Source organism: Callospermophilus lateralis, chromosome 9, assembly GCF_048772815.1.
Source record: "Callospermophilus lateralis isolate mCalLat2 chromosome 9, mCalLat2.hap1, whole genome shotgun sequence".
Taxonomy (NCBI): domain Eukaryota; kingdom Metazoa; phylum Chordata; class Mammalia; order Rodentia; family Sciuridae; genus Callospermophilus; species Callospermophilus lateralis.
Window position 1 is genome coordinate 46,939,503 of NC_135313.1, and position 144,179 is coordinate 47,083,681.

Sequence of the window (144,179 nt, forward strand, 5' to 3'; positions counted from 1 at the left end):
GAGGAGCCAATCAGCTAGGTGTTGCTGGAGCCGCTGTGAGCCAATCATCAGCTGGCAGTCTGAAAGTTTGCTGGAGCCCCTTTGGCTGTGGCTCTCAACAAATGACAAAAATACATATAAGGAAAACTGTTAACTAGTGTATAAGAAATAGAGTGAATATTTCAAAATAATTTAAAAAAAGATTTATGGGCAAAATTCTCAGAATTTGGAGAATCACAGAATTTGGAGAATGATATAGGCTATTGTTAGGACTTTGACCTTTGCTTGGAGGGAAATGGAGAACCCCTGAATGGTTATGCATAATAGAATGAGATGATCAGAGTAATGATGTTAAAGGCTTTCTCTGAAAAGCAGAAATTCCAGGAAAAGTTCAGGAATCTATTATGATAATCCAGGTGAAACATAATGGTGAAAAAAGTCAGCTGCCATGGATATAGGTTTGGAATTTCAAATAGATACATCAGTCCAGATACATCCCAACAGAGATTATTAGTCAATTGCTATGCCAGATTGATCAACTGTAAAGACTGACAACCTAATGTATCTACAAACACTGATTCTTCCAGTTGCCTGGGTGTCCTGCCTTCCATTTTCAGTTCATTCAGTAGGCTGAGGTATCAGATTCCAGGGAAACAGAATGCTTAAATATATTTCTTCAAGCTTTCACTTTACATGATTTCCTATTGTCATTCCAGCCACTAAAGTGTCCAGTATGAAGGCATTAAATACATGTTAAGCATATGAATTGATAAATGTAGACCAAAAGAGATGGCAGGCATACTGTAACTTTTTATCATTGTCTGTTTAACTCCACAAAGTTATATTAAATTTTTTATGTGTATTGTTAAATTGGTATGCTATAATTTAAATAGAGTTTGAATGTTTGTAATAATTAAATGCAATTTTGAGTCTGTTACAGAGACAAACTATTAAACTTTTAGTCATGCAGAACTATATATTATTCTCTCTTGAGAATTATATGATCAAATTATTAACTGGTGCAGCTGAGACAAAAACGAGTGTTAATTATGTTTATAATGACAAATAAATAATACTACATAAGTAAAATATGTTGCTGTTACATTAATGAACATTAAGAAAATTAAGAAGGATCTATCCTATGCTTATTATAGCAAGTGTTGTTTTTGTACTAACATTTTAATTTTCACTTGCAATCTAAAGGAGATATTTTAATGATGTAGTTTAGATAAATTCAGAAAAAGAGTTAAAAAAGAGAGTTAGACAATATTATAGTTCTTTTATCTAAGAAAGATTTATTTCTGAATTTATATATTTTAATGAAGAAAATGATTAATTAAAAACTGGACAAGATGTTTCTCCATATTGATAATGAATAATTTATATTTTCCTAGGATAGATAACTTTGAAAGTTAACTTATTTTCTTCTATATACTACTAATATTTCACAAAACAATTTTAAAAAGTAGAAAATTGAAGAATGTACACCAGATGATGAGATTCATCATTAAACTATAATAAAGAAGATAGTGTTGTATTACTTAAGTTTAGACTTAAGTAAGTTAAGTATTAACTTACATATTGGTAACACAAAATAAAGACTTTAGGAGTACATGTACACTTATGTGTTTATTTCTGTTTTGACAATGTGTCAAGGAAATTCAGGGGGTAAGTGATAGCATTTTTAAAAAGTGATGGGAAAATTATCCATAAAAGAAAAAAATAGATGTAAATATTGAAACAAAAGTTTTGAGATAAAACTCAATTCACTGCTTCTGCTGATAAGGTCTACACAAGCTATAGTTCTCTGAAGCTCTTAATGGTGGGCTATACCCTCCAGTGTTACAGCAGACCCCAGCAGCTCACCATCATTTTTTTCTTTCTAGGTTCTTATCTACCACATTTGAAGCATGAAATCCACCCATCACGATGAGTGAGGATAATAGTAGGATTCATTGAAGAACAGAAACAGGAACAGAACTTTTGCAGTGCAAGAGGTGACCAATAGCAGGTTTTTCTCCTACAGAGTACTCTAGTCTAGAGTGTTAGCTCTTGGGTCAATACTATTTGTCCAAATTTATGCTAATCGGAGTTTGACAAAGTACCAGTGTTATTGGTCCAAAATTATGCTAATTAGGGTTTGGAAAGGTCCTAACATTGGTTAATTCTGAATCCCATTCAGGTTTGCCTTGTTTCCATCCTCTAACTCCACCATCCTCCACCCCACGTGCTTCTTGGAAAGCCAGAAGTTGAGGTCCATGAATTACTCATGCTTAGGGTGTGTGTGTGTGTGTGTGTGTGTGTGTGTGTGTGTAGGTCAGGAGCCACTGCCCTGGTAAAATGGGTAATTGTGCCTGGCAGAGCTGCGGTGGGATAACAGGTAGTACACCTTGGCTCATCTGCTGTGGAGACCCACGGCTTCAGACCCACTGCGCCTCAGCCCAGCTCCTTGCAGCATGGCCCAAGCTTGCCACCTGTGTTCCAGCCCAACTGCTCCACTGCTGTGCTACTCCAATGCTCTACTCCTGTTTTTCAACGAGATCAGTAAGTACCACTTGGTGGAGAGGAAGCCATGTCAACATTAACTTATACCATTTGCAACCCTTAATTCAAAATTGATCATTGACCTAAATGTAAAACTGAAGTTATAAAGTTTCTAGAAAGAAGTGGAAAGAAAGGAAGAACAATTTTAGGTTTGGGTTAGGCAAAGATTTCTTGGAATATACATGGAAATAATTCCATAAGATATAGAAAACAATAAAAGGAATGTTTTCTAAATTGATATTTTGGTGTTCCTCAATAGACATAGAAAAGACAAACAGGAATGGAAGAAAGTATTTTAAAAAAATACACTCCAAACAACTTAAAGACCTAGCATACAAACCACAGTTATATGAGTAATGAAATATCATTCATTATGTAGCATTTATTCCAAATTCTAAGTATTTTGCTTATATTAACTTATTTACATTACATAGAAAATATGACATAAATAACTTTATTTCTAACTTAAATATAAGAATAATGTAATAGAGATAATTTAATAAAACTTTCTGAAATCCCAGTTAATAAGTACAGAACTGTGATTTGGTCACAGAGAGAATAGCTGTAGATTCCATGTTCTTTGCCTACTATTTTTGCTTATTGTTTTTCTAAAAAAAAGCATGAAATTTAAAGTTATAATTTAGACTTGAGAAACAGAATGAAAAATTATCAAAATTCAGTTGTCTATTCCACCAAAGAAATCTCAATATGTACCAAGAAATCAATCAAAAAGACTGTATCCTGTGGCTACAAGGATTACAATGAGAAATTAGTAGCAAAAAGAAGGAAAGTGTGCTTCTAAAATGAAAATAAAGCAAAAATAACAATAAGTGGTCCATGTTATCATATATTAACATACCTCTAATCAATTTTCAAATAATTTTGTAAAATTTAATGAATATTTATTTCATTGTTGTATTTGCCATTTGCTTTTTCCATCTCTCATGTACCAATAAATTCTAGATATCAAATTAATAAATCTTAATTAATTTCCCAATATAATTGTCTTACTTATTTATTACTAGTCAATGAAATACCCCAATACTTAGCAGGCAAACAAGAAGCCTTCATTACCTCATAGTATCTCTAAGTCAAGAATACAGGATCAATTTAGTAGACTTTTCCACATAAAATGAGTTGTGCATAAGATTACAATCAAATCGTGAGCCAGGGCTACAGTTGGGAATGAGTTAGTTTCCAAATTAACTTGCTGTTGTTAGAAAGCCTCAAAAAACCTATTTGCAGATTTGTTCATCTGCATCTCTCTCCCCAAGGTTGACTCAAGATCTGGTAACTGAGTTCACCAGAGAATTTGTTTTTAAATGTAATCTGTGAGTGAAACATCATGATTTTGATTTTATTCCATTCATTTGAAGAGACTCAGCAAGCTCAGTCCACATATGAAGTGAGGATATTACATATGGGTATGAATTCCAAAAGGCAAAAAATATTGGGGGTTGTTATAGAACCACTATAGCCACTCTTCCATCCCCAGTGATTCAGGTCTCTCCCACATGTATTATACCCAAGGCCCCAAAACTTTTTAACCTATTACAAACTGCATCAGTTCAAAACCTAGAATCCCATTACTAAATCATGTCTATACATAGATGAGTCTTTTCAGGTGTGTTTTAAATGTACAGCTTTAAATGTATAGAAAAAGGAAACTAAAAAGATAAATTATCTGCCCTCATTATACATAGCATGCAATGGTTAGATAGACATAAGATAATTGCTGCAGTCTTGTTTTTATAAAGGGAGAAAAGGAAAGGCAGAAAGTAGTCATTCATCTATAAAAAGTTTTAGTCTATCTCTATGGCACTGATCTTTACTTTCTCTCTCTCTCTCTCTTTTTTTTTTTAATAAAATCTAGCTCCCGGCCCCTTATAATCAAATGTATTAGCCTGTTTCCTACAAGCAGAAATTTGAAGGCCTAAGATATTTACACTTGGTGCTTTTTTAATTTTAGCATAATTTGCAGTCTGGAGAAGCTGAGAAAAAAAATTTAATTTTTTTTTTTTAGTTGTAAATGAACACGATACCTTTATTTTATTTATTTATTTTTATGTGGTGCTGAGCATTGAACCCTCACATACGCTAGGCAAGTGCTCCACCACTGAGCCATAATCCCAGCCCAGGGAAAAAATATTTTAATGATAATTTTGACTTTTTAAAAATATATTCTTTCAACGTATTTCTTTTTGTTGCATTTCACTATTAGCATAAAGAACCAGTAAGCACCTTTCTTTAGATATATCTTTTAGAAATATCATTCAGTTCTCATTTTCAACACAATCCTATCTAGTATTATTAGTCTTTCTTCCATTAAATGACAAGAATTCACCTTCTTCCAGTTTTCAAAGAGATTTTCTTCACTTCTGTATGTTGCTATCCATAGCACCATTGAATTCCAAAATTCCACATACAGTGTGTTCAACTTGTCACTTTGTCATTAACACCGTGATCAATGTCCACTGCTCAATTTCAAAATTTTCACTGCTTTAAGTTTTTGTAATGGCAACCCTCATATTCAGGCACCAAAATTTATACTAGTAATCTATTTATGCTTAATAAAGTACTCCAAAATTGGTTGACTTAAAGATCAAACATTTATTTTCTAATAGTTTTTCTGGGTCAAGAAGCCAGAAGCATTTTTGTAGATGTTTCTCCTCATGGCCTCTCATGAGACTGCAATCAATGTGTCAGATGAACTGTAGTCACCTCATATTTTACCTAGGGTAGGATTCACTTTCAGGCTTATCTTCTAAATAAGAGAATATTTTAAAGATCTGCTAAGATCAAGGGTATAGAGGATTATACAAGGGCTTGGATACGAGCACACAAGTGTTACTGGGTGTGTAAGCATCTTTAAGGCTGCACACTTCAAAATTTGAATTAATATATATATATATCAATAATGGTTTAGAACTGTTCATTATATTGATTAAAATTTGTCAATAATGCCAAAGTTTTACAAAAAATACTTTATACTTCAGGTCTTAATGGGGAAACTATAGACCTTAAATACATGGAAACTTTTCTTATTGTGTCTTTTAACTTATAATTTAACATATCATTATCAGATATAAGTAAAATGACCTTTTTTTCCTACTTCTAGCTTTTGTTTTGTATATGTATGCACTTAAAAAAAAAGAGCTCCACTACTTAAAGCATCATGATCTTGTTAAATTGGTTTTCTTGTTGAATTTACAATATAGGAATTTCTATAAGATTTGACTTGTGCTTTCTTGCTGCCATTTCTTTTTCCAATATGTCTTCCCAATCCTATATTTAAACACAAAGACTTTTAATGTGAGAGAAATTAGACCCAGTTCAGAAAAAACATTTGGCATCAATCAGGATCTAGTAAAGGAGAAAATAGAAACAATTTAATATAAGGAATTATTTTTATGAGTGAAGACTAAAAAAAAATAATAATAAGGGAACAATGAGGGAATGAGATTTCTAGCTGTTTAAAACTCCCACCATCCTTTGGGAGGAAAACCAAAAGAAAAAGGTTAAATTATCTGAAGATTGAGGAAGGTGTCTGGGGAGAGTGGTGATTTGAATCATGGTCTTTCTGATTATCTCATGGCTGTGTTTGTGCTGGGAACTTTCTGTGTAAAGTACGGGTCAAGATGGCTCAGTTGCTATGGTGACGCCAGCCAGAAGAGGCTATGTGCAAAGATGTGCAGCTTTATCAGTCAAGACCTTGAGCTCAGGCACCAGCTCTGGGGATCCAGAACATAACAAGATAACCCTAGTGTCTTGCCAGTCTTGCATCTTTCAGATTGCTTGCTTTGCTAAAACTTCCCAACAAATAACCTTTTGATGAAATCTATATAATAAACATGCTGAGCTAGCTCTGGGTCACTGCTTCTTCATCAGAGAGCAGGGTATGGTTTGTTTCTTGAATTAGTGGCAGCAACTGAGAGATGAGAGGGCTGCAGCAAATATCTCTTGCAGCCAACCTTTAATGAGGACCCCTGGTTTGACTATGCCCAGAAGGCAGAGGAAACACTCAGGCAACTTGATGTTTTTAACACTCAAAATCCAAAGTGAGTATTTTTGAACTTTTATTTACACTCAGAAGTAGTTACATACAGTGGCTGAGTGTGTCAAAAGAAGCTATATTCTGGACATATCTGTCCTAACTACAGAAAGGTTACCAGAACAGGGATCTGAAAGTTCTTATCACTTTCAGCTTTCTATCTTCCACTAGTGACTACCATTAGGAGAGATTAATATCCACTTTCAGTGGAGTTGGTTAAGAGACAAAAAGTAAGTATCCCTTACAAAAGAATATTGTAATGTTTTTAGGTAACTAAAGTCTTGGCCAACCATAATAGGAACTCATATGTATGTATTTTCAGGGTGATATTAATAGTGTGAATTCAGGTACTGGTACAACAAAGTTGTCATAGATTGGTTTCCCCATAAGCAGGTGCTGCCAAAGTGTTAGGTTATAAGATATTTATTAGGGGTTAACATCTACATGGGAAGAGAAAGAAATTATTAAGGAGACTAGTGCTTCTCAAACTTTAGCATCTATTAAAATTACACAAAGCATTTGGTAAAACAGAAATTTCTGATATCCACTTCCACAATATCTCATTGAATAGTTCAATGATAAGCTCAAGAATTTGCATACTTAGAAAGGTTCTAGTTGATGTTGATACTGCTCCTATGGGACTCATGTAGAGGAAGATTCAAACTGCAATGAAAGTTCAAGAAAAGTCTTTGTTAAACTTTAGGGAGTTTTCAGAAGACCCTGTCTGTTGGGAGCCATGAATGAATTGTGGGCTTATTGCTTCTCTGAGCCATCTCTAAGCAAAGTTGTGCCCCTTGGCAAACTCTTGGTGTCATCTCACTCATCTGAGACTGCTCCATTGCCTTGGCAATGTCCTGCTCAAAGAGAATTCTGTAATACCACAGAATTTACTGGTTCAGACAACCCCAGGTTTCATACCCATGCATGGACAGTAAGCTGTTCCTTAATATGGGAATCTGCAGGACTATCTCCAAATACACCAAATAGTTTGAAAACAAGTTTCTTCACTCTAGACTGCTGCAAGTTTTTAAAAATTGAAACTAAATTAATGTGCTATACAGTATTCAAATAAAACATGAAATATAGAATCACGAGTCCCTATTCAACCATAAAACAAAATGTCAAGAAAAAATATGCTTATAAAATGAATGCAATATCTGTGTCCTCATGTTGTCTGAAATGATTATGCAATAAATCTATAAAACAATGCTATTTTATAAAAACAGTGCAGGATGCAATTAAGAATGTTAGAGCTTTTTTGAAAGATAAAGATGTAAAGTCCAGGTATAATGGATGAAATTTATGATTCAGTTATGCAAAATATTCACATTCTTGGTTGCAAACATAAACTATGCTCAAAATATAGTTGGTCTAATTAGAGATTCATACTGGAAACTAAATATAAATTCACTGATGACTCAACCTATTTCAATGTTAATATTAAAGTGTATTTAAATACATTCTATTCAGACTAATTTCTGAAATTTACATATATTTTAAAGCTTTAAAACTTTATGTTTATATATATTCAAAACCACAAATACTATTTATTCAGAAGGTAATTAGCAAAAAGTTTTCATTTTGGGAAATGAGGGAACTATTTACTATATAAAAATTTTCTATTTTAAAATCTTATTCTCTTAACAGAGGTTAGATTAGATTTGGTAAGATTTTTTGCTTTATTTTACAAATTCCAATATTGCTAAATATACAGTTTAGGTGATAATTTTACAGTGGTTCATTCTCAGGTAGAGTGTTCAAGCCCATGACAATAAGTTTGTTCAAAAGTCACCTTGTAAGCTCTGAAAGCCACATGGAAAGAGTAAAACTTAAAACTATCATAAAAATGTCTGAAACGTGTTTCATTTTTCACAACATACAATTGGAGGATTATTCTTTTTGTTTTAATGGCTGAAAGAATTGAAACAAATCTTCACCCCAGAAATGACATATTTTTCAAAAAGAGAGAGAAGAGATAGTTGTTCATGATTGCCAATATTGTAATGTGAACACTTTATATTTTAGCACTGGATGAGGCAATTCAATTGTTGCATTTTTAAATTTTTTTATCATATCTCATATGTACTTAAATCATCAGAATATATTAATAGGGAAATGTTATTTTAGGGTTAATTTTATTACATGAATATGTGTGCACACCAATTAAATTCTGTTTATGTATAAATGTGTGTGCTTTGGGGTGTATATGGTATTTTCTTTGTGGAACTACCTGTTGGAGATCTTTTTTTAACCAGGGTACATGATTGCTAAGTAGCTTCTGAAGGATCTCTGTTCACATTACATGATGAACATGAAAGTCTGTTATATGAATGAGTCAGATATGTTCTCTGTATATTGACCATATGGCATTTGTATTTTCGTAGCAGTCTAAATAATTATCTTAAAAATCCACCAACATCAAACTCATAATTATCTATCTCCAATTATTTTCAATATAACTTAAATTTTTAGTCATTTAGAACCAAACTTCTTTGTGTCCTCTGTCAAATTGCACTCAGTATGTACTAGCGATGGACAATATAAACCATGGATTTATGATGACCTCAAACTGCTACTTCCTTTCACAGCTTTCTCACCAGAGACTGAACACTGTATTGCTGTGTATTTGCAAAATCACTACACAGAAACAATTATACTTACAAACTTTAGAATTTGAAATATTCTTTTAGAACCACATTAATGTTCCATACATTGAGAATCACTTTGTAATGAACTGAACTTTTATTAAGATTATTTCAAGACTAAAACAATCAACAATCATTTATTTTTGTTTTAAAAAATTCTTTCCAGAAAGTCTTTGTTATATAATCTTGAATAGAGAGGACAAATATAATTCTCTTTCTTCTCTTATCTATCATATATATGAATATAATATATATGGATACATTTTATATATACATGTTTTATATGCATATAAATTTTATACATATAAATCTTGAAGAAATATTAAAAGTTTCAGCTCCTAGGTGTATGTTAAGAATTTTAAATATATGTTACAGACAAAGATTCCATGTTATGGGTAGAAACTGCCAGCTTATAGGTGGCAGAGACAAGTTTTGACCTTGGGCAGTCTGATTTCAGAGACTGCACTATTAATCACCATATCAAACTACAGACTAAGAGAAATTTGGCTTTTAAAAGAAAACATTGTTGGGGCTGGGGATGTGGTTGAAGTGGTAGCACGCTCGCCTGGCATGCGTGCGACCCAGGTTCGATCCTCAGCACCACATACAAACAAGGATGTTGTGTCCTTCGAGAACTGAAAAACAAATATTAAAAAAAAAATTCTCTCTCTCTCCCTCTCTTTAAAAAAAAAGAAAACATTGTTTTCTCAAAAGCTTTGTATTCATCATTCTTTCAAAGAAAGCAATGCAATTGATGTTTATTTTTACTCTCGCTGAGAGGCAGCTCAAAGTTGTGTTTGTTCTCTACTCATTAATTTTATCAATGCCTTGCAATACATGTCTTCTCTAACATGTTATTTCAGTTTTAATCTAGAAAAATATGATGAATTAAAAATATGTAATTTACCATTTGGAACCCTAATTTGTTTTTGCTGTGTTATGCCCTAAGTCATTTGCGTTGAAAACAAAATAATGAAGAAAAATTGTTAAGACCAAAGGAGAAGACACTGGTTACTAAAACCAGGAAAATAAGGACTATCATTCAGAGCCTTTAGACTTTGTTCTGTCAGTTATTCTGTGGAGTTTTTCCTTTTTCAAAGTTTAGTAAATATAAAAATTGCAATTGATTAGATAGATAGCATTAGGCTATTTACTCTTCTGAAATTAGTGATATCATCTCAAGTAGGACCACAACTTCTCTGTTATATATTGCATAGTATTAAATACATTTATATATAAAATAACATACATATAAAGTGAAATGTAAATCATAATATGGCATATAAATATAAGCTATAAATATTTCAATAAAACATGAACATAACACTATTCCTCATGTATTGCTATGTGTAAATTCAAGGCACATGCCTAGAGCTCTGAATAGATGATGACTTCGTCTCTATTATCCAAATATATGTGTGAAAATATGGTTCCAGATTGGGATTTGAGATGTCACTATTACATAGTTGTGTGGTTTCTCCAATGCATAATGACATTAGGAGTCTCAGTTTAACTGTAGCTCTTAATAAATTTAGTAATTGCTAAAATTTCAGTTAGTTCTGGAGACAGGAGGAAATTTTAATTTTGCTAGAGTAATCTATCCTCTGATGATTGACAAGCAGAAGTGTGTGTGTTTAAAATGCTGAATTCCTGCAAGCTTCTGATGTGAATTTGATCTATTTTATGAATTTCTTTCTATCATTAAAGAGTACTATGGTATCTCTGCTTACAGTAGGAAGTGGAAGTGGAAGTTCCTCACGGAACTTCCATGATTACTCACGGACTGTATTCTGTCACTCAACTGGTATCAGTGACCAAAGTTAAGAAAGATAGTTTCTTGGTAGTAAGTTCAGAAGGAACGCTCTTTCCACAGGAATCTGAGTATGCCTTTCTCAGTATAATACAGCTAATATAGTGGCAACCTAATTTCCCAGTGAAGATCCAGTTCACCAGCTGCAAGGCTTTACCACTAGTTGCATTTTTATTTTAGTTAGAAATAGTCATTTTTGTAGAAACTAAATTGCTTTATTTATTGCTAGTGTTGCTTGCCTCATTTATTGAAACACTTTGTCACAGCTGGAGAATGCAGCTGCTTCCTTTTTCCTTACATTACAATCAAAGATAAATTGTTGGAGAAATATATTAGAAAATAAAAGTTTGTTCAGTATTTAAATTTGGCTGTCACCAAGTGAGAAATATATAATTTTCAGAAAATGAACACATAATTTAAACTAAGATATATTGATAATGATAATTTTCCTAATTGTGTTGCAGTAAAAATTTGAAACTTTTGTTTCTTGGTTTAAAGATACACAAAATGTCATATTTAAAAGTCGTAAGGAAGGTGAAGGTTGAGAATTATGGAATCTTTCGTATAGACATTATAAAATGTTGTCATATATAAAATTGACTTAAAGATATTTAATTATATTAAATCCTGCTCACATCAGTAGTAGGAAACTTGAAATTTAAAACTGTAATTTTTCCTAATGATATGATATGGAATATCAAAAAATAATTATTACTTTTAGGTCAATAATAACTAAAATCAGATACATTTGCTTTATTTTGTTTACTTGGACATACCCTCTTAGTTGTTTACTCAGGTCTGCTGAATTTCTATTGGGTGGAAATTCATATACAAAGTAAGTAATGTATATATCTTCCCTTTCCATCCATGACAGAATAATGGAATGGATTTCCCCTATTTCCTTGAGAAAAACAAAGCTAAGAGGCAGACAAAAATATATTTAAAAAAGTGTTTTCAGGCCTTAAACAAAGTACAATTTAAGTCTAAAATCTTTGAAAAAAGCAAAACAAGGTGAGTTCTCTGAGCTCTCCCAAATTATTGCCTGGAAACAGTATTCTTACTATAGTGAAAGAAAGAACACCCAAACAAAGCCTGATGCATCGCTGAGTTCAGAGAACAGAGGGTGAAATTTTGACTACCATAGTTTCCAAGCATCCTGGAGAGCTGGAAGAGAGAGAGGGTGAAAGACACTCTTGAAGATCTGCAAAGAGATCCCTTAGAACCTTGACTGGGTACTGGTCTGTGCATAATTGTGCATGAACAATCATCACTATGAAGTTCCTAATGTGTGACATCCAATCAAAAATACCAGAAATAAGTGAAGAATTGGGAATAAAATACATAGTTAAGATAAAAAGAAACCAGTTAAAAGAGAAACAGAAGTAAGATAAATGATAGAATTAGCATGCAAAGACTTTAAGATAGCTGTTATACAACATGCTCAATGTATTCAAAGCAGAACAAACATAATTGTCATGAAGAGAAAAGGGGAAGGTATATGGTAGAGATAAAAATACACCATTGTAGAAAAGAATTTCAATGAATTCTACAAAATAGCTATAGAAAGTACTCTGATAAAGCACAGAAAAAAATATTTAAATGATTAGAGTGCAGCAGTGTCCCATAAAATATGTCAAGAGGTTTAATACAAGTAGATTTGGTAAATCTGAAAGAAGAGAATTGTTAGAGTCTCTAAACAAGTCAAGATGGCGCCTGGCAAAATGTCAAAGGGAGTGGTTTATAAAGTAACGCCAGCGAGCTATTAAGTGTGGAGATTCCTTATTGGTTGACTGCTGTATCTAGTTTATGTTAATTAGATAAGCTGTATGGAATGTATAAATACCCCTCCTGTCCTACAATAAATGGCTCCCACTCCTGCTGTATCAATCTACACAAGTTGCTCGTCACCCCTTGGTTAGTTTGCTGCAGCCGGACTGCGGCAGAGAATAACAAAAAATAAATAAATAAAAATTTCCCAAAATTATTGAAAATAAGAAACCTCCCAAACAAACAATAAGCTCAATAAATTCCAAACAGAATAAATGTGAATAAAAATCATTCTTCCTCCATGATGTCCTGCCTTACTGCAGGCACTAAGGAATGGAGTCAGTCATCTACCAACTGAGACCTCGAAAACTGTGATCACCAAATAGACTTTGCCTCCTCTAAAATTGTTCTTCTCAGGTTGGTTTGGTCCCAGTGACAAAAAAAAAAAAAAAAAAAAAAAAAAAAAAAAAAAAAAAAAAAAAAAATTGACTAAAACATTCACTGTAATAACTATTTTTAAATAAATTGCATTTTTTATGTTCAAAGCAAAAAAAAAAAGGGTAAATTATAATCAAATTCCTGAACCAGCGTTAACTGGAAAAATCTTAAAACCAGCCAGAATAAATTCACTTATTGTGAAGAAAGATGAACTGAAAGCACACATCTTGTTAAAAATGATCCAGAAATAGTATGTTATTAATTATTGAATAAAGTCAGGTGCAGTGACTTAAACCTAGAATTCCAGCTACTCAGAACTCGGAGGCAGGAAGATTTCAAGTTTGAGTTTAGCCTTGGCAGTGTAGGGAGATACTGTCTTGAAATAAAAAATAAAAAAGGACTAGGGAATGTAGCTCAATAATAGAGAGTTCCTGGGTTCAATCTCCAGTATCAATAACAAAATGGAATAAAAGGGCCTTCAATTTAAATTTTCTACTCACAAAAACAATTTTTGAAAAATAAAGGTCAAATGACACTTTTCGAACAAACAAAAGCTGAAGAAAGCATCACCTTTAGATGTGCACTGCAATAAATTTTAATGGACTTTGTTCAGACAGCAGGAAAATAAGAGCAAAGGAAATTTAAATATCAACACAAAGAAATAAATAACATATGAAATATTAAATACATCAGTAAATGCATATTTCTAATCTCTAAAAGACTGGTTGTTCAAAATCAAAATGTTAGAATGTGTTTTATAGTTTGAGATATGCAGAATTAAATTTTGTGATATCAATAGAATAAAAGATATAAAGCATAAATGGGAATATGTAGTTTTAAAATTAAGACACATACTCTAAACATTATAACAACACCCCACTCCCCCAAAAAAAGCAAAAAACTAAAGGTGTGTAACTAAAAACCAATATTGGGAAAAAGTTCAAAAAGCCACGAGACCTAAATTCTCCAATAAAAGGCAGAGATTGTCAGACTGAATAGCAAAGCAATTGTCACTCATGTATTATCCATAGAAAAACCACTTTATAAAATATGGATGCAAAAATATATATAATGACAACACTCAAAGAAAGAAAAAATGGTTATATTAATATCAGAATATAGTACATAATAGATTTCAGAAAAGAAATATTTTTATCATGGCTGTCAGTTCATTATGAGGACACGATAATCCTAAATATGTATGACTTTAATAATAGGTCTTCAATATACATCATGCACATAATACTGGAAATGAAAGAAAAAAGTAGACTGGATTATTGTACTGCCTTATGAATACTGATTTGGTATTGGTGATGTGGAAATTGATGAAGTAGAAAAGGAAATATATTTCTACTTCATTTATCTAGGCTGCAAGTTTTCTTTGAGGTCCTAATATATCTTGTTATTTTTCTAAGCACCAATAATTTAATATATACCCATATACATTCAGTAGGTTTTTCATTCTTAAGTGGGAAAAGTGAGAAGAGAAATCATTAAAGGTATTTTGATTTTGAATCTTATCAACATTTTAAATGAGTTTTTGAACATTGCAATTATCATGATTACTCAGAGTTTCTTTTGGCTGACTCCTGTTCTCTGTCTATGGGTTTCTAATGTTCTACTTCATAATAACTCGATTTGAATCTGATGGACTATCTGTGAATTACCTGTGCAGGACTTACAATGTACCCATTTGTGCCTCCTACATTAGTGGTCCACAGTTTAATTATGAGAAGCATCAACACATTCTTATCTCTTGCTATTTTTGGAAAGGTAACCCCATCTTTGCTATTTTTTTCAGTCTATTTCAAAAGCCTCTTTTTAAATGTTTTGGAAATGTGAGAAATATTATTCTTAGTGCTTTTTTAGGAAAGAAAAATATTATATTTCTACATACAAATCTCACCAGGCATTGTTATTTTTAAAATAATTTAATTGCTCTTCAAAGTGCTTAAAAATGAGGTGAAATATAGTCTACATATATTAATTTCCTTAGCAATTCTGGAACTTTACATTTCTTTGTGTAGATCAAAGTTTCCATCTGTTATCTTATTCTTACAGGCCTAATATTTTTATTCTCACCCATTTTATAGTGAAGGGTTTCCTGTAAACTAATTTATATTTGTAAAAAATGAATTTTTTTTTTATTTTCATTCATGAAATATATTTCAGTAGATATAGAAGTGGCATACATGGATAGTGATGTTTCTTCTAAGACTTTAAAACTATGGTCAGTTTTCTTCTGCTTTGCACTGTTTGTTGAGAATACTGTAAGAATTATCTTTGATCCCCAGTAAATGTGTGGGGTTGTGTGTGTGTGTGTGTGTGTGTGTGTGTATGTGTGAACACTTTGGAAATATTTATTCGAGATCCCATCTATCTTAAAATTGAGTTTAGTGTGTGTGTGTATCTTACTTGGGGATTATTGAGATTCTTAGCAGTGTATGTGTGTTTGAATTTTCCTCAAAATTGGAAAAGTTTTCCCAATATTCCTTCAGGTATTTTTCTGTTGTACCATTTTTTCCCCCTAGGACTTCAGATTCACTTTTGAATAAACATTTGACATGGCCTGCAGATCAGTGAACTTCTCTCTCTCTCTTTCTTTCTCTCTCTCTCTCTGTCTCTCTCTCTCTCTGTCTCTCTCTCTCTCTCTCTCTTTCTCTCTCTCTCTCTATATATATATATGTATGTATATATACACACACACACACACACTTTTTGTATATATGTGTGTATATATATGCATGATATGTATATAAATATAACGTATATATATATAAATGTATATATCTAAAATGTATATATATATATATATATATATATATATATATATTATATATAGTTTTTTCTCCAGCATCTCTTTATCCTTCTGTAATTTGTGTAGTTTTTATTAATAAGTAAAGTTTACTTAACACTTCCTTTGGAGTCTGACCTGTTGTGAAGCATATAGTCAAGTTGACATTTCATATATTTCATTGGTTCTTTTTTATATAAAATTCTCTTTCATCTTATTCTTCTATGTTTTTAAAATATTTAATACTAATGTATAATAGTCCTTTTAATAGTTCTAATCTAAACTTTATTGAAATTTCTTGGTTTGTTTCTATTAACTGATATTTCTCCTTAGTATGGCTTGAACTTCCCTGTTCTTTCACATTTTTTTTATTATCATTGTATGTCCAATTGTAAGATTACTATATTATTGATTACCTTTTTCTCTTCAAACATGTTAGGATTTGGACAAGAACTCACTTTAATTACTCCCCAGCTTGTTCTTTGGAGGCCTATTTTCAGGCTTTGTTTGAATAAGTCTAGATTATCCTTTACTTTCTTATGTCACCTCTACAGTCCCTGCTGAACATCATCATTATTATAGGAGTTATTAGCACCCAAGAGGTAGCCACTGAAATATCCCTATGTCTAGTTCAGTGTGAGCTCTTCACTATTTATGATTTATAATTCCTAAATTGATTTGTGTTTTTTTTTATTTATTTATTTATTTATTTATTTATTGGTACTGAGGATTGAATCCAGGGGTGCTTAATCACTGAGCTACACCCTAGCATTTTAATTTTTTTTTTATTTTGAGACAGGGTCTTATTAAGTTGGTTGGCCTTGCTACAAGGCTAAGGCTGGCTTTTTTTTTTTTTTTTTTTTTTTTTTTTTAGAAAGAGTGAGAGAGAGTGAGAAAGAGGGAGAGGGAGAGAGAGAATTTTAATATTTATTTTTTAGTATTTGGCGGACACAACATCTTTGTCTGTATGTGGTGCTGAGGATCGAACCCTGGCCGCACGCATGCCAGGCGAGCGTGCTACCGCTTGAGCCACATCTCCAGCCCTAAGGCTGGCTTTGAACTTCTGGTTCCTCCCTGTCTCAATCTCCTGAGCCACGGGGATTTCAGACATGTGCCAGCACACTCGGCTTGTTTTGTTCTTGTTTAATTTTCTTTTATGAAAATTATGTAGATTTACCCTACACATGTATAGAATTACTGTTCAGTTAGATTCAAGGGTTCCAAGACCCTTCTAAGAAGTCTTGGAAATTGGATTATTTTCATGGCTTCCTCCTGTGTGGTATTAAACCTTAGCTATGTTGACAATAAAACACATAAATATAAAAATTAGCCTACTGCTGACAGTGTGTCATAAAACAAAGTTTTAAAGTTTCATTTATATTATTTGCACTAAAATTAAGCATATAAATGTGATATTTATTTATTAACAACCATATAAATATATGACTTGTGGTTAAGTTTTATTCTCCAAAAATGGTAACAGTAATTGTCACTATCCTATATACTCTTCTTACCATGTAACTTTTAGATAATCTATTTTGAAAGATAGGATATGTAATCCCTCTTATAGAATCTATGTGCATTCTAATACTGTTATGGAGGTGATGGCTTCCCCTTGGTTGTTCTTGGATCCTCATTGTGACAGGCAGACACAGGCAGCCATCACATTAGGAGGAACTGTCCACAGGAAAGAATCACAGTACCAACTCTTCTCCCAGTGACAACCAGTCACTGAGTGAACCCAACCCAATTTACAAACTATGAATATCATGCAGGATACCCTTTGATCTTTGCCCAAATAGAACAAAGTAAGAAATTATGGCTTTAAGCTTCTAATTTTTCCAGCTTGTGAAATTATTTATAATTAATGATTATTAGAATTCATTTAAATGACTTTTAACCAACTGAAACAATAGTGAATTTTTCTTTTAATATTTTTAATGTATACTAGTGAATTTCCAACGTGTAATGCAACATTATATTCCTGAGAATTGACTTTGCAATTTTGTCAACTGGGCTGCTATAACAGATATCATAGACTGGATCGCTTAAGTAGAAATTTATTTCTCTCACATCTAGAGAGTGGAAACTCCAAGATCAGGGCACCAGCATGGCCAAGTTATAATGAAGGTCCTCTTCCTGGTTTTCAGATAGACATCTTTCTGTATCCTCATATGGTAGAGAGAGAAAGAGAAAGTATATCACTTTTGCCTATTTGTCTCTGCTCATAAGGGCACTATACCATTCATGATGGTGCCACCTAATTATCTTCCCAAGGTCCTACTTGTAAATATCTTCACATGGGGGATTTGGTCTCAACCTCCGAATTTAAGGCACCAACATTGAGTCCATGCCATTCAGTATGTACTCATGATTTCATAACACTGTATTGAATTGAATTTCCTAATATGTTATTTGGAAGTTTGACTTTTTTTCTTTCTAAATGAGATTCAACAGTATTTTTCTTTTCTCCTCCTATTATAAAATTTTGGTGTTATTATTTTTGTGTTCGTTTTTCATCACTATAACAAATATTTTAAATACTCAACTTATAAAAAAAAGGCTTATTTTGGCCCACTGTCTTAGAGGTTCCAGTCCATGTTCATTGGTGGTGTTACTTTTGGGTCTGTAGTGAGGCAGAATGTCATGTCAGGAGTATGTGGTGGAGCAAACTTGCATACTTTATGATGGTGAGGCAAAATGAAAAAGAGAGACTGGCTTCTTACAATCCCCTTTAAATCTACAACCCCAGTGACCAAAAGACGTCCTAGTTTTTGCCCCAGCTGTAAAAGTTTCTGCCATCTCCAAAAAATGTTAAGCTGGGGACCAAGTCTTTGTCTATTTTTCTTTATTTTCATATTTTCTCAAATTCTTTGTTAGGATGCATATTTCCTCCAAGAGGCTTGGTAAATCTTCTGTTTAATACATTATGGGATCTGACTAGTAAGCACAAGAGCCTGGATTTGGTCCCTAGCACTATAATAAAACAAAACAAAGCCAAATGAGTAAACAAAAACCATTATGAGTTAGCTGTATTTTGATGATTAACAAAAATAATTTAATTATTATTGGTTTATTTTGTCTTGCTACTTATTCAAGTTTTATTCTATAGATATTTAAATAAGTTTGAAGTATTTTTTCCAAGTTCTTAGTGTCTCTGTACTTATGTCTACATTTTGCCCTATAATAGTGTTAATATTTTCTCCACAATACATATATTTATATTTGGATTATTTTTATTCATTTTTTTTCTATCTTTGTTTCAAAACTATTTGGAAAGTAGTAAAGGTTTTTTTTTTTTTTTTCTCCCCCCTCCCATTCACAGTCTTTTCAGTTCTACTCAAGTCAGGAATTCAGTGACTTTTCATACAATTTTTTCAAGCAATGTTGCAATGCTATTTTAGAAATGGAATTGCAACACAGCCATTTTCAAATTCATTTATTGTATTCTTTTGAAATTATCTTACAAGGTTTTCATCATCATTTAGTTTCGCACATGTTTAGATTTTCTATCAGCAATTTTTTCTTTGGCTAGTTTGTCAAGTTGTAGTATATCAGAGTGTAGAGAAGTTGTTATGCTGCCTTCATTTCTAGATTGGACATGTTTTTTTGTTGTTGGTAAAATTATTGAGAAAAGTTTCAAATCTTCCCTAACACCTTTAAACATTTTTTTTAGTGTTTAATGCCAAGCATTACAGAAACTTTTTGTAAATGCCGTTTGTAAAATGTTATACTTTCATCTCTTGTTTTGGCATCTGGATATTTTTCTATATGTGTCATTATTGTTTATTTCTAATCCCAGCCATGTAGAATAATATTGTTATTTATTTTAATCAGTTTTTTGGCTTGATAAGAACAATTTTAACAGTCAGATGTTAACATCAGCAAAACTCATCCTGTAATGATTGATGCTTATCTCACGTAATATTTGTTAACTAAATTGAATGAAGGTATGTTGATAATAGATCTTACATTCTATTTAACTCTAACTTGTCAAAAGATTTCTAAATGTGTTGATTTTGCTTATTTACCAGGAATTCATCAGAGGAGTATTTCCAAACATGACTTGCAATTGTAAAATTTTTAAAAATTAGAATAAATTATTGGCAATAATTTTTTGTTTTTATGTGAAATATTGATCTAAAATATTTATAATTTATGTTAATTGAAATGTAATGAAATTTTAATTATTTTTGTGTATATGAGTTTACCACAATGATTATTGTACTATAATAAACACCAGAGCAATGGATATCACCTTATATTCTTTTACTTAATAATTAAACATAAACTCCCATCTTGCTTAAAGCACAATATAGAAGAATATCCATTAAAAATGTATGAATCAGTTTGAAATGTGGTTATTTCATAAAGTATTATAGACTATTCAACAAATATTAATCAAGGATTTAGAAATTATTTTGCTTTTTCTTTCTAATGTTTATTTTTCTGGGGAAGATGTATTTATCAAATCCAGTCTACAAATGTAGAGATGTATTAAGAAATTTTCCTGTCATGTGATTGTATAACCTAAGGTGTGAGAAATAATACAACTGAGAAACTAAGTACAATTGAGAAACTAAGTACTTCTACAGAATGTAGAAAGTTAAAAATAAGATTCCTGTTTTCAGATATCCCAGCACAAACTTACTTGATGTACAAGGCAAATGTTTTGGATAGGCATACATTGTACTATAAATATATCCCTAAATTGATAAATTTAGCATTCTTTCATGTGCTTCTATGGTTAATCATGCCTGAAAATTTTGAAGTTGAATTATCAAATTGCTCAACTTTGAAAACACACCTGAATATAATTGATGAATAAGTAAAGAAAATTTACATTCTACTAGATTAAATTCTTTTAATTTTAAAATCGAGAATTTTTTTGTAAGAGATTAGTACTCAGAACTTACATATGATAAATGATTAGGAGGAGGAATTAAAAATTAGAAGTACCTGACCAATATAAGATATCTGCACTATTCACTAAATGATATAATGTTAGAAATAGAACATTGCTTAATTTATAAAGGCATACTGAAATCTGTAGGGCAACCAGTGTGTGTCGGGGGGGCAATAAACAAAGGGGGAATAAGAAATATGGTTGATATGCTAATGGAATTCATCGATGATTATTATTAACATTTAAAAAATACATTATACCATTTCTCTAAGATCCCCTTCCAGAAAATAGAAGTAATTAATCCACAACTAACTCTATGTCTCATGTATTTCGATGCAAAGTTCCTTAAAAAACAGTAAAACTGAATTGTATAAAACAATTTTACATCAGAATCAAGTGAACTATATTATAGGTATTCAAGGAAGATCCAGCACTTGAAATTAGTGTTGCTATATTTATCACATCAATGGGTCAAAGAATGAAATTCATATGATCACATCAATATATTTTAAGAAGCATTTAATAAAATCCAATACCCATTCATAAAAAAATAAAACCTCTCAACAACTAGGAATGGAAAGGAACTCCTTCAATTTGATAAGGAATATCTGCCCAGAAACCTACAGCTAACTCCATACTTAATGATGAAGATAAGAAGTTTTCGAGTTAAAATTAGAAGAAGGCAAAGATATCCTCTCCTCACTTCCATTAAACATTGAACTGGAAGTCCTGGTTAGTGAAATTAGATGATAAAATGAATCAAGTGATAAACATAAAGGGAAAGAAAAAATAAAATTTTGTTAACAAAAAATCTCTGGGTATTGATATCCATTTATAGACAGTTTGCAGAATTCAAACTTTATGTGAAAAGATCTGTTACTTTCTTTTATATCTGCACTAAAAATTGTTCTTTAAAGTTAAAACACAATAGTACCAAAACAAAAGTAATAATTCAGCACTAATGCATCGTAATACATTCCAAATCTATTTTAGGAAAGCAACAAATATATGATAATACTAAATAAGTGGAGAAATAATCCATGTATGTGGATAGTACTATGGATGAAATGTTTGTTTTCTCTCAAAATTCATAAGTTGAATTCCTAATCTTCGATATAATGATAGTTGAAGATAAATTATTGGGAAATAATTATGTCATGAAAGTGAAACCCCTATGACAGGATAAATACCCTCATAAGAAATTACATCCCACTTAGTCCTCACCAGGAAAATATTGGCTACCTGTCAGGCTAAGAATGAGGCTCAAGCTTTGGAAGCAAGGGTCAGGGATCCAGCAGTTGAAAAAAGATGAGAGGCACAGGGGGCATGTTGGTCATCCTTTCTTTTGAGGTGGCAATAGCCACTAGTTATCCCCATTTAGTCCCAAGAGTCTTTTCAATAGATCTTTTTATATACAGACTAAACAAAGAAAGCATGCTGCCAACAGGTTACATAAGTGGGCAAATGCTCACAAATATATATTTGCTTAATTAGGGTGTACATATATGTTGAATCAAGGTATCTATGTACACACTAACATAACATAACCAATTTGACTTGGCTATGTATTAAAAACATAACAGAGAGAGCCTAACTCTAGCCATTTTGGGTCTACCCCAACCCTGGCACTTTGACCTTGAGCTTCTCATCCAAGTTTCAGAACTTTGCAAGATAAGTTTCTATTATTTAAACCACCAGGTTTATGATATTTTGGTACTAAGAAGTGGGATGCTGTTATTAAAAGACACAAATAATGTAAAAGTGAGTTTGGAAGTGGGTAATGGGTAGATGCAACAAAAGTTTTGAAGTACATGCTAAAAAAAACCCCAGTATTGTTGAAAAATGAATTCTATAGGTTAATCTTGTGAGGGCTCAAAAAGAAAAGGGAAGAGCTAAGTAAAAAGTGACCATCTGTCCTAGAGAACATATAGTCATGAATGGAATCTTTGTAGGATTATGAATAATAAAGGTTATTCTGTTGAAGTTTCATATAGCAAAGTGGAACATAACATGCTTTTGGAAAATGGAGGGAAGATAATTTTTTTAAAACTTAAATATGTTTAAGTTTAATCCGTGTTAACATTTTACCTATCACTTCTTTTTTTTTTTTTAAAGATAGAGAGAGGAGAGAGAGAGAGAGAGAGAGAGAGAGGAGAGAGAATTTTTTAATATCTATTTTTTAGTTTTTGGCCGACACAACATCTTTGTTTATATGTGGTGCTGAGGATCGAACCCGGGCCGCACGCATGCCAGGCGAGTGCGCTAGCACTTGAGCCACATCCCGAGCCCTACTTATCACTTCTTTTAAGTTGTTTTTTTAAAGATATACATGAGTGTATTTTGACGTATTTTATGTACATGGAGTATAACTTCTCATTCTTGTGGTTGTACACAATGTGTCCCTGATGGTTTCTAGTATCTCACCATTTAGGGGGAGACAAATAATAATGACAATGAATGAATACAATATACAGCATTAAACCAAATAGTTCCTGCTTAAACGTCTACAATGTTGTCACAATAAACAGAAATAATATTATCAGTATTGCCTACAGTAAAAACACTAAGTTTGCAAACGATTTTATAATTTCAAATGGTGAAAAGGGAGAGAACAGAGTAATGTAGGATGTGATGATTATGAGGGAGGAGGAGAGAAGACAGGAACTAAAAAATGAAAGGAATAGTGAAAGATGTGGCAGCTGAAATGGTCCTGGGGATTTCTTCCTTATTTTATTGTATCCAACCTCCTAAGTCCCTGATCTGCTTTGAATATCTAGTATTAAATCCCAGTAATGTCCCCAACCCCCACCTTGCTTAGAAACTATCAGCTTTCTTGATTTACACCACAAAGCAGCCAAGAAAATGACCTCTATTCTCTGATGTTGAAACCTCCAGGAAGATAATCCTTGTTATAAATGGGAAAGTAGTTGGCTGAATTGTCTGAATTCTAGTGTTTTGTGGAAGATAGAACTTGAGTATGATAAAAATTGTATTTTAGTTGAGGAGAATTCTAAGTCAAACATTGAAGGAGTGGTTTGGTCTCTTCGGATTGCTTACAGTAAAATACAAGAAAAGAGACAGAAATTAGGATTTTAGTATAAAGAAACTCAAATTAAAATAATGAGATACAACGGCATTCCTATTAGAGTGGCAAATAATATAAAATGCAACTTTCCAGTATTAAGTCAAAGGTTAGCAGAATATAAAGCAGTGCCAAATTTCTCATTAATTTATTGCTGTTTTGGTAAAGATGTATTGTCATAAATATGTTTAAGTTGAAATACTAGTTTACTTTTTGTTATTTTGAAATTATTTTATAATGACTATTTTATAAATTTCAGAGTTTTCATTCATAGTATAGTAATATTTATAAATCTAACCCGTGGAAGCTCTAAGATGTCTTTAATAATTTTTAAGAGTGTGAAGTATTTTTGAGACCAAAATGTTTGGAAAACACATGTATGCACATGCACACACACAAACTGATGAATTAACTAATTATAAGGCAGAACACAAGTTTACAGTGAACATGCAAACTGTATTTCGTGCATAGTATACACGATGGGAAAATTAAATTGATATTTATATTTTAAATATTTAAAGTTTCATATTTTTAAATTGCAACAATACCAGTATATGATATTCTGTCAGATTTTTTTTCTTTGCAATATATTTCATGCTTTTTTCCCCCAGCATTTTGATCTAAAGAAACTTTTATATTCCTAAACTGATTTACAAATCCAATGCAATCCTAATCAAAACCACAGCAGGGCCTATTTTGTAATAAAGCATCTTGAGACAAAATATTCTTTTTTTTTTTTAAAGAGAGAGAGAGAGAGAGAGAGAGAGAATTTTTCAATATTTATTTTCTAGTTTTTGGCGGACACAACATCTTTGTATGTGGTGCTGAGAATCGAACCCGGGCCGAATGCATGCCAGACGAGCGCGCTACTGCTTGAGCCACATCCCCAGCCCCAAAATATTCTTAATCTTTTTAGTAAACAAACAAACAAACCTACAACCCAAAACCAAAACAAAACCTTGAAAAATTTGATTCCATCAAAATCAGATCTATATGCAAACTTATCAAATTGATTTTAAATTACAAATAATAAAAATACTCTAAGCACTACAAAAATCAAACAATATACTTTTAAAGTCATAAATGAAGCACAAAATAATTAGAAAAATTATTTCAAATTGAGTGACAATGCAATAGAGCATATACAGCTTCATGTGATATGATTAAAATATAATTTGGAAGAAAGCTTTAAATAATTATAAGGAAAACAAAGAGGTTTTAAATAAATAATTTATACTTTTTTAAAAGAGAGGGAGAGAATTTTAATATATATATATATATATATATATATATATATATATATTAGTTTTCGGCAAACACAACATCTTTGTTTGTATGTGTTGCTGAGGATTGAACCCGAGCCGCATGTATGCCAGGAGAGCGCACTACTGCTTGAGCCACATCCCCAGCCCATAAATAATTTATACTTTAATCTTAAGGTAGTATATAATGAGAATCATATTAAACTCAATATTGGAAACAGGAGGAGACAAATAAGGCACAAGTATAAGAATAAATCAAATAGAAAATACAAGTAGTGAAGAAAATCAAACAAGTCAAAAATTGGTTATTAGAATTAAAAACATTGAAAATTAACACCACTGATCAAGAAAAAGAAACAGAAAAAATTACCTATATCAGGAGTACAAAAAATATCACAAATAATATATGAAAAGGGAAATAAATATTTCTAATACATTCATCAATTTAAATAAAAAGGCATTATTTCAAAAAATTTTGCTAAAACAGAAAAACTGATTAAAAAATCTGATAATCCCATCTATCATAGCAAATAAAATATTCTCAGAAAATTTTAGGTCCATATAGTTTCACTTATATATTCTATCATTTAAGAAAGAAATAACACCAGTCTTACAGTGACTTGGTATATAAAATTGTGGAACACATTTTAATCTATTTTTAAAAATTTTAATTTGTTAAATAGGACAACAGAATGCATTGCAATTCATATTACACATATAGAGTACAATTTTTCATATCCTTCGTGTCTTCATACATGTACTTAGGGTAATGATGACCATCACATTCCACTATCTTTCCTACCTCTATACCCCCTTACTTCCCCTCCATTCTTTTTTCCCTATCTAGAGTTCATTTAATTCTGCCATCCTACCCCCCAGAATATTAAGCATCAGCATCCTTAAATCAGAGAAATCATTCGACATTTGGTTTATTTGGGATTGGCTAATTTCACTTAGTATTATATTTTCCAGCACCATCCAATTACCTGCAAATGAGATGATTTTATTCTCTTTTAATGCTGAATAATATTCCATTGTGTATATACACCACTTTTTTTTAATCATTTCATCTACTGAAAGGCATCTACGTTGGTTTCACAGTTTAGCTATTGTCAATTATGCTGCGGTAAACATTGATGTGGCTGTGTCTCTTTAGTATGCTGATTTTAAGTCCTTTGGGTATAGACTGAGGAGTAAGATAGCCATGTCAAATGTTGGTTTCATTCCCAATTTTCCAAGAAATCTTCATACTGCTTTCCATATTGGCTGCACCAATTTGCAGTCCCACCAGCAATGTATGAATGTGCCTTTTCCCCTACACCCTTGCCAACATTATTGTTTGTATTTTTAATAGCTGCCAATGATGAGATTCTATGAGACCCAAAAAGAGTACACCAGAAAACTTCTAGAACTAGTAAATGTAAATGTTCATTCAGCAAAATAGCAGGATACAAAATCAACACCCATAAATCAAAGGCATTTCTGTATATGAGTAACAAAACCTTTGAAAAGGAAACGAGGAAACTACACAATTTACAATAACATCAAAACTGAAGAGTTTTCTAAATTGACTGTTAAGCAGTTTTAATCAATATGCACTTACAATGTGACCTAGAAATTGCATTCCTAGTTATGTATCTAATATAAATGAAAGCATATGTCCATCAAAACATTTATGCAAGAATGTTCTTAACATATCATTGACAAAAGCCTAAAACTAGCAACAACCACATGACCCTGAAAAGGATGATAAATAACATGTAGTATATTTATTCAATGAATACTAGTCAGAAATAAAGAGAATGAATTACTTAATATGTTAAAAAGTAATTGTGAAATCAAGATATTGAGCAGAAAAATCTAGCACAAAATAGTCTATATGAATTCATTTATGTAAAGCTTTGAAACGTACAAATTATTCTAGAGTGATGAAAATCAAACACTGCCATTGAGATGGAACAATTGATTTGAAAGGAGCTTAAAAAACTTCTAGGTTTAAATGTTGGTAAAGACTCATTAAGACCCTTTTATTTTCTTGGGTAAATTACATGTTGATTTTTTAAATTGAGGTCAACCAATGTGAAAGCATAATTCATGAAACATAATATTACTTCACCCAAACCTGAGAACTTATAAAAAATTCTTTAAAAAAATAAAATTTATTGTGTATATCTGAGGTTTACAGCATAATGTTTATATATATATATAATTGTGAAGTAAATTTACTTATCCCACATAGTTTATTTTCCTATGATTAGAGCAGCTAAAATCAATTCACTTAAGTATATTACAGTTTGATTAACTATATTTCTCATGTTGAACATTAAAATCTCTAGACTGATAGAGATTGAACATTAAATCTCTAGACTGATAGTATATATATAATACTTTGTATATTTCAGCTTATGTCTTTCTATTTCTGCCCCAAGATCCCACTCATAGTAAACATTGCTTTATTTTCCATATTTGTATATTTGTTTTATTTGTTGTTATTACTGTCAAGGTCGTCGTCGTTGTCATCATCATCATCATCATCATCATCATCATCTGCAGTGTAGGGTATTGAGCCAAGGGCTGTGCTACATCCCAGCCTCTGGTTTGTTTTAGATTAAAATGTAAGTTTATTTCATTCAATATTTTTCTTTTGTGTTTGACCCATCAGTTTTGGACAAATGACAGAATTTCTTTATAAGGCTCAACAGTTTTCCATTTTCTTCAGCCATTCATTCTTCAGTAAACACTTAAGTTGTTTCCTTGCCTTGGTTCTTGTTAATAATGCTACAATGAACACAGAATAAAACAGAGAAGAGAGCCCAGGAATAAACCCAAACACATATGGTCAACTAATTTTTGAAAATTGCACTCAGAGGACACAATGAGGAAAGGATAGTCTCTTCAATAAATAGTACTTCTCAACAATATACTGAAGAACCATATCACTAAAGAGATCAACATTGGAGTTTTGTGAACTCTTTTTTGCAATAACATTTGATCCTTTAGTGTTAGAGGTCTTTTTTTTTTTTTGGTGGGGGGGACGGTCTATATACTTTATATCATAATAAACTTATTCATGATTACAAATTACCAAAGTGCAGAGGTAATAGACAAACTGACATTAATGGGCTTTTTTCTTTTCTTTTTTTCTCCTTTCTTTTTAGCATTAATGGCAATTGAACCAAGGGCTTTGCACATGCTTCATGAATACTCTACCACTGAGTTACATCCTCCCAAACTCCACCTTTGGGCTAAATTTGGTCTGTCACTAGTTTGATCAATCAAATAATTTTTTAAAAATATACTTAAATTACTGAAAAAAATCAATACAAGACTAATATGTTGTAAATGCAAAAATTACATAAAATTCAGATTTCTGTGTCCATGAATAGAGTGACATAGATCATATTCACATTAATTTGTTTATATGTATTGTCTTTGACTACTTGTGTAGTACAAGTACCACATGTTTTGACAGGGATCATATGTCCCACAAACCCAAAACATTTACTGTCCAACTCTTCACAATAAAAGTTTTCTGACTTCCTTTTCAGTACAACCTAAAAAACAAACAAACAAACAAAACAACAACAATAAAACTAAACCTAAAATGTAATTTTAATGCTTTATAAATTTAAAAGGATTTTTCTCAGTCAGCAGATGGAAGGTCAATATTAATTCTGGAAATTTCAGCTACTAAAGTTTTTCTCCAATAATTTGCCTTCATTCAATTCAATCTTTGATATTTTTATCTTCTTTACTTCACTACTTTAGCAGAGAGTAAGGACATTGTTTCACATAAAACACTGTATCAAATAAAATATATCTGAATAAAAGTTTTCCCTAGGACATAAATTTATCAATCATTTAAACCATTACTTTCCAAAAGTTTGACAGCTTCAAGTGCAAATTCTGACCTTTTTTTCTTCTTTCTCTCATTGAGTTGAAGAAAACTGGAAACTTCTTTCATAATAAATCCTTCCTTTATGATAAATCCCTCTTATATCTTTAATAGCTCTCACATATTAAATTTTTAAATCCAGATGTATGTGAATCGTACTGCTTTAAATTTTTACAGGGAAATGTGTTATTTTGAAAGAAAGTTTTATGAGCATGAGATATATCAGTCTGGGAAACATTAATGTCTTGGATGACAGATTTGAGGTTACTTCCCATAACATTGTCAATTAATGCACACTGATGCAGAGTTAGGTCTCTTGAAAATAAGTCTGAAATGGATTTCCAGATAGTTCTAATTGTTAAAAATATTTGTATCTATAGGTTATACACTATTACATGATCTTTGAAAGCATCAACTTTTGAGAAATCATTAGAAGTAGATTAAAATATCAATTCAATAATTTATTACTACATATAAAACTTTGAATATATAACCAGTTCTTTTTTTCCTCTCAAGTTCCCTGACATAACCGACCTGAAACATTTCACCAAGGAAATCCAATTTGGTAAAACAAAATTTTATCAGATATTTCTGCTTTACCACTGGCAATTGTCCAGAAAATTTATTAAAAAGACAGTTTATCACATTCTCCAAAAATTCATGCATCAGCCTTTGGGTAGATGGCAATGATCTTGGACATTCTTTGCTATCGGTTTGTCTTGTCTTTGGATATTTTTTACTTTAGATTTCAGTGACAACATGCTGAAGTTGGAATCATTTCACAAAGTAGCAGTTTAATTGATACAGAAAACTTTAGCACTGCACTGCCTAGCTATCTTTTTAAATAGACTGCATTACTTTTTATATTCCTATAGTCTTGATATCTATATTCATGTTGAAACACACAATTGGTTCAAAAACTTTGTGACAAATTCTTTACAGACATTTTATCTACTTGAGGTACCATGTCTAAAAAGAGATCATTTTTCATCACATGTGCCATTTTACGCATATATGTCATTTTATCCACAGTTATTTATTTCCAGATGGCACTTTATCTAAAGTTGAATTATTTTGCCTTGGAAGTATTTAAGAACTAATGAAACTTTATCGGCAGCTGATAAAATCAGATTTGTCTGGTATAAGTACTTTTATTTTAGCATCTTAATATGCCTTTGACAGTGGAACAATCTGTTTCATAACTGTGTCTATAATTCAGCTTGTTTTTCATGTTAAATTTGATAGCTATCTTGGTGAAACACATCTTATAAAAATTTAACAGGAAAAATCCAAATTTATTTCTGGTGGGTCCTGTGTGTTGTCTGTTTTACTAATTACAATTTTATTTATTTACTGTATACAGGTAATAATATTGTTTAAGATTTTATAACAAAATGCTTACCCAAAACGTTTATAGCATCCAATAGTGGGATTGCTGGATTATATTGTAGTGGTACAATAGGTTGAGAATATATAACAATAATGTACTGTACATATTTAAAATCTAGAAGAAAGTATTAAATTTAACCATTAAGAAATTACAAATGACATATTTGAGGAAATACATATGCCTAAAATGATTTAAACATTACACATTCTATACATGTGCTTAAATATCATGTGATTCCTTTAATAAGTGTTGTGATTTTAATGTTTCTACATAACAGTTAAAATGTTTTAAAAGTAAGCAATTATCAACCCATTCTTTTACCCAGGTCTTTTGTATTTTCTTTTGCTTATTTTCATTTTTTAGGAATCATAGGGCACCATGCTATGTTTTAAAGTCATTTTATTTTCTAAGGGAAGTAAGCATATGAAGTGTATGGAAGATTCAGTGTTCATCCTGGTGAGGTGGTGAGGAAGATTTGGGAATATTGCTGTTAGACCGGGAGAACACCTTTGACAGAGCTGAAGATACCTTTGCCAGCATTTTAGATCCTTGTTTGGGAATACTGGACTTCAGAGTTTCTGTGGACAAAAACAAACAAACAAACAAACAATAAACAAATGCAATATGGATGTTTATTAAATATTTTAATTGATGCAGTTATATTAGGGCAATGATGTTCTAGAATTCTGAAATTGATATTTACAAAATAATTTCTAGAATTTAAAGAACATCGGCAAGGATTATTTTTACTTGACCCTTGTGACACTCCTATGAAGGAACAGGGAGAAAGAGACCTTCTATTTTTGGACATTGAAGCTTGGCAAGGTCACATATCTTGCCTAAGATCATATGAGTAAAACTGTTCAAAGCTGGGAGTAGGATCCAGGCTTCCTGACTCTCTTGGCCTCATTAGGCATACTTCACCTTGAGGCATCTCCAGTCAGGTGAGTACAATATTTTCTCCAGAAAAAACAAACTCACTGAAACTGCCCAAACAGCAGAATTGGAAAATAAATTTTGGCTCTACATTGAGAGTATCTATTTCAGAATGGTTAATTGAAAGCAGAAGTGCATTAAAAATGCTATGATTTCTCACCCATGTTGGGGTAAATTTTCTGCTGACAGGTCCCCAGTAATATTTTGGCTCAGGTAAGAGAGGACTGTATATGCAATAAGTCTTTATTTGGATTCATTTATTTTGTACCGTTTATTCAGCACATGGTTCTCTTGGAGAATATCATATTTCTGTTTAACAAAACTATTATTTCATATATAGGAGGAAAAAGAAGCATTAATGTGCTTTTCTGATCTTCATGATAGGATATGAAAATACCCATGGCACCAAGAATCCATAATTTCTTTATTGCAGTATATTATATTTAAAAATCAGGAGTTTTAAAAAATATAAAGCTTTCATGTTATGCTTGAGAAGCAGTAAGACCTGAAATAGAAAATCTGGCAGTGATTGAAGCTCTGGTCTTCAGAGGAAGTATGCTGTCTCCAGTGAGTCACAGACTCTTATTTAACCTACTGCTTTGCTTACATTACTACCTTGCTGAGTATATGAACTATGATGATGCTAAATGAGCTTTGGATTGAAATCAAAGCAGATTTGTGTTTGCATCACAGTTCTACAGTTTACTAGCCTTGTAGTGACCTTGGAGAACCTACTGTAATATTCTTCCTTATTTATTCTCATTTTCCCCTTCTAATAAAATATGAATAAATGTTAGTTGCACTGTCTATTGGGTGTGAATTTAAAGAAAAATGACTGCCCAATAAGCTTTAAATCAAATAAATCAGTTATATAACTATATCTAATAGAGAATGGAAGGGCCACTCCCAATTTATATATCATTTTACCGTTTATATAAATATTTCTATTCTAAATTGCTAACACTGAGAGAAGGGCCATTACTTCCAAGAGTATAAATGATGAAAAACTCTAAATTCAAGATGATGTAATTGAGAACTTTATTTAGTTGTTAAAATGATAGTATATTTTGTACCTGCAATGACTTCCTTTGAGGGATATGCTTTACCAGCAGAATTCTTTGATCCTTCAAAGATGTTGATAAACTGCCAAGGCAAATTGACATATTATCCTATTCTTCTTTGGACAAAGGATACAGCACAACCATTATGTCATCTTATGTAAATAAAATCTGTACTCTGCACCCTAAAGCCATTGTTCTCTGAAAGTTAGGTTCATTCATAATTTTTGCCAGTGATGATTCCTAGGATTATTCTTTATTATGAATGTAGACTTTGGGTACCACTACATGATACTCAAGGCTCGGCCATATTAAATAATGAAAAATGTCAGCTCCATCTTCCTAATTCCTCCTTTGGGTTAGTTGCAGTAAGTTACAAATCTTTTTTAGAGAAAAGATAAAATAATAGAGAAGAAAGAAAAGAATGCTCATTTCCTAACTCTCAATTACCTTTTATGGAAATCTTAGCCATTGCTTCTGTAGCTGTGGCTACAGCTGTGTTTACCTATTATCTGGGATCATGGCTCAGATACTTGCTTTGTTCTATAGACCTGAGTAATTTCTTTGAATGCAGGAGCAGCATTTATCCCAAAAGGACAGCATGTGAACCACTATAAAGACATCAGTTCAAGTTTTCAAAGCTTTTTTTCTATGTAATTTCAAGTCATTTCTACCTGTGTATAACTCAGGGGAGATGATATTTTTAGGGGTCCCCTTTTTCAGTGTCCCTCCTTTTTATCGCTTGCCTCAGAGTTTCTGATGCTTAGCCTCCCCTTTTCGAGTTCTATGGCTAGAACGTTGTGCTGCTAACCTCCCTGTATGTGCTATCTCATTTCCTAAGACTCCGTTCTACCACCATGGTAAAGTAAAAAGAGAAAGCAGAGGCAAAAATAACAGGTTTATGCAATATTCTTCATTCTCCTGAGGGCCCTAATATCTCTGGCATGAGAGAAAAATTTTCTTGCACAATTTTAGGTTGCGTTTCAGCAGCCTCTTCCACTGCTGACATGCAGCTTCATAACTGAAACTTATGTCCACCCAAGTCCAAAGGAAAAGGGGAGTGGAAAATAAAGCAGAGTCCCCCTACCCCCCACACAGTCTCTATAGGTATTTATCCTCTAACTCAGGTCAGAAGGCAATGCCTTTGCTTAAAACTTTATTCTACCTAATCCCTCTGTGAAATTCCAGGTTTGAACTGCTCCAATTCTAAACAAGAAAATGTAGGAAGAAAAAGGCCAAGAAACTCACAATGTTTTTCTTTGAGTTTTACTTCCTGGCCCAAATACCTGCTATCATTTATTTTCAGGTCCTCAGTACTTGGTAAGGGTTTTTAGTTGTACTCAATGAGAGATACAGTGAACTGTGTTTATTCCACTTTAGCTGGAATTGGACTAGAAACCTAATTAATCAAGTTTTACTGTGGAAAAAGTAGAAAATGAGAGAAAGAACAAAAAGGAAAGGGTTCAGGTTAGTTAGAAATTCAGATTTGGCACAAGAAGTGTCAGTAAATTCTCAGATTAGAGTCTCAGTTTTATAAAGTGTGGCCTAAGTGAAGTCTGATATTTTTTTTATAGATATATCTATTCATAAATAAAAATTAGGATGACTGGGAACTAATCTAGTATGTTTGGAAATTTAAGTATTAGTTATAAGATTTTAATAATTGTTTCTGAAAAGTATGCCATCTTTTGATACTGAGAAGTGATTAGAAAATTGACAAATTGTGCATTTATGGAGGTAGGGGACCTACTTCAAAGCTAATTAAATTCATCCAGGAAGAAAACAAGGTGAGTAAAAAAGAGAGAAAATAGAATCTGTTGCTTTATTCCTTATTAGAAACAAGGAGGATTTAGGAAGAGGAAATTCCCTGGACTGCACTGGGGCTGATGTTGTCTACATAGAATCTGTCCTTGGGAATACAGAGAAGTAGGTGGAATAAGCACTTGCCTCCTGCAAGTCTTTGCCCCTCCATCTTGGAAAGTGCTCCTTTCTCCCTACCTCCACCAAGTCCTGGGGTCTACCCACTCTAGCCAGAGCTATATGACTTACTTCCTCTAGGTTTCTCTCTAGAGATGGAAGTAACAGAGCTAATCAGTGGAAAAGAATTTAGGTGCTAGAGAGAGCCAGTGGCTTTATCTTGCACCTAAACAAGGAATGATGATTTAGCCCTAGGGGGTGAAGATTTTCATTAAGAGATTTTCAGATGCTAGGGACAGGTCTCAGCCAGAGGGGACAATTTGTGAATACTGGAATCTTCCTGAAGTTTCCCATATCATACCACACAGTATCTGGACCTTTAAAACTGGGCTATACTTAACTGGACCCTATTGTGCACCAATTATAGGCTAATGAAAAACATTTACCTTAATGCTGCTTGAATTCTCTGGCTTTTGTTCCTGAGAACTTGCTATAGGAGGGGGAAACAAAGAAAAACAGACATTTTTTTCCCCTGAGGCTATGTATTTGTTGACACAAACATGTTATTACATTTTTTTCATCAAAATTATATAATTTAGGCATATAAAATTATGATTTTTAAGTACATAGACAATGAGCTCAATGCTGAAACAGGTGAGAGTTCTCAAATGTTGAGGTATGTCTTAGGGATTATGACAGATGAAGTGTGATGTACTAGAAGAGGCATGATGTATAACTCAGGAGGAAGAGATAAGCCTGGAAGGATAGGAAGATGGGCTCCTGGGTAACTTCCTGGATAGTAGAGAACAAATAGCACCTGCAAATAGTTGCTAAGAAACCTACAAAAAGGCTGCTTTTAAATCAAGACCTATGTGACTGGGGGATCTATGCCTCTCCAAAGAAGGAAAAATACCTGATCGATGTTCTGATTGGACTAAAACCTACATGAATACACTGAATGTCTTAGCCGGGATTGGGCAGGGGGCTGACTTCCTTAAACCTATAGATCTATATAAACTGCTAGACTGTAGCCACTCTTTGGTATCCCTCTCTTGGGATTCCTTCCTCTTTGGGAGATCTTCTTTCTTTCTATTACTCTAATAAGTCCCGTTACTTTGTTCTTATTCTTGCGTTTGTGGATTTTAATCTTCAAATTCATCAAAGAACCCAACCCCACACTCCATGTTACATATTCAAAATCATTCTGTCTTTATGACCCTGTTTATCAGGTGATGAGGAATTACTCTGCAGAAGATTCCTAAAGACCCTTCCAACTCTAACTCTCTTTATGCATAATTAATTAAAAGAAGATCCTTCAAATAAAAAGTAAAATGCTGATATAAATATCACTACAAGAGAAGTTTTACAAAGACCCTGTACTAGGGAAGCAGCTAACATGCTAAGGGGTCAAAAAACCTGCCCCCTGAGTCTCAGCTTCACTCCCTAGGGCTATGAGAACTCTGGCAAATTGCATATAACTTCTTTAACTTAGTTTTCTCATATAGAGAATAGAAGTGAAATTTCCATTTTACTAGGAAACACAAGGGAAATCATGCAAAAACTATGAAGTTTATACACATGCAATCATCAAGAGTCAACAGTTACTCTTCAGTCCACTGAATAGTCTAGAAGTGAAGAGTAAAATCCCAATTAACTGAATTATGAAAGAGAAAACTTAAATTATTTGCCAAAAATTGGTAAAATTTTATGATTGCTTATCAGTATTTTTAAAGTGTCTGAATCAACTTTATATTGCACATAAGTAAATTTGACTACAAAGTGACTGAGTTTATTTGGGTTTAATGCCAGGGCCATCATTGCAAATAAGTTTTAAATTTCTAAGCTATATAGGTATCAGAACTCCTACATAAGCTAGAAAGTTCTTTTGATGAAGACATGCAGAAAAACTCCTCATATTTAAGTGGCCCAAGTATTTAGATTTAATTTATTTGAGATGTTTTTGTGGATTCTATGAATGTAGGGATATATATGATCCAGCCTGATCTCTTTATTGAACTCTATAGATTTTACATCCAATTGCTTATGTGACATCTCAACTTGAGTAGCAAATGGATACCTCAATCTAAGTATAATCAAAACATTTACATTCTCCCTCTTATACCATTAGCTCATCCTATAGTTTCTACTATCTCACTAATTGCTCCCCTCTACTATATGCCAACATACTGCTTTGGGTTTGCTCACAAAATGTGAGCAGACATAAATCTCCACCTTCATGAAACTTACATTTTAGAGAAAGACAGTAACTAAAATATACAGTTTGCCAATGCTGGGGAAAAGGAAAGCAATGAGGTGGGAAAGGTAGGGCCATGAAAGAAATGGATTGCAGTTTCAGAGTGTGTTCAGAGCGAAATGGAGAATGTGACATTTGAGCAAATTTTTATGGCCAGTAAAAAGCAATACAGATATAGGAGAAAGAACCCTACAGAAGTATTTGCAAATGCAAAGACCCTATATTTCTGAAAGGGCCAAGGAACAGAAAGTTCAGTGAGTCTAACAGAGGTTATAAAGGTAATTGGAGGTTAGGGTAGTGCTCAGCTGACGATTTATAAGCCATTGTAATGACTTGTGATTTTGTCACAGATGGAAAGTACTTTTAATGTCTGGAATTATCTTATGTCCTTACTCTTCAACTCCTCACCCCAAGTTAAAATGTAAATTCCACAAGAGCAAGGACTTTGTGAGTCTTGTTAACACATGAAGTCATAACAAAAAGGAGATGCTCAGTGAAGAGTGAATGAACATATAGATAAATAAATTTTTGGTAACTTTGAATGAATGAATAGATAAATGAGTAGCTTGGACAGTCACGGTATTTTGAATTATTTAAGAACTTAAGTTTAATCACAGCAACAAAGTTGGACAAACAAAACAATGTACGGAACATAAGGGCAGAAGTTGAGGTCAAGATAGGACTGTGTTTTTGAAAAGGATTGAATTAGACAGTTTCTGTTTGCAACTAAAAGCTTATGACTCCAAAGTGCAGAAAACATGTCAGTGGTTACTCTGATGCCTATAGGTTAGGGTATGTTCATGGAATCCAGGAATGACTACTGCTGTGTTATGGATTATCTTAATGAAAATTATTCCCACTTTCAAATTTTTCTCTTGAGTGGTTTGCATGGTGGTGATAAACATGTAGTTTGAATTTAAAGGCTATTCCACAGTAAACATGTTACTCTACCTTCTCTGTACACTGTCATTGTCAGAATTAAATTTATTCTCTTAGGTGTGAACAAATAGAGAATGAAAAGTTTCTAAAAAAGGTCCTAAGGGATATACACTACCCAATTCAAAAAAAAAAAAAAAAAAAAAGAAAGAAAAGAAGGTCCATACTATTCAGATTTTAACATAAGCAAATAAGTTTAGCTTTAAAGGGCCTTTTATACATTTTAGTAGGACTAAACTATGACACAAAGGAAGCACAACTAAGGTTGTGCTTTACATCCAAGTATTATGGGTTCTTGCTCAGATATCAACTGGTGTGACAATACATCCTTTTACTCTCTCACAGGACCACGATGAATGTGAATTCACAAATCACCTCATATACTTGATACCAAAATTATTAATGAAATATTAATAGCAATTCAGATAAGACAAAGTATTTTGGTTCATTTTAACATGTGAGTGATGTAAAAATACATCACTTTGGATCACTTTCCAAAAGTAGAAATGCTCAAAGGAAGAAAAACAATATTAACTTCAAATTTGATACCTAAATAATTACTGAAATATTGAACAACTAATTTATCAAACTGAAAAAATAGTTTCATTTTAAACAATAAGGAAAATGTCAAACCTTGTAATACTTTAGCACTTGGATATGGGTTATAATCTTCTCCTTCACTAAAATAAGAAAAAAAATCATCATTTTTATTTGGATATTTAATAAATGAAAAAATAACTGGTTAAGCAAAATAGCCATCATTCATTCTTCATGTGGGAACAAAGGTGTAGTAGTATAATTGCTTAAATTCCAAAATGAAAGAAAATGCTTTCTCAATAGACTTTATATCACCCTTAAAGGTATGATTAAATATACATAAGATTTATCAGCTTAAAAAATTTTAAGTTCTCTTTATTAGAACTGTTTCATTACATATTAAGTGCACAGTTTTGCAGTATTAAGTGCATTTACATTTTTATTCCACCATCACTACCATGTATCTCCAGAACATTTTCATCTTCCCAACCTGAAACTCTATATCTGCTAAACAATCTAGTTCTCCTCTCTCATCATCACACAGAAACCACTATTCTACTTTCTGAGTCTATGAATTTGACTAGTCCAAGGCCCTTATGTAGTTAGAATCATGCAATATTTGTCCTTTGGTGACTGACATGTTCATAACATAATGTCTGCAGTTCCTTGTGTTGAATTTTCACTCCACTGATATGTCATTTCAAGCATGAAAAAATTTCAAATTTGATGAAATACAATTTATTATTTTTTTCTTGTCTGTGCTTTTCATGTCATATAAAAATTATTATCAAATTTAATGTCATAAAACTTTTCTTCTATGGCCTTTTATAAAAGTTTTATAGTTTTGGTTCTTATGTTTGAATCTATAAACAACATTGAGTCTTTTTTATATGATATAAAGTAATGGTGTAACTAATTCTTTTTTGTTGCTGTTTGTTTGCTTTGCATATTGGTAATTTTCCTAGTATCATTTTTTTGAAAAGTCTACTTATTCCCCATCAAATGGTATCAACATCCTTGTCAAAATTATTTGACTATACATTCAATGATTTATTTCTGAGGTTTATATTCCATTGCTCTTTACGTCCATCTTTACGTAAGTACTGAACTGCTTGATAACTGTGGCTTTTCAGTAAGTTTTGAAATCAGGAAGTGAGAAAAAAAGCAATGTTCTTTTTCAAGATTATTTTGGCTGTTAATGTTCTCTCGAGCTTTCAGTGAACTTTAAAGTTTTCTATTTCTGAAAAAAAATTGGTATTTTGATAATAATTCTTTTAAACTTGTAAAGATCACTCTGAGTAGTACTGACATTAATTATATTGTTATTTCAATCCATGAGCATGGGATATTTTCCCACTTATCTGTGTCCTATTTGATTTATTACAAGAATATCATAATAGAGTTTTTGGTGTACATCTTTCTCTTCCTTGTTTAAGTGTATTCCTAAGTATTTTTTTTTTCTGTTTAATGCTAGTGTAAATTAAATTTTTCCTTAATTTTCTTTTTGGATTGTTCATTATCTATGTATAGAAAAACAACCATTTTTAGTATTAACTTCACAGACTGCAATTTTGTTGAATTCATTTATGAGTTCCAATATGATTTGGGGAAATTCTTTAGGGTTTTCTATATATAAAATCTTATCATCTGGAAACAGGTCATTTTACTCTTATTTCTTCTATTTGAATGCCTTTTATTTCTTTTTCTTGCCTAATTTCTCTGGATGTGTCTTCACGTACTATGTTGAAATGGCAAAATAGGTGTGCTTTTGTTATTCCTGTTTTTGGAATAAAAATCTCCATTGTTACCCCCAGTGAGGACAAAATTAGCTGTAGAATTTTTCACATATAGCCTTAGTGCTCTTGAGATGATTTCTTTCTAATACTAGTTTGTTGGGTGCCATTCTCATGAAAAGATGTTCAGTTTTTTCAAGATTTTTCTTATGCCTCAAATAAGATAGGCATATATGTTTGTTTCTCCTTTATTCTGTTAAAATGGTATATTACATAGATTCTAGGCCTAGATCCAAAAAATACTCCACCTTTGTCTATCGGAGCTTCTAAAATAATTTTCTCAGGAAGTCTGCAGACAGGGCAAAACATTTAAAGCAAATAAGAAAACAAAACATTGAAAACAAATTTCCTCTGAGGGAAGAAATGTAACTGGACTCTAGTAAGAAAAAATCCATAGAACTGTTCTTCTCTATTTTCAGGGTGGTTTTTCCATTCATTTGTTTGCTGCAGATATTTGACTGGTTTACAGAGTTCTTAAAAACTTGTTTTAGTCTGTTTATAGTTGTTTATTTATTTATTCATTTTGTTCCCATGGCCTGAGACTTCTTTTGGGACCATCTTACTCTAAATTGTTTTTTACTTAGTATTATCTGTGCTCCTTCTCTACTTCACATATACAAATAATAAAAGGTGCATGAATTACTAATTATGTATGTAAACAGATAGTTTTCTCTGTATACCCAATTCTTCTCTGCAGATAGAAAATAACACCTCTTTGTGGTTATAAATATAACAACAATACACTTAACAACATTTTAACAATAATTTTAAGAATTATTGAGTTACTAATCAGATTTTAAGCCTACAGTGGACTTTGTTTCTCTCTGTACTCTGTAACTGCTATAACTCACATACTTTGTTCCTATAGTAATCCAAATTTGGATTTGTCTTTTTGTCATGTAAATGATATCCAGTTTTAAAAGACACATCAAAATTTATTGCGTTCTAGAATTCATCTCCGAAGCTTCCCACTTACATTCTTCCCTCTCCTCTTTTGATTGTTCTTACAGGCAGCACAATATACTAGGAAATTTAGCTTAATTACCAGAGTTGAACAGAAACCCTTTTGTGATGATGCTCCATACTCTATTGCTGATCCAATGCCTATCTCTCAGGTTAAACAATACCATAACACATTAGCAAATACCTGTCTGATGTAATTGACATTTTGTGATGATACTCCATATTGTTTTAATTTCATGTACCTTGTATTTGAAATGAGATCTTGATTATACGAAGATGTACTCATAATTCTGTGTATGAAGTAATGTGCTGGTTCAGTAACTAGAGTCTTTTCTTCTTTCTGTAAAATTGCAAATAAGGTGTTACAAATATGAGTTTGATATGCACTTTTTCATCTTATTGGCATTTTTGCAGTCTAACCTACACTTAAGTGAAAAAAGTTTTGGAATTACTAAAAAGACTGGTGAACTCTATCACTCTAGTTAAAATATCTCTTCCAGTATAATTCTTTTAAAATGGCTCAGAGAGATGTTCTAAATTATTATATTGGTTTTTTAATAGATTTTAAGCATAAACCTAGTAAAGTGTTTGAAGGATATAATTTTCTATTTCTAAACTATAAAAACATTTTAGCCATATTTTACTGGTAAAAGAATTCAGATATAACTCTGGACAATTCAGAAACTTGTGAGGTCAATCATCTTTAAATATATTCTGATCTACCTGTGGGGAAATCATGGGCTTCTGAATTGACTGAAGTTGTATCTTCATTTTCTCTGGTTCACCTCAGTTTCTGTGTTAACCAGGGACACATCAATCACATCAAATGCCTAATCAAGAGAATTGTCTCATCAGGGAATCCTAAATTATATATTCTCCAAAAAACAAAAATAGCAGAAAGTTTTGGACAGGGCCAAACCCAAAAGGTCATTTAGGCCAGATTATCATTTGAGGATTTGGAAAGAATAACATGAAATGTTCGATATGATGATAGTGAAGTTAATGTCTGATTGTAAAGGTGATAGATATTCAAAATACATTGATTAACTCGTTAAATTCTGGAAAATGGGCTAAAGATTATTTAAGAAGTTCATATGTACTTTGTCTAAAGGTTAGATAGTTATTAAGTGATGGTCAATATACAAACTCAGACAATCTGATTTTCTTTTATTTGGGGGCAGGTGGTAGTGCTGGGCATAGAACCTAAGGCATCATTCATACTAATTGGGATTCTGAATTTCTATGGATCATTTCAACTTCCTCTACAACAATCACCCTCCACAAAAGATGTTCAATAAGTGATTATCAGTTCAAATACATAAGGACTGGAATCTATTGTTTAAATAATCAGCTTGCATTTCTCTTAACTGGTTTCTATTTTCTGTTTCCCTTGAGCTTCTAATTAATTTAGATTTCTTTCCATTATCTGGTTTTTCCTCAGTTCAGTTTCTGAGTTCTATATTAATTCTCCCTATACTTTAAATATCTATAGATTTAGAAGAATAATGAGCTCATTTTAGTATTCTTTCTACTTAAGGTACATTCTTGGACAGAGTTTGTGAAGTTCCCTATCCTTTCTATTCACTGATAGTCACATTTCTCACTTACCTTATGTTGTGTCTTTTTCTGTGGAGAAGAGTCTGTTTCAGTCAAGGTTTTTGAAAAGGGCATGTCAATCTCAGCAGCAGTTCTTTGAACTTGTGTGTCATGAGATTCTAGTATCAGATTTGAGGTTGTTTCAATACTTTCAGTATTCACAGCATTTGTAGTCTGACAACATTTGCTTATTGATAAGATTTTTTTCAGGTTGCTTGCACTTATTATTGTCTTGGAAGAAGCAACTTTGCTTTCTACTGTCATCCCAAATTCTTTCTCTTGATCTTCAGATAATTCTCCTAAGCTTCTTTGAACAGCAACCTCACCTAAAACAATTTCATCTTCATCAGAAATTACTTCCTCGGTTACATCATGTCCTGGATGTTCTTGATTAATATCATGAGCTACTAACCGAATGATCAGATCTTTTGAGGTTTGAACATCTTTTAAAAGCTCTACTGTGGTGATATCAGGCTTTTTTATATTCTGAAATGAATGTCTGCAAACAGCCTGAAATTAAAGGTATAACATATATTAGAAACAAATCTCAATCACATTTCCTGTGGTACTATTGTGATATTGCTCTTTTCTTATAATTTCTAGCTTCAATTTGAGTAATACCTTCTAAAGCCACTTACTAGTATATTAGCAGTATTTTAAAAAGAAGAAACAAATAAAAATAATAAGAAATATTTATTGGTGTTTATCATTTCTTTTACACTGAGATCATATTAAACATAATTATAACATTCCATAAGGCAGGTCTAACATGAATTGTTGCTTAAATGTTATATTTTGTTGCAAAATAATTTTATTACTTTCAATTTTTCTCATTTCTTTTGAAAGTTTGTGACAAAAGAAGATATAACAACTTATTTTTAAATCCTAGGTAGGAAATCCTAGAAAATCTAAATACAGATACTGAAAAAAGAGGCAAAATATTGCCTGATCTTCACTCATAGAAATAATGAGTAGCCAAAATTATGAGCTTTGAATTTTCGTTTTTCACTCCTCCACTCTTGATCCTTTGGACATATTTTCCAAAAGATTATTCAAAATATAAATCTTCATTATTTTTCTCCTTCCTAGTCAAATCTTAAGTTCTATTTTCAATGTTAAAGACAGATAAAAATATAATTATAATTAAATAAACAAATTACATCCATTTTGTGGCCTTTGACCAGGCCATAGAATCTCTAAATTAATAATCTTGAACCCAACCTTCCTTTGTAATATTGCAAGCCAGCTTTTCAGATTATGATGCCTTAAAGGAATATCTTCTATAAAAACAAACTATTAGAAGCAACTCTTTAAGAAATGAAAAATAATCAATTATCCTTTGTGGTGGAGGAAAAGAGTGGGTTAAAAAAATATTCCAAATCATTCTTTATAGTGTTAGTATTTGCTACTGAATGTTATTTTAAAATCATATGTCTGGTGAGTTCAGAACTTGTATCTCAGAACAAAGAATTAATCTCTGAGGCAGAACCAAAAATTGTCTGTACTATCTGAGTTGATCTACTGTTCTTCTTTTGTTTCTTTGTTGTTTTGTGTAAGATTGACAACATACATCGCAGATTAGTGCATAAAATCTATAATTTATGTGCCTTAATTAAAGTCCCTGGGGATGCTGGGGTATTTTTTGTTTGTTTGGTTAGTTTACACAAATTTCTTTTCTTTCTCTTAAAAGGACAGAGTTTGGTTTAAACATTGCTTTCTGTGGTTTTATTCCTTAAGAAAGTCAGTAACTTATGACTTTCTGTGATTTTATTACTTAAGAGAGTTGTGAACTAAGAGTAGGATTTGTGACAAAAAATTCTATAGATAATTAAAAACTGATCTTAGCTAATGGTATTCTATAGTCTGTTTATGCACATTTTATTTCCAAGTGATTACTTATATACAAATAAATGTCACTATGTATGTGCTAAATTAATGATGAGAATTCAGATGGAAAAGAACATTTTACAACTAAAAGGGACCATTACCTATTCCAAAACCAAAGGATAAAGATTAGAGAGTCTCAGACATGATAGTTTCAGTATTTGGCTTTGAAAACACAAATGATCTACTGATTCATTTATCAGCCTTGAGATTTAGTTCAGTGAGTTGCAGAACTGTGCTGAGTTTATGTTCCAGGGAACATGGTTCTATAAATCTTTGTTAAGTATCCAGTTCGTAGACTACAACCTTAAGCACTCACAGCTCTTTTACAAATGCATATCTATACAAGGAGCTTTGATGAAAAGCGAAATGTGCAATGGGTTAGTATAACTATATCCACTGGCAAAATAATTCTGTTATATTCATTAATAGTTTTCTTGTAACAAGTACATAATTTTTGACGTTTTGAAGTCCCATTAAGCTTAATATATTTGAGGCATGAATATGAGACTCCAGGGCAGAACTACATCCACAGAAATGGGAACAGTTTCCTAAAAATAACAACATTAGGACAGTTGGGTCTACAGCAGGGATAGAAGAGGAAAAAATATGGGTACATCTTGACAGTATAGGGCAAATGTGAAGAGCCAATGTAATTAAATGAAATCATAAGAACAATAATAATCTAATAGCGGTATGTTTGCTGAAGAATGTTGTGAAAAGAAAAGTAACACTATTTAGAAGACTTAAATTTGAAAATCAAAACTATTTTAGATGGTTTCAGGTATCCTGATATTCCACTAACTTGTCCTTACTGTTAAATATCCATAATGAAGAATTAAAAGAATTATACATGACTATATTTCTTCTGACTCTTCATATGACAATTGTACCTTCAATCAGTGTAGTACTACTGGTTAAGGACATGTCTTTATATTCCCATTCTTTATAAGATAAAAAGCTAGTTTAAGTGAATTATTCTAGGAAAACTTGCCTGAGACCTTTAGAGTGAGTCAAGGTATCAAATGAGTCTTAGTAAACCAGATAACTGTGTGGACGAACTGGTGAAACCAATTCCCTTTTAGGCTAGGCAACAACAACAAACATGCATTCCCATTTAACTATCAGACTAAAGAAATCACAGAATCACCGTGTCTCATTGACCACTGCCTTTACACTTACCTCCAGGGGTTTTATATCTATTCGTCCTGTCTTACTCAGTGTGGTTCGTCTTTCTTTCTGTCTCTTTTCTGAATCAGTTGGTTCTGTAGAAGAGTAACTTTTCCCACTTATTGATGCTCTTCTCAGTTCTGCTATGCTATGTCCAGTTCTTCTTATACATTCCATTTTAAGCTTCTCAAGAGGTTGGGTTTTTACAGAAAGGACTGTTAAGTGTTCTGAAACAATCTCTGGATCTATTTTGATTGGTTTTTTCCCAAGATATGGAACTATTTTAATTGTAGAGTTTTCTTCATCTGGTTCTTCATTATCTAACTCAGGCATAATTTTGAGAACATGGTTTTGTGCCTTGTCAACAATTCTATTAACATCCAGCTCTCCACAGAAATGAGAGTTTGAATTCTTTGTGTTAATGCTTTCTGATGAAACACTTGAAACTCCATCAATAATTAAACTAGCCACATTCTTAGGAAAGACTATGCTTGTATCTTTGGTGTCATAAAATTCTTTATTAGTTTCAGATTGTTGAAATACATTGCTGTAAACAGAATCAATAACCTGAGAAATCATTTCCATGCTTTCTGGTTCTAAAGACTGTTCTTCAGAATCAGCAGCTACAAGAGAAATACTACTTTTGGAAATTTCAGCAGTTACATTTTTTGTCAGTTGAGATGCGATTTTACTTAACTCTGGCTTTGTTAAGTTGTTTGTGTCTTTGCTTGATGCACTTGGCAATCTTAAAAGTTTAGCCAAAAACAAGGCTAGTGCTTCCTCTAAAACCTTGGCATGTAACACAGAACCTTTTCTGGATGAAGACTTTTCCTGGGACTTAAGTTCATCAATAATTTTGACCACTTTTTCCATAATTTGTACAGCTTCCAGAGCTAATTCTGAGCTTGATACTTCTTCCCCTCCTTGCAGTTGAAATTCAGAATTGGAAATTTCTTTCACCATTAAGAAACCTATTATATCAGAAAGGACATTGCTCTTACCCATTAAATCTTTAAAAACAGATGTATGAGAGCCAGAGTGTTTTAAAACATTGTCATAAACAGAATTAACTATGTTTTCAATAGATGCATTGTCAGCTAAAGGTACAGTAGGTGATTCCTTAGTCGGTGATACAAGTTTAATCTTACTTTTAGAGATAAATTCTTGGAATGATTTTAATATTTTTAATGTTATATTTTGCATTTCATTTTCTAGAGATTTGGTTATTTCTTTACCTCCCTTTGGAAACACAGAAAATAACTTAGATAAAAATTTTATAGCAATTTCTTCTATTACATTATAAGACAGTTTATGAGCCTGTGATGATTGAGGTGAAGCAGTTTGAATAATATCTTTAAGGATATTTTCAACAGTACTATCAACTTCTGCACACTGATGTGGAGTTAACTCTCCACAAAAATAGTTCTGCAACTGATTGCCAGCAACTTCTCGTAGAACTAAATCAACTATGGTTTCTAAAAGGAGTCTGCATCCACTAGCTACACAATTTTGTATGACCTCTCTTGTTCCAAATTGTGGCAACAAATTATTATAAATAGACTGAACCACTAATTGAATGATCTCATCATCATTGGGATGTAAGGATTCTACATATTTCACAACCATATTTTCATTTCTAGAGATTTCTTCTGCAACTGTATTTACTAACTTCATTTGAAGAAAATCCAGTTCTGTGGATTTTTTTCCCTCAGGTGATTTTGCTTTGTTTTTGCTGTTGGATATTGATTGAAAATTGAAAATTTTTGATAAAAGAGCAGAAATCACATCCTCTAAAAATCTATGAGGCAACATTATGGTATATGGTGATGATGTTTGACATTCTTTGCTGGCTGTTTGGACCACCTTTTGGACTTTTTTGACAACTTCCTTAGATTCTAGAGGAAAACATGCTGAATTTGGAACATCACCACAAAATATCAAGTTAAGATGATGTTGAAAAATTTCATCTATCACTGCACTAGTTACACTTCTTGCTAAATTTTCCCTGTTACTGTTGATTTTCTTACAAATGGATTCCTGAGATCTATTCTCCTTCAAAATATTGCAAACAGAAGAATGAACAACTTTATTGACTAATGTTTTATCAATTGACTGGCTTTTTTCTAGGGAAAGTAACTTATCTGAAAGTGCTTCTTCAGTCATTTTATGCATATGTGACACTTTATCTACACTTTTAGCCTTAATACTGGATGATGCTTCGTCTGTAGTTGGTTCTTTACACTTAGGAAGTCCTGTCGAATCTGAAGATATTTTATCAGCATGTGGGAGAAACTGATTTCCCTTATGTGGCCTGAACACCTTAATTTTAGCATCTGAAAACTCCTTTAACAGTGAATCAATGAGTTTCATAGCGGTTTCATAGAGTTCAGCCTGATATTGATCATCATTTGCTTTTAGACATTTATCACATATTTGTGGTTCTGGTGAGGAAGAAAAAACCAATATATTAACAATTTCACTGATAACATCTTCTAAAAAGTTAGCCGGAAAAACTGCAGGTTTATTTCTTGGTAGGTGCTGAGGATGGTCAGGTTTACTAGGGTTAATTTCAGTATTTTTCTGTCTTGCACATTCTCTTTCTCTCTTTTTCTCATTTTCTTTTTCCTTTTCCCCTTCTTTAACTTTTTCTCCTTCTTTCTTTTCTTTCTCTTTGTCAAGGACTTTTTCATTAATCGAAGGGGATAAACCCTTTTTAACAGACTGTGCAGAATCATTGCCAACCACTTGAACTATATTCAGTGCTTTATCACCTGGAGAGCTTTTTCTATATATGGGTTTTGATAAATCCAATGGTTCTTGAGAAGATGAAATTTCTAAAACATTCTCATAAATGTTTTCAATGACATTTTGAACACTTTCATAACCTGAATATGGTATTTCATCCACATGTATATGAGCTGAAGGGTTTCTCGTTTCTTTATTGCTTGGCTTTTGGATTATTTTTGAAGTTTTGTCTGTTATAGTCTCCATATTTCTTGCCTTGGGCTTGAAAGGAGATGCCTGAAAGTGTTTGTCAACTTTTTCTATTGGACTTCCCCTGGTACTGTCAATCTTCTTTTCATTGTCTATTTTACAATCTGACCCATGTACATAATTGTCATATTCTTTATTATCAGTAGCAACTGAAAATTGTGTGTCCACCCTAGCACCTTGCTGCTCATTTTTTGCAGTGGATTTTTTCTTCTCAATTTCATTATCTTTAAGTTTTTTATTTACATGTGGATCTTGAGCCTCCTTCCTTTTCACAGTGGTGGATGGAATAGTAACTTTTGATACATTCTCACTATGTTCTTTAGTATGAATTCCCAGTTTATTTTGATTCTCTTTCTTTTTATTTGCTACACCTGCAGCTGACTCTGATACTAGGTTAAACAGATTGCTGTCCATAATGGCATTTATAGAGCTGATTATTGAATCTTGGATGTCACTCTTTCTGCTCACTGCAACTCTATCATCTATGTCCGTAACATTTTTCTGATCTGAGCTTTGAGAACTGTCCTTCTGTGATTGTTCTGATAAAGTAGGTTGATCTTTTAAGCACCTAGTTATCTTCATAGAGATTTGTTGTGGTAGGTTTTGAACCCTTTGGGTAATGTTGTCTGGGTTTAGAAATGAAAAGAAGGTAGAAGACCATTCTCCTGAGAATAGTGGTTGAATCTTGAATGCAGAGATGGCCTTCTGGGTTAACGTGGCAATCATTTCTATAACAATGCTACTTTTATCACCTTTCTGAATATCCTTAGATCCATATTTACCTATGAACTCATCATATACAAAATTAGATATATTATCAATTGTCTCCTTATCAATTGGTGGAAAAGAAAATATTTCTTCAGCATGTGGTAAAACTTTAACTTCACTTTTCCTAAATTCGCCTATGAGTGAGTTTGCAAATTTGATAGCTAACCCCACAATATCTGACTCTGGAATTTCTTTGTTAGAATCTTCAGTAATAGTTGGGAAAGGACAAAATTTGTTAACAAGGTCAACAATTACATCTTCTAAAAACGTAGCTGAATACAGAGAATGCCGTTTCTTTTTCTTATCAGATTTAGCAATTACAGAAGCACAATCATTACCAGATAAGTCACTGGAAGATGATTCTTCACCATATAAAAATGGTCGTAAGTGATGATCCATAATTTCCTTCATAATGAAGCCAGCTATCTTACTGAGAAATGAACCTCCTTTTTGGTCTGCTCCTTTCTGTACTTCAGCTTGGAATTCAGATTTTTTCAAGATATTATTACATATGGAGTCAATGAAGTTCTCAATAGCTTCTAATTGCACACTTTCTGAATTCTCTTCTGCTATGGCAAGTCGAATCTCATGTTCATAAATTTCTTTTATAATGTCATCAGTCAATTTTGAAGCTGTCTCCATGGACTTATCATCTGGTATAACCTCTTCCTCTTTTAGTTCATTTTCAGCATCAGTTGAAGGGACGATATGCACTAGAAGCTTACAAATCATATCTTTTAAAAGAGAACGAGGCAACACAGTAACACATGATGGCAAGCCACTGCTATCCTTCGTTATGATACTAAGCACATTTCTGATGATGTTATCAGCTTGAGGGGAAGAATAGGAAGAAGACACTAATTCTCCTGAAACTAATGACTGTACTTGATAATCATAAATTTCTTCCAATAGTAAATGATATATTTTTCTTCCAAAAGAAGCAGTATCACTTTGTATAGCCCTATATATTTGAATTAGAGATTTATATTCATCTAATAGTTTTTCATAAATTGGATTGACTGTTTTTTGAACCATTTCTTTATACTGCTCTGAAAAACACAAATTTTCATCCAAGTTATCTGCAACTAAAATCTCTGATGTGGTAAACTCTAGAATGATTGATTTTACTAATGTTGTAACAATGTTAGTAATTCTGGCTTTTGCTCCATCTGGATTTTCAGCAGCCAAGACATTGTGTGTGAATGCATAAAGAATTTTGCATAAAAGCTCAGAAATTACTTCCTCCAAAAAGGCTGCTGAGTTCACAACAAAGGACAATTCTCTTTGTTTAGGAACTATTGCTTTCTGTTTATAAGTTTGATCAGCTGAAGCTGAAAAGAAAGTTTTATCTCCAGATAAAAATGACTGTAGATGATGGTTAAAGATTTCTTTTATTATAAAACTTGCTATTTTTGAAACAGGTATGTTACTTATACCTTTTTGATCTTTTGCAAGCGATTGGTATAGATTTGAATGAGAAAGATCAGCATATATGGAATCAACCATAGACTGTATATCTTTTTCTGAAATCATACTTTGCTTTTTATCCCCATGTTTAGTAATACATATTGCATGTTTTGAAATTATTGACATAATTTCCTTTATAAGTTTTATGACTGTATTATTTAAGTCTGATTGGGAAATATCTGTATGTTCTACACTGGAAGCTGATGGACTAATCTGAGACATAAGCTTAGTGACTATTTTTTCCAAGTGAGTATGAGATAACATAGTAGTATACATTGTTGAAGCCTGTCTCCGGAATCTTGATTTACTGATGTCATATTGAACTCTATTTACCAAGACATTTTCATTGAGTTTGGAATGTGACTTAAAAGGAAGATTTGCTATAAGATCCGAATGGATTTGGAAATGAAGTGTTTCAGTCAGGATGATTTTAGTTACCCTTACAGCCAATGTCTTTATGTCATTTAAGAAATCTTTATCAGGCATAATTTCCCTTTCATATTCTTCTAAAACTTTGCTATATACCATGTCGATAATGTTTTTGACTGTAGCTCTCTCCACTGGAGGCAAACACAATTGTTCCTCAGCATTATCTACAATGCTCACTTGGGCTTTTGAGAATTCTTCTGCTATGAAATGGATGAGTTTTTCAGCTTTATCAAACAGTTCATCTTCTGAATCTTTCACTGACTTCATTTGTACAATGCCTACCACTCTGTGGAATATTTTGCCTAAAACCCCAGAGACTACATCTTCCACAAATGTTGAGGAATAAGCACCAGTGTAAAATAATTGCTCTCTGATATCATCAAAATATTCATCTGATAAAGATGATAATGACTTTCCATGCACAAATGGCTGAAGATGTTGTTCACAGATATATTTAATGATAAAACCTGCTATTCTATCAATAAAAACATCATTATTGTTTGTGATATTTTGCTGCACTAAAGCTTGAGAATCAGAGTTTTGTAAAATATTTTTGAATACTGAGTCAACAAGATGCTGAACATCATCTTCTGAATAAACAGACTTTACTTCTTCATCTTTTGAAAATCGAATTTCATGCTGGGAAATTTTCATCCTAATATCACTGATTAGGTTGGAAGCAATTTCATTAAAATTCATTCTTGATTTATCTTTTGGAGTTTCTCTGTTTGGAACCAGGCTGGATGTAGGAGGAAAGAATCTAGATAATAGTACTCGGATCATATCTTCTAAAAATGTGTATGGCAGTAAAGTATTATATGGAGGTAAACTCTGGTTTGACATGATAGATTTACTGATGTTACTGAGGATGTCTTGAACAATATTCTCAGCCATTGAAACAGAATAGGAAGAAGCTGACAAATCACCAGAAAACAATGGATGAAAAAGATAGTTTGAAATGGCTGCCACAATTAAATTGGTAATATTTTCCACAAAAATAGTACTATCATCTGACTCTTTATCAACATCAGGGTCTAGCCCATGCTGATTTAAAACATTCCTATAAACTGAGGTGACAAGTTCATCCACAATATCTGTATCTGTAGTGGGTAAAGACTGCTCTTTGTTATCATATGGAATGGGAATTTTAGCTTTGTCCAAATGATTATTCACTGAGTTTATTATTTTATGGGTCATGTTTTCCAGTTCAACTTCAGTGTTCGGTTTTGGGCTAAAAATCTTTGATAAAAGTCTGGTAACAATCTCCCCTACAAGTGTGTCTGGGCGAATACCTAAAGGTGATGGCTTCTGGGGTCCATATGATTCTGTAGCTTCATTGAGAACCTGTTTGACCATATTAGACACAGCATCATGTGGAGTCTTTGAACGAGGCCAAACCTCTCCACTTAAAAATGGCTGAAGATGGTTTTCAATAGTCTCCTGGATAATAAAACTGGCTATTTGGTCAACCATAATTGGACTTCTGCTGACTATATTTTTCTGTATTGAAATAAGAGAACCACACCTTTGTAAAATACTACTATAAATAGAATCCACCATCTTTTCAAGGTTTTCTCCTGTAGCTAGATGTTGATTATCATAGATAGTGAACCAGATTTTATGTTTTGAAATGGCTGACATAACCTTATTTATTATACATGTGGACATTTCATTAAAACCTGAACTCATTAAGTTTTTTGTTTCCAAACAGGAAGGATTGATGGATGGAAGACTGAGCTGAGATAAAAGTCTTCTGATGACATCTTCTAAAAATGAGTGTGGCAACCTGGTGCTATAGCTTTTTGATGGCCTGGGCTGGAAAGTAAATTTTCTCAAGTTATTTTGAAGCTTCTGCAGTATAATTTCAGCTTTGAGAGGGTAATATAAATGAGGAACAAGTTTTCCTCTATGGCAAGATGGAAGTTGGTAGTCTAAAATCTCTATCAATATGCTATCAGCTATTTGTTTTGTTATTGAACTATCACCATATAACAGATTATTGCCACACGTCACATTCAATTCATATTGCTCTATAACACTGCAATAAATTGAGTTAACAATCTTACTAAGAGTTTCTTTATCAGTTGGTGGAAAATATAGCCTTTCCTCAGCATTCCGTAGAACAGTGATTTGAGAATTATTAAATTCATTCACTATATTGTTGACAAACAATATATTCATCTCATTGAGATGGGCCTCAGTGATGTTTGCATTTTTTTCCCACAATGATATAGAGAGATGACAAAACAATTCTGAAATTATTTCCTCCAAAAATGTGGCTGAATAAACACTTGTGGTGTTCATCCCTCTTCGAAGTACTTTGTTAGAAACGGCTAGTCTATCCATTTCCTTTGTTTCTTGTCTATTAAGAAGTGACAAAGAAGATTTTACTGTATGTTGCTTGCCAAATGGTGCTTGTATTTTGGAACTAGTCACACTGGGATTACTCAGATCTTCTGTCAAAGAATTACTGTCATAACTCACGAATCCTAAAAAGTTTTTATCTTGTCTTAATTTTACTAATTCTGGTACATTTGCTTTTGAGCAAAATGTAGACTGTATTTCTCTTGTTCTGTATTTCAAATGTTTTTTTGCAAAAGGTGGACTTTCAGGAGCTTGTTGTAAGCTGTGAGATAGTTTGTCCATCAGTGATTTAACCAAGCTGTGGGAAATACTAGCAAGCATACTATCTGAAGACATTAAGTCTTGATCCATGTCTGCCAGATTTTCCAAAAGATCTGACATGTAATCTCCTTGAAGTTGTTCACAGCCCATCAATTCCTTACAATAATCAAAATCACCATCATCTTCACTTTGAAGTATTTTTAAAAGCTGACATTCTTCTGCCAATATTTCACTCGAAACAGAACCATCATCAGCAAAGACAGTGTTTGTGCATTTTTCCAAAAGTGTTCTAACAAGTTTCTCACAAACAATATTGAGAAGAAAAACTGATTTTGGGGAAAGACCTAGGTTATTTGAAAGTGTGAAATTACTTTGTTGATTATTTGGGCAGGAGAAAAGTGTTCTTGGTAGTTTTCCTGATTCCATAGCCTCATCTGGAAATTCATCTGGCAAAAATAAATCTACAACAATATTGAACACCTTATTGACTACTTCTTTGGATTCATTAGTTTTTAGGCTACCAGCAAATCTGTCTAACTTTTTTGCCAGATAACTTAACTTATTATTTTTAACAAGTTGATCAATTTTGTGAGTAGATGATTCCCAGTCTCGTGGACTTATCTGTCTTTCCACTATACTGGTTTTGCTACAAAAGGACCCACTATTGCTTCTAAGCATTGAAAGCGAGTTGTTTCTTCCATTACTTTCCAAGTGATGATTTATTCCTATTTCTTTGGAGATTACATGAATCACTCCTGTTAAGAGATCCTGAAAGAAATCATCCAAGTCAGGAGAAGCTACCTCTGGACAGTATATGTATTTTGTTTTGATGGAACCCATTTGCTGTGTAATTTCAGCTTCTATAATTTTACCATTAGAAAGAATTTCAATAATAATTTCAGAAATACTTAAAGCAAGTTCTCCAATAGAAATTGACCTGTTCTCAAACATTTCAGAATGAACTGAAATAATCTTGTTAAATGCTGCACTTTGGATTTCCCAGTCTTTGTTTTTTTCTCTACCCTCTTCAGTGACATCAGAAATGCTTGAAGTTAAATGGCAGATGACAGACTCAGTGAGTTGCTCACAAAATTGACAAATTGAAGAAGTATTATATATGCTTCTTAGAGGTTGTGTTAATTCATACTGTTTCCTTGAGAGTGTAGAAATAGGCGATATCTTCTCCTCATTGGAAACTGAAAAAAGGAAACATTACCATTTTTAGCATGCATCAAAGGAAATATGGAAAATTCAATATTTTGGAAATCATTTACATGTGTTTCTTACTTTTGGAGCACCTCAATAAAGAAAAAGAAAACCCTCAAAACCCTAATAAAGAAATAAACAGGATTTTCTTCAAATATTTATTTCTCTATGTTGTGGGTCTCAGTTTTAGCCACTAAGTTCAATAATTTTAGAAATACTTAAAGCAAGTTCTCCAATAGAAATTGACCTGCTCTCAAACATTCCAGAATGAACTGAAATAATCTTGTTAAATGCTGCACTTTGGATTTCCTAGTCTTTGTTTTTTTCTCTACCCTCTTCAGTGACATCAGAAATGCTTGAAGTTAAATGGAAGATGACAGACTCAAGTGAGTTGTTCACAAAATTGATAAATTGAAGAGGTATTATATATGTTAATAAGCCTCCTGCCCTCCCCCAAGTAAAATATTTAAGTCATGTGTTAATGTCTTTCTTGGTTGGATAGTTATAAGCTTTAACAAGCTGAAAAATCTTAGGCCAGAGAAAAGATCTCCAGTTTTGTTTAAATATATTATCCTGTCTCCAGTGATATGTAAAGTCTGAATATAATTATTTAAGAATAGTTTTATTCAAAACATATAATGCATTGCCATACTTTACTTTTAGGATGCTAAGAGGTTGGTAGTAATATCATCTTGATTAAAATAAAAGTGTGACAACTCTAGAAAGGTTAGTGATAGACTGCAATGGTGTGTTTAAAGTTTTGGAATTCATGCCTCATACATAATCAACATCGCCTGCCTTAAAATAGTATCTCTTTTTCTTCACCTGCAGATACAAAAAACTGAACATATAGTTCAGATTCATTGTGTGTGTGTGTGTGTGTGTGTGTGTGTGTGTTGGAAAGTACTAGGGACTGAACCCAGGGGTACTCTACACTGAGTTATATCCATAGTCATTTTTGAGATAAGATTTTGATAAGTTGCCTAGTCTGACCTTGAAATTGTGATCCTTCTGACCCAGCCTTTGGAGTCGCTGGGATTATAGGCATGTACCACCTCACCTGAATACACCTTTTAGATTCAAACCATGAAAAATTTTTTGACTTTAATATATATTATTTTAACATAATGCACCTCTAATATTGTTTTCAGAAAAATAGAGAATGCAGATTCTTAAACAGAAGATCTTTAAACATACCTTTTTACCATTTTCTAAAAATTATGCTAATTTTTAAAATGAATTATCTCTTGCTTACCTCTACTTTTGAAGTTCTTCAAATATGTGATCACCGAGGTAGTGACATGTCTTGCTATCAAATGAATTTCATTTGGACCCAGTTCATGATCAGCAAAAGCAATGACTTCAAATTCTTTCAGAGTTATTATTTTATCTATCTTTGGGTTTTTGTTTTTCCATTTCTGCAATAAGGAAAAATCTTCCTTGTAGGCATCAGGGTTTCTGCTGTTTTCTTCAGGCATACAGCTATTTTTTTTGTCCCACATTCTAAACAAGTTTTCCGTATTCTTTTGTTGTCCAGATATTTCAGATAGAGGGCTTTGTTTTGATATGAAAAATGGCTTTATTGTTTCCTTGCTTTCATTGGTGTGTGGTTGATTTGGAAAGCCATAGCTTGACAGTACAGTATTGACAATATTTTCTGCAGCTAAGCATATTTTAAGTGGAGAAACAGTTGTCTGAATTTGGTTTGGCTCACCAACTGGTTTTAGGGTCTCATAATGAAATACTCTTGGATTTTCACTTTTTCCCATCTCCATAAATGACATGACTTGCTTTAATGATGCTTCTGTGGAGTCGTTTGCTTTCTGAGACAGTTTTTGTAAGACACTGCCTTCAGGAAGGGAGCTATTTCTTTTCATGTCTTCATCAAAACGGCCAAAGTTAGGTTTCCTTGGGCTGTGATATTGTACTTTACTTCTAGAACATGATGGCATAGTTTCTGAATGAAGTTCCTCTGACTCTGATCTTTTAATTGTGTCTTCTACAGAGGACCTGACATATGAGGGTAAATTTGATGAAACCCTGTACTTTGTATTCATATCTTCCTCTGAATAAAACACCGAGTCAGGTACACTACTTTGCGGAGGATTATTCCTCAAACTATTTTCTTTTAACTTTGATGAGGGTGTTTTTACATTAGTTGCTAATTCAACCTGATTAACAATGTAAGTATTTTCAGTTCTTTGGAACAAACTTTCCTTTGGAAGGTTTTTGATCAAAGACTCTTTGAAATGAGCACACTGATCCATTAGTGTGCCAATGATCTCACTTGCTACAATGTTCTCTTTCAATGTGGGAATTGAAGGTGGATCCATTTGGCTTATTTCTTTGTCTAGCTTGTTCTTGATTGTGCCAAGCATGTCACTGACAATATTAATAGCATATGTAAGTAATTCTGAATGAAATGAATGAACCTGTAGCAGGGTGTTCTGTATGTTTTCCTTAGAAATAGTAATTGGCTTGGATTCATCAGAATTTTTTTTCAGTGGTTGTAATTTTGGCAATATCTTTTTACTTAATAGTCTCTGTTGGACTTGGAAAAGGTTTTCTATAGGCATTTTCACTATTTCAGAAAACTCATATTTGGAGATATGTTTAAACTGCAAGTCTACAAACGACTCTAACATATTTATAACCCTTTCTACAATCTCTCGAATAATCTGGTTGCTAGAGCCCATAGAAATTGAATCCTTTGTTTTCATGTTACAGACTGGTAAACTGTTGAGGATATGCTTTGTTGGAAAACCATGATTGCTTTTACTAGAGATGTGTTCTTTCCTATTTGTTAGATTTTTTTTACTATCTGAAGTGGGCATCTGAGATAAGAAGCACAGCTGTAATTTCTCAAAGAGTATTTCAACAATTTCCCTTCCAAACATATTAATTTGTGCTTTGGTATCCTCAGCTCTAGTAGAACCTTCTTTAAAGTGATTATAGAACCTGCTTTCACAATCCTCAAGAGGTGGCAAATTTAAAAGTGAAAGAGAATATTCTAAATCTTTTGCTTTTATTGAAATTTCAGTCAAAACATTTTCAGCAGTCGTCAGTAGGTTAATTTTTTCATTTTCCATGTCATTTGATTCACTTTGCCATTTGTCAAACATTTTTTTAAATATACCTTCCTTTGGAAAAATCTGTTCTAGCTGTGAAGAAACATTCTCTAAGTAAAAGCATGCTTGCTCTTTGGCAGAAGACCCAGCACATAAATCATGCTGTGAAGGTTTGAGATCATCCAGATATGAGAGTTTGATTGGATAAGACAAATTGTAGTTATTTGTAGCATATAATTCTCGCAAAATTGTATTAACTAGTTTACTTGCTTCCATGATTTGATCAGATGGTGAAACTTCTGTATTTACCATTGCTCTAGTTTCCATCTCTCTATCAAATTTTTTCACAACTGATTCCAGAATATTACTTGTTATATCTTTGGCATACATTTTTAGTTCTGAAGTGGGCAATTTTGATTCCAGTAAGTTTTTGGCATCTCCTGTTGATAGGATGTGTGGCAGTCCAGTGAAAGTCTTGGACCAACTATCTATTGAAGTCTTCTCTCCAGTACTTAACTTGATCTTGCTTTTGGCTTTAGCAACAGTAGATCCTAGGTATGGTTTTGTTTTAAATTTAGGCAAAGAGGTAATTTTTGATCTTCCTTTTAAATTTGCTTTAAGACCTTGCCTAGGGCTGCTCTTAGGGCTAACTTTAGAATTACTTAGTCTAACAGGTGGTAATTCATCAGAACAATCTTTAGGGGAAAAACTCTCTTCTAAATGGAGTGAGATGAATTGTGTGATCATACTAAGAACCATTTGGACTAAATCTTTTCCTGTATATAATGGTGAATATTGCAAAGAAGTGTTTTCTAACACAGAAATATTTTGACTCTTTGCAGAAGAACACACCTGTAGCATTCCATATCTACAGGCATTATTTCTTTTCCGTGCTTGTCTAGTTTCTCTAAAGCTTGGTAGTTTCATTGGTAAAGTATCATTATTGTCACATATCTCTACTTCTCCCCTTTTGTTTTTGTATAATGATGTCATAACAATATGGTACATTTTCTCCAAAACACTTTCAACTATATCATTTGCAGCACTGTTAATATGTGACTGAAAAATTTTTTTGTGTGTTATACCTGATGTTTTAATTTTATAATTAGACATAAAGGTGGGGATTTCATTATATGGAGGCAAACATCCTAGGACTTCCATTATTCTTTGATCCAAGTTATTCAAAAGATCTTCTACTGCACTGAGTAATTCAGTTTTCTCTTTTTGTTTTGATTCTCCATTTCTCATAAATATTTTTTCCAAAGCATTTTTCTGGCTTTCCTTCTCCAATGTCGTTTGGTTTTGCTCTACTGGGCAATTTGTAAACAGAGATATTGTAGTGCTTTTTTCTTTTTCTTTGTGTTCCAGCAATATTTCATTTGCTATAGTTAATTGTGAAAAGTTATGATTCTCTTTTGAGGAAAAACTAATTTCCTTTACAGAACTTTTATTATATAAAATCTTTAAAGTACTGTCGACAATTTCATTCACAAAGACATTTTTCTGGAATAAAATGTTATTTGGAAATGGATGCATTTTTTTGATTTCTAAGTCTAAGTCATTCTTAATAAGCTTCAAAATGGTGCTAGCAATAATATCAGCATATCCCTTAAGACTAGCTTCTGATAAATGAATCGTGGATCCAAGTTTTTCTCTGTAACTGGCAAAAGTGTGCTCTGTAAGTTCTTCGCTGAGAATGGTTTTAGTTGTTGATATTTTCAAGACATTCACATCAGATTCCACTTGGCTTGATTCACAAAAAATGCTATCATCTTGTTTACAATTTTCCAATTCTGGGCTGACAAATGACTTTGCTTTAGGCTGTAAAGCAAGAGTAATTAATGAATCTATTCTTTCTGTGGCAAAAGATAGTAACCGATTGAAAATAGTTTTAGTGATGGAATTAGCATTTTCCTCACAAGGGTCAGGAATAGATTTCTTGGTGTCTTCTTTCCCCTCTACAGCTATCTCATTATCATCAGCATAAGCTGATTTCTTTTTTTTTAAATATGGAAAACACTCTGTCTTTTCTTCACTTTTTGAAACCACAAGAAGGGACTGATGACCCTCTTCTTTTGGAAATGTATCACAAAAGGTCAATTGTGCAAGAGTGGAATCCTTTGCATTTATGCCAAGCATTACAACAGAATTGAGATTATGAAGAACAATATCCACTGTATCCTTACAGAACAAAATGACGTCTGACTTAGGAACTGAAAATTCAGGAATATTCTTGTTTGTATCCTCAATGAAAATTTCAGAATTTGGTTTCAAATATTTACCTGTTATGCTACTTTTCAGAGAGGGAGTGACAATGGAGAGATTGTTCTGAAACAGAGTTTTTTCATAAATATCACACAAGATACCTTCTATGGTATCTTGTATTTGAAACTGAAGTGTTTTTCGATATTCAGGCTTATTGAACAACTTTTCAATAATACCTTCTTGCTGATCTGAATTAATCTCTTTGTCAGAACTGTGTTTGTCACATTTACTTTTGCATGATACAATATCTAGCACTGTGCTAACAACTTGACTTGCAATACTTTCAGAAACCACAATTTTTTGAGTCAAGAAAGGACCCTCCCTTTCTTTATCTAACTCATGTTTGATTCCTTGTAGTATTTTTGTAGCCACTTCTTTTGCATAAATATTTAATTTTGACAAAGATGGTTGGCACCAGGAGTTGGACTGTCCTGACTTAATATGATCCACTGCGCAACAGGAATATTGTTCATCAGATTGTGAGTCTTTGGCTGATAATGCTTTGCTCAATGTACTTTCATCATGTGGATAGGGTAAAGTAACTGGCACTGTGAAGTTGACTTGGGGGTAAAAGAGTGATTTTACCTTGGATGTAGTAAAAATTTCTAAGTTGGTTAATATTGTCTGTACAATATCTTCAATTACATTTACTTTGTTTTGTTTTTCAACAGTCAATCTGGACTGTAGAGAACATGGATTTCCATCCAACACAGCAACAGAGGAGTTTTGACCATACGTGTGTTCATGAAAAGAAACATTTGCTGAAAAGGTGACAGTTTTGCAACTATTTTCACTTACATTTTTTTCTGTCATGGCAGCTGAATAAAGTTTATGGAATACAATTCTAACCACATCATCTGCTACTACTGTTACATCTGTGTCAGAAACTAATGGACCAATTACCTTATTCATAAATTGAACAGATGTTTCAGTAGTTGACTCATGAACATTGTGAGGCATGTCACTGAAATGAATCTGAGAGGGAGAAAGCACATTTAATTCATTGATTAAATCACTTTGAAAAATTTCATTCAAGATATTTTTTATAATTGGAACAATTGGAGATTTATGTGGTTCTCTGAGTTTTACTTCAATTTTGTTCAGTGTTCTTTCTAGAATCCATTGTTTAGAAGAATATGTTTTAGCTTCCTCTCTCAGTGATGTTCTCTCTCCACTTAATTCTTTCTCTGCAGGTGCCTCATCTTCTATGAATGACTCTGTGTCAGCTCCTCCAGGAAGAAAATTTCCATAAGTTGGCTGGTATCGATAAGTTTCAATGCCTCTGTCTTCAGATTCAGTTTCACTGAATGTATCTGTGGATACTGAATCTAAAATTAAATCAACTATATTTGTAAACATTTGTGTTTCAGGTGATGGGTTTTTTATACTTGTCAAATCTGACATGTTCATATTTAATTCAGTTTGAATTGTTTTCAAAAGAGCACTTGATACCTTCTTTGCTTGTGTATATAAAGTAGACCGCAATGGTTCTTCACAGATATCTGTGAATGCACTGGTACTTTCACATTCCCAGTCCAGCCCCCTGTCTTTTTGACTGTAATCATTATTAACACCTAGAGTATCTAAATTCCCATTGGCAAACCCTTCCAAATTAGCAAAAACCATATTAAGAATATCTGAAGCTGTAGTTTTCAAAGCATTTGGATGTGTTACTTTTGAGTTCTCTATTTTGGAAGACACAGGAACAACATTTTTGGCCTTGCTTTTAGTCAGATCTTTATTATTTTTCTGCATCATTTTGGAAATTATGTCAGAGATTATACTGGTGCATTTGGCCATTTCCTCAATAATTGAAGCGAACGATAAGTTGTCAATGTCAGGAGATTCTGATGAAGCTTTAAAACTAGCTAAATTGGTATCCATATCAACACCACATAGTTTTGCAATGATATATTCCAAAATAGTTTTGGAAATGAACTGAACATCAGATACCAGTTCGGTGGCCATTTGCTGCTTCTTATTTGATTTCTTTCTGTTTTGCTGACTACAGGATGGTTGAGAGTTAGGATAGACACATGCTAGTTGGTTTAACATTTCCTGTAGTGTTTCCCCAATACTATCTAATACTTGTAATTTGTTATTCTCTTTGAGGTCTTTTCCGTTCTTGATACTATGGAAAGCACAAGGAGTAGCCAAAGATTTGAGAAAAGATTTTTTATCCTGTCTAAATGACAAAGTGTTTTGTTTGTCAAAGTGGTCAGATCCATAGGAAGTTGAAGATGTTGACTTATCTGAAAGGAGAAAAGTATTCCTTTGATCTTCATTTCTACCTGATACCATATCACAAATACAAGTTAATAATGGACTGGTCATAATGTCATCATTGAGATCTGTGACTAGATATTGTAATTTCTTATCATTATCAGAAACAAATCCTTTCCTTGTAGGGGGTTTAGTATAGTCTATCTCTGTAAGATGTAAGTTTTTCTTACTGAATTCTACTTCATTCTGGATAGCATGTAAAACAATGTTTACTATTTTAGTTGTATAAGTACTAAGTTGAGATTGTAATAAAGATTGTTTGGGAAGTGAAGGTTTGACTCTCTTTTGCAATTTTGGACAAATCAATAGCTTCAGTTTTTTAAAAACTGTATCAATGATCGTATTACTAATGTCATCTATATTCTTAAGTGTACCTTCTTCAGATCTTGACCAGTAAGGCTTTTTAGAATCTACGTCAAGGGATGATAAATATTTCATTTTCTTTTCACTGTCAAACCACATTTTCAATGGTTTTTTATTTGGTGCTTTATTGACTATTTGGGGACTGTCAGATTTATCTAGAAAAGTTTGACAAACTGATGATGAAATGATACTTTCAGTAATATCGGGAATGCAGCTTGATGCCTTATGAAGTATATTTAACACAGAATCTGCTATTTCTTTAGCCACTGCAGTAATTTCTGACACAGAAAACATCTTGTGTATCCATTCTTGACGTGACAGTCCTTGAGATTCTTCTGTAACAAGAGCTGAAGATTCGTTGCCAGTTTTGCTGCTGAGGTAATCAGAAGAAGCAGAAAATACATCCTTGAACATTTCTGTTAAAATACATTTAACTATGTTTTCTGAAGTCTTTTGAATTTGATGCTTTTGATCTTTGGTGAAAATGGAAATGTCTTTATTCAGGCATGGTTTTTCCTTTAAAATGTCTTCATTACTAAAAGATGGCAGCTCTGTCTTTAATTCCCAATCATGAAGTGCAACTTTGCTTGGAGCAGCAGACTTTGTAGGTGGTCTCCTGATTTTTTTGCTTTGAAAATCAGTGTTTGCTTTTGTAAACCGATGATTAGAAATCGGGTCTTGTGGTTTTCCTTTTTCTTCTTTGAAGGATGAATCAAGCACACTTTTCACAATGTGGTCAATCTCTTCATTATCATCTTCAGAATAAAGGACCATGCCTGGGACATTAATAGGTGGAAATGGTTTTCTAGGCATAGGTCCATTAGATAAGCTAGTGCCAGTTAGTCTATACTTTTCTTCAGTGTCAGAAATATTTCTCACTCTAGGTTGTCTTCTTTTTTGTACACCTGTTTTTACTGGTTTCTGGCGGAGCTGTGTAAAGATATCATCAAGTAGTTGAAGGAATACTATTGTTTCTTCAGATGCAACAAGTCTCTCATTATTAAGTTCAGTTTGTACATAACCTAGTATAGTACCAATTGCTTCTTTTACATAACCAATCAAATTTGACTGTGAAAAAATACCTGATATTAAATTTTGTATTTCTTCTTTGAAACTTAAATTAGTTTTATCAGGATCAGGAGTGGATTTCTCTCTGCCATCACTTTGAGGTACTGTGTGTGTTCGGTCTGTCTTATTTTGCTTTTGATGTTTGGTTTTGTCTTCAAGAGGAAGTTCAGTTTTCTTATAAGATGCAAGAGTCTTCAGCTTTTCTAAAATGGCATGTACCATATCCTCTGCAATATCACACATAGGTTCCAAAGGACACGGCGGTAATGACTCTTCTGAAAGTTTTCCATTTGATGATGTGAAACACTCGTCACTGGCTGTTAAATTTGGTTTAAGGTCGACTGACAAATCTTCTTGTGAAAATACCTCAACACATTTTTTCTCAACTGCAATTTCTAGTTTCTCAAGCATGTTTTCCACAATCTCTGAAGCTACAGAGCAGATATCAACATTGGAAAACAAGTCTTCTTTGTCAGACTCACACTGATCAACAAAAACTTCAGCGGTTACAGAAGAAAGAGAAGGAATGGCCTGGGTTAAGTCAGACATTAGTTCTTGAAAAATGCTTTCTAAAATCAGTTCAGTTTCTCCTTTCAAGTGACATTTAAAGTTAACAAAAACATTCTTTAAATTCTTTATCTCATCCACGGCTTTTGCTTTTTGATCAGAAAACAATGGATTCACATTCACTAAGCCATCTGTTTCTGTGGTAGCATCCTTAGATTTTTTTCTGCCTGTTTCCAATGGTGCTAAAAGATGACTATCTGATTTAGAACTTCCAAGCTTAGGGTATGAATACATCAAGCTGGCTTTGTTATATTTGAGTTCAGAGGCTATAGACTGTCCTTTCTGGTGAAATGCTTTCCCCACAACTCTTCTTTCCACATGAGAAGAAGGAGGTTCTAAGGGTGTGTTTGTTCTTTTTACTGATGTGTGAACTGCAAATGTACAAGGCTCTGCCTGATATGTTTTAGTTGTTGCAGATGTGTAGCTTCCATATGTAAACTCTTCACTGCATGTGCTACAGAAACTTGAACTATCTGAAGAAAGGACAGAGTCCTCAGACACTGGATAGGTATTATTTTGCAACCTTTCTTCATACTTTGTGATGGCTGGATATAATATGCTAGTCACTGTAGCTACAACCCAGGTCATTATGTTCTGAATTATACTATTCAGTTCTTCAGAAGTTACCTGTAAAATAAATAAGAAGGGATAAAAAAGAAAATCATGTAATAATTTATCCTCAGGGAACAGAGAAGAACATTTAATTTTTTTTATATCAAACAATGCATGGCTAGAATACCAGCATGGTTTGTGAAAAACACATAGTAGAAAATTTATTTAGAATTTTAGATTAATTTTGGTTAGTCTATTATCTACAACAGAGTAATATTTTGTGCATAATATTTATTTGTCTTCCTACAGAAATTTTTAAAAATTTATTTTCCCTAGTTTTCATTACTAAGATAAATGACTGTTTAAAAATAAACCATGAAATTGCTACCTAGGCATGTATCATGCAACTATTTTGTAACAAGAAATGTGTTCATAACCCTGTAAAATTCTTTAAGGTACATCAAATTATTTCCAATAAACTAGTTTTCAAACAGATGTTGTCCAAATATTTGTGTGCCTTCAGAGGCATCTATCTGCCTCACTGGGGTATAAGGATGGAAAATACTCCATCTTTATCCCCATTCCCTGCTGCTGCAAGGGTCAATCTGTGGTCTGTATATATGAAATAAGCTTACTGTTAACAACTATTTGATAGGCTACAATAAAAGCTAATACTTCATAGAGACTGAATGTCTTTGAACCCCACAAGAATATCAGTGCAAACTGCCTTAAATAGGAAAGCTGAAAACAGATGATCAAGTGAAGGAATAAATTCATTTAGAAAGAACATAAAAAGATAAGCTCAACTATATCTCTAAGATCCAGAAGGGATGAGAAAGTGTAGGAAATTTGGAATATTCCTCAACTTGAATCAGCACTGAAAGTTCAGAAACCAGATTTAAATGACCACAGTGTCAATGTTGCTCTCATAGAATTAGACTGAACTGCAGTAGAAACAAATGTACCTACAGGATTCAGTTAAACCTCTACTTATTTACTGAACATATATTTTCTTCTAAAAGTCATCTTTCTTATAATAAAATGTAGTCTTTATAAAATTATTACCAATCTGAAAACATACAGGTTGTAAACACAATAGATGGCAGCAAAGCTGGAAGTCTGTTTTTTAAAGCATAACAATAAATGATAATATGATTCTTGTAATAGGGTTATCTACACCCATAATGTTGCCTAAGTTAGTCCCAAATTATTCATGCTTCAGGAAAATCATCAAAGAAAAAGTAACACTATGTAGTACCCTTTCTCCTGATCAATTTGTGAGTTTTCAGGGTGCATCCTAGGAAAGCTCATTTTATTAAATTTTCATTCCCCCAAGCTCTTAAAATCCCACCGCCCGGCATCTCTCCATCTATCTGTCTATTTTTTATACTAATTTTATAGACAGTACTGGTGATCTGAAAAACACATTTTGGGATGACAGTATATATTATACAATACTTGTCTTACATAAAAATAAAACCTAAAGTTTAACAGAGAAGATAATCATTCAAAATCAACAACACATTTAAAATATAAACTAAAATATTCAATATATACTACCTTTTATAACCCAAGATAATGAACAACAGACCTACATTATTACTCTTAGGCTAAGTATGGGAGAGTTTTCAGCCTCAATATATGAAAGAAGGGACATTCCTAAAGTTTTGGATTATAGTAAAATAAGTCAAATAGAATCCTGTTTTTCAATTTTTTTCTATGAAATATAAATTTGAAAATATTCCCTTGAACCAAAGCTCCTGTATTTGGCTGCATATTCTATGAATTGAGCAGGTATCCATGTGAAGTATGTGCTTACTCCCCATCAGCTTCATCTTTCTTGACTGGTCTATCTAGACCCAAAGCTGGGTCTTAAGAAAAAACAAATGAACAAAAACTCTCTTATCTTTGCTCATTCCAACTTTCAGCTCAGAGGTGACCGGGTTCTTTCCCATGACGACTCCTGGAGACAGATACTGGCATCCAGGCTCACCTGCTTTTGAGCTCAACCGCAACATATGCAAAACATGATGATTAATGGCTTCCCATGAGAGATGGGCTTGTGGGATTCCATGCTACTTCCATGAAGGCTAGGTTCCTTTGTACTCCCCATTTTATATTCATGGACTCCCTCTTGAAGATACACCATCATTTTTTTTATAACAACTGTGGACCACAACAGAATCTGAGAATTAATTGAGATAAATTTCAAAGAGGATAAAGAGCAAACATGGAAGATGAGCAATCAATCTACATGATTCCTGGTTATTGGATTCACAAAGTTTTTTTCCTATTATGACACATAAGAAGATATAATTAATATGCTGCTTTTTCAGTGACCCTTATGATACATACTTTTTGTTGCAAGCAATTTTGTAGAAGGTTCTGTTGTCTGTAAAGCCAAGAAAGGTTGATCACTTTTAAGATAAAGAATTTATAAAAATCTTTCCAAACTATCTAATGATTTAACTGGTCTCTCCCTGACAGTTTCACTGCAAAATTTTAAAAAATGAATAAAACTATTTTTTTTCCAACTCTCTAAATTCCCCTCCTCTTTAGATATTGGCCTCTGGATTCAGGAATGTGTCTTATTACTCAGGGGTGTACAGTTATAGCTGTTTTATAAACAATATACCTGTCTGCTTGTTTGCTTCTGACATACCTTAACTATGCATATGATTCTCTGGGGAAGGACACAGAATTGGGAGGGAGATGTTATGGTTTGAATATGTGGTATCTTCAAAAAGCTCATTTTAGAAAATGTAGCAATATTAAAAGGTGAAATGATTACATCATGAGAGCTGTAATATAATCAATGGATTAATCCATTTGATGGATTAATAATATGAAGGGACTCTTCTCAAGCTGAGAAAAATAAGCACCACTAAAATAGATAGTCACCAAGAATTGAGCAACGAAAAGACCCTGGGGTTTAAAAAACCATATTTTGGAAGTTTCGACAGGCCACATCATTAGAGATCATTATTGTGGAGTACACTGTAAATATATTTTATGAAGGAAATAACTGATTAATTAATATTGTGTAGTAAATTATATGAATAAAATGATAGGAAGTCAATAATCTCAAAGGGTATAGGAATGCCAAGAGTAGAAAAAAATTCATATCCTGAGAAATTTCCTGGGGCAGGGAATGGGGACTGTGCCTACAAGCCCCTGAATGTAACAGCCATAAGGATAAGAGGATAGGAAAGAGGACAAACAGTATTTAGTTTGTTTGCAATTTAAGGTTAGTTCTGAAAGTTTGAAAAAATGAAGCTTCACTAATTCCAAGTAGATCTACAAGAAGGGAGTTTTTCATGCAATAATGTACTTATGAAGAGCACTATTATGCAGTGATTAAAATATTAATTTATAGTTTACACATAAATTTTTTAGACACTTACGTGTTTGAGAAAACAGGAGAAGAAAAAATACCCGTGGCTGTAGCTCTACCCTGAGGTCCTATATATTAGGAAAACAAAATTATAATTTATATCTCATTCTTAGCAACTTTATAAATGGTAAATACATCCTCTAATAGATTGATATTCTTGGTTGTCACTGCCTTGTTTATAAGCTTTTAGGGATTCTCCATAGTAAAATCCAAAGTCCTTGGCAAGGCATAAAATACACTGTAAGTCTGACATTCTTATCTATCCCTCCAGTGTATATAGCTAGTTTTTCATATGTTTTGTGTGGCAGAGATACAGAATATACCACAATCTCCTAAAGAAATATTTTCTATGCCTCTGAACCATTGATTTTGCCATTTCCTGTTTAGTACTCTGTGTCCTCTCCTAACTTGCTGTCTTATTAACCTTGTGTTAACTCCTATTGAAAGTTATAAAGCACTGATAATAGTTAAACAAAACACAGTTAAATGAAAAGATCTCATGTTAATGGGTTGAAAGATTTATACTTTTAAAATGTCCCTATTACCGAAAGTGATAAACAAATTCACTGCATCCATATCAAATTCCCAATGTCATTCTTTACAGAAATAGGAAAACATAATCCTGGCATCACAAGGGACCCCCAAGAAGCTAAAGCAACCCTGAGTAAGAAGAAAGCTGAAGGCATTACACTACCTATTTCAAAATACATTAAAAAACAGTAGTGATGCAAACAGTATGGCACATGAATAAAAAAGCCAAAAGCTCTTTTTTAAAAAATTTTTTTATACTATAAAAGAATATAGAAGCAAAAATAAATGAATCCATACATGTAAGGTCAATTGATCTTTGAAAAAGTTACTCAGGACACAATGGGGACCAGATAGTCTCTTCAATAAATATTGCTAGAAAAATGGTATATTAACATAAAAAATAATTAAATCTGAGCCTTATTTCACTTCATATGCCAAAAAACTCCAAAACAAAAAAACAAAAAGACCACAAAATGATAAGACTCTGACACAGAGCCTCCCCGTGAAGGACATTGCTACAGCAGCTAGGCATTCTGTGTCTTTGCACAGAAGTTTTCCCAGTAGCCAGGCATTCTGTGTCTTTGCACAGAAGTTTTCCCAGTAGCCAGGCATTCTGTGTCTTTGCACAGACACTTCCTAGCCACCAAGCATGCAACGGTCATGAAGCTATCAGAGACCTCAATCTCAAACACAGAACCCCTATAAGTTGTGGTGAAGAAACCCCTGATTAACAGATGCCCATAATGAGGAACATCAGCTCAGGAAAGCTTCTGGCTTGGCTGAAGACAGAGCCAGCCTAAGTGAGAGACTGAATTCTGCAACAGGGAAGGCCAAAGTGAAGGACTGCCCAAGAAATTTCAAGTTTATATCCTACCAACACGTGCCATGAATGCTCAACATGGCATTACAGGATATATATTTGTCCAACTGGGTTTTAGTTTTCTTTTGGTCCCATCCCTTCTTTCTATTTCTCCTTTTTGAAATGGGAATATTTACTCTGTAACACTGAATACTGGATATATGTAAATTGCTTTTAATCTTTATAGGGGCTCATGAGCAAGTGCTTATATTTTCTATTGTCCCTACCACGTTCTCTCTTTGCTCCGTGTCTGCCATGACCTGAGGAAGTTTCTTCTGCCACACCCTCTCACTGTGATGTTCTGCTTAACATTGGACCCAGAGTAATAGAGTTGCCCAGTCATGGACTAAACCTGTGAACTGTGAGTCCAATATAAACTTTTCCTCCTTTATATTGTTCTTGTCAGTTATTTTGTTCATAATAATGACATCTGACTAACACACATGATCTCACCTATATGTAGAATATAAAATGTCAAACTCATAAAACAATAAAATTCAAAGGATTCTATATATTTTGGTACAAAGGGACTTCTTATTTCTTACTGGTCATAAAAATCAAAGGCTTTAGAACCTAAATACTGAATAAAATAAAGTAATCAAACAACCAACCAACCAAACAAACAAACAAAAAACTCAGAATAGAATGGTCATTATTAGGGCATGGGCAATGGGGGTGGGCAGAATATTTTGGGAAAGTACAGTGAATTGGTACAAGTTTTATTTATACAATATTGGTTAAGTATTGGAGATCCAATATATAAGACATCTATAGGTAAACAAAATTTTGTTGTATACTTAAAAATTGTCAAGAGAGTAGATCTTAAGTTTTCTAATCACACACACAAAACGGCAACTATGTGATCTTCGATGTGATAGTTAAAAATATTGTAAACTTGAAATTTGCTAAAACAGTAGATCTTAAGTGTTCCAACCACACATAAAAGTGCAATCATGTGAGGTGAAGGATATGTTAACTCGCTTGATGGTGGTTTTTTATAATGCATACAAATATAAAATTATTAAGCTGTAGTCCTTATATATAAATTTAATTGTAAACTATACCTCAAAGTTTGTGGAGAGGAGTTACAAAGAGAAAATGATATATATAAGAATATAAGCACAAATTTCAACAATAGTTTTCAATTTTAATTGTTAACATTAGTACTAACTCAATAAAAATAAAAGATAAGAATATGTAAAATTCTTTGTTATTATTAAAATTCTTTTCATTATTCATTCAAGCCTCTTCTGTGCAGGCTTCTCTGAGGACCCTAGATAGACCTAGGCATTGTCTTCTTACATGTTCTGACATTTGTATACACCTACTTTTATATGGTTATTATAATACTGAGTTGTGATTTTTGCCATTACTATCTTCCCAGAACTATACACTCTGATAGCTCAGGGCAAGATTCAGGAATATTTTCCCTATATGTTCAGTGCCAGACTTAGCATGTAGCAAGAGAACAGTAATGTTAGTAGACAGAGTAAGTAAATAAATTGCATGATTTACTCAATAATTGTTGCTGATAGTTACCTGATTCAGAGATATAGCTTGATTTCTTCTTGGTTGGTCTTCCACTCCAATCAGTATTTATCTCCTTCTACATAAACAAAAAAATTATAGATTCTTAAAAACTTTTTCTAGAATTTGAACATTGTCTATTATTTCTATATTTAAATTATGCATACATTTTAAATTTTTATATTAAGAATTTAATTTTTTTTAAACTTATCTTAAATATTAATTTATAAGAAATGTGCAACTTTTACTATGTTTCTATAATATTTATTATTGTAAAAGGGTACCCACAAGACCATCCATATATTAATAATTTTCTAAGAGTTTGAGACTCAGTCTATAGTTGTAACTCACATCTAGGATTTATTATAATAAAAAATACACATTAGAAAAAGTAAGGGCTAGGTATAGAGAAATCCACACACAATCTTCCTTATTTTATCTGTTTCTCCTTTGTAAGAAGATAAATGTGAGTGTATTCTTTTTATAACAATAAAAAACATAATAATATTATTACAATGTTCCTACCCAAGGAAATACATTAAAAATTTATCACCTGTTGATTTTATTAAAGGACGTCCTATAGATACCCTATACAAGATCATATTGTTTTCACTTTCCAGGTACAGTGAACCACTCTTCTTAGTAATGAAAGTAAAGCTTCCCCAGTCATCTTCCTAAACACCAGTCAAAGGCCAATCATATAAGAAGGCTCCTTTAAAGATAGTAGTTCCAAGGCTGCTATGTTATTTTCTGCAGAATAATATTCAGTGATAACCTCCAATTCACTATTTGTGGAATGCAATAATTAACAAGGAAATTAATCCTCTCAAAGGGAAGAAAATGAGTGTTTTTGTTTATTTGTTTGTTTTTTACAAAACAACAGAAAAAAATTAAGTAGAGCTAGAAGGCAAATATAGATTCTCTCAAAACATGGAATTTGGTTCTTTAGACTTTTCTAGGAGCCCAAACAACTCCAGGGAAGCAAATTCCTTGTAATATATTTCTTTTTTATTTTTTTTCCCTTACCCTGTGTAAGAGCTAAAAATAGGCTACAAGAAATACATTTTCTGACAATGGTAGACTGGGAAATATTTTATAATACTTAAAAATATTCATTCTGTTTTTCATAATAAGTTAGGTATCTGTTAACATCTGATATTCATTTGAGATTCATATGGATATCAATTTAATAATATACACATTACCCAAAAAGGAAATGATAAAATTAATACATAGTTTTAAAGGCATTTTTCTTCTTTTTTATAATTAACAACATAACCTTTGAAATATGTTGGACAATATGACCACTGCAAATGTCAGTGTTGCTAAGAAATATATTTTTTGATTCTTAGCATAATTAATATGGCTATCGATATAGTAGAACAGTGAACTATGATCATTATGTAATGTCAAATTATTATTTGTAATGTAACTATACTGTAGAGAAGCATATTATGCTAACTATACATTTTAAGAATTACGTATGATTTTGACTGTCAATAATTTTATAGATAACAATTATCATGAGAGAATAAATAAGTGTGGCAGCTTGTACTTCAGAGACTTTATTTATAAATAATGTCTCCAGTTTATCAAAAAAATTTTCAAATCATTCTAATCCTTATCATAGTTAACCAGTTAACACTATGCTGAAGATGAAACCAAAACTATGGATTTAATTCATCTTATAACAAGTTGACAATCCACAGAAGAAATTTATTTATTTATTTATTTATTTATTTATTTATTTATTTATTGGTACTGGGGATTTAACATTTTGGGGGCTTTTAACCACTAAGCCATATTCCCAGCCCATTTTATTTTTTATTTTGTGACAGGGTCTCAATACATTGCTGACGGTAGCTTGTGATCCTCCTGCCTCAAACTCCCAAGCTGCCACACCCAGTGAGATGATCCATTTCATATGTAAGGCAGTATCCTGAATATGTTTTGCAACTTTCCTACAGCAAGTAATTGTTCACTGGTCGCAATGTTCCATATTAGTACACTAGAAGCCTGATCAAAGAACTGTAATTTGATTACTTTGAAGACTACCGGTACACATTGCAAACTGCCATCGTGTGGCTTACATTTAGACTGAGGGTCCTAGGATTATTACATTTTTATTAAGGTATTATTAATTTCATGGAATAGAGTTATTGCATAAGGTCAGTTAAAGAGTGATATTTCATGTACAAATGATGAACAAAAGACCATATTTCACCTATTCTGTTTTTATTTGGAGAAAAGAAATATTGCATACCTCTTCTTTTTGAATTGGAGTCCCTATAAATGTCTGTGAAGTTTTACGGTAACCTTTTGTGGGTGAAGTTTGAGCTGAAACAACTGAACCTCGAGCTGATATGTTTATACCTCCTAGAGAAAGAAGAGATTCCTTTAAACATAAGAAGATAATATTGCTGGGAAAAGGGCAAATACTATTTTACAACATTCTCCCTGCTGCACATTTTCTCTGTTGAACTGTCAGAATAGCAGGAATTACCACAATCAAGAATTTATTTGAGTTAAGGAAGTATCTCCAAGAACAACTTGTCTGTTTTGATGCTTACTGTTACCATCATCTTTTTTGCTGCTGTGATCAAAAGGCCTGACTAGAACAATTAGCAGAGGAAAAGTATATTTTGGAGCTCATGATTTCAGAGATATTAGTCCATACATGGCCAGCTCCATTGCTCTCGGCCTAAGGTAAGGCATGACATCATGGTAGGAGAGTGTGGTGGGGGAAAGCAGGTCACAACATAGTACCAGGAAGCAGAGACAGAGCTCTGCTCAATAAAAATAAAATATATACTCCATAGGAGCCTATTCCAGCCACACCGTACCTACCTAATTACTGGCCAGTTAATCCTTATCTGTGGACTAATGAAATGATTAGCTTAAGGCTCTCAAAACTCACCTATACACTTTCACCTATACACTTTCTTGCATTGTCTTACACCTGAAGTTTTGGCAGATATCTCATATCTAAACTGTAACGCTGGTTAAAATTTTCAATGGCTCATCATTTCCTTCAAAGGCAAATTTGAAGTTCTTAACTTCTAACTCTAGCTCATTTAATAGTCCAGCTTATTATTAAGAAACTATCCATAGCTCACTGATGAAATTAACAGTTTTCATTTCAGTCAGTTGGTAATGAAAACAACATGTGACTCACACAGGAGAATAAATAAAACTGTTTTTTAAGAAGATTGCTTTCACAGTAAAATGTATGGTGGGTTAAAAGATGAAGAAATGATAGGAGGAAAGTTATTTTAATAGTAAAGCATGGAGAAACAAGGACAGAAGTAGTGGGCTAGAGATTGCTAGATGAGAGGATTGTTATTTTCTTCACACTCAAGTCTCAGGAGGTCATAAAGGAAATTCACAGAATATATGTAAAGATCCTAAAGGGTCCAGAATGGTTGACATAGCTAATAATCAGAAAAACTAGTAGGATATTCAAATAAAATCTTTTTTGGAGAACATTTTGGATACACCCCCCACCACCAAATGTAAGGTATGATGTAATCAGATGGTATAGTGGATGTTTTGATTTAAGAATTCCTCTGTACTGCTTATGGTATTTTAATATAATAATATAATTTTGGAGGTAAATTTAACAAGACAGTGAAAATATTACAATATAGTTTTTATAAAAATTTAGAATAGGTTATAATTATGATAGAAAACATAGTAAAATGATAGATTTGTAGAAACTAGTAAATATTTAATACGTCAGGGAAACATTTAGATAAGCCACTAATTTTTCAATGTAGGCATCTATTCCTTTGCTCTATAGAAAATATTAGGAAGTTTCTCATGTCTAATGGAGGTGGTACAGATTGTACATTGAATTAAAAATAAGAATCAAATGGTATTAGAAGAAAAATCAAACGATGTTAAGAACTTAGTGTTTGATGAGCATAAGCAAGATTGACTGAGTTCTCCCATCACCTTGAGGATATTACAGCTGAACTTGAATATCCTTTTGTTGTGATGTTTAGTCCAAAGATACATAAAATTACTGCTAAATCCAAATCTACTGATTGTTCTTGGTAAAATATTTAACCCATTTCTGTATGAACAATATGAAATCAAGCCTTTATTCATCAGAAAATTGCTATTTTATTATATAGATGTGTTTTAATTAATACACATACATATATTAAGTGATGTTACAATTAATAAATGGATTCTATTAAATAAGGCATATATATATATATATATACACATATACACAAGGTATACACACACACACACACACACACACACACGTATGTATAAAGAGGATAGGATAAAGTAAGAATACAGTTATACAGAAGTAGTAACTTTTAGATGTAAAAATAACAAGAAAGGCTCAGATAATTCAGGTTCTGTCCCTGAGTGAAAACAGGAGATTCATGAAAGTGATAAATTTATGTTATGTTAAATTTCAAGTGGTTATTAGCCACTATATGAAGATGTCCTATATTTCCTGTGTATTTAGGACATACATTGGAGTATTTTTTAGCATATTTAGTATGTTAGTATTTAGACTTGTACAAACATAGCAAGTCACAACATTTTCTTTGTAGTTGTAGATGGACAGCATGCCTTTATTTTATTTGTTTATTTTTATGTGTTGCCAAAGATGGAACCCAGTGTCTCACAGATGCTAGGCAAGTGTTCTGCCACTGAGCTACAGCCCCAGTCCAAGTCACAACATTTTTAAGTAAAGTATATATCATAGAAAACTGGGAAACTGGATGTATTGTTTTCAGGAATGAATGGAAGTGGAATATGAGGACAATTGTATTGCAGCCTCCCAAACCATAGTACTTTAGTAACTTACTCTACCTTCTACTACAAACAGCTAACAGCAGAGAGTTTTCTACCACTCATGAATGACAAAGGGAACATTCATCTAACTGTAATTTAAGTAAATGTTCTCATTAAAATATTACATTCACTAATAATTTTTTAGCATCCTTTATTTTTCAAAATAAACATACATTTAATAATTAAGCAAAACAACTTTAAAAACTATATGATAAAACTATAATTATGGGGCTGGGATTGTGGCTCGGTGGTAGAGTGCTTGCCTAGCATGTGCAAGGCCCTGGGTTCGATCCTCGGCACCACATAAAAAATAAAATAAGGATATTGTGTCCAACTACAACTAAAAAATATTAAAAAAACAAACTATAATTATGTATTTAATAACAAAAAAATTATGAATGTTCTCCAATTTCTTACCTCTCTCATCAGTAATACTTGACTTTTTATTCATTATTCCATCTCTCTATTGATACAACATAAATGACAAAAACAAATCCATGAGTAACTGTACTTCTGAAAGAGATTTTCCTTTCTATCAGTCAGCAAAATTAGTCTACATGCTTTCCCCTTTCATCCAAGCAATCTTTCATAAAAGTTGTGTCAGGAAGAATATAATTATCAACCTCTTGGATACCTACCATATGGTCTCAAATTTAGTTTAAAATTGAGCCCAATATATAGAAATGTTCTCTTCCAGTATTCTATATTTCGTTTGAAGGCATGGTGATCCCTTCAATGACTGGATCTAAAAAGTTCAGAGTCATTTGTCTCAGAAAAATCCAACTCTAGCAATTCATACCCTTTCTAACTCAATGTTTATTGAAAACACTGCTTAGAATTACTTAAAATTTATTTTATTACAACATTTTTCTGTATCTGTTGCCTCACTAGACAATGATAGTGTCTTATTTATCTTGGAATCTATGTAACCCAATTTCCTTATTTTTCATGCTTCGGACTTAGCACAGTGTATGATTAACAGTACATGCTCAATAAATACTAGCTAATATCATTATAATTGCTAAGTATTTGTTTGGATCAGTTTCTGCTAAATTGCACAGTACATTGAGAACACAACTAACTCAACACTTTGACAGGGCAAGGGATCAGATCTCATGATTATAACCCAACATTCCTACCTAATCAGTGCCTTATCATAGCTCACAGAAGTAAAAATTAAGAAGATAAATCAATAACTACTGTGTAAAATTTTGAAACTTAATATTTTTACCTTTAGTTCTATACCATTATCCTGCAAATCTTGATGATAAACAATTGAAGTTGACTTTTTTGTAATATTCTTTGAACTACTTAGAGACTGATAAATAACATTTGTTGTCTGTCCTAAAAGTAAACGAAAACGTTAAAAATAAGTTTATTGAAGTATAATTTAGGTACAATAAGTTGTACTTATATAAACTTTATTTTTAATCAACTTTTAAATATATATACATCCCTGAAACCATCACTGCAATAAAGATAACATTTTAAATACCAATAAAAGCTTTCTCATGCCCTACTGTAATCTAGCCATCTCTTTAATACCATCCACCAACATTTGATCTTATGATTTCTGATTTTGTTCTTACTAAAAATTACTTTGCATTTTTTTTGCATTTTCCTAGAATTTTATATGTACATAATGTTCTTCTGTTTGCTTTTTTTGTCATTTTATAATTTGGGGGGCCTGTTTTCTATCATTAAACATAATAGTATTATGTGTTTTAATAGTTCATTCTTTATCGTTGTATGGATATGTCACTATTTTTTATCCACCCATCAGTTGATGAACATTTGGATTGTTTCTGGTTTAGGCCTTTTATAAATAAAACTTTTATGAACTTTCAGATACAAATATTATAGGGATGTATATTTTTTCCATTTCACTTGTGCAAATACCTGGGTCATATGGTAAGTATGTTTAACTTTTAAGAAACCTCCAACTAGTTCCAAACTGACCATCTAATCTTTAAATACACCAATCAGCAGTACATCAAAATGTCAGTTCTTTCATGTCTTGCCAACACTTAGCAGAAAAAAAAAATAGAATCAAAGTAAAATGAAATAGAAAAATAAGTAGAAATAGAAAAATGGGAGAAAATAATGAAAACAATAGCCAAATCTTTAAAGTTCAGGAAAAGGGATATGTTGGATTGATCAGGAATAAAGGACATAAATCAGCACAACAGATTCTACAGATAATTACTAAATTAACAACAAATCTAATGAAAATTGCATAGAAATCAATTTGAAAAGTTATGCAAGAGTCAAATTCCTTGCAGAACTCAAACTACCAAATCTTATTCATGAATAGATAATAGGAAGAATCCTCTATTAAAGAAATTGGATATGTAGTTAAAAACTTTCCATACAAATTAAAATAATTTCATTTCTGAATAGTAACAAAGCTATAAGGAAAAAATTAACTAAATCTGCACAAACTCTTTCAAAGAATTGAAAGAAATTCAAAGAATTTTAAAGATTGAATGAGTCTGAATGATTAACTCATATTTTAAGATTACAGTGATCCAAAATATCATTTACCAGATATTACAATAAAATAAAACCTTAATTTCTCCATGAAGAAAATAAATCAAATCCAACAATATATAATAAAAATAATGCATCATGAATATGATGAATAAATGAAGTTTATCCCAAGAATAAAGCACTAGCTTACATTCAAAACTCAAAGTAAGGGGCTGGCTCAGTGATAGAGCCTTGCCTAGTATGTAAGGGGCCTTGGATTTGGTCCCCAGCACCACACACACACACACCATTTGGGATCCGTCTTACTGAAGAAAGTCAACCTGAAAACAAATAGATCTAACTAGTACTTTATAGTAAACACAGAGGAAAGAACATACAGAATGTATCATATAGATAAGGAATGTACCAGATAAGCAATTCAATTTTATACAAATAAACTGTAAACATAAAAAAGAAGGCAGGAAATGAGAAATGCATGGAAGAGGAACTTATAGATTAAAATATACTAAAAAAATATATCACAATGAACATTGATAAGCTGATTAGTATAGATTCAAACTAATAACAAAATATATTTACAACATTATTGAAAATTTAGATGATAATTGATTATTAGATGATGTAAAGAAATTATTAATTATTAATTTGGGTAATATGTAATGGCATTGTTGGTATGTATTTTTTAAAATAATCCTTATCTTGGAGATTCAAGATGCTGGTCTAGAGAAAACTTGCATTATTTGACCCAGGATTCAGGAAACAGAAATACTGCTTCTCTGTGAAGTAAGTGAAAGAGGGATTTCACTAAAATCCAATACTGAACAGAGTGTCTTAGAGACTCAGAAATTTGGGTATATTAAACAAAGACAAAGAGTCTACATTTTGGAGCCAAGCTGGTTGCAGCACCAGTAATACCAGGGCTGATTCAGCATAGAGGAAGGAAGAACGTAGAGAAACACAATAGACAGATTTAGTTTTGAAAATCTTGAGATCAGAAAAGAAGTCTCCCTTAGCTGATCCGGAGGCTGCACGGTACACTGGTGTATGAAAAGCATCTGTGTTTCCCAATGGCCACAGATTGCTGAAGCTGAAGCCATCGTGAGGCGGCCATACTGCAGCTGCTGCTGAGGGGAGCCAGGAGATCTGAGCAAAGATGGTTATATGGTCCTGGAAAGTGCTTGCTTCATGCCCTAGGCTGTACCTAAGAGAATGAAAGTGAATAATTTACCTACAGGGATTCAAGTTGAAAAAGTGAAGGGAGCCCTTTTTCTGGCAGCTGATAAGACCAGCTTAAGTGGGTCAGGAGTTTGAACAGTAAACACTGTGTGTGTAGACAGCAGAGGGGGTGAAGGATTGGCTCCCCCTACCCACAAGTAGAATCCTAGGGAGAATACAGGGATCCAGAATTCCAGCATAGATTGGCAACTTCCAGGCCCTAGGGGTGTATTACTGATCTAATCTTTCAAGAGCAGTTGCCACCCCACAAAGCCCCTGAGGCCTGATTAGACCCCAGCCAGTGGGAATTTCACTCATAGAACACTGTAGATGCCCCACCCTGAGAGTGCATGGACCTGGTCTGTTCAGACAAAACTCTAGCTGACACAGTACTTCCTATGCCATCCTAACTCATACTAGTGAGAAGGAAAGCTGAGAATTTTTGAACTCAACTGACTACTTGGTGAGCAACACAAAGAAAGGAAGTGTTTAACAACCCTTGACCTTTACTTTCATGCTCATTTTTCAAAATGTATTTATTTTTCCTTGACTTGCCTTTTGGGCATTAGGGTTTTTATGAATATCTTGGTTTTCTTTACTGTTTTTCATTTGTCTGTTTCTCTTATTTCTCTTTCTCTCTTTTATTTTGCTAACAGCTAAATTCAATTGTTCTTTCACCTTTCCTATTTTACTTCTATTTTTTCTCTTTCCTTATAATCACCACACCCTACTTCTCTTCTGCTTTCTCTTTATTTGCTTTTTGAAATTGTAAATTTGTTTTTTACCTTCCTATCATATTTTCTTTATTCTTAATTGCATTCCTACCATCTTTCAGCACTAAGTGATTTATATAACACCTGCCCCCACCATTAATATTGTTGCAATTATTACTACTGTGGATCCCATAGTGGACACTTGTTGTTTGATTTAATATAAGATATAATACATGGATACTTATTGTTTTGCTGATGGTAAATACTGACCTACTATTTCTGGATTTTGTGGAAATTAACACTCTAGATGACATAGTAGTAACCAAGTAACTAGTTTAATACTGTATATTGTTTGTATTATTTGTTGTTATTACCTTTTCCCCTTATCTGTGAAATGCTGGACTTACAGGGACAATTCATGTTTACAGGATAGACACTCAACTCTGTTGCTGAACTCAACCAAAAGACAGTGTACCTTCCTCCACACACAAATTAATGTTATTCAGTCTTCAACTACACTTTAATACAGAGAACAGAAAAGACAAAACCCCAAATTAACAATCAGGCCCCAAGCAGAAACAGCTATAGTAGAAACAGATTGAAATAATAGAAAGACTGTAGACACCACATCTACAAAGGGATTTCAATGCAGATCACTCTAGTATACTTCAGCAACTGAAGACTGTGCCTTAAAAAAAAAAAAAAAAAAAAAAAAGAGGTAGAGGAATTCACTTCAATTGATGCACAAGATCAAGCCCTCTAAAAACAGGAGAAAATAGGCAAACAAAATCCACAATCCCCCAATGGAGGAACCCACTGATGGTGAGGTAGATGAAAACTCAGAAAAAGATTGTAAAAAACTGATTATCAAAATATTCAATGAACTAAAAAAAAAAATCTAAGGGAGGAAAATTACAGGAGATGAAAGATCATTTTAGTAAAGAAATAGAAATACTAAAAAGAAACTAAGCAGAATTCCCATAAATGAAAGACGAGATCAATCAAATTACAAACTCATTTGAAGGTATCAATAACACACTAGATAGTATAGAAAATAGAACCTCGGGCCTTGAAGAAAGAACTTCAGGCATTGAAGACAGGGCTAAATGATCTTGAATACACAGAAAGCAATAAAGGGAAAAATTATAGAACGTGACCAGAATATAGAAGAACTCTGAGATAACTTTAAAAGACCACACCTGAGAATCACGGGAGAGAAGAGGACATGAAGATGCAAACTAAAGATATGAAGAAAATTTCAATGATACAGTTACAGAAAATTTCTTCCATATCAGAAATCAGATAAACATCCACATACAGGAGGTTTGTAGGACCCCAAATGGACTCAAGCCAAATGAGAAGCTTTGTGAGATATATCATAATCAAAATGTCCAACACAAAACTAGGAAAGAATATTAAAAGTTACAAGAGACAAAGAACAGGTCACATTTAGAGGCAAAACCAGTAAGTCTCACTTCTGATTTCTCCATTCATACCCTAAAATCAAAGATGGCCTGGAATGAGATATTCTAAACACTGAAAAAATCAACTGTTAGCTAAGGTTGCTATACCCAGAAAAACTCAGTCGCAAATTCTAAAGGTAAATAAAAACATTCCATGACAAAAGTAAAGGAATTCATGAGCACCAAACCAGCACTACAAAGAATACTTAAAAAGATAAATTTCACACAGAGGAATGAAAAAACAATTCCCAAACCCCACAGAGGAAATTCAATAGAAAAATAATCAAGACAGGGTAAACTATAGAAAAAAACAAAATGGTAGGATACCACAAACACATACCCATACTAAAATTGAATGTTAATAATCTCAACTCCTTAACTATAAGACGTAGATTATCAGAATGGATCAAAAAACAAAATCTAACTATATGGTGTTTACAAAAGACCCATCTCATAAACAAAGACACCTACAAGTTGAAGGTGAAAGGATGGCAAAAAATGTTCTAGGTCTAAGAAAACAAGCAGGATTAGTTATTCTCAGATTTGACCAAAGTAAATTTCAAGTAAAAGTTGACCAAAAGACAAAAAGAAGGACATTATATACTAGTATATAAAAAAAGAAGGACATTATATACTAGGCAACAATTCAAAAAGAAGGTATAATCATAGTAAATATGTGCATCACAAATATCAGCACACCCAAGTACATGGAAAAAATTCTCTATGACATTAAATTTTACACAGACCCCCCAAAACCATAATAGAGGGGGATTTAAATATTCTCTTATCACCAATAGACAGTTAATCAAAACAAAAAAATCAACAAAGATATCTCCAACCTAAATAACACTATAAATCAAGTGGACTTAATGAACAATTACAGAATATTTCAAACAGTTTAATTAACTTTTTTCTCAGCTGCACATGAAACCCTTTCCAAAATGGTTCATATTCTAGGCCACTAAGCAAATTTTAGCAAACATTTTAAAAAATGCTATAATCTTGTATATCCTATCATATGATAAAGAAACTAGAAATTAACAGCAAGAAAAATAATACAAAACTTATAAACCCATACAGATGGAATAATAGTCTTTTCAATGAAGAATAAATCAAAGGGAAAAATAAAAAAAATCAAGAAATTCTTAGAAATGAATGAGAACAAAGATACAACATATCAAAATCTCTGGATCAGTATGAAAGAAATTTTAAGAGGCAAATGTATAGCACTGAGTACCTACATTAAAAATTAGAGAGATCCCAAATAAATAAGCTTATGTCCCCCTCAATATCTTAGAAAAAGAGAAACAAACTAACTCCCAAACTAGCAGAAGATAGGAATTAATTAAGAACAGAGCCAAAATCAATGAAATTGAGAATAAGAAAATACATAGGATTGATGTAACAAAAAGTTGGTTCTTTGAAAATATAAATAAAATGGACAAACCCTTAGCCAAACTAACCAAAAAGTGAGAAGCAAATCAATAAGATGAAAAAGGAGATATCACCATAAACTCCTCTGAAATCCAGAGGATTATCAGATCATATTTAGAAAATTTATACTCTAAAAAAACTAGAAACTCTGGGAGACATGGATGAAGTTTTAGACATATATGACCTGTCCAAATTGAACCTGAAGATATGGATGCAGTAAACAGATAAATATCAAGTTATGATATTAAAACAGTGATTAAATACCTTTCAAAAAAGAAAAGCCCTGGCCCTGATGAATGATCAGTTGAATTCTACCAGACCTTTACAGAAGAATTAATACCAGTCTTTTTCAAATTATCACATGAGCTTGAAGGACAGGGAACTCTCTTAAATATTTTTATGAAGCTAGTATAGCCTTGATACCAAAACCAGACAAAGATGAATCAAGAAAACTATATAGCAATATTTCTGATGATTATAGCTACAAAAGTCCTGAATAAAATATTAACAAACTGTATTTCAAAAAACACATCAAGAAAATAATACACCATGATTAACTGGGTTGCATTCCAGGGATACAAGGTTGATTCAACATGCACAAATCAATAAATGTGATTCATCATTTAAGCAGAATTAAGAACAAAAATCACATGATCATCTCAATAGATAGAGAAAAGGCGTTTTGATAAAATCCATTTATGTTAAAAACACTGACGAAAAACAGATTGAAAGAACTTACCTCGACACCATTAAGGATATTTATGACAAACCCAAAGCCAACAACATACTAAATGGAAAAACTAAAGGCTTTTCTACTAAATTCAGGAACAAAACAAGGATGCCCACTCTCACCACTACTATCAATATAGCCCTTGAAACATTAGCCAGAGGAATTAGGCAAGAAAAGGAAATCAAATGAATACAAACCATCTCTGCCAATGATATGATCCTATATCTAGAAGATGCAAAAAAAAAAAAATCCACCAAAAGACTTCTAAAGCTTTAGAGCTTATAAATGAATTTACAAAATATCAGCATACAAGATCATACTCCAACAGTGATTCAGTTGAAGAAGAAATCAGGAAAACCATCCCATTCACAATACATTTTAAAAAAGCCATACTTTGGAATTAATCTAACCAAGGATATAAAAGAGCTCTACAATGAAAATTATAGAACACTGAAGAAAGTAACTGAAGAAGATTCTAGAAGATCTAAAAACATCCCATGTTCTTGGATAGGCACAACTAATATTGTCAAAATGTCCATACTTTCAAAAGCAATATACAGATTTGGTGCAATCCCCATCAATGACATTCTTCACAGAATTAGAAAAAAGCATTTCTTTTTTTTTTAAGAGAAAGAGAGAGAGGAGAGAGAGAGAGAGAGAGAGAGAGAGAGAGAGAGAGAGAGAGAGAGGGAGAGAGAGAAAGTTTTCTTAATATTTATTTTTCAGTTTTCAGTGGACACAACATCTTTATTTTATGTGGTGCTGAGGATCGAACCCAGTGCCCCGCGCATGCCAGGCGAGCGTGTTACCGCTTGAACCACATCCCCAGCCCCTAGAAAAAACATTTCTTAACTTCATTTGAAAGAATAAAAGACCTAGAATAGCCAAAGCAATAATAAACAAGAAAAGTGAAGCAAGAGAATCACAATACTTGATCTACAGAGATGCAGTAACAAAAACAGCATGATATTGGCACCAAAATAGACATATAGACCAACAAACATAATAAAAGACACAAACACAAAATCCTATAATTATCTGATATTCGGCAAAAGGTGCCAAAAGTATAGCTCAGAAAAAAAGTAAGCCTTTTTTAATAAATAGTGCTAGGAAAACTGGATAGCTTTATGTAGAAAATGTAATTAGACCCCCATCTTTTACCCTGCACAAAACTCAAATCAAAATGGATCAAACACTTAGGAATAGACTAGAAACCTTACCACTGGTAGAAGAAAACATCTGGTCAACACTCTATCATATAGGTGTAGGCACAGACTTCTTTAACAAGATCCCGAAGCATAAGAAATAAAACTAACAATCAATAAATAGGATGCCATTAAACTAAAAAGCTTTTGCACAGCTAAGGAAGAGTGAGCCTACAAAATGGGAGAAAATCTTGGCCACCTACTTCTCCGATAGGTGATTAGTATCCAGAATATACAAAGAAGTAAAAAATATTAGCACAAAAAAACTCCTACAAATAACCCAATCAATAAATGGAAAAAAGAACTAAACATACACTTCTCAGTAAAAGAAACACAAAATAAAAATCAGGGAAATGCAAATGAAAACTATCCTAAAATTCCATCTAATGCCAGTTAGAATGGCAAAGATCAAGAATACAAAGAACAATTAGTGCTGATGAGGTGTGGGGAGAAAGGTACAGTTGCACATTGTTTGTGGGACTCCAGACTAGTACAACCAGCCTGAAAAGCGGTATGGAGATTCCTCAAAAAACTAGGGATGAAACTATCATATGACCTCACTATGCCACTCCTGGGTATTTTCCCAACAGATCTAAAATCTGCATACTACAGCAACACAGCCATATCAATGTTTATAGCAGCACAATTCACAATAGCTAAATTATGATATCAACTCCCATGTCTATCAATAAATGAATGGGGCTGAGTTCGGTGGCACATGCTTGTAATCCCAGTGACTAGGGAGGCTCATATAGGAGGATCACATTTTCAAAGCCAGTCTCAGCAACAGTGATGTGCTAAACAACTCAGTATGACCCAGACTCTAAATAAAATATAAAACAGAGCTAGGGATGTGGCTCAGTGGTTGAGTGCCCATGAGTTGAATCCCTAGTACCAAAAAATAAATAAAATAATAAAATAAATGAATGGAGTAAGAAACTGTGTGTATATATCTAGATATATACACACAGAGAGACACATAAATACACAGATACACACACAAACAAAACAAACAAAAAGCAGAGTTCCATCCAGCCATTAAAAGGAATGAAACTATGTCATTTTGTCATTTGCTGGTAAATAGATGAAAATGAATAATATCATGGTAAGTTAGTCAAACTCAGAAACTCAAAGGTTGAATGTTTTCTATCATATGCAAAAGCTACAGTAAAATAAAGGAAAGGAGGAGGGAAGGATAATATTATTTTTAAAAAAATCAAATACAAATTAATAGACAAGTGAAAGGAAGTCTAGTAGTGTAGAGGAAGAAGAGGGGAAGGGGAGGATAGGGAGGAAAAGGGGGAAGGAAAGGGGAGATCATAAAATGAAATTGATTTCCATGCATGTATAAGTTTGTTGGGATGAACCCAACTACTATATACAACAATTAAGCTCTAATCTAAAAAAATGCAAAAAAATCCTAATCTTCTAAAGTTATATGTTGATATATTGATGGATGAAATAATATTATACGTATCTCAAAAATAATACATCTAAAAACAAAACAAAACCAAACCAATATGGCCACAGGTATAGAGTTTGAGGGCAATGGCAAGACTGTCCATGAGTTATTGAAAATGAATAATAGGCACACAAAGGTTCATTATACTCTTCTGTGTGTTTTGGTTTATATTTGATATATTTAATAAGAAAGTTTTAAGAATATCATTTCACAACTAAGACTCATGTCTCTATAATGTCAAAAAGAGATCATCCAAATAAATCTAAAATAAAACAAAATAAAATATACAAATTATTTTATTATAAAGATTAAATTTTATTATATTGGACTTCTATATATCCAAAAATAGACATAAATCATAAATATTAAGAAAATATTTGCTATGTCATATATACATGTATAATAAGTGAGGAGTATCAAACATGATTAAGAACTCTTCTAAATCCAATAAAATCAATCCAGAATGAAAACTGACAAGAGATGGTAATTTCTCATAAGAGAAGAGATGGCCCAGAATCCCTAAAGAATCACTTGTTCATGTTTACCAGGTGATTTATACATATAAGTATAGTCAGTGAATCATTCATTGTTTAAATTATCAAATACATTGATCAACAGAAAAATGAATGTTAGAAACTATGATAAATTTATATAATGGGATATGACTAGAAATGGACCAAAATTTCATTTCACAAAATTGTGAAATGCTTTACACAAGTATAAATGTTTTGAAACAATGCTGAGTATAAAAAGAAAGTCAAAGAGTGAATACAATATCATGTATTAGTATTAAAATAACTTAAAATGGTATTTATATTATATCTATATATAAGTAGTTGAAGAATAAGTAATATAGTAAATGTATTTTCTAGAAAAGTTTATGATGATCACCAGAATTAGATGACAGTTCTTTTTGTTGGTGGAAGTAAGTCTATTCTACGGAAATTTATAATAGATTTAAATTTATATAGTTCCAAGAATCCAGTGGAAGGGGCCTAGGAACAAAGACATTCACATCTAGACACATCATAAGTTGTTGAAAACTAAAACCCTCCAAAAATAATCAGAAATAACCAGAGAAAAAATATGGTAGCATTTCTTATAGGAAAATGATAATCAAAATATTGTTGGTGCCTCATCATATTCATGAAAAAACAATGAAATGGAATGACACATTAATATCTGGAAATGAAATAATCCAGGTTTCTCAGTTCTGGTGAAACTAAGCATACTGTATACTCAGGAAGAAAGGGTTTGGATTTGCTCTTTTTAGATTCTAGTCTTTAAGAACCAGGTGATTTAATGTCCATAAATTAATTAATTTTAAATGTTAAATTTAATGGTGAGTCACGATGTTTAATTTTTAAGTCTTACATATTTTATGGTGTATTATTAGAAAACATTTTTGTTGTTTGGACTCACACTCTAATCTATTGAGCTCCAATGGACAACATGAAATGACATAGTATAAGAAATATAAAAGTTGACATTTCAATAAAGTTCACAGAGGCTTTAGAGTAATTTCTAAACCATTTCAGTTTTCCTAAAATTATTTTGAGTATTAAAAATATTTTGTAATTTAGATAGGTACTCTGTATTATAAATAGTGTAGTTGCTAGTACCACTCTAAATCAATCATTTGTCAAAAGATACAGAGAATTTATCTGCACTTAAGTGAAAGAAGTCATCACCAAGTTTGGTCTTTCTCCACATTATTATACTTAGCATTTAGTATTTCTTATAATAAGATTCAATTACCAGGTAGTCCTTTCTGTGATTTCTGCTCAGGAACTGGATAAACTACTTTTATATCATCATAAGTCGTCTTTTTCTTCTTTGGAGAAGCTTAATTAAAACATGTAATAAAACATTGGATTTTAATTACAGTGATAACAGAAGTACCAGAGATAGACTTTATACATTTTATGTCCAGGATATGAGCCACTTGCTAATCCATATGCAGGATTGTGGGGTGATATGGGAGAAGATGGAGAGAGAGATGAAATGGGACATGCTTTCAGAAACAGAGTTTTTTTCTGTTACAAAGGAAAATCCATACTGCAGTCTATTGGAACATATAATTTTCTCTACCATGAGAATGCATACCATAATAATGACTGGGCTGAAGATCTACCAGCCTACAGTGATTACTGCAATTGTTGGATTTGCATTATAGCCTGGCACAAGCAAATGTAAATGCATATTATAATGCAGGATAGAATATTTGTTTTATACAATGCACAAATGTGTGTGTGTATGTGTATATATATATATATATATTTTTCTTTTTTCTGATAGAGATAATTAGAGTTTCTTTTTATAGCTGTTTAGGTGGGCAATAACTTGACTGTGCTCAATGAGTTTACATCAGAGATGTAAAATGTGAGAGTGATCTGTTTCCTCACTGATCACCGGAGAAGAATTTTCTAATACTCCCTCCTTTCCATCCTCTGAAAGTTCCAACTTGGTGGGAAATTACATTACTATAGTGGTATAAAACAATTTTATTTGTGAAATACATATTATTGTTCTTCTGTCATATTATTATAAATTCATAATGTACTACCAGTTCATAGAAAAAGATGTGAAGTAATAAGTATTTAAGGTAACACTTGACATTCTTTTCCTAGTAAATGAGATTGCTGACAAATATGTTGGGGTATATAGAGTTACTAAAGTGATTTCTTATCTGAAGCATGAGATTGCAATCATTGCTTCAAAGAATTAAGCAGACTGAATCAACCCATTTATCAAATATACTTAATATATAATTTCTTTTTGGGACCAGGGGATGAACCCAGGTATACAACTGAGCTACGTCCCTAGTCCTTTTCATTTTTTATTTTGAGACAGTGTCTCACTAAGTTGCTTAGGCCTTGCAAAGTTACTAAAGCTGTTCTTGAGCTTGTAATGCTTCTGCCTCCTGAGTTGCTGGGATTACAGGTTTGTGCCATGATGTCTGGCTAGCATATATATTTTTCTTGAAGCTCTGTGACACAAAAAGGTGGGAGTTACTATTGGAAGTGATTAAGGCAGTGGAAAGTCTGTAATAAGTGCATTTTGAATGTTACAAACTATTGAAGGGATTCAAAAGAGAAGTATCTTACCATTGGGTTATCAAGTAAGACTTAATGAAGGCTTAAAATGAGGCTTAAAGTATTGTAGGATTTTGATAGAGTGAGAAGATCATTCTAAACTGAGAAAACTGGGTAAAGAGGCAGAGAAGCAGGAAATGTAACCTGTATTTTAGGAATGTCAGTAGTCTTATTTGACAGACAAATGAAAACAACAACAAAAAATGTTGCTTACTATGTGCCAGAATGTGGGGGTTCTTTATAGAAATTATTTGAGGTATTATCTTTGTTTTTAGATGGTTAAACTGTTTCTGAGAGCTTAAGTAATTTTAATTTGCTCAAGCCATTTACAAGGCCATAAAATGAGTTGGACCTTGGCAGTCTGGCTCCAGAGCCTGTTCATCTTATCCCTAAATCATAGATATCATCTTAAAAAGTGTATAGTGTGGAATAAAAATTAAAATTTAAAATTTGGAATGGATTCCTTTTAGCAATGAATGCTTGCCTAAGCAGTCTGAGCTACTTTTAATAGGCAACAGCTTTGTGGGCAGGAGAAGAAAACATCAGAACAGAGTTTTAAATGCAATTGGGGAACAGTGCACACAATAGATTTGTAGTCAATTAAAAAAAAAAAAAAAGCCAGCTGAAACTAGTCAGTCAATCTGCTGGAAAGTCACAAGGAGATTCTAACAAAGAAATAGGATAAGAAAGAAACAGGATTGACATCATGTTCTTTCCTATGTAATATTATTACGTAGTCATAGATAGTTAAAACCCATATACTCTTTTACATTTGAGCCAGTAAATGAGGAATGGAATTCACTATAGTTTTATAATGTTATAAATAAAAACGAATCTGGTATGGATTGGGCATAGTGATGTCACTGCTCTATATTCTGTATTTCTTCTTTACACTTCATTTTTTAAGTTCTTGCTTGTGTACATCCTACATTCTTTCTTATCTTCCCCTTTTTATTTCCTGGTGCTGTATATTTTCACTGGTTGGTAACCAGCAATTATCACACACACAATTATCACAATAGCAATTATCACACACCCAACTCTATAGTTTCAGTAGTATAGGAACTACAGTAGAGGAAAACTCGTCTTTTGAGTCATGTCATAACATTGTTTCACTTTGCTGTATTTTTTACACATAAATATCCATCATTCAACTTAAATCGTAATATGAAAATTATTAGGTTAGGCCCTTGAACCAAGTGTAAGCACACAAAATACTACAAAAGGATTTTTACATAGATAATTATGTCCTACTTAGCTACATTGCCTTTTAATGTCCTCACATTCATAAATGGCTCCATCTTGTCCACTGTTTTCTAACGTACTTTTCCCTATATCTTCTTTAAAGCCGGTATCGTGCATTTTTTGTAAATGATAAGCCATTTTTTTCTCTAGCAGGACTTGTTTCTAAAACATTTCAAAAATAACATCAATTTGGTTAACATCAATTTGCCATTTATAAATACAAAAATACTATTTAAAATATGACAGTATATTGGAAATGAGCAATCTGTTTTGTGACTTGTAAGAGTTCACACTAAGCACAAAAGTGGGAGGGCAATAAGGGGTACACATCTAACTGTGGTCAAGTATGAAGAACATTTTTAACATTCAGATACAATTGAACTCATTGCACACTTTTGGGGAACTAGTACAATTTCTCTTCAGATAGGGTCTGTTATTCTTATCCTGGTAAACTTAAATAATTTTTCTAATTAAATAATTTTTAATTAGAAGATTCCTGGAGGCCTAAGAAAACGTCACCTCGGTCTACCACAGGCAAACATAACATAATATATGAAATGTGACTTTTTTTGTGAATTTCTGTGATAGTATAGGCCATGAATGTAGCGGAAAGAAGATAACTTATGAGAAAGAAACCCAGAGATCCTCAGAGAGTTTTATATTCAGCAAGAAAATGGATCAGAACACATGCATAATGAAACTAAGATTGCATAAAGGACTATTCTAAAGAATGAAATTGCATTCTAAAGAGTAGTAATTGCATCAACCATAAGATTAAAATTATATCTATTTTTACTGGTTGCATTGAAAAGACTTCAAATCACATTGGGAAGAGTACTAAAATGAGTCTTACCTCGGTAATAAGAACTAACTCGTCCTAGATCAAATGTAGCTCTGGCTTTGTCTAAAAATTTATTTTTAAAAAGATATGAATAATCAAACTTTCCAAATAAATTACATATATATAAGAAAAATGCTAAGGAATATGTATACCTATGGAAAAATATCCTGTACACAAAGTAAAATTCCCAATAATTGACATTCAGTCAAAGAATAAAAGGTCTATAAGAAAGCAGGGTAACATAACCCATAGAAAAAATAAATCAATGCACTAAAATCAACTCATAAAAGACACAAATGTTAGAATTAAAGAAAGAGTATTAATATAGTAAATGTAACTGCATCCTGTATGTTTACCAGTAAAATAGGAGACATAGCAGATGTAATATAAGCCAAGATAAAATTAGGATATATGAGCTAAGTAATGGAAAGGATACATTAATGACATTATAGATATTACAAAAGAAACTGACATGAATTCAGCAAGAATAACTATTCAAAAGTAAACATATGGAAAAAAAGAAGAGTTTCAGAGACATGTGAGATAGCTTCAAGCAGTTTAATACCTGCAAAGAGAAAAGACAATATAAAATAAATATTTAACAATAATGACCTAAAGTGTTCCAAAGTTGATAAAAATCATAAATTTGCAGGCTCAGGAAGCACAAATAACCAATTTTACAGAAAACAACTAAAATGTCATCAGGCATATAATAAACTAATTTCTCAAAACTAGTGATAAAAAGAAAATCTTAAAAGTTTCCAGGGATAAAAAAGTTATGTTACATAGAGAGAAACAAAGTTAAGAACAGCTGTAGAAAATAGAGCAGAAAACATATTTTAAGGTCTAAAATAAAACAAAAGGTCAATGGGGAACTCTATATCTATCTGATATTGATTGAAATATGAACTAACATATTCAAAGAAAATCTTGCAACATAAATGTAACATAGTTTTTCAGACATACAAATTAATTGACTAGGAGAAGTATTGAAGAAAACCCTTCAGAAAGAAGAAAGTTCAGATACCAGAAGAAAATATAGATATACAAAAAAGAAGGAGGAACACTGATACTGGTAATCACATGGCTAAATATATAAGATTTATTATTTAAATGATATTAGTATATGGATTACTGTTTATACATATGTCAATGTATTATGATATATATATATATATATATATATATATATATATATATATACACACACACACACACACACACACACACATATGGCTCAGGTTCTAAAAATAATATATATGTATAAATATATATATATATGTATATATATATATATATAATATATGTATATATATATATATGTAAAATGAATGACTGAAACAGATAAAGACCAAAGGAAAATAGAAAATAGAGTATATTATTGTAACATTCTTATATTATGTAGAGTAATAGCACTGTAAGGTGTACACTAATAAATAAAAGATGCATACCAGGATTCCTAGAGCAACTAAGCCACAAAGCACCAAATTACATAACAGAGAAAAAAATAAAATTCCAATAAAATTAATTTTAAAAATAATTAAAATTTAACAAGAACAAGGCAGAAAATGTGGAATAAGTCAATAAAGAAAAATTTAGACAAACAGAAAACAAATGCTGAGATTATAGGTATAATATTAAACATATTAATCATAATATCAAATATAAATGTTTTAAACGACTTAAAGGGAGAGACTTTCAGATTGAATAAAATAGTCAAATCCTTCTATATGAGAAGTATGTCCAAACAAGGAACACAGAAAATGAGCCAATAGAGGATTTGGGGGCGGGGCGGGCAGGGGTTACTGGGTATTGAACTCAGGCACAATCGACCACTGAATCACATCTCCAGCCCTATTTTGCATTTCATTGAGACAGGGTCTCACTGAGTTGCTTAGGGCTTCACTTTTGCTGAGACTGGCTTTCATGTCATGATCTTCCTGCCTCACCCTCCTGAGCTGCTGAGATTACAGGCATGTGCCACCATGACCAGCCTGGTGAATTAATAGAGTTTTAAAAGTAATAATAATAATAATAATAAAAAGAAAAAAAGAAAAATGTTATGTCATGCTAATGCTAATCAAAAGAAAGTTGGAGTGACCAGGATTCCTTAAATAGAATTGATATCAGTAAAAAAGTAAAAAATGTAGCATTCTATTGCTCTCAAAAAAGAATGATAGTCTCTATGAGGAAAAATAAAAGGAAGTGGTAAAAATTGCATATTTATTGTCATGGAAAGTTGCTAATGGTATTTCACTAAAAGAAGAGGGAATCTCCAAACCAGTCTGTAAGATATAATACCATATAGTTAATTATTTATTGAAATAAACAAATATTCATGGAAACATTATGCAGGGGTATGTCTGTGTGTCTATGTGTGTGCTAAAAAGTTAATACGGTTATAATTAGTTTATGGATGTTATCTCTTTTCTTATTCTAATTTACACTATATATCACAACATACTACATGTTATTAACATTAAAAACAGTTAAGCTTAAAAAATTAATTGATGAGAAAAAAATCACAACTTTTACCAAGAATTTCTCATTCTCAGAAAAACTAAGTTGGTTATTTAATTTTTATAAGAATTATAACTACAGCATGTGGTATAAAGCTAAAGCCAAAGGTAATTATATCAAGTAACAGGGCAATATGTTTTACATTATAGAAAAATATTTCAGTTAAAATATAGTAAAAATGTTTATAGCCAGGTGTGGAGGTACACAGCTGAAGTCTCAGTAACTCAGGAGATTAAGGCAAGAGGATTCTCTAAGCCTAGGAATTTGGGGCCAGTCTAGGCAACATAGTGAGACAAAGTCCCCCCAAAAAAATGTTTATAAATTTCAGTTTTGTATAATGCATATTATCTAGGGCAATTATCCATGGTCATCTTGCAGTGATTTTTACGTTGGAAAAAACCTCTCTTCAAACAGCCCCAAACTAGAGTTCACCCTACCTTTCTGTCACTCTCTTCTCTATATTTACGCCGCTGTTCTTCTACCCTCTGTTCTCTTTTAACATCTTCTCCAATCCTTGTCAGAAGTAACATCTCTTTTGTCTTCCATTCCTAGAGAGCACAATGTTACTAGACTTGGTGTTTGTTCCCTTCCCAGGGATACCTTAATTTTGTTCCACCACCCAAAAAATTAATCAACTCAAGGGCCTAACAAGCATCTGTTTTGGTCAAGCATAAGCAAAGTCATACAGTGGCTTTGGAATGGGCTTTCCCCGCCCCCGACCACTGTTTCCTATTTTAAAAAAGCAGGTAACATGTTGGTTGGTTTGTTTTTTGTGGTACTATGGATTGAACCCAGGGCTTTGCATAAGCACTCTACCACTGAGCTTCACCCTCAGCCCTTTTTATTTTTTATTTTGAGACAGGGTATCCTGTTATGGCCAGGCTATATAGGCAATGACCAAAAGACTCCATTTTATCCCCAAACTCCATGTCATGTAAGAAATGCTTCTCCCATGGGAAAACCATGCCTTTGTACCTATCAACATTTGCTTAGCTTAACATATTGGTGAAATGATGAAATTGTTCCTTCTATTCTTATATCCTGTACTTGTGCAGTATACCCTAACTACATAAAATGTTAATGTTTGCCTAGATAATAGTAACCATTTTTCAACTTGTACTCAACTACAGTCATTTTTACCCACTTCCCCTTCTGCTTATGATCTTAGATCTCATGATGTTTGTTTGTAGTTTTGAAATATAGCAATAGCCACTTGTGAATAAAGTACTGACATGCTTTAGAAGGTGTGTTCTAACCCCCGGAGCGGGGTCAAACAGTGTAGACTTGAAGCCTGCCTCCTCCTCCCACCAGCTGGTGGCGGGCTGGCTGGTGAATAAATATGGTTCAGTTCCCTGCTAAATTTCCAGGCTGGTTTCGGATTTGCAATCCTTCTGCTTCAGCTTCCTAAATACCTGGGATTACAGGCATGTACCACCACAATGGGCCATAATTATTTTTTACTAAATATAAATTCAAAATTTTTTCCTCTTCATACCGAGTGATATAGGGAAGTGAAAGTGTGTCCAGTAACTCTTTCACACTATGGAAGTTAAGCTAGGTGTGGTAGAGAATGCCTGTAATTCCAGACTCAGGAGGCTGAGATGGCAGGATACCTTGAATCCAGGAGTAGGAGTCTAACCTGGGCTACATAGATGCCTGTCCCCAAAGAGGAGAGGAGCAGAAGTTGATTTATATGTATAGTGTGTGGTCTCTGCCTTAATTTTTTATGTGATAATTTATACATTATAATTCTGAAGATAGTTTAATGGGTGTAAATTATTTAGAAATGAAATGACTTGAACTGACTTCATGCATTATGGCATACATTATTTACAAATGGAGAAAAGTGTACACAATTTTTCCTCTCAATACTTTAAATCTATTATGACTCACTTCTTCAATTTTTCTGCGAAGATTAAGTTTTCTTCTTGTGTGTTCCCGCTGACGCCTCTCTTCTCTATCTCTCTGGAGTAGGCGATGCTCTTCTGCTGTGCGCTCTAGTTGTTCTAGTTCCCTACATATCATATCCAGATACCTGAGAAAGAGTGCAAACATCATGAAGTGAATTGGATGTTTCCTGCACTATGGGATCTTGTGTTTGATATTCGCAAATCATCTCTTTGCTTGCTTTTCACTTTTTGAACTATAGGATTTTTTTTTTCCATTAGTCCTGTTCACAGACCTTCAGTTCAGCTTGACTCATAATATTTAACTCATTTTAAAGTCTTCCTATTCCATTTGTATATGTTGTCATTATCAAGGCAATGGGACAATGTGTATCATACTAATTAAGGCATTTGCACAGTAAACATTCAAAACTCAGTGAAGTTGGAAAGAATGTTGATATAATTGAAGCTGCAACTTCAAATCCAGAAAAAAAAATGAATTTTCTGAAAACAAAGTGAGTCCTTGTAATTTATAATTCTTTGAACAAATCTTCCATTTATAGTCTGGGTCTCTGGTACATAAATATCTTATGGTATTATTGCAAAATATATCTGTGGAATAAAAATTAAAAAATAAAATTCAGATAATACAGCCTAATCTTTCAACTCCTAGTGAAGGAAAAAGAATGTCACCTACCTTCACCTAAATATACAGATTTGACAATGGAATGTTAATGACTGAGTTATATCTGAATTAATTTACATGATTTTTAATTTTTTTAAAGATAGCTTATGCTCATATTTTGCATCAGATATCTTAAACTAGAAAGTTTTGGGCTTTGTATTAACTGCCTCAAATTTAATGCTGTCAGATCCTAAAAATGGATCATAAAAACTTGTTTTCAACATGTGCTAAAAATATTTTCCCTTCCTCTCCTTCTATAGAAAGGGTTTTGGACCCGTTTTTCCTTCAGTCATATCTTTGGCTTACCTCTTGGTTTAAGTTTATCTTCTCTGGTAAAGCTTAAATTTTCTTTCACAGCCTTGACACCAAGGTTCCCAATCCCTGTATCTCTTTGTCTCCCCACCTTCTTCCTTTCCACACTAAGGACTATAAGGGAGTTAAGTAGTATCTTCTATTTAAAAGAAAAAAAAATCTTGCCTTCAATGTTTTCCAGTATTTTTTCAATTTATTTGAGTTCAAAATATATATGTAAAAATATGCATTAATTTCAGTCTTACCTGTGTCTTATTAACCTCTCCTGGTCCTTAATAGATTGTGCAGCACCCTCATGTAACAACCAATTCTGGAAGTGTGCAATTTCAGAACATTCAGGGAGATGATTGGTTTCCTGCAGTCTACGTAGTTGTTTTGCAATCATTTTCTAGTTTAGAAATGTATATTATAAATATGTGATTTCTTATATTTCCCAGAAATAGAGCCATTAGCATTTCTAAATTGCATAAATTATTAATCATTTAATTGCACTTAAGTCTATTTTGAATCTATTAGACACAGAGACAACCAAACCAAAATGAAGATTTATTTCTCTGAAAATTAGAGATGAACCCTTCATTTGTATACCTGTTTTAAAGAAATTAAATAAAATCATCGGAGAAGCAGAGGACAAGTGGGGAAAGATACACAACACTTAAAAGTGTAGGGAAGTCATTCTCATTTTAATCCAACTCTCTAATCTCGAGCATAAATTTACAAAGACACGTTTCCTTATTTTGAATTAACTTTCTTGCCCCTAAAACCTGAATGTTCTCCCCCTCTCTCTAACACAGATGTGCCCCATATACAGCTTAGAGTTAAAAATCAGAAGAAAGTCACTGCCTATAACCGCTCATTCTATGGCCAAGAATTCCATTGCACCTTTAAGAAGAACATTTTGATAGAGTCAATGCAGGTGAATGGACGTGAGTACAACCACACAGTGTACATGTTCTTAGAGTCATCTGTAGGACACCATAGAATTTCTTCATACTGTTTTCTTCCTACTGCTTAACCGGTTTTGGATTACAGTTTAAGAATCTTGCTGTCACAAGATACTTCCTATTTGCCACAGATCAAGCAGAAGTAACACATTTGACCAGAAATTTAATTTCCAGATTAAGTCAGTCACCTTTAGTGATTTAATGCATGAACTAATTCCTTTCCCATTTTTGGTCAAAGATAGCCAACTTACAAATATTGTCTATTCCTGTTCTAATTTTTTATTCAGAAAAATACTGAATTACTTTGTCAAGAATTAAAAGTCAAAGTGTTATTAAAAACACACACACATACAAACAAAACTTTTTTCTAAACTGCTTAAAGAAATCAAGTTGAAGTATTTAACTTACTTGTTCCCTTACATAGTTTCTTTCAAAGTCTAATTTTAAGCTGGTGAGATATTGCCTGTATTTATTTAATTCCTTCAAGGTACACACAATCTAAAAGCAAAAACAAAAATGTATAAATATTTTAATTATATAATATAAAAAAGTAATAATCACTTTGCAGAGGAAAAATAGTAGTGACAAAATTTAGTCACATTTTGGTATCAATAGTAATAGTATCATGGATAGTATCTTTCTATATATGTTGAATATAAAGTAGAATACAAAGAATTTGTAGAATATAAAATAATATTTTTTAAATTTCTATCCAAAATGACCTATAATATAATAAGGAATTTATTACTAACAATTAATTGAAGTTATTGAAATAGTAGTTCTGATTAATTATAATTCAGATTATAATTATAAATGTAATGTCTAACTCAAGTAAGAACATTCCATTGGGATTCAAACAGAGTGAACAGTCCTATTTCATCCAATTTTTTATATTAATACACCACAGTGAATCTCATCATCATGTACATCCACATGACACTAATAAGAAAAAAAAAAAAACTATAATAGCAGAAGATCAGTAGAGGGAAGGGAAATAGGGGAGGAAGGAAAAGAGGGAAAGGGGAGGTTTTGGGGACTGAATGAGAAAAAAAATTATATTTCATACTTTTAGAATTATGTTAAAATGAATAATAATATTATGAATAACTAAAAAGAATCAACATAAAACATATATGGTTCATAATCCTGACAAGTGTACAGTGCCATTAGAGACAAATAAACAAGACAGTAATACAGCTGAGGCAAATAATATATTTTTACCATCATAAATTACTTATTTATAATTGTGATATTTCAAAGAAAAAAAGGTGAAGAATTAATTTCATTTAGAAACACCTGTTGTCTGATTTTGTTTGGCTCAAACACTGACTATTCTAAGTCAAAGGTGATACTGGCTCTCCAGGAAGGTATAGAAGCACACATGTATGAATTTTTAAGTTTTATTTTTCATTTACAAAAAGTAAGTTTAACCCACTTTATTATTGCTGGTGATGTAGCCACCTTTCTTTAGTCTCCTCAGGATATCTTTGCGCTTATAGTAGGCTCTTAAATGTGGATCATGGAGGTTTTTATACTGGTTTTCCAAAAGCTGACAATAAGGATCTGTCAGGTTAAAACCGTAGGACGGTCGAAAAAGCTGCAAACACAGATTCAAAAATATTACATATGTAAAATTGGTGCATTTTCAAATTTAAATAACCTATTGAGATGACCAGAAATAAAACACGGTGGAAGAATCTGAACAGGAGAAACTCCAATGGAAAGATTTACTTGAAGCAAGTTTGAACACTATTCTCCTTTTTCTCAATTACATGAATTATTCTAAGGACCCAACCTCACTGATCTGTATCAGTCTCTGACCCTAATCCAGAGAAGACAGGAGGAGAGGAAAAGAAAAGGTAAAGTGTAGAAATTTTTTAAGGCATAAAGCAATGCTAAGATTCTCCCTTTCTTAATTCCTCTATCAGATCATGGTATTACATTCAAAAGGATAGTATTAATTATATTTATTATATGTCAACATCTGTAAAAGAAAATCTTTCAATGTAATTAAATGGAAGTAACTTGAACAAACAATAAAAGCAAAACTCAGATGTTAAAACTTTGGGGTTAAAGAGTCATTGTATTTTCGGTCTTTAATGAAAGAAAATTCTACATTCAAAGCAAACTCTAGATCTACATAGTTCAACATACCGAAGAGCCAACTTTAAAACATATTTATAGGAAATGAGGGGGTTTTTGCATTCTATCTAAGTTTGGCTACAACAACACAAGTGTGAGTCAAAAAAAAAAAAAAAACAGATCTGGAATCAGATGAAAGAAGTGGAACATGTGGGTGAGCTGGAAAACCAGGGAGCATGTGTCTTTTCTGCAGGCATCTAGTTCCATGAACACTATCACATAACACAGTGCATGATCCACACATGACTGCAGCTATTGATTGTGACCTCCAGATCTGACTACAGATATAACTTTGTTCAATACTTTTATAAGTACTCAGAAGGCTGGCTGGGTGGGACCCTACAAAGACTTCCACAAAAGGGTAGAGAGGAGGTAAAACATAATAGTATAATAATTCTCCCTTTTTACTGAAAATCTTCTTTGTTAAGTTTCTGACCCCCTGTTTAACACTACACTTTAATTGCTTCCAAGTGGCCAAATCAGAAAACCAAATTTCCTGTTTACAAAATGCTTCTCTGAAAAGCATAGAAAAGAATCTGCTAGCATAAAGTCTTTAATTCAATGAGAAAGACATCTCTCCTGTAAAGGAAACAATCAATAATAATAAGTTGAGGAGGGGACTATCTCTTTTAGATGGTGATATTTAGTTTTCAATTTTGTTTAGATGTTTTTGACCTTTATTTATTTATTTTTCTTTTAAATTTTCCCCCTTCCCCCCCTACCTCCAGGGTGGTACTGGGATTAAATCCAGGGATACTCTACCACTGAGTTACATTTTCCAGCCCTTTGTTATTTTTACTTCTTTCATTTTGAGAAAGAGTCTCAGCTGATGAGGCTGGCCTCATGCAATCCTCCTACTTCAGCTTCCCAGGTCCCTGAGACTACAGGTGTGCACCACTGCATAAGGCAACTGTTGACTTTTAGTTGTGCCAGGCATATGTTTCTCAAGGTGAAACCTGATCACCTAAGCCATGAAAAGGTATTACCTTTTAATACATGATTCATTAAAGCCAGGGTAACCCTTTGTTGTCAATAGAAATAACTGGTTTTTCTATATATAAAAATAATAAAGATTTACTTCATCAAATATATAATGCTAAGAAAAAATAATCTCATAAAGTCAGTCTTCAGGGAGCTAGCCTGGTACCTAATTATGGCCAAATGAATAATTTTGGAATAAGTAATAGAAAATATAATTTTAAAAAGTAATATACAAATGAATTTATTGATTGAAAAAATGGTAATACAGTAAACAAATTAGAAGCAGATGATAAAAGACAGGGCTAAGTTTCTATGCTAAAGAGAAATTATATCATTGTATGACTAGTAATTGAATAAATTTCAAACAAATTTTAGCAATAAATGTGTGTAGATATGACACAAATTTTGTGAGGTTGGCTTATTTTTTTAAAATTAATACATAACAATGGTATACATTTATGGGGTACCATGTGATATTTTAATGCATGCATAAATTGTGTAGTGTTCAAATCAGAATGAACACATTTATATCTTCAATATGCATCATTCCTTTGTGGTGAAAACATTCAAAAAATTTTAAGACAAAATATAGAGTACATTATCATTACCTATAGTCACTATATGTGCAAGAGAATACAGAACTTCTTTCTCCTATCTATATCTTAGCTTACTATATTCAAGTAGAACAGATTAGCTTTCAAAAAGTAATTATGTTTTTGTCAGAAATAAAACTTATTTTGGGAAATAAGTATTTCCCAATTTTATAAGTATGTCCTCATATTTATTAGGTGTTACACAATGTAAGTGTTCCCCAAAATTTACATTTTGCAGTCTTAGCTTCCAATGTGTTATTAAAAGATAGAGTCCTGGGAGGTAATTAATTAAGTCATGAAGGTTGAGCCCTCAGGAATGGTACTAATGCTCTCCTAAGAGACCACAGACAGCTCACCAACTCTTTTTCTGCCACTTAAGGGTTATAAGCAGAGGGTGCTAAACAGAATCCAACCATGCTGGTACCTTCATTTCAGATTTCCAACCTCCAGAATCTTGTAAATAAATTTCTTTTGTTTTATAGATAAATAGTCTATAGTATTTTACTATAGGAACCAAACTAAGATATTCGGCAAGTATAAAATAATCAAAGGGCTCCACTTATTTCTGATGACATCATAGTGAAAGGGTTGAGTTCACTTAGAATTCTTTTACAGAACTTTTTGGAATATTGATCAAAGTAACCACTCAATAAGAATATACCGAATCTCAAGAATTTGTCAATAAAAGCTGGGGAGTTTTCAGACAGGGATAGAGTTGAGGACTAGAAACATGAAAATATTTGAGAGAAGTAAACATTATAATCCAGTCTGAGTGTTGAGTGAGATCAGTCAAACCAAGGACATGTGAATTCTAAGTAAAGATAAGCTAGTCAAGGTCTATACTGGCTCACAAAGAATCTTGAAGAATGACTCAGATTCATAGATTAGGGAGAAGAAAAACTGTTGAACTAGGAGATTGGAGGACAAAAGCACGGTGTGGATGTGTGATTATGAAAGACATGTACTTGAAGTAGCCAAGGCTCCGGAGATTTGACTGAAAGGCCAGATTGGGGTAAATCTTGGGACCACCTCCTCACAGAGGCAGGGCCATCTTTTTCCACGTTGTGTGTGAAAACAGCATTGGGCTCAAAACTCACACACACAAAAAAAGTGTTTTAGAAAGAGAGTTTAGTTATTAACCAATATTACTATTGGATAAAATCGTAACACATAAACAATAGCAGCCTTTGACCTTTCATTCAAAATACATTTTTAGGCAAATAAAAACTAATTATGTTGTTATATGTGAAACATTACTAAAACTGTTAATAAACTTCCATAAGTTATAAATTAAGACAGAACTCAATAAATTAACTTTCTGGCTCGTGATTCTGTCCAAATTATATAGGATGAAAATGCTTTACATGAATTATAAACAATGCCTCTGGACAGATGTACGTTTGATTGTTTGTTGTTGTAGTTGTTTTCTCTCGTGAATGTTAACGCAAATTCCCTCAGTGGATTTTGTATACTGTAGCCTCTGAATTTAAGAGCAAGTAGAAAGGGCAAAGAAAACTAAAGACAGTTAAAAATCAGTTTACCTTTTCACTTATATTCGTAGTAAAGAAAACAGTATTACTTCCTGGAATCACAGGCAGCTTGACGCCAAGGGGCAAATCCAGTAGCTGAGAGGCTCCCACCCCTGGAAACTGGGTCTTGTGTACACCCTGTCAGGCACAATTGGACACTTTAGTTGTTCTTCTTTTCGGTGGGTGAACCCCTTTGGTTCAGGCCAGTCTCCTCCCACTCCCACTAAGGAAGCCCTGGCCTCTCATTCCGGGTTGCAGGGGTGCTGCGCACCTGATGCCCATGAAGCCCTCCAGCCTCGCGGGGGCCCCTGCTCCAGCTCCGCGGGTGCGCGCCAAGGGGGCGCAGGGCTGGACCGTTACACTAAGGCCAGGCCCTGTGTGGCTAGGCCCTCCCCAGCAGGCCTGAGACCCAGCAGAGAACAAAGACCCCGGGCTTGTGGCCACTCACGTCTCCGCACTGCTGACTGTCCGCGGCCAGGCTGCTGGAGCCCGTCTTGGTGGCGGCGACATTGGCAGCCTTGGAGCAGGCTCTGAGGTACAGCTCCATAGCCGGCTAGGCCCCGGTCCTCCCCCGCCGCCCTCCGGGCTCGCTTTCCCAAGCAGCGCTTCGCCGTCGTCCCTCTGTCGCGACCCGACGGGCAATGGCCAGTGCCCTGGGTCTCGAGGCCCCACCCGCCGCGTTCCCGGCTAGAACGTCGAGGACGGGGACGAGCGCAGCGGCCTCGCGGGCGGTGGCGGCTCGCGCAGGGGCCAGAACCCTCCGGTTGGGAGGACCGGTACTCAGGCCTGGTCCCAGAGACCGACTGCAGTCCAGATCCCCTCAGAGGATCCAAACCCACAAAGCTTGGTTGCGGGGTGGCTGGTTAAGGTCTCCTGAGCGCGTGGACGAGGGGTTCTGGCTTTCCACACCTGCCACATACACACATTGGCACCACCCGTGCCCAGGCTCTGAGGGCTTCTTTCCATGCGAGGTCCCCAGGGGTATATCAGTTTCCACTGGCCTCCTCCCTCCTCTGGCCTTGATCTTTCCTTGCTGGCTGTCTTCTCTTTTACTTTTAGGACAGTCTTGCTTTATCCTGTTTCTCTCTTTCTGTTTTTCTTAACCACCCAGTCAAATTTCATAAAGTTCCCGCCTCCTTTGCTCCACCCACCGAGGTAGGCACAGTCCAGAACAGTGTGTGACATAATGGCTACTGACTTTAAGCCGCATCATGAAGCTGGGGCAGATACTATTTGAACTCAGAAGCTAGGACTTGGCTTCATAGGTTCGTTGACTAACAACTATTCCCCATGATTTCTGGGCCCCTAGTAATACTCTGCTAAACACCTTTCAAATATTTCATTCTTAACAACAGCCTTGCCAATAGTTTCCCGCTTTTTTTTTTTTTTTTTCAAATATTGAGAAAGGATGATGATCACTATTAAATCATGGCTCCAGAGGCTGTTTTCTTAATCAGTATAATCTTACTTTTGCTCTTTTTTAATTTCACTTGTATGAATAAGATTCAGTTTGAAATCTGGGCAATATAATCTATTGCCAGCTCTCCATGTGGATGTCCCACAATCAACTCATTCAATATACTGAAATTGCAACACACACACACACACACACACACACGGACACCCTTCACCAGTATAAAACGAAGGGTTCATTCTTGCATTTTTCATCTAATTGAGGGATACTTATGGATACTTCCTTTTCCCTTGTGCCCATGTACGGTGGACAGGTGGACACTTAAATCTTGATTGTCCTTAAAATTAATTTGTCCCTTCTTATCTATCACTTCACTACTCTCCCAGTTAAGCACCTTATCACTTTTTATTTGTGTTATTGCTGTGACCTTACAACAGAACTGTTTACCCCACTGGTTCACCTTTTATCTAACCGTTCTTTGATGGCAAACTGACCATTTCTCTTGCATTAAAATTCCATTTACATTAAGGAAGACTAAAAGCACGTGACAGCCTCTATTACTTAATCTGTGTTTTAGTTTCTTATTACTGATCTAATAAATTACCACAAATTCATTGGCTTAAAATACCAGAATTATCATCTTATCGTAATGAAGGAAAGTAGTCAAAAATGAGTCTAACTGGACTTAAACCAAGTGTTAGAACTGCCATTATACACAGAGTGTAGATGGGTGCGTTCTTTTTCTTGGGAAAACACAAAAGAATGAAATCCATGGACACAAGGGTGAGAGCAAATCATTAGGATTTATTAGAGTAATAGCAGAGGTCCCCAAAAGGAGAGACCCCAAGAGTGCAGGGGTATCTGTTGTCTAGGGGATTTTATGGGCACCATCTGTCCCTGTAGTTGACTTGGTGGTATGAGAGGATTCAAAAAGGAACTAGTCAATTCTATTTTTCTTCAACAAATCTGGGGAAAGCAGTTTTCAAGCCATTATTAACATAAGGGGGATTGTGGTGCTGAGGGCTTGTTGGCACAAGGGGAAATGCTTTAGAGAAGGTTTCGTCCTTGGTTCTTGGTAGGGTAGGGGTAACTAAGGAAGAGCTATTGTAGTTGAAGCCGTCAGAAGCAGTGACAGGATGTTTTCCAGGCCTGATGTCTCCTTCTAGGACAATATGGTCTCACTCCCTCTTTTCCTTCTCCCAGTTCGTTATTTTATCTGCCTATGGGTGGTCTATCTTCCTGCTTCATTGTCTCACCATGTTCCTTTTTGAGTCTGAGGCACAATCTGTGTCCTTACATTTTCTGGCTTCTACAAGTTTCCCCACCTTCCCACTTCAAATCCAGCAGTATAGCCCATTCAAATCTTCTCTGATTCAGATCTCTGCCTTACTCTTCTGCAATTAATAAATTGTTGTGAATATAATGGGTCCATCTAGATGACCCACGAAAATGTATTTTTTATTTGAGTGCAACTAATTTAGCAATTTTAATTCCATCAGCAATATTTTTTTTAAATCCTTTTTTTATATATTTATTTTTTAGTTGGACACAACATCTTTATTTTTATGTGGTTCTGCGGATCGAACCCAGGGCCTCGCACATGCTAGGCGAGTGCTCTACCGCTGAGCCACAACCCCAGCCCCCATCAGCAATATTAATTCCCCCTTGCCATAAAGCAATGTTTTCACAAATGTTGGAAATTAGGATACAGAAGTCTTTTGGGTACTATTATACTGCTTACTGTAGACCTTCCTTCCTGATCTAGACACAACATTCCTGTGCCATCTCTCAAAATTGAACCTCAGATGATACAGAACTGTTTGTAGTTAGTTCTTTACATGGAGCCTGCTGATTCATAAATCTGTGTTTGCTCACACTGTCTCTGTCTTTGTTTTTTCACTTCATTGCTTAGCGAATTTCAATCAGCTTTTAAGGCAGCCTCTGTCATCATTTGTGGGAAGTCATCCCACCATTCTAGTCTTTTAACAAATTCAGTTGTTCTATGATGCCCTCCATCTTAGCATTTTCACATTATATCAGAAATATGTGTTGACCCATCAGCCTTGTTCTATAATGTAAACTCCTTGAGAGCAGGTACTGGCTGATACACTCTGCTTGCAAGGGTGATACACTATGCTGGCTGATACTCTATGCTTGCACAGACCGAAGCACAGTGCATAGAAAGTACTTGTGAGTATTTTATTGTAGTCCTAACCTATAGATGGGAACCAATGAAGAGTTTTAACAAATGCTCATTCTAAAAGAACACTCTGGCCTCAATATGGAAGGTGGGTTTATGGAATTGTGACAGAAGACATGGGAGACTTCAGGACTTGTTATCACATACAGAGTTATGCTAGAGACAATAGGCTAAGCTGTCAAAATGCTGGGCTCTTCTTTATTTCAGCTACTTTGAAAAGAACAGAGTTTCTGGGAATGGTTGTTTTGGGAGGCTGACAACGTGGAAAAAAGGATGGGAGGATGAGGATTCTGGGTCCCAGAGAGAATGGATAAGCCAGAAAGTCAATGAATTCACACACACACACAACAACAACAACAACAACAACAACAAAAAGCCACCACAAATCCACATTAAACAGGTGAACTCTATTTTTAGGGAAAGTAGTTGGAAAAGAAGAGATCAAGATGTTTGAAGCCTATGCTACTTATATGTAAAGGGGAATCTGCTGTTTTCTTAGAGATGTTAAAGGAGAGTGTGACTGAGGTTTATGAACTTACTGGTGTTTTCAGAGTTTGTTTATTAGTCTTTGCTTTATAATAAATCAGTGACAAAATTTAGTGCCTTTAAACAATGATTGGTTATCTCTCACAGTTCTCCAAGTGAGTTGGTAGTCTTAGGTTTTGGCTGGGTTAGCTAGAGCAGGGTATTCTGGGAATGCCTTAGCCACATAACTGGGCCCTCTTAAGGCTGGAAAGTTCAGATGGTTGGACTTCTTCTACACATGTTTGTCTTAACCCTCTGAGAAGATGGGCCAGGCTTTTTTCACATGGCAATTTAAAGTTTTCCTTATCTTGGGGGTAAATTACAAAGTCACCCTGGACCGGAACTGCTCAAGGACACAGATACTGTAAGGCTTATCCTTGAGGGTCACCGTTGCAAAAATTCAGTCATTCTCTTATCCCTATAGTTAATGTCCCTCCATATTTAAAACAAACAACCCTCCTAAGACTACCAAAAGTCTCATTCATTATTGTTATCAGACTTAAAATTTAGTTATGTAGTAATCTACAGTTGCATCTAGTGGCAGCATCTTGGATACTACCTTTAATTATTTGAAGACCTAGACTATAAGCCAACATGCATTAATAATCTATAGAAGAGTAATTTCCCCCAAACTTGAGACCCTAAATAATAATTTATCATTGTATCTAATGTATCTCTTGTTCAGGGATTCAGTTGAGGCACAAAGGAAACTGCTTGTCTCTGCTCTGATAGAAGACATGAAGGCCAAAAGGAAAAACAGCTCCTTCTAAGGTTACCAAGAAACAGACTGCTGCTTTTGATTCTTACTTTTTTGATTTGTTAGGCAGCACTAAAATTATCCTCAGTCCAGAGTTAATTACTGTCCATTCTGAGCCACGACCCCCACGTGTACCCAAAGTCTTATCAATCTGGAGATTTTCCAATCTGGCTTGTGGCACTGTTTTCAGCTATTTGTGAAAGCTCAGCATTATCTTGTTTGGAATTGTTCTTGTTATGGCATCTGGTAGTTTCTTCAGACAGTGTGCTTAAATAGAGAATCCTCAAAGGTGATCTGTAGGACATCTTCAGCTCTCCTTTTTCAGCTTCTCTGTCTTGTACTGTAAGCATATTTGTCTCCCTGACCTCTGGGAACATGCTCTGAACTCAAGCAGTCAGGTGGGCTCCATCTGGATCCTCTCTCCGTACACTTAGTCTGGAAATGCCTTCAAATTGGTAAACTGAGGCAACAGTATATCTCACCTCTTTTGTGTATTATTTCTCAAGATCATTGTCTTTTTAATCACCTGATAGCCCATCTCTTAAAAACTGTTTCTTCAAACAATATGTCTTTATATGTTTCAGGTGGGTTTCAGGAAGGCTAATCTTCTCTCCCATTGCTCTTTCTTAAGAGGAAGTACAACTCAATTTCAATTTCAGTTGTGGCAGAGTAGAGTTTTGAATTCTTTGGCTAGCAATCACGCAATCACGCTTTCATTTTGAGAAAATCCTGCATGAATGAATTCTAGAAAGCACCCAACCCCACTTTTAACTGAAACTAGAGGTGGACATCTTTTCCACCCTGCATGCCTTGGCAGCAGGGTCTTCTATCCAGAAAAGGAATTGATACAAAGACTCTTGCATTGTAAAGGACCATGAAGTCCCCTGGTAGCTAATTTCAGCCACAGACAAGCAACAACATTTTAATCCAATTACATCTGTAGCTTGATATGGTAGTTCTTTTCCTAACCTCTGTCCCATTTTTTCTACTTGATTACCAAACCTTTTTATGTCATTTGATTGTACTTCTTAATTTCTTGAATGCTTAACAGTTTATTCAGTTATTTTGCTCCAAACTAGTCTTTGACATATTATAACCAATAACATGATATTAAGATAGGTTATCTTTCTTTATATTGTTCATTTTCATTAATATTTTATAGATTGACAGTCTCACAATAACTTTACCTCATTTTTCCTAAGAAAGTTTTTTTTAAATAAAATTAGAAATAAAAATTAAATATTTCTGAGCATGTTGTCACATGCTTATAATCCTAGTAACTCCAAAGGGTGAGACAGGAGGATTGCAAGTTTGAGGTCAGTCTCAGCAACCTACTAATATCCTCAGTAATTCAGTAATACTCTGTCTCAAAATAAAAAATTGAAAAAAGGTCAGTAATAAAACACCCAGTTTTAATCCCCAGTACTGCAAAAAAAAAAAGGATGAAGCTTATTAAATGTAATTTTTTTTATCTTTTTAAAATTATGTCACCTGTGTTTATCATTTAAACTGATTTTAAAATCATTGATATTAGTAAATTCATCAGATAACAGAAAATGTTCTTGATAATATGTGCAGTAATTGCTAATTTATTTAACAGTTTTAAGGGAGATTTTCACATAGAACACACCTAAAATTCTTAGAAAACCTATCAAATAAATTCTAATTTAATAGAATTACATGTAATAAAGGAGAATGAAAGTAATTTTAGGGACTTGCCACGACATGCAAGTAAATCAGTCAGGATCACTCCAGGTGAGTTGTGTTAGCACTGAATAATCACACAGACACAGAAAGTACCTTTTTGAGGGGGTTCAGTGATGACTCCTCTGCCCCAGCTCCCATAAGGAAGGCAAGAGAGGAAGGCAAAAAAGAGAGCATACCTGAGACCCTATTCTTTTTTTTTGGGGGGGGGGACACTCCAGAAAGTTCCACCCAAATGAGACAAAAGATTAGGTTTCAGTCAGGTGTCTCCTAGTCCCATAGGGTGATGCCCACTCCCAGAGCTGTAATTCCTTGCCAAGCAAAGGTGAGATCTATCTGCTTTTGCACTGCAAGTGGAAGCCAGTCCCACACCTCCATTGCTCAAGGCTAAGTGTTATGCTCAGCTCCTGTTCATGGAGGCCCCCAACAACAACTGACATACTGTTCTGCATAGACATAAAGTTTGAAAGGTTTTAAGGCTTCTTTCTAGAAATTTATAACAGTGATTATGATGTGAGATGCCTGAGACATAACCAGGAGATGAAAAAGGGGAAAACATATCCATAGTTATGCAGGTGAACTGCTAACCAGATTACAGTTAAAGTCATAAAATATGTATAGGTAAGTATAATAAGGTGAAGGGTAATATAGATCCCACCAGGGAGATATAAGGGATCTATATTACCCTGACTAATTTGGGAGGGAGGGGTATTTACAAAGTACCAAAGTACCCGGGTATTTGGGGGGGAGAGGTATCAAACACCAGGGTATCTTAAAACAACCACATTTTACTCTATCACAGTTCTGAAAGCTAAAAATATACAAAGGTATTTACAAAGGTATTTTAAAAATCTACAGGGTATTTACAAAGTACCAAAGTACCTGAGTGTTTGGGGGGAGGAGTATTTACAAAGTACCAAACACTGGGGCGTCTTAAAACAACCACATTTTATTCTATCACAGTTCTGAAAGCTAAAAATCTAAAATCAAGATGTTAGTAGAGTCATGCTCTCTTTTAAGGCTTTCTGGGAGGAAACTTCCTTATCTCTTTCTAGCTTTTGGTGATTGCTATCAATCTCTGGCTATATTCTCTGTATGTCTCTGTATACAAATTTTTCTTTCCTTGTCAGGCTACTATTAGTCAGCTACTTATTAGTCTTGTTAATCAGCTTTTTGTCACCATGAACAAAAGACCTGATAAGAACAACTAGAGGAGGAAAAGTTTATTTTGACTCACAGTTTCAGAGGTTCAGGGCACAGGCAGCCAACTCCATTGCTATAGGTCCAGGGTGAGACAGAACATGATGGTGGAAGGTCATAGTGGAGAAATGCTTTTCAGCTCATGGCAGCCAAGAATAGAAACAGGGGAGAAGGACCATAGGGAAGATGAACTCTTCCAGAGCATACCACCAGTGACCCACCTCCTCCAGCCATGCCCCAACTGCCATAGTTACCATCCAGTTTGTCTATTAAAACTAGGTTAAACATCTCATAATCATTTCACCTCTGAATATTCCTACATTAACATAGGAACTATTGAGGCACACCTCATATTCAAAGGATGATATTCTTACCCTAGACCCCCAAAAGTTCATGTCCATCACACAGTGCAAAATGCATTTAGTGTGTCTCCAAGAGTCCTCATAGTTTTAACATTTTCACCATTGCCCAAAGTTCAAATCTTAAGTCTCATCTGAGACACAAGGAAAACTCTTGGCTGTGAGTCCTGTAATGATGAAAAGCCAGTTACATATATCCAATATACTATGGCACAGAGTAAACATTCCTGTTCCAAAAGGGAGGAAAAGGGGTATAGAAAGGAGAGGTGAAAATGAAAAATGAAACAAGTCTGAAATCCAGCTGGAAAAATAATCTTGGAGCATCTGGAGCACATTGTGTTGAGATGTGATCACCAAAGGGCTTAGCCAGTCCTATCTCTTTGGCCACATGATCTCTCTCTTTCTTAGTCTCTCTCTTTGCAGCCAGAAATTTTCTTTAACTATAATCTGTAAAAAGTTCAAATTATTGGCATTTCTTAATTCTTGGGGTCTCCATTTCAACTTTGGCTACACCTTTACAGCTTCATATATCACCCTCTCAAAGACTGTCTGCAAGGATTCCATCCCTGCTACATTTTTTTTAGCCTCACAGACCTCCCTTTGTAATATTGATGGAAGCCTCCATGAACCCCTAAGTCCAACATCCTAAATGCAGAATGTGGATGATGCCCAGGTCTGCTGTCAGACTGAGCAGTAGCTGAGTTGCCTTGGATTTTATCTGGGTAGCAGAGCATGATGAAACGAATCCTGGGGAAACACATTTATAGACACCCCTGTACAAGAAGGATGTTCCCAAGGACCCTGAAATGTTTTTACTTCTATACCTTGAGGCTTCAGATGTGGTCTTGCTGAATCCTGAGTTACCCTCAAAGAATCTTTCCTATTTAGCATCACTTTAGAGCCTATAATGCTTCAACAATAACACCTTCCTTGACCCCAATTTTATATGCAGTTTTCTAGCCAGACTGCAAGTATTGAAAATTCTTCAGCTCTGCTGTGTGTTCCCCATTCTTATAATAAGGCTGACTAAAAATATCCATGCCACTGCCTGAATGCTTTGCTGCTTTGAACTTTCTTCCATCAGATTAATTATTCCATCACCTTTAAATTGGGACTCACAGAAAGTGTCAGGAAGTGCACAAAATGTAGTCAATTTCTTTGCCAGAATGTAACATGAATGGCCTGTTCTCCAATTTCCACTAGAGTCCCCAGCCACCTCTGAGACCTCATGTGTGCAGTCTTTACTCTCCACACTCCTATTGGCATTCTGATCTTCTGAGCTCCCAGAAGAATCATCCAATAAGTTCTGCTTACAATAGTCTATGTCTTCTCTGGCCTACATCTCCAAGCTTTTCCAGATTCCTCCCACAAGCCAATTCCAAATACTTCTGAACCACATAGTTCAATCATAGTAAAAATTCCACTCATCGTCCAATTTCTGTCTTAGTCAGCTTTTTGTCAGTGTAACCAATAAAGCCTGAAAAGAACAACTTAGAGGAAGGAAAGTATATTTTGTCTCATGGTTTCAGCAGTTCAGTCTGTAGTCAGCCAACTCCATTGCTCTGGGGCCCAAAATGAGGCTGAACATTTTGGAGGAATATGATAAAAGAGTGCTACTCAGCTCATGGTATCCAGGAGGCAGTGAGAACGGTGGGGAAGGGACCACTGAGAAGATGACCCCAGGTCATGCTCCCAGTGACCCACCTTCTCCAGCCATGCCCCATCTGCCTAGAGTTGCCACCTAGTTAGTCCATCTAACAGGATAAATTGATTATGTTTCGTGTCCTCCTGAGCTTTTAGAGACACCTCATATCCAAACCATAATTGTTACCAATCACTGGTTTAGGGGCCAGGCTAATCCAGTATAGCTTCATTGTTTTAGTGCAATTACATCTGTACATATCCTATTTTCAAGTAACTTCACATTCTGAGGTTCTCATTGGGCATGAATTTTGGGAGAATTCTGTTGAACCATATAGTAAGGCATTATAAAACATCCTTTTGATGGCTGAGATTAATATTGCTGGATCAAGAAAGACTATTCAAGATATTGATTGTCAACATAAGAACCTGTATCATAATAACAAAACCTAGCTACAAAATCTTCATAATGTATGCAGGTTTCTAAACAATCCCTGGACCTACGGAGAGAGCAGATGATATTAAGCCATCACACTTTCTCTAATTGATGCAATCAAAGTAGGCAAGAAACATGAAAGAATATTACACATCCGTGTTCCCTGCAGTGGTCCATTTCTGTCATATAAACACTGAAATTCTGATTAGTTACTGCTTCTGATTAACCACCTCTCTTTATATTACTGAAAAAAACTGACTCAGATTTTGAAGTAAACCATCTTCTGAGTATATAATTCATCGAATGCCAAGTAACCAGTTTTTATATTTCTGTAAAATAGCTTCTGTGTTGATGTTTCAGATATTTTTAAGCTACTTATTTTTACACGAGAGCTAATAAAAATTGAGGTTAAAAATCTAGTAAGGACTACATACATTTATAGCTCTTTGATAATACCTTACCTTTTAAAGCACTTTACATTAACTGTGAATTGCCTTTTAATATATAAGCATTTTTATTTAAATTATGCTAAAAATGTAGACTGTACACAAACAAACAAAGAAAAAGCCTGAATTGCATATTGGTTAGTTAACTCATTCATGTATTCTCAATATATATACTTTAGGTTATAGCACAAAAAAATTAGAGTAAAATATAAAATAAGAATTACTCTTGAAATATATGTATATTTTTAGCATAAAAATTTAAGGTAGACAGACACATAATACATCACATGTGGAGAAAATATCTTGGTAGTAAGAGACATTAGGGAAATATAATACAACATTAAAATTGCAGACTCAGGTGTAAAATTACCTGGTTTTAAATCCTCCTTATTTCAAAATTTTGCTTTAGTTTCTTTATTTTCAAGTTACCATAATGATCATACCTATCTCATAGGATTTCTGAATGAGTCAAAGTGATAAAAACAGAAAATTCCAAAGAGATATTCAATTAGAGTTTTTTAATTAACATTATTTGATCAAATAGCATTAGTTGGGACAATCATTGATTCTTAAAATTTTTATTTTTATTGATTTTTCTTTTCTCTTAATTGTCAGAGTTTACTGTTTTTACAATATTTTACTATTATTACGCAGTAAGTATGCTTGGGGGAGAAAGTTTGAAAAATAGCTGTAAAACATTATTTAGTAAAATGAATATTTTTGCTTTATTAGCAACATAGCTATAGTTTGTTTTTAAAATGTTTACCTTATTTATTTCCAAAAATAATATTAAACCACACAAATTCTTTCTGTTTAATAATTCTACATATGAATGTACAGCAGATGATTTTCTGTTATACAGCTAAGTTTCAGTATGAATGCATTGATACAAATTATATTATCTCTCATTTCCAGAGGTCTGCTGTTTCCCAGTGATCCTTGTCTTCTGTTATTCACACTGTTATATAATCTACAAAACTTAAAAAGTGGGATGGAGTTAGTAACTTTCTTCTAAAATTCAGAATATGGCAATAATGATAGGACATCACTTTCAGGATTTTCCTTCTACAAAGGTAGATGTCAATTTGTGAGCAATATGTGGAGAGGCCATATGGCAAGGAATTGGGGCTCTCAATTCAATAGCCTTTGAGCAATTGAATCTTGCCTACAATTATATAATTGGGGCTGGAGTCAAAGTCTTCCTCATTTTGGTCTTCACATAAGACCTCAGATCTGCCTTCCCGTTTAATTGCAGCTTTGTAAGAAATGCCTACTGCTAACCTGTGCTCAGACTCCTGAGACCCAGAAACTGATATGCTAAATGTTCATTGTTTTCTTTTTTATTTGTCCTAAATAGTTATACATGACACTAGAATACACTTTGACACATTATACATAAATGGAATATAACTTCTCATTCTTCTGGTTGTACATGGTGTAGAATCACACCAGTTGTGTATTCATATATGCACTATTCATTCTACTATCCTTCTTACCCCCATACCACCTTAGCACCCTTTATTCCCCTCTGCCAAATCCAAAGTAACTCTATTCTCCCCTATCCATCCTCCTTATTATTTAAAGTCATTAAGTTTGGACAAATTATTATATACCAACTGGTAGCTAACACTTTTTGTGTACTATTCATTGTGGCAGTCAACTGACAGGGTGATCATCAGTAAATACTTTTATTAGTATTGTGAGACAGTTATCAAAATCTGATTTACAAAGAACTTTGGGCTTAGAGAAAAATATTTCACTGACATTATAAAGCTTTGAAATGGGCTTAGTTGCAAGGGGTCATTCTTAATTACAAAGGCATCTGCCTTTCTAAAAAGTTTTAAAATAAAATGATTTTTTACAGATTAAATATATTCTAAAAAATCCTTGTACATATTTGCTTCTCATGTTGGATTTCACTAGTAAAAAATTTCCGAAAAGAATTGAAAACAACATTAAACCCACTTCGTAGATAGAGCTTCATTATCATTAGTGTGCATAATAACCCTGACGAAGCCTGAAAAAAACATGAGGAACAATTATAGAAGAAGTGCTATACTAATTTCTCTCCCTGATTCTTTCTGAGATAATAAAGATACAATTCCTAAACTATTTTAAATACTTTAATAATCTGCTTTGATCTCATTTATCTATTTATCAAAATCCATTTTTATTTACATTCATTTTAGTAACCTTCTGTGTTTAATATCGAGGAATGTAAATAAATATGTTGTAAAATGTAAATGTAAATAAATGCATACTACTTGCTAATTGCTTTCTTGACCCATAAGAATTGACTACCTGTCTCTCTTCTCATTTCAAATAAAATATAAATGTATTTGATCAACAGGTCCATGGAGCTCATCTGTCTATCTGGAAAAGAAAAGATATGTTGGAGCTCTGCAATACATTCTTTTCCTTCACTGAGGGTGCTCCAGGGAAAGGAAAGAAGGCAAGTGGCATGAAATAATTCTCTTATCAACATACTAATGAATGATCTCCAGGCAAAACAATGATGACAGTAAAGGCTTTTGCTAGTAACGTATTGGTTCATGCTGCATGCTTTTAGCAGAATGTGCTTAATTGTCTATGATTACTTAAGGTAGACACATTGAGATGCATAGATTTATGGATAATGACTTCTAGTAAAATGTTATACCATATAATTTGTATAACCCCTCCCGGTGTGTGTGTGTGTATACCATACACATATGACATAAATGTTTTATAATCTAACTAGCTGCTTCTGTGAATGTGAGGCACCAGCATACCTCATAGCAATCTTATTTATTTACTGAGATTATAATGATGTGGTATTATAGTATTTGGGGAACTGTACCAGAGGAGCTGGACTTCGCTTTGCTTTTCTTATGCTTACAGCATAATTTCAAATGTCCTTGAAATTGTTAGTAAAGCTTGATAATAGATAAGATCTCTGAGTCTTCTGGATCTCAATTATCAATCTGATCTTTTATGCTGTCTAAAATTCCAATATTGATTTTTGTGATGGCTCTTCTAAAATTTCACTCTTCTATTGATTGAGTCAGTCATTTTTGTATTCCTTAGAGGTAAAGGAGGCACAATTTTATATTGGTGAAATAATATACATGTTGGGCAAAAATCCAATCTGTAAGGAGAAATATATATTTTACTCATTAATCCTTGACCTTCAGGTTTTCAACCCAGGAGCAATCAACAGTAGTTGTGTATTATTACACACATGCAAACATATCTTGCAAAATATTCAACATTCAGAGTTCTACATGTTACATTTTTCACTTGTAATATATCTTGACAAAGATTTCTTATGAGTATACTGGGATTTATTTTAGTTTTTAACCATATGTGGTACGTAGTGTTGTAATTCATTTTTTAAATTAGTTTTATATTTATGAATTTTTAGATTATTTTATATTACAAAAGTTCTATAGTAAGCATCCTTTTAAAGCAGCTTGCTGGATTAAAGTGTATATCCATTTCAGTATTTATTTTTTTCAGATGTGGTCAGCCTTTCATTAAAGCTGTTACACTAATTTGACCTCCTACAAATGGAAATCAGAGAATGTATCTGCATGGGGTTAGCATCCTCTTTCCATATTGAATAGACCTACCTCTTAAATTGTGGTTTCAGGTAATAGATAAGGATCTCTCTATCCCTATCTATATCTTTATCTACTTTTAGAGATAAGAAGATTCATTTTTTTCTTTCCCCCAATTTTCACTTCTTATATTTTTTGTGAAATTTTTACTCATGTCGAACTTCAAGGAAAACCTCTGGAAATTTTTCAGATATTTTTTAAATTATATGTTTAGATGATAAATGAAAGGACAAAAGATTAGTAAAAGTACAGTTTTTATTATAAAATAATTTGCAAAATTTTATAATTTTTGTATCTCTTAATAATCAAATCAAAATTAAGTAATCACAATAAACATGATACATATGATTGCAATTAAAATATACTACAAATTGAATAACATTTTTACTTGTCAACCTAACTGTTCAAATGATTTAACACAATAGGCTGAAGAGTGCTATATTTTAGAAAGGCAGGCTTGCAAGTTTTCTCCTTGGCTGGCTTCTGGGAATGTGGCAGTTGAATTATTTATAAACTGATAAGACCAGTTCATTGTGTCTAAACTATCTGTGAAATGATGTGGTTTATGCTGATCACCTGCCTTCTTTCTAGGAGCTTGGCATTTTGGTATGTCCTAGAAACAAGTGCATATATGATCAGCTCTTTAGAAACCCTGGAGTCTGTTCTGGGCTGCCAACAAATCATAAGTTAAAGTTTAGCTCCTTTCTCTACCATATCTCAGAATGCTACTATTTGGAAGAATAGGTTCTGTAAACACAGAATAACATTAAAATAAGGTAATTAGGATGGGCCCTAATCCAATATAATTGTGTCCTTTCAATAAGAGGAGATAGGACACAGACATTTATAGAAGGAAAACCATGAGGAGATGCAGTCCTTTAAGGATACCTTTTGAAAGAATGAACAAGACTCATCATCGGAGAAAATACCTGTTTATTGAGGAACAGCTCTGCATATTTATAGAGCCGGGGGTGGTTTGACAGTTATGACAGTTTAATGGTTGAATGGTTTGACAGTTGGCATGGGGTGCTTTCTGATTGGTGGGTAAGGATTATGTGAGTCAGCAAGGCTAGTCTGATTGGTGGGTAAGGATCATGTGAGCTAGTAGGACTAGTCTGATTGGTGGGTAAGGATCATGTGAGCCAGCAGGGCTCACCATTGGACGGGGGATGGGGAAGTTAGTCTTTGGAGCCGGGGTGACTCCCAACACCTTTGATGTGTGTTTAAATTTCTGTCTAAACACCTGGTCTCTAGAACCTTGTCATGGCAGCACTGGAAAACTTAATGTAGACTCTGATTGTCTTTCCTCAGAGAATCATTGCACATGTCACTGCAGTTTTCACTGCTGAGGAAGTGTACTCAGTGTGTCAGGTAATGGAAAGGGAAAACAATAGAAGCCTGTATGTGGATTTTTTTCAGATTTTGCATGTGTGTTTGTCCCTTGTTAATCCTGCTGTTTATCTTTTCACTGTCACAGTAAATCTAGAAGTGAATGAAACTTTGCACAGAGTACCAAGAGTCCTAAGTGAACCCAAAAGTCTGGGTGGTCTTGGGAAATCCCAGAAACACTAATCCAGCCAATATAATGTTCTGATTAATAGTTTTGATAGTCAGAGTAGAGTTTTTCATTATTTGGCTTGCAATCACTTTTTTTCATTCAGGTGAAATCCTGCATAGATGAATTTTAGTGGGCACTCAGCTTCCTTTTAAATGAAACTTATGATGGAACTCTGCATACAGTTGTACTTGTGTGTCTTATCTGCCTTATCAAGATAAAAGAAAAAAAAATTAGGGAAGGTATTTGTGTTTCTTGGTCAATGCAGAATTTATTATAGTGCCCTGTAATTACCATTGCATAGAAAGATCTCAATAGTAATTATTCAATGAATAGAACTCAATAAATGAGTACAATGTTTTTCTGGGTCACTGCTTAAGTGGACATTACAGACATTTCTCTTAGCATCTCTTCAGTTTCTTTTCCTTATCTTCTCTTTTTGTTTGTTTGTTTATTTGTCATCAATTTCTGAACATTGATTCTTTTAATTGACTGTCCTCTTTTAGATAACATCCCATGTTTTTAGCTACTAAATTACTATTTCCCTATGTAGGGTTAATAATGTAAGCTATGGAATAGCAAAAAAAAATGTGTTATGGTCTGCTATTGTATTTTCTCATTTATTTATCTATTTTATAAACAAATTCATTATAAATTTGTATTAGTAATGTTATGTTATACTTTGACCATACCAGAATATTTTGTGATTATTTAGCTTCATGTACTAATGCTCATAAAACCCCAGTATTCACAAATTAACCCAAGTACAGGGATTGTTGATCTGCATAAAGATATAGTTATTCTGTTAAACAGAAAATTACAAACTGTTAGTAATGTATAATATTATCTAGTAGGTCAAAAAGCAATCTTTAAAAAAAAGTAAAACAAAATGAATAGAATAGCAAATAGAGTCTTTCAAACAGGGAAAGTATCGTAAGTCTATAATTCACATACTTTGCTTAAATAAACATATCAATATATAATGTGCAGGTTTTGAGCTTAAGGAAGGAAAGATTTAAAGTGGAAAAAGAGGCTGGATTTAGAGTATTTATATTTCAATAAGAAATTCTAAAAAGCAAAGTGTTTTAAATTTGAAAATAGAAGTTACTATTGAATATCATTTAATTGAACATTTTTATTTTATAAATATATAGTGAATCAGTAAAATGAATTTATCTTTTAAAATTGCAAATTTAAATTTATAACTCGGTTTTCCATTAATTTTTTAATGAAATAACACAGTTTAAAACAACACCATGCTGTGGGGCGCAATGGTATATGACTATAATGCCAGATACTCAGGAGACAGAGGCAAGAGGATTGCAAGTTCCAGGCCAACCTCAGCAATTAAAAAAAAAAAAAAAAAAAGTATGACTGGTTAAGGTGTTTCTCAGTGGTAAATCACTCCTGTATTCAACTCCCATTGACACCAAAAAAAAAAACACAAAGATAATATTATGGTAACTGCTCAAGCATGTAAGTTTGAATCTGTTCTACTTATTAGATTGAAACCAGAATTGAGTTTAAGATTTTTTTTTAAGAAAGATATGTGCCGCAGTCTCTGCCTGGGCACAAATCACGAGTCTCCACACAGCTTGTAGATTCAAACAGCAATTCTTTATTCCCGAACTCACACAGGCCGTCTACAAACACGTTCTGGGGGAATCCACGTTCTCTGCCCAAATCCACACTCTGCCCAAATTCACTCCACATGGGCTTCTGTCTCCCAAAATATACTGTCTGACCCTAAGAACTCAAGAGGAACTCAGCAGCAGGATACGCCCTATTCTAAAGGGGAACACCCTAATCTCCTATTATGCTAAACTGCCCTATTCTAAAGGGGGAACACCCTAATCTCCTATTATGCTAAACCGCCCTATTCTAAAGGGGGAACACCCTAAACACGGATCTGCCCTGGTCCTTGAGCAAGGTCACCTTACATGCAATGTCCTGCAAAATGTCCTATTTCCATGAGTCCTTCCACTAAAGAAACATGGGGGTACGCTGGCAAGGAAATTGTCATACCTACTTGGCTGATGGCTCCCAGCAGATATGTGTTTCACTAAATGCAGTCAACCACAGAAATATGTTGTTCTTTTCAAGTTTTTAACGAATCAACATTCATTTAAGTATAGTTCCTATAATTGTGGCTGTGTAATTTCTTTACTTTTTTATATTTATAATGTTAAACTAAGAGGAATTTTTTTGTTAACATGGATAACTGCAATCCTTTATGTAGTTGGTATTATAACTATTCTAATATAAGTGTTCAGAACAAGTGCCAATTAAAAATATTACTGCATCCTTATCATCTTCTGCCAGCTGGTTGTTTATATTAACATTGCAAGGGATCACAGTGTTATTTCAGGAAGCTCCTTACCAGTTATGGGCTTTTTGGGGGAAGGTGATTAATTTTTTCACCTAATTAGTCAATAGTCCAAGAAAAGCTTTATCTTTAATATGGTTTCAAAAGTAATGAAAGTTAAAATTAAAAAAGACCTTGAGAGACATTCTGCAAGTTAAAAAAGAATATAATAAAATAAATCCTAAAACCAAAATGAAAGAAAATGAAACCTTTCCATCTTTTTCTTTCTTATTTGAGGATTTTTGTTTTGTTTTAATTTTATCTTGTCTGACATCAGGAGCTCACTCTTGTTGTATTAGTATATGTTTGTCACACTAATTTTTATCTTTTTATTTAAAATTCTTCTGAACCACTTTGTTTTAGACATATTTCTGCATTACAACAAAAGTTGGATTTTGCTTCATGATGCATTTTGAGATCTTCTTTGTTTTTAAATATAATAAATTAAATTAATTTATTTTTACTTGTACCATAAATACAATGTATGTCTGTCCATCTCAGTCAGATTTTTTTCATACTGTTTCTTTAGAATTCTGGGCAATTTCTCTCTGTCAACTCTGTAAAGGGTCTTAGTTGCTCTGTAAATATTTTGTTTTCCTAAATTTCTTTGGATCTTTACAAAATAAGTAGTAATGAAGTGATTTTCTACTACTGGATGATGAGGATGTGCTCTTAACATTTTTATTTTAACCCAGGAAATGTATATAGGAAATACATGATACTTCAAATTTTTGACCAAATCTAGGAGACTATCAGAGCTATTGTTTCTTATTAAGACTTTTAAAATACAGAGCTATTGTTTTTTATTGAGATTTTTAAAAATACAAAAAAAAATTTTTCTTCATGAGCAAGAAAATAAAATCCAGAGAAAATTTGCCATTTAAGAATTAAATATTCCATGAGTCCTCATTCTTATAGGTGCTTAATTTCAAATATGATCTTAGTATTCTCTGAGAGATCTAAATGTTGTTTTAGATTTGTACTCACTTAAAATATTTTTGTTCTGTTTTAGATAACATTGATAATCACTGAAATCATTATTTGTGTAGTTTCTTAATTATGTAACAATTATGTATTATGAAACAGTTCTCATAATGGAAATTTTAGAATACCCTACCATAATTTATTAACCTTATTTTTACAAGATATCTTTACTCTTGTAGGAAGAATGAAGTGATTTATTTGCCTAAATTACCTTTTAATACCCAGAGGCTTACACTATATTTAATCAGAAGTATGCGATTTAAATAACTTTTAAAGTAATTTTGTTAGTTTATTTTTTCAACGTAATATATTCACTTTGCTAGAAAAGTTATAGCCTACAGATGCATATTTATATTATGATTTCATTACAAAATAGTAATATTTATAATTTCTTTAAATCAGTAATATTAATTAATACAATTGTTACTCTCATTTCTTCTTTATTTTATCATTTCATTTTTTTTTTTAAATATCCGGACAGTAATTTGTGATTTGTAATTTTTTGTTAAAATGGATGTCTTAAAATGGTATTTTCCACTAAATGATTAAAAAAAATTGAATGAAAGACAAACCCAACAGTCTTATGCTTTGTAAAAGTAAGTATGCCTTTTATCTATGTTATTGTTAACCATCTATAAGGGGAATTAAAATAGTGTAGTTAATACTGGTAATAATTATTGCTACTGATAATGGTAATTACTGTTGCTACTGGAATTGTTAGTATTTTTAACATCATAATTTTAAGACATGGATGATCCTATTGGACCCTTACAAAATAGATAACCTGTAATCCATTTGTCTTCCATACAAGGATAGAAGGGCAGAGTGCTTCTGAGGGAAAATAATGTAGGTGATTTTACAAAATCTTATGGGGAAAATGCTGATAATTGACTTCCTGAAAAATAAACTGATGGTATTTGCCTGGATGAAGGTTTGTGTGTGTGGAATGCTTTGAACAGGATGTTCCTGGTTTAGGATTAGTTGTGGTTAACAAACCTAATATTTATGGATTTATGTGCCATGGCTCTTTGGACAGTGCTAGGTAAAGTATGCAGTTTTCTGAGTATTAAGAGGAGAGTTTCAGACTCTTAAATGCTCACTAGTCTGTGTGATAAATTGAATGTCTTTCTTAATGACCTCCTCAATTATTCTGAGCCGAAAGGCAGGTATTTATGTGGGAAAAAAAAAAAAACAACTGGAGAGGGTGCAGACAGTACCCCTGTACTATTATACCTATGGTTTTTGATTGCTTATATATTTGAAATTATTAGGAAATCTTCATACTGGATAACTTATCTGAATCACCTTTTTGTCATCTTAGTAGCTAATAGTTTGGTCAAGGTTGTGGAACTAGAAAGTAATTCTTGTTTTGTTGTAGAGTTCTTATAAGTTATTGTTAGTAATAAGTAATATTCTTTGTCATGTTAAAAACAAACAAACAAACAAACAACAGCAACGAAGACCAGCAGACTTTTGCATAACGTTGTTCTAAGTCTACCTTGACCCTATCAATAATTAATTGAATTGGCAGCATATCTCAGTTGCTTAATTTTAAAAATGGGAATAATTATAATATCTGTTTTAAATCATTGTGGAAAGTACTGAAACAATATAAAATAGCATATGTGAAGGATCTATGCAATGATTTGCAGATGGGACTCAATAAATGTTATAAATGTTATTTTTCTTCCCCTTCTCTTTTATTGTTTTTTTTTTTTTTCCTCTTTGGGAGTCAGAATTATTGTGAGAACTTGTATATATCATACCTTCCTGGGAACAAAAATTTCAAATGAATTTTCAGTTTCTTTGGGTACCCTTCACTTTCCTCATTACTTCTTAATCCAAATAAAATAGTATTCTATATGTGAATCTTCACAAAATTTATCTTAATAAGTTGAAATATAGTACCTTTATAATTTCTATTAGGAGACTATTTTTTCTGTGAAAGAAGAAACTTTTAATAATGAATATCTGATTGACCAAAGATGTTCAGAGAGAACATTTAAATTCTTAGTTTATATGAAAATAATAATTTTAAGATTTGCTAGTTGATATCATTGTAACATTGAAAATGCTAACATTGCAAAACATTTATACCTAATCTATTTCATAAAATATATCAGAAGGTGAATGAATAAATCTCACAAAAATTTAAGTGACTTGAACTCAGAGAAATTTATATTGGTCTAGTGTTCTGGGGCATTGAGATATCACTTCTAAGGTTAAAGGTCAGGTTTTGCATCTGTCTGCTCTGGAAATAAAAATGGAGGCAGCATGCTTAGTAGATGCTTGTTTGGGAGGCAACATTCTTTCTTTGGGTGTTCTACTCTAGCTCTTTAACCAAACTGCTAATTTTGAGTGGTCTCAGAGAAACTGAAGAATCTGGAACAACTCTGATTCCATGCAAGCTACTCTGCCACCTATGCCATATGGTCTAGCAGATAAATTGATGTTTAAAATGTCAATTGCAAATAGAGATGATCTTTGGAGGCTTTGGCTGGTAGCTATGAGTGAATCCTGGTGCAAACCCTTAGAATTTTGTAGGAAAGTTCTATGAATAACTAATCTCCTTTGAAGCAACAGCTATTGGCTGAGTAGAGCCTGAGTAGTTAACTATGAGCCACCAACTTATCATGCTGCCAGTGATAAGTCATGATATGTTACAAACTTGATTTCTTACACACCAGACCATAAAGTTGGCTATGCACAGAAGCACTCTTATTATTACATAGAAATAAGTATTTATGAGATTGGTCTCATGGAGACCCTAAAAGCATATAGAAGTTACATAAGGAAGTGGCCTAGATATCTTTAGCATCTATTCTGCTTACCTTTTTGCTACTGGGCTTTCATCTATAACCTTATGGGTATTTTCTCACTACCAGTTGATTGAGGAAAGAAAAAAAAAAACTAGCCTGGTTTTCATGATTCTTCTAAATTTGTATACACCATCTTAAAGTAAACTTTTGGAACTTGGAGCGCTATAATCTCTCTCTGAAAAATCCTTCAAATGTAGTGGCTAAGGGAAATCCTATGGAAGAGGAAAACACTTTGAGCAATGACCTGATTATGTGTCTGTATGCTAATTTTGCTAGAAGTAGAAATGGACATACATATAATCATCTACTGATTCATGGCCTAAGGTCAAAGAAATTTGATGGATGTTAAAGGACTTATGAACACAGTTGGAAAATTGGTAACAATAAGATTCCAGAAAGAGGTCTGTGAATGGTTCTCTATAAATGATCAAAGAGTATGAAGATATTTGTGTCCATGTGAATGAACATCAAAGTATCACCCATTTTGTAGATACCAGTGAGTATCTTTCCCAATCATTATCCATTGCCTAATGGTTTTATAATCAAGATGGTAATAGTGGTGGGGGTAGAAGTTTTGCATGGGCTCAGTGGCATGGACTTTTATTCACCAATTCCAACTGAACAATATAGCTTTTGCTGAATGGTTTATTTAGTAACACTGCATCTCAATATGGTACCATTCCTGGGGATGATTTGCCAGCTGCATCTTTGCAGGTTGGTTATGTTGAAATACTTCAGTCATGTGGGTGTGTGGCATTTTATTCTTACTATAGTGTCTACTTAATCTGCATGCGAATTCATCTGCTTTGTATACAATGGTTTTTGTTAAAACTATCATCTATACACTTATGGAATTATTTATTCACTATTGTATTTTATACAACATTTTTTTTCTAATAAAAAAATTCACTTCAAAATGAATGAAGTGTGAGCCAGGCACAATAGCTCATGCCTGTAATCCCAACAGCCAGGGAGGCTGAGACAGGAGGATCTCTAGCCAGCCTCTGCAATGGCAAGGTGCTAAGCAACTCAGTGAAACCCTATCTCTAAATAAAATACAAAATAGGGCTGGGGATGAGGCTAAGTGGTTGAGTACCCTTGATTTCAATCCCCAGTATCAATAATAATAATAATAATAATAATAATAATAATAATAATAATAATAAAGAAAGTGTGGCAATGATCCCAATGTGTGGGGTTAGTTGGTTATTATAGTTTGGATCTGAAAAGTTCCCCAAAAGCCCATTGACACTTTTGGAAGGTGGTGGAAACTTTTAAGCTGTGGGATCTACTGGGAAATTTTAGGTCAGATTCTTGAAGGGGATTGTGGGATGCTGTAGTCTTTCTCTTTTGCTTTCTCAGCCTTGAAGTAAATGGGACATGTACTCCAACCATACATAATGTGCTATCCCACCATAGGCCCCAAAGCAATGGTATCACTAGTTTATGGACTGAAGGCTCCAAAACTGTGAGCCACAAGAACCTTTTCCCACTTATCTCAGGTAATTGTTAAAGTAATGGAAGATTGATCAATATATTGATCTTATATTTTTTTTTCCATTCTAAACTCTCTGGCTTGCTAGAATGGTGAAATGGCCTTTTGAAGACTCAGTTTCAGTGATAGATAGATGGTAATGCCTTGCAATACTAGAGTAATGTATTATAGGGTGTGTGATATGTATACAATATATGTTGATGTTTTCCTATAGCAAGTATTCATGGGTTAAGAATGAAGAGGTAGAAATGGGAATGAGTCTACTCAATATTATCACTAGCATTACAGTCACAATTTTTTCTTCCTTTTTCTGTATCCTTAAACTCTTTTGGTTTAAGAATCTTGGTTCCAAAGAGGTATTCTTTTCACTAGAGGCATTGCAATGATTTTCTTGTTACCTATTCAGTGTTGGCTCCTGATGAATCTAAGTCAACAAGCAAAGAAGAGTATTACTGTAGTGGTTGGGTAATTGATTTTGAGTACCAAGTGGAAATTGGGTTACTATAATAGAACTAGGTGGGGGTAAGGAAGAATATCTCTGGAATTCAGGAGGTTTATTGGGACTTTTATTAGTACTACTGCATACTGTGACTAAATTCAGTGGAAAAGTGAAGAGGCAGGAAGATGGCAGAAGTGAGCTAGGCAGCGAGTCCCAATTGCTTTACAACACAGAAAGGAGGAAGCAAAGGAAAAGCAGAATTGAGAGGCATGTGAAATACTAAATGTTCTAAAAATCAATTTTACAAAGTCTGAGACTTGGAGAGATTGGAAGATTGATTACATTAAAAAAAAAAAAAAAAAAAAAAAAAAACTCGGAGTCCCTTAACCCTGTACCCAAAGCTGGGTATGAGATATGGGAAGGGACAGCAGAGAGAGAAAGGAAGCAGAAAATCGCATAAGCTCATCTACTTAAAATATTTGCAAATAAAGTCAAAATGTAAAATATGATAGTTACAGAAGGGTTCTTAAAACAGAGCAAATAGTTTAAAACGAAATTGCAAATATAAAACTGAGTCGGGGGTTCACAGCCATATTGTGAAGACCTCAACTGACCAGTCACCCCCTTAAATCAACACAGTGTCTACTTATGCCAAGACAACCACAAATGAAAACAGAAGGAAACCTCCTGCAGTGGGAACCCTTAAGAATGCAGCCAGAAAGAACATCTAGAAGAACCACTACTAGGAAAAATTACTGAAACCTTCTTGCCCTCCCTCTCACAAGGGGAATGGCTTGATGTGACCTATGCTGAGAACTGCACCTAACCCTGCTCAGGTAACAAAGGCAAGGACAGAAAGCTTTGCGCACTGTTCACCTGCGTAACTCAGATATAGTTAGCAATGAAACAGCTTTGGCCTCCTGAAAAGAGGAAAGTGGATTCACCAGTTCCAAATCACTGACATTGAGAGAAGGCACCATGGGAAGCATAGTGACATACCCCGGGGTTCTTGGGATCCCAGGGGATCAGAAGGAAGCTGCCTAAATATCCAATGCCAGAGATCCTAAGGAAAATTACCAGAGTCTACAGAGCAGGAAGGGGCTGATTTCAGCCTTAACTGGTACACAGCCTTACCTGTGATCACAACTGGTGAGTAAAAGGGCATTGTCTGGATACTTGTGAGACCCTGAATCAGTCTTAGTAAACAGAGGGAATCAATGCCCACTATTCACAACCTGGGGCAGTGTAAACCACTTGAAAACCTTCACTATAGTACCTCAGAGACAGGAGTCAGCTGGGGGAATACTTCTGCTCCACAGAACATCCATTGAAAACACACAACCAGAGTTCCTGCACTCACAGTCAACCACAAGGATCTTGACTATAGAAAAAATGATCCTGAAGAAGGGATCTGACACATGATGACCTACAGTAGTCACAGGGACACTCCAGTCTGCATCCTGAATTACTGCAAACAACACAAACAGACAACCCACATCATTGCATCCTGTAATCAGTCAGCTTCAGGCCCCTGGGTAGACAAACCAGAAGTTTCTGGTAGGGGGTGCATAGCAAATAGCAATTTGGCTTCTGCAACTCTGGAGAGTTCCTCAGCCAAAGATTGTTGGACATCTGCTAAATGTCCAAACTCCAATGAAATACATACAAGCCAACATTTAACAAGAATTTTTTTTAACTTTTACATGGTTTACTATAAACAAATCTAATGTCAACTTTTACCATATAAATTACTCTTTTATGATAATTATTAAACCAATAGCCAACACTGAATCTTCAATTTATTTTATATATATAAATATTTGTTTTAAAATTTATATATTACAGTAGAATGCACTATAATTCTTATTGCACATATAGAGCATTTTTTTCATATCTCTGGTTGTATACAAAGTATGGCACACCAATTCATGTCTTCATACCTGTACTTTGGATAATAACAATAATCACATTTCACATCATTAATAACCCCATGCCCCCTCCCTTCCCCTCCAACCTCTCTGCCCTATCTAGAGTTTATCTATTCCTCTCATGCTCCCACTCCCTATCCCACTATAAATCAGCCTCCTTATGTCAAAGAAAACATTTCGGCATTTGTTTTTTTGGGATTGGCTAACTTCACTTAGCATTATCTTCTCTAACTCCATCAATTTTCCTGCAAATGCCATGATTTTATTCTCTTTTATTGCTGAATATTATTCCATTGTGCATTTGTGACACATTTTTTTTTTTGTATCCATTCATCTATTGAAGGGCATCTAGGTTGGTTCCAGAGTTTAGCTATTGTGAATTGTGCTGCTATAAACATTGATGTGGCTGTGTCCCTGTAGTATGCTGTTTTTAAGTCCTTTGGGTATAGACTGAGGAGTAGGATAGCTGGGTCAAATGGTGGTTCCATTCCCAATTTTCCAAGAAATCTCCATGCTGGTTTCCATATTGGCTGCACTAATTTGCAGTCCTACCAGCAATGTATGAGTGTACCTTTTCCCCCACAACCTCGCCAACACTTATTGTTGTTTGTATACATAATAACTGCCATTCTGACTGGAGTAAGATGAAATCTTAGAGTAGTTTTGATTTGCATTTCTCTAATTGCTAGTGATGATGAACATTTTTTTCATATATTTGTTGATTGAATTGTATATCATATTTGAGAGGTGTCTGTTCATGTCTTTGGCTCATTTATTGATTGGGTTGTTTTTTGGTGCTTAGCTTTTTGAGTTCTTTATATATACTAGAGATTAGTGCTCTAACTTATGTGTGAGCAATAAAGATGTGCTCCCAAGATATAGGCTCACTGTTCACCTCACAGATTGTTTCTTTTGCTGAGAAGAAACTTTTTAGTTTGAGTCCATCCCTTTTATTGATTCTTGATTTTAATACTTGCATTATAGGAGTCTTATTAAGGAAGTTGGGGCCTAATCCCACATGATGGAGATTAGGGCCTACTTTTTCTTCTATTAGACACAGGGTCTCTGGTTTAATTTCTAGGTCCTTGATCCACTTTGAGTTGAGTTTTGTGCATGGTGAGACATAGGGGTTTAATCCACAAAACTACAACTATCTTATATTTGATAAAGGGGCTAAAAGCATGAAATGGAGGAAGGATAGCATCTTCAACAAATGGTGCTCGTAAAACTGGAAATCCATATGCAACAAAATGAAACTGAGTCCCTTTCTCTCGCCATGCACAAAAGTTAACTCAAAATGGATCAAGGAGCTTGATATCAAATCAGAGACATGGCGTCTGATAGAAGAAAAAGTTGGCTACGATCTACATACTGTGGGGTCGGGCTCCAAATTCCTCAATAGGACACCCATAGCACAAGAGTTAATAACTAGAATCAACAAATGGGACTTACTCAAACTAAAAAGTTTTTTTCTCAGCAAAAGAAACAATAAGAGAGGTAAATAGGGAGCCTACATCCTGGGAACAAATCTTTACTCCTCACACTTCAGATAGAGCACTAATATCCAGAGTATACAAAGAACTCAAAAAATTAGCCATAAGAAAACAAATAACCCAATCAACAAATGGGCCAAGGACCTGAACAGGCACTTCTCAGAGGAGGACATACAATCAATCAACAAGTACATGAAAAAATGCTCACCATCTCTAGCAGTCAGAGAAATGCAAATAAAAACCACCCTAAGATACCATCTCACTCCAATCAGATTGGAAGCCATTATGAAGTCAAACAACAACAAGTGCTGGCGAGGATGTGGGGAAAAGGGTACACTTGTATATTGCTGGTGGGACTGCAAATTGATGCAGCCAATTTGGAAAGTAGTATGGAGATTTCTTGGAAAGCTGGGAATGGAACCACCATTTGACCCAGCTATTCCCCTTCTTGGTCTATTCCCTAAAGACCTAAAAAGAGCATACTACAGGGACACTGCTACATCGATGTTCATATCCGCACAATTCACAATAGCAAGACTGTGGAACCAACCTAGATGCCCTTTAATAGACGAATGGATAAAAAAAATGTGGCATTTACACACAATGGAGTATTACTTTGCATTAAAAAATGACAAAATCATAGAGTTTGCAGGGAAATGGATGGCATTAGAGCAGATTATGCTAAGTGAAGCTAGCCAGTCCCTAAAAAACAAATGCCAAATGTTTTCTTTGATATAAGGAGAGTAACTAAGAACAGAGTTGGGAGGAAGAGCATGAGAAGAAGATTAACATTAAACAGGGACAAGAGGTGGGAGGGAAAGGGAGAGAGAAGAGAAATTGCATGGAAATGGAAGGAGACTCTCATGGTTATACAAAATTACATACAAGAGGAAGTGAGGGGAAAGGGGAAAAAAAACAAGGGGGAGAAATGAATTACAGTAGATGGGGTAGAGAGAGAAGATGGGAGGGGAGGGGAGGGGAGGGGGGATAGTAGAAGATAGGAAAGGCAGCAGAATACAACAGACACTAGTATGGCAATATGTAAAACAGTGGATGTGTAACCGATGTGATGCTGCAATCTGTACACGGGGTAAAAATGAGAGTTCATAACCCACTTGAATCAAAGTGTGAAATATGATATGTCAAGAACTATGTAATGTTTTGAACAACCAACAATAAAAATTTAAAAAAAAAGAGAGAGATAGGGGTTTAATTTCATTTTGTTGCAAATGGATTTCCAATTTTCCCAACACCATATGTTGAAGAGGCTATCTTTTCTCCAATGCATGTTTTTGGCATCTTTGTCTCATATAAGATAATTGTAATTTTGTGGGTTAGTCTCTGTGTCTTCTATTCTGTACCCTTGGTCTACCAGTCTGTTTTGGTGCCAATACCTTGCTGTTTTTGTTATTATTGCTCTGTAGTGTAGTTTAAGGTCTGGTATAGTGATGACACCTGTTTCACTCTTCTTGCTAAGGATTGCTTTAGCTATTCTGGGTCTCTTATTTTTCCAAATGAATTTCATGACTGCTTTTTCTATTTTTATAAGGAATGTCATTGGGATTTTGATTGGAATTGTAATAAATCTGTATAGTGCTTTTGGAAGTATGGTCATTTTTATTATATTAATTCTGCTTATCCAAGAGCAAGGTATATCTTTCCATCATTTAAGGTCTTCTTTTATTTCTTTCTTTAGGTTTCTGTATTTTTCATTATACAGATCTTTCACCTCTTTTATTAATTTGATTCCCAAGTATTTTTTTAAGGCTATTGAAAATGGGGTGGTTTCCCTCATTTCTTTTTCTGAGGATTTGTCACTGATATACAGAAATGTCTTTGATTTATGGGTGTTGATTTTATATCCTGCAACTTTGCTGAAGTCACTTATGAGTTCTAGAAGTTTTCTGGTGGAACTTTTAGGGTTTTAAGGTACAGAATCATATCATCAGAAAATAGTGCTAATTTGAGTTCTTCTTTTCCTGTGTGTATCCCTTTAATTTCTTTCATCTCTCTAATTGCTGATTCAAGCACTATGTTAAATAGAAGTGGTGAAAGAGGGCATCCCTGTCTTGTTCCAGTTTTTAGAGGAAATGCCTTCAGTTTTTCTCCATTTAGAATGATGTTGGCCTGGGGCTTCTCATAGATAGCCATTATGATGTTGAGATATGTTCCTGTTATCCCTAGTTTTTCTAGTGTTTTGAACATAATGGGGTGCTGTAGTTTTGTGAAATGCTTTTTCTGTGTCTATTGAGATGATCATATGATTCTTTTTTAAAGTCTATTGATGTGATGAATTACATTTATTGATCTCTGTATGTTGAACTAACATTATATCCCTGGGATGAATCCTACTTGATCATGGTACACCATCTTTTTGAAATGTTTTTCTATTCAATTTGCCAGAATTGTCTTGAGAATTTGCATCCATGTGCATTAGAGATATTGGTCTGAAGTTTTCTTTCTTTGGTGTGTCTTTCCTGGTTTTGGAATCAGAGTGATAATTGCCTCATAGAATGAGTTTGGAAGTACTCCCTATTTTTCTATTTCCTAAAATAAATTGAAGAGTATTGGTATTAGTACTTCTTTATAGTTTTTGTAGAACTTGACCATGTATTCATCCGATCCTGGGCTTTTCTTGGTTGGTAGACTTTTGATGGCGTCTGCTATTTCGTCACTTGAAATTGATCTGTTTAAATTGTGTATATCATCCTGATTCAATTTGGGCAAATTATATGACTCTAGAAATTTGTTGATGCCTTCGTTATCTTCTATTTTATTGGAGTACCAATTTTCAAAATAATTTCTAATTATCTTCTGTATTTCTGTAGTGTCTGTTGTGATATTTTCTTTTTCATTACATATGTTAGTGATTTGAGGTTTCTATCACCTTTTCTTTGTTAGCATGGCTAAGGGTCTGTCAATGTTTTTCAATTGTTTCTTTCATTTCAATTTCATTCATTGCAGCTCTGATTTTAATTATTTTCTGTCTTCTGCTGCTTTTAGTGTTGATTTGTTCTTCTTTTTTCTAGGATTTTGAGATGTAATGTTGTTTATTTGTTGAATTTTTTTTCTTTTAAGGAATGAACTTCATGTAATGAACTTTTTCCTCTTAGAACAGCTTTCATAGTGTCCCAGAGATTTTGATACATTGTATCTGTGTTCTCATTCACCTCTAAAAAATTTTTAATATCCTCCTTGGTGTCTTCTGTGACACATTTTTTCATTCACTAGCATATTATTTAGTCTCCAGGTTTTGGAGTGGATTTCATTTCTTATTTTATCATTGATTTCTAATTTCATTCCATTATGACCTGATAGAATGCAGAGTAGTATCTAACTTTTTATATTTGTTAAGAGTTGCTTTGTGGCATAGTGTATGGCTTATTTTAGAGAAGAATCCATATACTGCTGAGAAGAAAGTGTATTCTCTCATGGAAGGATGAAATATTCAGTTAAGTCTAAGTTATTGATTGTATTATTGTGTTATATAATTTCTTTGTTCAGCTTTTGTTTGGAAGATCTATCTAGTGATGAAAGAGTTGTGTTAAAGTCACCCCAAATTATTGTGTTGTGGTCTATTTAACTCTGGAACTTGAGAATAATTTGTTTGATGAACATACCTGCTCCATTGTTTGTGGCGTATATATTTATGATTGTTATGTCTTTTTGGTGTATGGTTCCCTTAAGCAGTGTGTAATGTTCCTCTTTATTCCTTTTGATTAACTTTTGCTTGAAAAACCTGCTTGCTTCTGCAGTCTATGTGAGTGGTATGATTTTTCCCAACCCTTCACCTTCAGTCTGGGGATATCTTTTTCTATGAGATGAGTCTCTTGGAGGCAGCATATTGTTGGGTCTTTTTTTTGCAGGGGGAGGGGATCCAATCTCTATAGTCTATTGGTGAGGTTAGGCCATTAATATTCAGGGTTATTATTGAGACATGATTTTTATTCCCAACCATTTTTGTTTATTTTTGGTATTTAATGTGACTTGGTTCTCCTCTGATTAGATTTTCCTTTAGTGTAATCCCTCCATTATTGTAATCCCTTCATTATTGTTTTTCATTTCCTCTGCTTGGAGTATTTTGCTTAGGATGTTCTATAGTGCAGGCTTTCTAGTTGTAAATTCTTTTAACTTTTGTTTATCATGGAAGGTTTTTATTTCATCACCAAATCTAAAGCTTAGTTTTGTTGAGTTTAAGATTCTTGGTTGGCATCCATTTTCTTTCAGAGCTTGGTATATGTCATTCCATGATCTCCTGGCTTTGAGGGTCTGGGTTAAAAAATCTGCTGAGATATGAATCAGTCTCCTCTGATATGTGATCTGATTCTTCCTCTCTCTTGTGGCTTTTAGGATTCTATCCTTATTCTGTACACTAGGTATTTTCATTGGTGTAGACCTGTTGTAACTTTGTGTATTTGGTGTCCTGTAAATCTCTTGTATTTGGTTTTCCAATTCATTCTTCATGCTTGGGAAATTTTCTGCTATTATCTCATTGAAGAGATTGTGCATTCCTTTGGTTTGAAACTCTGTGCCTTCCTCTATCCCAATAACTCTTATATTTGGTCTTTCAATGCTGTCCCGTAATTCTTTGATGTGCTGTTCATGATTTCTAAATATCTTCATTGTGTGATCAACTTTATTTTCCAGGTTGTATATTTTGTCTTCATTATCTGATATTCTTTCTTCCAAATGATCTAGTCTGTTGATTAAGCTTTCTATTGAGTTTTTTTTTATTTGATTTATTGTATCCTTCATTTCAAGTATTTCTGGCTTTTTTAATTTCAGAGTCTCTCTCTCTTGAATTAATCTTTTGCTACCTACATTTGCCCTCTTATCTCATTGTTGGAGTTATCAATTTTTGCCTGTATTTGCTCATTTAAGTTATTCTTTAATTCACAGATCATTTCAATTATGAACCTTCTGAACTCATTCTCTGACATTTCATCAACTTTGCTGTCCATGGGTTCTGTTATTATAGTGTCCGGTTTTGTTTGGGGTACTTTCCTCCCTTGTGTTTTCATGTTGTCTATGTCTCTTCCAATCTTGCAGTATGGACCTGAAACATTACAGTTTCTTCTCCATATTCTTGTAGTATCCATTCAGATTGTCTGTACCTCACCTTGATGTTGGGCTTCCAGACCCTGCTAATGTCCCTCAATGATCTGGATCTGGGTCCTATGCAAGTTGGTGTGGTGGATATGGACCAACAGGCTTGAGTTCCAGTAGTAGTGAAATGGAAGGGGCAGTCATGCACCAGAGGCTAAGTTCTGGTGGGTGTCTACCCCTCTGAGGGAGGGGTGGACCAGGCCTGCTGTGTACCTTGGATCCATCCAGGCTAGTGTGGGTGTTTATGGGCCTCAGATTTGACCTTCCTGGTAGTCTGCTGGTCAGAAAGGGCGGTTCTGTGCCAGAGGCTAGGCTCTGGTTTGTGTCTGCCCCACCGGGGGAGGGGTGAACCAGGCCTACTGAGAACACGGGTTCCCTAAGGTCTGGTGTGGGTGTTCTGGTGTTCTGGTGTTCTGGAAGATTACTGGAGTAGATAAAGGGAACCTAGGGAAGGGAATAGGTTAGGATAGGGAAAGATAATGGAATGAATCTGACCTAGCTTTCCCATGTGCATGTATGAGTATACAACAGTGAATCTCACCATCAAGGACATCCACAGATACTATTAAAAAATAAGTAAATATGAGAAACTTCAATAGAGTAGATGGGAGGAAACTGGGGTAGGGAGGAGGGAAGGAAAAGAGGAAGTACCGGAAACCTGAATTAGAACAAATTTTATTCCATGCTTTTATAATCAAGGCAAAATGAATCTTATTTTTGGGTATGACTCAAAAGAACCAATAAAAAATTGAAAAGTACAACAATGAATTTATGTAGAAGCTGTAACCTAGGCTGAAGACTTGAATCACCCTACCAAGGAATTGCAGCCATTTAAAATGTTTTAATGCGGGCAAAGGAGACATGGAATGTGGAATAGGTTTTAAAAAATGGTAGTTTTAAATACTAGCTACAAACGTGACAGCTGCATTGCAGAAATGAGAACAGTAAAAGCTATGTATATTTCTTCATTATTTTGTTTTAAATATTTGCATACACAAACATTTTTATATGTGTGTGTTCTTCCATTTCTCATTCACTTATCATCATTAATAGTCAACTTGATTTCATAGTTTTTAACTTTTAGAATAGTATGGAAGAATAAAATACACCCAAATTCTTTAATCCTCTTTTTAATAAAAAGTTAGCATGTCTGTGGTTGTATACTAGATAATTTTGTCATATAAGTTGGAAAAATGGCTTTGTTATTGTTCTCATTTAGGTATTATATGGGGCTTAAGGAGATGTGTTTTGATGCTAAGTTGAAAATGTATGGACTGTGATGGTCCATTTTATGAGTGAACTTGGCTAGGCTATAGTCCTCAATTATTCGGTCAAGAACTGATTAATGAATTTATTTTGTGATTGAAGTTCATATTCACTTGACTTAAAGTAAGGGATATTATACTAGACAATCTCAGCAGACCTTATTCAATCAATTGAAAGACTTTAACATCCAATTAGAGGCTTCCCTGAAATAGGAGAAAATCTATTGTGAATAGCAGCTTTAGCTTATACTTAAGTTCTAGCCTGATGTTACTGAAGTTTTTTTTTTTTCCTACACATTTCAAACTTTCCTTGGCAGACCTCTGAATTTCATAAGCCAATTCCTTGCTATAAATTTTTAAAGTAGATCTCTTTTCCTGTCTGAACCTTGACTGATGCACACTTCCCTTTTCATCTGCTATCTCTGAGATCAAAATGTGAAGATAATCCTTTGGTGAAGTCTTAAGGTTTTTCTATATAGAGAATCATATCATCCTTTTTTTTTTCTTTTGCCTAATTTCTCAGGCTAAAACTCCTAGTATTATGCTAAACAAGACTGATGAAACTTGTCTTGTTCCTGATATTAAAGAAAAGTTTTAAGTTTTTCTCATTCAATGAAACTATTAATAATAATTTGTTCAGAATTTGTTTTTTGATGAAAGATAATGAATTTTGGAATGCTTTTTCTGCATCTATTGTTATAATCACATGATTTTTTTCACTTTAATTGGTTGATATGGTGTCTTGCATGTATTGATTTTCATGCATTGAATCGTTCTTGCATCTCTCTGGTAAATCTCATTTGATTATGAAGAATGATATTTTTGGTATGTTGTTGAATTTAATTTTCTAGTGTTTGGTTGAGAATATTTTCATCTGTGTTTATTAGAAATATGGCATATTTTATTGCTTCCTTGTGTATCTTTGGTATCATTGTATTTTTGGTCTTGTAGAATGAGTTTGGAAGAATTTCTTCCTTTACAGTTTTCCCTTTTTTTTTTTTTTTTGAACAGCTTGAGAAAAAAATGGTATTAGTTATTCCTTAAAGGTTTGATAGAATTTAGCAGTAAAAGGATTTGTTCTTGGACTTTTTTGAAGAGACATATTACTGACTCAATCTTATTGCTTATTAATGGTTTATATATGTTTTCTATGTCTTCATGGTTAATTTTTGGTAGATTATATGTATCAAAATTTTATACATTTTTTTTCTATATTTCTAATATACTGATACAATTGTTTGTAATAGACCCAAACATTCCTTTCTATTTCCATGATATAAGTTTTAATGGCTATTTTTTCATGTATAATTTTATTTATGTGGGTCTTCTCTCTTTTTTCCTAGTTAACACAACTAAAGATTTGTCAATTTGCTTTATCTTTCCTAAATCTTCTCTCTTTTTTGATTTTTGCATTGTTCTTTAGTCTCTATTTTATTTATACTCTAATATATATTCATTTTACTAATTTGGGGTTTATTTTGCTTTTGTTTTCCTGGGTCCTTAAGATGCATCATTGATTTAATTATTTGGAATCCTTCTATTTTTTTTTCAAGCATTTGTTCCTTTAAGCTTCTCTATTAATACTGTTTTGCAGTATCCCATAGGTTATGAAATGTTGTGTTTCTACTTTTATTTATTTCAACACACACTTTAATTTACCCATTTATTTTAATAACCCATTACTCATTCAGTAGCATGTTGTTAAGTCTCCATGAATTTGTGTAGTTTCTGAAGTTTTTGTTAGTTTGTTTGTTATTTCTAGTTTTATTCTATTGTCATTGAGGAGGGTAAATGATATGATTTCAGTTTTTTTTTTAATTGTCACAACTTGTTTTGTTGCCTAATATGTAGTCTACTCTAGAGAATGTTCCTTGTGGCTGAAGAAAAGCATGTAAATGGAGAAAAGATAACCTCTTTAACAAATGGTGGTGGGAAAACTTGAAATCTATATGTGTATGACATGAACACCTATCTGTCTCCCCGCACAAAACTCAACTCAAAGTGGACCTAGACGTTAGGCCAGAGAACCTGTGCATACAAAAGAAAAAGTAGGCCCACATCTCCATCATGTTTGATGATGATTTAAGAACTAAATTCCTCAGTAACACTCCTAAAGAGCAAAAAGTAAAATTGAGAATCAATAAGTGAGATAGTATCAAACTGAAAAACTTCTTTGCAGCAACAGAAAAAATCAAGAATTTGAACAGAGAGTTTCAGAATGGGAGAAAATCTTTACCACCTGTATAGCAGATAGAGCAATAATCTCAGGTTATACAAAGAACTTAAAAAACTTAACACCATATTAATAATAATAACAATAAAACAACAACAACAACAACAACAATCTCCCAATCAATAAAGGAAAAGAAATCTGAATGGTCCAAAACTATATGAAAAAATGTTCAACATGTCTAACAATTATAGAAATACAAATCAAAACTATACTGTGATTTCATCTCACTTCAGAATAGCAATTATCAAGAATACAAGTAACAACGTTGGTGAGGATGTGGGAAAAAAACCACATTGTTAGTGGAAGTGTAAATTGGTAAAAACCCTCTGGAAAGCAGTATGTAGATTCCTTAGAAAACTTGGAATGGAACCACCATATCCCACTCCTAGGTTTATACCCAAAGGCCTTAAAATTAGCATACTACAGTGACACAGCCACATCAATGTTTATAGCAGCTTAATTCACAATGACTAAGCTATGGAACTAACTATGTGCCCTTCAACAGATGAATGGATAAAGAAGTTATGGTATATATAAACAATGGAGTATTACTCAGCCATAAAGAAAAATGAAATTATGGCATTTGCTGATAAGTGGATGGAACTATCATGCTAAGTGAAATAAGGTAATCCCTCCCCACACCAAAAAAAGGCTGAATGTTCTTTCTGATATGTGAACGCTAACCCACAACAAGAGATGGTAGGGAGGAAAAGAATAAAGGTTCCTTGGATTAGAGAAAGGGGAATAGAAGGAAGGGAGGGGGAATGGGAATAGAAGAGACAGTGGAATGAATCAGACATAATGTTCCTATCCTTATATATGAATACATGACCAATGTAACTTCACATCATGTACAACCACAAGAATGGGATCTTAATAAGTTATACTTCATGTATGTATAATATGTCAAAATGCACTCTACTGTCATGTATATCTAAAAAGAACAAATTAAAAAGAATGTGTATTCAGTAGCTGTTGTATAAAATGTCCTTTACTTGTATAAGTCCATATAATCTATTGTATAATTGAAAACTGATGCTTCTTTTCAAGTTATTTTTTATTAGTCTGGATAATGTGCCCATTGATGAAAGTAGGGTGTTGAATTCTTCCATTTTTATTGTATTGGATACTATTGCTCCTTTTAGACCTAATACTATCTGATTTATAAACTGTGTGATTCAGCATTGTGTTCATATACATTTACAATAATTGTATCTTTTTCTTGAATAGAGCCCTTGATCATTATATAGTGAAATTCTTTATCTTGTTTTCTAGTTTTTATCTTTGAATCTTTTGTTTGATATAAATATAGCTGTTTTCTTCCTTTTGGTTTATGTTTCTATAGAATATCTTTTCCTATTTTTTCACTTTCAGTCTGTGTGTGTCTTTACTGGTGAAGTGGATTTCTCATAGACAGTATAATATTGGGTGTTGTTTTTGTATCCATTCAACCAGTATATTTCTTTTCATTGTGGAATTTAGTCCATTTATATTCAAGATTATTATTGATATGCAAAGACATTCCTGTTGCTTGTTTGTTTTGAATATTATTTGTTCTATTCTTCCCTTTTTGTCATTCTTCTTTGTGGTTGGTTAGTTGGTTGTTTATTTTCCCAATAAGTTTTTATTCTTTTTTTATTTCTCTATTGTATGCTTACACATGTTATTGTGAGTGAACTCATTTTTCTTTTTTTTCTTGATATAGGATTTCCTTAAGCATCTTTTATAATGCTAGTGTAGTGGTGATGAATTTCCTTGGTTTTGTTTTTTTATGAAAAGGTTTTAGTTTTTCTTTATTGCTTAAGGATAGCTTTGCTATATATAGTATTCTTGGTTGACAGACATTTTCTTTCAAGACTTGAAATATGTTATTTCAATATCTTCTGGCCTATAAGCTTTCAGGTCAGAAATCTCTATGTGGGTACCCTTAAAGATGTCTTGGTACTTTCCACTTGCAGATTTTAGAATCTCTCATTGTCTTCATGCTTTTAACAATTAGAATATAATATTTTGTGGTGAGGAAACTTCTCTGGTCATTTCATTCAAGGTCCTGTGTGTTTCCTGTACCTAATAGCCACATCCTCCCAAAGATTAATAAAGTTTACAGCTATTCTTTCATTGAATAGATTTTCTATACCTTTCCTCTCTTCTCCTTTGGGAAGAGAACTATAAATGTTTTTTCAATTAATGGTACCCCAAGTCTCAGAAGCTGATTTTATTCTTTCTTCTTCTTCTTTTTTTTTTTTTTTTTTGTCATATTGGGCTATTTCAAAAGAACTCTCGTCAAGAGTAGATATTCTTTCTTAAGTTTCATATAGTCTGTGTTAAAGACTTTCAACTGTGTTTTTTTTTTATTTGGCTGATTGAGTCTTTACTGCCAAGATTTTTATGTGTTTCTTTGTCAAGATCTCTTTTCTTTCTGAATTTTTATTCATATCATGTATTGTTTTCTACTTTTTATTCAATTGCTTGTCTCTATTCTCTTGAATTTCATTGAGCATGTCTGTAATTATTTTTTAAGTTATTTATCAGGCATTTTGTCCATATTGTTTTCTTGGAGATACATTGCTAAAATTTTGTTCTTTTGGAAGCATAATGTTGTCTTGATTATTTTCATATTTTCTTTGCTCCTGTGCAACTTCGATAAGGTGATTTTTGTAGTATCTTTCTCCTGAATAATGTGCTTTGGGTGTATGCTATGAAATCTTGGCTTTGAACCCAGCTGTATACTGTAATGTAGTCACCTTATAGCTTCTTTGACTGTAAATATGGCTTTACAGTCAAAGAAGCTATAAGGAGGGAACAATGTGTGCTGAGGTGCACTTGAAAAGATCCACTATCTCTGAAGGTGTTGCAGTAGAGAGGACACTCTAGAAGTCCAGGCAGCTGTGGTGCATACAGCAGAATGCAAGGTTCTCACTGTGTGTCCTTTCTGACAATGTAGTGGTGGTATCACACAGGCAATGGATATTTCCTCAGTTGATGCTGGGATGAGTTCTGTTATGACAATGGCCTCTGGCACTGGCAATCCTAACAAATAGCAGGGGCCTGAAGAACCTTCCTTCAATCTACAAGTATCATTAGTCCACATACTACCCAGGGAGCAGTGACAACTACAGTATCATCTATGGTAACTGCTCTGAGTTCTAGCAGTGGCTCATGCCCCCATTATAGTATGAGTAGAGATGGCAGTGGGTACTCACTGCCAACCCCAAGAGTAACATATGCCCACATGCAGGGCTGCGATGAGGGGTGGTAGTGAGAACTGCAGCACTCACTTCATCCCCAACAAGAATGTATACCCAGATGTACAGTTTGAAGCATGTAGCAGTAGTTCTTGCTACCAGCCTCAACAGCACAGCGAAGGCTATGTGGTAATACCCTTTCATTTGTATCTGCGCTCAGTCTCAGTGGTGGCAAGGGTCCACGCTCAACTGCCTATGGGGCATGGGTAGAGGCAGGGAACTACATGGACTCCTGCTTTCAGTTCTGGCATTGGCATAAGACCTCACATGGAAGGTCACACCCTAGTTCCTAGGTAAAGAGTGCTGTAATGTCTTAGTTCCTTAGGGTGACATTCTCTGTCATCCTCTGTGTGGAAACACCTGTCTCTTGTGATGAATGACACTGAGCAAACATGGGTACTTGAATCACAGATTTTCTGCTTGGTTAAATTGGGTTCATGAGACTACAACTCAGTTCTAGTGTGGAACATTGTTTGTGGGGTCCTATACATGTGGATGGGCAGGAATCCTAACCCCTAGGACAATATGAGTTTGGACAATAGTTCCATCCTCAACATGGTGCATGACCTCTGGGGATTGGCAGGGGACACCACAAGATTCTTTTTTAAAGCAAGGCCACTGTGCACTCTAGGTTGCTCTTTTAACTGATTTTAAAAGCTCTGATCTCTAAGGCTTTCCGGTAGCTAAGACTACTGCCATCTACTCTAGCAACATTTGCTAGGACTCTCCCATTCTTTTTCTCTTGACAAAGTGAGTTTCTTCCCCACTGATGGGGGAGCTATGGTGGACATTGCTAAAGGGGTTCTGTTTCTATTTCTGTTCTGTTATGCTGCTGACCCAGATTTCCAAGTCTTATAATATTGCAGTGTACCCCTTGCTAAATACTAGCATTCTCTTATGGTCACACACCTCAAAATGCAGTATAATGTTTTATTTTATTTTACTTTTTTTAAAAAAATATTTATTGTTTTAGTTGTAGTTGGACAGAATACCTTTATTTTAATGTGGTGCTGAGGATCAAACCCAGGGCCTTGCAAGTGCTAGGTGAGCACTCTACCACTGAGCCACAACTCCAGCCCCTTCTTTTACTTTTTT

The 144,179-nt window shown here is 33.5% G+C and overlaps 1 protein-coding gene across 1 annotated transcript; it reads right to left on the bottom strand.

Moving 5' to 3' along the window:
* Positions 1-30,895: 30,895 nt before the first annotated feature.
* Positions 30,896-104,748, bottom strand: Fsip2 (fibrous sheath interacting protein 2). Its single transcript, XM_076865833.2, has 23 exons — positions 104,325-104,748; positions 103,889-104,014; positions 100,067-100,228; positions 99,040-99,129; positions 97,933-98,075; positions 96,698-96,839; positions 95,242-95,352; positions 91,482-91,605; positions 88,862-88,948; positions 77,623-77,735; positions 76,809-76,854; positions 73,837-73,949; positions 71,586-71,652; positions 68,667-68,724; positions 67,618-67,654; positions 56,352-65,337; positions 45,620-55,086; positions 42,566-43,063; positions 41,200-41,297; positions 38,298-38,344; positions 34,921-34,964; positions 32,573-32,642; positions 30,896-31,141 (listed from the first exon to the last, which is right to left on the bottom strand). Exons 1-23 carry the CDS (start codon positions 104,421-104,423, stop codon positions 31,005-31,007), a joined length of 20,865 nt encoding a protein of 6,954 aa, XP_076721948.2. The 5' UTR covers positions 104,424-104,748; the 3' UTR covers positions 30,896-31,004.
* Positions 104,749-144,179: the final 39,431 nt, after the last annotated feature.

Excerpts from the sequence above, each read along its gene's own strand:
- Fsip2 (XM_076865833.2), bottom strand. The coding sequence starts at position 104,423 with ATGGAGCTGTACCTCAGAGCCTGCTCCAAGGCTGCCAATGTCGCCGCC. Across the intron at positions 73,950-76,808 it reads AAGTATTACTGATGAGAGAG|GAGGTATAAACATATCAGCT; the intron begins GTAAGAAATTGG and ends TTCTTTCTCTAG. Across the intron at positions 43,064-45,619 it reads TAGATATAAAACCCCTGGAG|GCTGTTTGCAGACATTCATT; the intron begins GTAAGTGTAAAG and ends CTTTAATTTCAG.